Genomic DNA, 144,179 nt, shown 5'->3' with positions numbered 1-144,179 from the left:
TGATATGAACCTGATGGAAATTCAGGGGAAATTTGTTTAAACATTTTTTTAAAAAAGTACTGTTTAAAAAGTAAAAATACTTAAAAAATACCTAATTGGTCCCCTGTAGACAGTATCTAACTTCACTAATTAAACTACAACCAATCATAAGCCTTACAAAAGTTTGATTGTAAATCATCTATTGCATGTTGTCTGGGATATGCTACAAAACAATCTGGTGGTAGGTGGGAGTTGAGAATTGTTGAAACCAAAGATAGTTCCTTAAGGTTCATTACACTACTCTCTCTTGCTTTAGTATAGGTTCTTAACTTTTTCTTAATAAGTTCTTTTCTTTAAAAAATTGGTTTTGTTTTCAAAATCTGCCACCAGAAATTGCAGTGTGGTTAATTTTTCTGTTTTGGAATACGGGAATCACTTAGTTGAGTTCTCTGCCCCTTCTGCCTTCTTCATTGTCTCAACTTCTATCCTTGCCTTTCCTTTACCTAATTTGGTGAAACAGGGCTCTACCTGTTTGGTGAATCTCAATTACTGTCCACAGAATGGCCCAAGAACCTTGGGTATTGCCAGACTGAATGCTCAGACTCCTTTCGTAACCATTTAAAAATATGCCATGGTAGCAGGAGTTCCAAGCTCGAGGGTTTTATTTTCACTGGGAACTTCAAATACCGCCGCTGGGCTGCAAATAGAAACTAGGATGGTGGCTCGTTTCCGAAAGTCACAGTGTTTGTTCCTTTTCTCTTTTCTCTTTCCTTCTCTCTCTCTCTTTTTTCCTCTGTTGGAAAAGCATCTATTGGAGAGCTATTACCAATTCGGGGATAAGAGAACTCTCTGGTGTTAAATATTTCCCAGGACTTCAATAGCCAAGCTCTTTGGACTGCTATGAACGACATAGTAAATTGCCACCCTTTGTCCTCATTTTGGAGACGTATACCATACTGTTGGTCTGGGAGGAGAACAAGCTCCTAAACCAAACATAAGACCCTAGGGAAAAAGGTGACACGCATGTTGTACTTCACAGGTGTTTTGGCACCAGCAAGTCAAACAGGGCATTTATTAAATCAGATGAGCAGACAGACTTGCAATTTGATCCACAGCAGAGCTTGTTCTGTACAAACAAAATCCAAAATATTATTCCACTCAGTGGGCAGCTCTTTGCAACACCACTCATTGGCAGGCATCCCTTGAAAGCTGCTCTTGGAAACTTCTGAGGTGTTGCCTTTCTCTAATGTTTGTCTGACTCTATGAGGCCAAAGAGTATTCCTTGAACAGCCAAGAAAGGCAAAATAAAGAAAAAGAGCAGTTCAAATTGTTAGAACCTTGAACTGTGGAAGAAGATGCACCACAGAGCCTGGATTTACAACTGTCAATCATCCCTCTTATTTTACACAGGAAAGGCATTTCTTTAATCCACCTGTTCAATTATTTATCATGCTATGTGTTTCCTCTTAATTGTCACTTGGGCAAAGCCTTTATGCTGTAAGGGGACACCCTCGTATTTTTTAATGACCTTAGGGAAAGTGATTGACACTAGATCCTGGAGTCAGATGTTCCTAGTGACGCAACTTGTTCTCCTAGTAGCAGAGAAGCTTCCTGCCATGATTAAGTTAGAGCTGTGAAAGTTCTAAAATGTGTAGTCAGCCTTCCTCTGATGCAAGCACTTTTATTATAGGGCCTAGTTGCGGAGAAGTGTAGCAACACAAACCCTGTCTCCAAATACCCCTTTTCTCTCTGAATTAGCCACTCGGTAGAGAAAGGCAATATGCTCTATCCACGTGCTGGGTACTTGAAATACTCATAATCACAGTCACATCTTCTCTATACTTACATTTTTTCTGGCTCTACCCCTTTACTCTTGTCTACTTGTTTTTCTGAGTTCATACCACAATGTGATCACAACTGATTTATGACTGGCAGGCTGCCAGTCTCTGAACCCTCATCAACTACTCTAGTCAAGCAAAACAAGAAGCAATCCGTTCTGTATTTGAACTTGAAATGGAAAATCATCTGTGTTTGCTTTTCTCGATAGGAGGCTGAGATGGAGCAAAAGTGTCATTCTATTTTTTTTGGACATGGCCTATACTTCCCATTGAAAACGCTTGAGAACTTGTGAGCAATGGGTGTCAGATACACGGCTGCTCAACACTGGATGATCCACTCCATGTTAAAACAACACAGAGGGCTTTCTCAACTCCTCTTGTTTTGGTTTTCTTCTCTGTGCCCACTACTTTTCAGGATTCCTTAGGCAAAGGGTATTTTTAGGATGTGACTATCTCCTAAGTGGCTGGATCATGAATAGTCTCTATTATCACTGATTCATTTAGGTACCAGTGTTGTACCACAACTAAGACAACAAGACTAGAAAACACATGAGGCTATGGCCCATGAAAATTTGTGATTAACTTGGAAAGGAAGGGGATATCAACAGAAGGTAGGTTTCACTCCCATTACTTTTATGCTCAAAGTATTATTACTTTTATCCTACTTTGAGCCTACTGAACCAGAATTTCTGGGGTCAGCATCTAAGATGAGTCTGATGCAGTCAGTACTCAGACAGGCATTTGGAAACCACCAGTCAAGGCCATCTCTTAAGTTCTGTTGAGATGTAAGCTTCTATTATTAAAAACAACAACAGCCAGGCACGGTGGCTCATGCCTGTAATCCCAGCACTTTGAGAGGCCGAGGCAGGCGGATCATGAGGTCAGGAGATCGAGACCATCCTGGCTAACATGGTGAAACCCTGTCTCTACTAAAAATACAAAAAAAAATTAGCCAGGCGTGGTGGCGGGCGCCTGTAGTCTCAGCTACTCAGGAGGCTGAGGCAGGAGAATGGCGTGAACCCGGGAGGTGGAGGTTGCAGTGAGCCGAGATTGTGCCACTGCACTCCAGCCTGTGCAACAGAGAGAGACATCGTCTCAGAAAAAAAAACAAAAAACAAAAAACAAAAAACAAAAACCTAACAACAACACAAATGAAAAGCCCCAAACAACAATAACAGAAACCTCAAAAGCAACAAGAGCCTGTTAGTAAAAACCCACATTGCATGATCATGTTATATTTTCTACATGATTTCTACACTTATTATAGGTATTGATGCAAATTTTAATTCACCACTGTAACTTTTTTTTTTTTTTCACGTCTGGTACAATCAGAAAGAATGTAGCTGTAGACACAACCAGTTTCAAGACTTGATGAACCATCCTTAACTGCATGGCCCAAGGGAGGACATTCCATGGGAACCTACAATGCCTGCATTAGCAAGATAGTGGCAAAATTGCAATGGAAAGAAGAAGAATTTGCAGCCAGAAGAGCTCTAGATCTGGGTGTCAATTGTTGCTATCACATATGCACTATTTGATCATGAGCAAGCCATTTAATCTCTTCAAGTCTCAGTTACCGCATCAAAAAATGAGGATAACATTTTATAGAGCGTCTGGAAGGCATCAGCAAGGCAATGCAAGTGAAAATGCTATGTCCACCTTAAAGCACCAGGCAAATGCTAATTGGCCCTCTATTAGGTAGTTTGATAGCATCAAAGTTATTTTTTAGCTATATAAATTTGGATATAGATATGCTGAACACAAACAACCTTTGGTTTGGCCAGAAAAATTGATCTATGCGTGGATTTGAATTTTCTCTCAGTATTTGCAATTTATTTTTTTTCTAGACTTTACTATGAGCTTAAGTATTTGCAATTTCGCTCATGACATAAGCTGCTGTTTTTCTATTAATGTCATATTTGACTGATTTTTCTTGTAGCTTCTGTAGTTACATATGTCACACAGATTCACTCAAAGCATATGTCAACTTTGAGAAAGACAGTAATCCTACCTAATGTATTGAGTAGCAGGCATTGCCATAAGCACTTTGTAGCTATTAACTCAATTAGTAATTACTACAACCCTGTTACAAACCAACATTATTCCCATTTTGTTAATGAGGAAACTGAGGCAGAGAGAAACTGACTTGTGCAGAGATACACAAGTAGTAAGTGATAAAGCTGGATTCCAAGCCCAGGTACTTTAACCACAGGGCTATCGTGTCTTTAGGAAGATAGTATATGATATGATGATGAGGAGAAAGATTTTAGTTATAATAATTTTTTTTATGAATGATCCCCAAGTGCTTGTGCAATATAAGAACCTGAACATTTGGCTGGGCACAGTGGCTCACGCCTATAATCCCAGCACTTTGGGAGGCCGAGGTGGTCAGATCACTTGAGGTCAGGAATTCGAGGACAGCCTGGCCAACATAGCAAAATCCCGTGTCTACTAAAAATACAAAAATTAGCTGGGTGTGGTGGTAGGTGCCTGTAATCCCAGCTACCTGGGAGGCTGAGGCAGGAGAATCACTTGAACCTGGGAGGCAGAGATTGCAGTGAGCTGAGATGGCATCATTGCACTCCAGCCTGGGGGACAGAGTAAGACTCTGTCTCAAAAAAAAAAAAAACCTGAACATTTGATTATCTGATTATAGGTTTGAGCTCTATGGATATTGGAGTTATTTAACCCCTTTGCTTGGACAGAATTTTGCGGTTGATAGATATCCTTAACAAATTCTTTAATTTTCGCCCAGTGAGGTGGAGAGACTGAAGGCTAGCTCTCACCATCACCTTTCGGTGTTCACTCATGGCGCTCCCTCTGTGAGTGCTCCTGATTGCTCCTCCTCAATTCCCATCACCTGGTTAACTCCTTTGTCTGTCCTGGGCTTATCAAGTCACCACCTGCAGGAAGCCTTCTTTGATTTCCCCTGACATGTGTTACGGTTTCCAGATATGCACTTCCTTCGCACTGTGCATCTAGTGGCAGGCTGAGGCTGGCTTATAGTCTGAATCGTGAATTTTCCGCAAGGGAAACTCAAGGAGGATGAGAATGAAAGCATCAGCCGTATCTTTGGTGGCAGAAGATGTGGCTGGGGTCCTGAGCCTCATGAGACTCAGGAGAGAGTGTTTTGATATTTGTTAAATGCTACAAATATATGGAGGTTGTCAGAAAAACTCCTGGCTTCAGATGCCAAATCATTCCATAATAATCTCTAATTTTAGTCCGGGTTTCTCAAAACTGTTGCTGACCTTACTCTTTTTTTTTTGCTCTTTCATCCAGGCTGGAGTGCAGCAGTGTGATCTCGGCTCACTGCAACCTGTGCCTTCTGATTTCAAGTGATTCTCCTGCCTCAGCCTCCTGAGTAGCTGGGATTACAGGCACCCGCCACCACACCCGGCTAATTTTCTTGTATTTTTAGTACAGACTGGGTTTCACCATGTTTGCCAGGCTGGTCTCGAGCTCCTGACCTTGTGATCCACCTGTCTCAGTCTCCCAAAGTGCTGGGATTACAGGCGTGAGCCACTCCACCTGGCTCCACTCTTTAGCTTAGACGCCTGAGACTGTGTTGCTCAGCTTCTACTTGAGACATTCCTTCAAGAACCAGGTACTGACAGTTTACTGTGTACCAGGCAGGATAGGCAGTGTGGCTAAGTGAGTGGGTTCTGGATTTTGAACTCAGGCCCTAAGGTGTGCTCACTATGTGATCTCAATTAATTGGATTCATCTGTGTCTCAGTTTCCTTATCTGTGAAATGAAGACAATAATGGTATCTATTTCACTAGGCTGCTGTGAGGATCAAATGAGATTTTCCATGTGGAGCTCAGAATATGACCTCTGGAGCATAATGGATGCTTGATAAATGCTGAAGCTAGGACTGCGATGACTTAAACTTCCAGTCTCTAGTTTGGTTTCCTGATCTCCAGAGCACTTCCCAAGAATTTCTCTCTCACTGCTTTGTTCCTCCAAAGTCCAAATCTAAATCCTACTTTCCCATTCCAAATCCTTCTCCTATCTCTAACTTGCTCTGCTGTATCAAGCCCACATTCTCGTGCTACGTCTCCTTTCTCAATACTTTAAAAGCAGATGTTACACCCATAAAAATGGCTAAAATGAAAAAAGATGAAAAATACTAAAAAATGGCTGAAGATGTAGTGCATCCAGACTCTGAAGAGTGCTGGCAGGAGAGTACACTGACTCAACCACTTTGGAAAACTTTCTGGCAATAAGGCTGAACACATAGTGTCCTTTAATCCAGGAATTCCACACCTAGGTCTGCCCTCAACAGAAACATGCACATACGTACATCAAAAATCATGTAGAAGAAATTTCGTCATAGCACAATATTAGCTACCTACTGCTGTAAAACATATTACCCCCAAACTTAGCAACTTAAAACAACAGACATTTATTATCTCACAGTTTCTGTGGGTGACGAATCTGGGAATAACTTAGCTGGGTTCAGGGCCAAGGTACCTGTTAGGTACGGCAGGCACCAGGCCTAGGGCCCACGATGCTTGTTAGTACAATTTCCTCCTTCCAGTGAGTGAGATACTTCCTTTGTATTGTAATGGAGGAAGGGGCCCACAAAGACAAAAGTGTGTAGGTCCCATAAAGTCACTGTGCAGCCCTGGCTGGATGGGTTTCTCATGAGTTCTGTCAAGCTGTCATCCGGGAACACAGTCTTGGAAGGCTCCCCTGGGAAAAGATCCACTTCTATGCTCACTCAGGTAGTGGCTGGCAGTTCTTAGTTCTTCTCTAGTTGTTGGCTGGAGACCTCAGTTTCTCACCACATGGGCCCCTCCATGGCTGCCTGAGTGTCCTCAGGACATGGTAGATGGCTTCCCTCAGAGAAAGAGGGAGAGAGGGAGAGTGGGAGCAATCAAAAGAGAGAAAAACCAAGATGTCTTTTATAACCTAATCCTGGAAGTCAACTACTGTCCCTTCTGCCATATTCTATTGTTTACACAAACCAACTCTGGGACAATGTGGGAGGAGGTCACAGAATCTGTGAATACCAGGAGTCCGGGATCATGCGATACCCTGTTAGAAGCTGGCTACCAAAAATACTATCTTCAGTCGTTAAAAACTAGAAACTATCCAAATGTCTATCAACAGTAGAAAGACTAAATAAATGATACTGTATTTGTACAACGGAATTCTACACAGCAATAAGAATGAACCATTTATAACTACGTACAACCATATAGATTGTAGCTCATAAACATAATGTTGCAAGAAGAAGCCAGGAACAAATAGTATACTTGATATGATTCCACTGATGCAAAGTTAAAAAAGCAGGCAACACAACTCTGGGTGTTAGAGGCCACATAGTGGTTTCGCCTGGAGAGATACTGATGGAAAGTAGATACAAAGGGAGCTTTTGGGTGCTGGCAATATTCAGTGTCTTTGTCTGGATGTTAATTCTACAAGTTTATGAAAATTAATTGAGCTGTACAGCTTTCTCTGTGTAAATTATACTTTAAAAAGAGTTTTTCAAAAGTAGATGTTGTAATACCTGTATTGTCTCCTTTTGCTAAAGAGACATTCTGGAAATGATTTTGGTTATGGCTAAGCATAAAACTGGGTGCTATAGGCCGGGCGTGGTGGCTCACACCTGTAATCCCAGCACTTTGGCAGGCTGAGGCGGGCAGATCACGAGGTCAGGAGTTGGGGACCAGCCTGACCAATATGGTGAAACCCCGTCTCTACTAAAAACACACACAAAAAATTAGACAGGCGTGGTGGCGGGCACCTGTAGTCCCAGCTACTTAGGAGGCTGAGGCAGAAGAATCACTTGAACCCAGGAGGCGGAGGTTGCAGTGAGCCGAGATCGCGCCATTGCACTCCAGCCTGGGCGATAGAGTGAGACTCTGTCTCAAAAAAGAAAACAAACAAACAAACAAACAAAACAACTGGGTGCTATAGACTGAATGTCTGTTCCCTTCCATCCCCCAATTTATATGTTGAAATCTCATCTTTAGTGTGGTATTTGGAGGTGGGGCTTTTGGGAGTTGATTCGGTTATGAAGGTGAAATTCTCGTGAATGGGATTACCACCGTTGTAAAACAGGCCACAGAGAACTCCTTTGCCCCTTCTACCATCTGAGGGCACAGCAAGAAGGCTTCACTTATGAACCAAAGAGTGGGCCTTCCCCAGACATGGAATATACTGGCACCTTGATATTGGACTTCGCACGCAGCCTTCAGAACTGTGAGAGAGAAACATTTCTGTTGTTTATAAGCCACCCAGTCTATGGTACTTTTGTTATAGCAGCCCAAAGGCTTAAGACACTGGGACAACTACAATGTGTGGTCAACCTATTGGTCCTGGTGCTAGGCCTCGCCTGCTGTGAGATCGTAGCCGAACAGTCACTTAACCTCTCTGAATTATAGTTTCCTCAATTGTAAAGTGGAGTGAACACTTATACTCCTAGCCTCAGAGTGTGGTGAAGAATACCAGGTACAGTTGAGTGCTGTTACACTTTCGAGCACTATAATATCAAGATCTTCCAAGTTCAAAACCATAATACTTGCCTGGAGACCAGGATATCTATCGTCTATTTAACATCTCTCTCTCCTGTATTCCTCTCTTTCTCTTTAGGGATGGTGGGGGGTGGGGGGTGGAAAGTAGGTTTGAGGCTTTGTGATCTGGCTCTCTGGGGTTCATCCTTTGGCCTCTAACTTCTGTGCTATCACGTGATCTCCTTGTGCAGTTTCTCTAGACAGGATTCCCTAGATTAACCAAGAGAATAAGGTGGGGAGCAGAGCCACCACACAGCTGTGATTCTCACCTGGGCCAGAGACCAGCCGCACAGAACAAGGTTAAAAGTTGTTTCCGTGATATCTGGGTTTAGGGGGAATTCCACTAGGTGATATAGCTGGTTTCTGATATTCTAGGGAGGAGTCAGATTATCTTTTTAATACATTTACGCATGCATTTTATATGCATTCATTTATTTTCTGTCGCACCTGCATATTTGTATATAATACAACCATTTGTAAAGATAGACCTTACCCAATAAAAACATGTCATGAGATAATTGTGATAATTTGTAATCGCAATTTGGGTTTATTCTCCTCATGGGAGTTGGGGTTCACAGTGTGTAGAACTATCTCTGCGCCGTGCAGCTCTGTAACAGTATATACCTTTTAATGTGACTGGAAGCTCCCTAAACGGAGCAAGTCTTTCCCGTACTAACAGAACCCCAAGATAGCCACTGTGAAGTGGCTTAGGGAAGTGTGTAAGGGTGGGATAAATGGAGAATCTCCATCAACTCCTCACATCTAGGAGAGATTTGATCCCATTTTGGTTATTACAATTTAGATCTTTCCATAGAACTGTTTCTTTTGGGACTCAAATAGCAGCATGGGGCCCCCTGGTGGCCCGAAATAATTCATGAGTTTGCTTTTCAAGCATTTTGAAGGCCAGGTCAGGCTAGAGAAGTATAGAGAGTAAATATTCACCTCCAACTGCTGCTTACAGTGGAGGTGTAATAGAGAATGAGATGGCCTCTTTGGGGGAAAAATGAGAACTAAACTTTTTTCTTTAACGAGATTAGAATGGACTATAATTCTGGATAAACCATTCACTTTCTGATTTTTTATTCTTTGGCTCATTTAGCACCTTAATTAGGTACTTATTGAGTACTTAATCTCCGTAAGCCATTATGTTAGGCATTTCACTAGGGTTAAAAAGAGGATCTATCACACACCTCTAAGGAGCTTTGGAATAAGGATAAAACTTATGCCACCAACACGACAGAAAATAAAAGGTGCCATCAGAGAATAAAAGATGAACTCACGAAAGTGCATTTACTTTCAGGTAAAAGGGAAGACTTTCAGGAAGAGGTAGCATTTGAGCTGAGTGCTGATGAGAAACAGGATTTGGGGAGATTAAAATCAAGGAAACAATGGCACTATAAGCGAGGGAAAACACAAGTTTGGACAGACATAGAGGCAGGAAAACCAGAGTCGGGTGCAAGAATGGTGAATAGTCTATTCTGGCTAACTCATAAGGAGGTTTGGTTAGAGTGAGCATGAAAACTGGACACATCCTTTTGGATCAGACTGGAGAATCTTGAACCTTGTCTGAGTAATTTGTTCATACAGCAATGCGGCGACGGGGTGGGGGGTGGGGTTTGAGTATCTTTGCGCAGAGAAGAGGCATGTGAAGGCACAGACTCACTTGCATTGAAATGAGCACAGCCCCCTAAACTTGCATTTGGTTGGGAGGAATGTTGATCTGTACGTGACACCATCTGACCTGCAAAGTCATTTTTAGGGTGTTTCCACTTACCAAAACTACCTGAGCATGAGAGAGTAAGTAGTAAGGGCCCCAGGGCTGCTGCCATGTTTAATTAAGTTTCTGGATAGAAAGACTTCCAATGAGTGTGCTATGCTAGGCTGATTTTGTTTTCCAAGTTTTAAGAAACCTTCATGCCTATCTTTTGATTCTAGTTTAAGGTGGTTTAAACTACATGAATGAGCTGTATTTCTGGCTGGAGTTACAGGGTAGAGTCCTAGCTGTGGACTAGCTCAATGTCCACTGAAGAATTCAAGCAGTAACTTTATTTGCATTGTATTAGATCTAACTGAGTAAGAAACCTGAGAATCTACATTATGCCTGGCATATAGTTTGTGCTGGCATATGTGTTAAGCAAATAATTAACAACTGATTCCACAAAAATGTAATAAACATTTAATAGCACATTATAAAGTTCCTGACCAAAGACATTGATTTCCTAATTATAATAGCACAGAACTCCTTTAGAATTTAGTAAACGTAATTAAGACTATTCAGAAGTAATGAAAAACCAACATGATAAAAACAAAAATCCTCCAGTAAAGAAGAAGGAACCTGTCCATTTGAGAGAAATACAGTTGAGAACTTGCAAATGAGACAAGGGAAGACGGCAATTTGGAACTGCAATAGAAATAACTATAGCAGAAACAACCATTTAAGAAGTTTTAGCAGCAATAAGTATTTATTATTCTGAATGAAATGTACAGTTGACTTTTATATAAAAATCATCAAAAGTGCTATATTGGATTATTTTACTATTAATTTAACCCCAACAGCATCTATTAGCTATAACTTTAATGGGTTTTGCTTTACTTCTGATACATCATTACAACTGGCTAAAACTGTCCAATGTTAAAATATAAAAAATATTAGTTTACTCTTCAAGATAAAGTACCACCAGTGATGAGTTATTAAAAGTGAAAAATGAAAACAGATGCCAGTGAATCAATGTATTGAAAAAAATTATCACAGAATTTCATAGACATATGTGAAACCCAAGGTAATTTAGATCCTTGGTAGAACATTTTTATGATACATCTTAAGACTGTAGGTTATTTCTTTTGGAGGCAAATGTCTAGTGTGCCAGGCCTATCTTGTTATTTTCTCATCTTTTCTTGGCTACTTTACAGGGTGAACCAAATACTGTCTAATGCCATGCACTCCCATGACCCCCAAAGTGTTTAATGTAAATAGAAAGCTGATTTTTCAGTCTCAGAAATAGCCCTTAGGGTTAAGTTTGTCGTTAAAGAAGACATGAGTCATTCCTCACAAAGGAGAAGCCCCTCCACCCTCCCACCCCCATTCTTCCAGTCTGCTCCAATGCCAAGTCTGTTCTCTCCCACCATGGTTCTGGGTGAATTGGGTGACAAAGTCAGAGCACGTTTTCCAGGCCCAATGGTCCATTTGGTCGTATTCAGTCTCAAGCAAACAAGCTTCTCTGATTTGCCACGAGAGCTGTCTGACTCTCCCGTCTCTTGGCTTTCTTGCTCCTTTGTCTCACTTTCCAGCACAAGGCGCTGGAGGCTAGTAAAAAAAGTCCAGATGACAGAACAACCAGGCCAAAGATGGAGATAATGGACCCATGGGAATTGAAGCTGTAAGCCACTGCAGTGACCACGATGCCGGCAATGAAGACAACCACAGCGAAGGGGATGATGCAGCGGTAGCAGGAGAGCTCGGTACCCCCTGTAGCAGCCATCAACTGAATCTCACTGACCAGGGGGACTGTGGTGACCACAACTTCACTCTTGGGGCTCTTCTCCATCGTCGCCGCCATGTGAGCCTTTGGGGCTCCCAGGATCTCCTTGATGGGCTCTTCAGTCATTTTTACAACGTGCTTCTAAGCTGGGTTTACAGGCTGATCTGGACAGTCTCACCAGGGTGAAAGCTGTGAAGATAACAGGAGATGTCAGCTATATGTATCAGAATGAACCCTGTAAGCAGAAATGAAAAGCTGGGGAGGCACCTCCTTTCCAGGAGGCAGAGATCCATGTGAAAAGCAACTTTACTCTTTTTTTGAATTGGTTGCATTCTCTTTGCATTTAGGCAAAAAATAAGATGAAGCAGATGCATATGAAGGGAAGACAGAAAAAGCAGGAAGCACTTACAGTGTTTAATATACCCTGGCGGTCTACAAATGTTTTACAAGCTTTTCTGCTTTGTCTATTGCTTCTCCTTCCTCTGAATACATAGAAATGCCTGAATCCTAATCCAAAGATGGTCTCATTGCAGAGGAGAATACATTACAAACAATATTTCGTACTATTAATCCCAGAACTTACAGCAACTCAGACTCCGCCAATCTTGCTGGGCATAACATGCATTCTTTACAAACTATCACCCATTGACTGCCCACAAAATCAATGTCAAGGCAAGTGGCCAGCAACAAGTGATGTTCTTCTCCATTGAATGACAGCCAACAAATCTTTATTGTGTTACTATTAAACACAGTGCAACCTGCTCCCTGGGATCTTTTTATTACCCATTTCATGTGGACAGTTCAGCAAAAAATTAATTGACAATGAGGTGGGGATTTGTGGTCTGAAATGTAACAATATCTTCCAATCTGCTATAAAAGAGAAAAAATAAGAAAAAAAATTCAACCCCTTCATAAGATATAATTTTGTGCTTTCTCCTGGCAAAAATAAAATCAATTATTTGAGTAATTAGCTGTCAATTCACAAATTTTCTATTAAGCTCAACACAAAATTTCGATATTATGTATACTACAACATGCAGAAACAAATAAGCATGCTAGGTTTTCAGGAAAATTTCACAACCTTCATTTTCCTCCATGCCTTTGTGTATAAAACTTGCTGCAATGACCCTTTCTAAGTATTTTGTACCTGAACATTTCAGGACAAAGCTTGAGACTTTTGATCAAAAGTATCTGCTTGAAATGCTGTCTACGAGAAATCAGTGAAAACTCGTCTGCTGCTCAGACATGGTTGAGTCACTGCCTTCCATTCTCAAAAAGCTGTCTAGCTGCTACACAGTTGAGCCGTTGTAGTTACTGAACAAGTTTAAAGAAAGATACTTGAGATCATTTCAATGGGATTCATACTTTAAATATATTAAGCATCCACTGAAAACAAATTCAACTCCAAATCAAACCTCATTGCTTCTTCCCTGCTCTGGAAAGTCAAAATATCACTCCCTGAGCAATGAAACTAAATCTTAGAGCTGCCTACTCACATGTCATTTTGAATCACCAAATTAATTAATCACTGTTGTCCAATGGCACCCTAACTTCTGGTGAGGCCAGTTAAAAGATATTTGAGATTATGTCTGAAAAAAAATCTTCACCCCAAAGCTGAGATTGAGCTAACCTGAAAATCAAGATCTGTCCCCAAATTACTTACACTCACCTCGGAGAGAGGCAATCCATTACCAGAGTAACCACTTGACTTGAAAAAGAAGAAACAGCAACGCTTGAGCCTCTTCGTCCAACTTCTGGGAAAGAGCCTCTAACAGCAAGGCTGTCAATAAAACAATAGGTTAGGGATCTCTTCTGGGGAAAGGAAAAGATGTAAAAATATTTTACTATAGGGTCTGATCTGGTTTGGGATCCTGGAGTTCCTGCTTCTTTCAGGCTACCTCTGTTCCTAAATGACGCTTGTCTTTCCCTCCCTCTCTCTTTTTATTCCCTCCCCCTCGGGTTTGCCGCTCCCTAACATTTTTTTTTTTCCCTTCGTTCTTTTCCTTGCCAGCAGATTCTGAGTTTTGGCTTCCCCCAACTTTGCTCAGTGACATGATAAGTCCGAATCATTTCTACAGATTCCCCAGAGACAGGAGCCAGCTTTTACTTTTCTCTTGCAGCATTTACTAAGCGGACTGCTTTGTGAATTTGAATGACTCATTTTTTCCCCCCGCCGACCTCCAGATCTTCCTCCTGTCCATCAGGCATTTTTATAAGAAAATCCCAGAGTCAGCGTTGCAGACCCGGCTGAGGGGACAGAGCTGAGGGGACAGACACTCTAGGGTGGCAGAAACAGCTGTGAAGTCATCAGGCAGCTGAATTCAGTCTCTAAGCCAGCAAAACCCCATGTTCCTAGGTTTTCCCATTATTCTTTATACGTGCGTGATAGTCATCTGAAGCTTAAAACCCCACTTGTTCAGGGTTAATTCATTTAGGAATGAGGGCAGGAGGCACAAATGTTTGTGGTTAAGGGGGAAAGCCAGTTATATTGATTTAGACATGATTGTTTACTGCTTTTGCAAGGAGGTAACTTTAGCAGCACCAAGATTATCATCATCATGATAATTGCTACCATTTTTAGAGCACCTACTCTGGACATGGCACAATATTAAGAAATGTCACATATTAACATTAATTCTCACTAGTTCATAAATGAGGAAACAGGCTCAGAGAGGTTAAGTAATTTAACAAAGATCACCCAGTAACAGAGAAACCCTTGGTTTGAACCCTAATCTTTAATGGATATATATATCATTTGGGGAGATTGTTAAATTTAGATTCTGATTCAGTAAGTCTGTAACAAGCTCTCTACCTATGTTGAGACCTCTGTTCCTTGGCCCACTTTAAGGATCAAGGTATTTTAAACATTCAAACATGTACAACTTGACACATAATACACTCAAACAATAAAGTTAAACATCTATTTCCCACCCCATAAACCTATAAGTGACTTTATAGGTTTATGCTTTCTTACAGACAAACTGAAATTTTTAAAACCTTGAAATATATAAAGCCCAAGATTGTCTTTTTGAGGAGAAAAGATAATACTGGGAGCTCATCCTACACTTTGTAGTTAAAAGTTTACATCCTCCATTTTTTCATCTGCACAAGTGTTAATAACCCCTTCTAATTAATACTGTGAACCACAAATCCAAATTAACTCTTGGAAGAGATTTGTTTTCCATCTTTCTCTCAAATTGTTAGATTTCTCTAATAGCTGGCAAAGGGCTTGGATGTTCTCAAACATCTCGCCTCTCCTCTACCACAGCACACTCTCTCCAGCCTTGCCTTGTAGCAATACCCTGATGACTTGTTACAAAAAGAGAGGGACCAGAAGTTGTTTATTCTGAAATGAAAGCCAGAGAGAGGGTTATGTCCTTATAAAAAATAAAGTTGAAAAGTCCCTGAGGTTTGGGGGAGTCACAGCAAGTACCTGGAGGCCTTGGTCACCATGATCCTCACACTTTAAAAATGTCAGACCTAAAGAGACAGCTTTCATGCCTGAGGAGTACTGTCACTTGGTGTTGAGGGTCAGGAATACTTAGAAGCAGGGCATTTCAGAACTTGCCAAAGTTGCCCCCAGAAGATGATGCGATGGGGGCCACTGGCTACGTGCAATGGAGGTTCTTGAGAAGCTCCTTAACAGAGCTGTCTTCTCACCTGCAAACTCTGGCCCTTGAGGGCAATTCCTCTCTATTTTCTAGTACCACTTTGCCTGCAAGATAGCCCAATAACTGCACTGAAGCTCTGAATATCACCTTATTCTGTTGAAAAGCATGCTTTCCTGTTACCAAAGCTAAAGGTACAAACATTGGACTTCTAGAGAGAGGACAATGGCACCTTTTTTTATGGTAAGCCCTTGACTGAGTCTATAATGAGGCACAGTGAGTGTGTCTGTGCCCTGGGAGCATGACTCTGTCATCACTTCCAATACCAAAGCTTTCTTCAACCTTGACAGGCTCAGGTGCCTCATTCACACAAATGCTCCTCCACAGGGTGTGTGCACCTGCCTTGATACACAGGTACACATCTGTAGACTCTGAGTAGACAACTGATGATTTGTATGTTAAATTCAAAGAGGTAGAAAGTTTTGGTATAAAGCAGACATTGTATCAGAAGAATAGAAGCCTGTCATCCTAACCACTGACACACGCAGCTTTAACTGACTTTACTCTTCAAATTGAAATTCAAAGAGAATTCCTAGTGATCTATGCCTGTTGTTTCTGAATGTTTATTCCTCCTTCCACTCTGTGTCTACAAGGTATTAAACACCCTTGGGCATCCTTTGGGGACACCTGGCCCCAAATGCAAAATTTCATCCACAACGCAACCAGCCCTATTTCTGCGAGCCCTCTATTTTCACAAAGAAGAGGAAATCTCTCTAGTTCTTTCTAAAGCACATGGCTTTAGGAGACTCCTTTAAGTTTGGAGAACTTTTCTCAAAGCCTCCAATGCATGAATTATATCTATGCCCCTAACCCCCATAGACATTCAACATTTCCTCCCCAGATCTTTCAAAAAGCAAAGCAAAGATCCTTACCTTTCCCAGCCAGAGTTAGACTGAGACAGCTGCCTGCCCTGCCAAGAGCAACCCAGAGAGGGGGATGCAAATCACCACATTAGGGACCGTAAACAAAGTACTCAGCAAGGCTTAAACACAATTAAGGGACCGGAGACAATTTGGTGAGAGGAAATCCCTTAAATGCTGCTGGATTTTACTCTGTTGTCCTCCATGAAAATGTAACCCATATATGTGTGTGTGTGTGCGTGTGTATATATATTTATAGAGAGAGAGAGAGAAAAGGCATCAAGTTCGAGAAGAATATCTTCCTTCACTTTTCTCTTTTTAAATCTTTATTCAGGCACTAATTTGCAAGGTTTTTCCTATCCAAAGCCCCCGTTCTGATGCTCTCCCTCTGTGAATCAGAACCTGCAGAAAAGAATTTGTAATCTTTGCTCTACATTTCCAAGGGAGTATGGGGTTGGAAAGTGTGTATGTAGGGGAAGGGGACCATAAACTATCCTCTTTCACCATAACATGCAGGTAATAAAAGGAGTACAAGGAAGATAAGGATTAGTGGTGAAAATGGCATTTGGTGCCTGAGTGGACCCTCTCCCTAATGTCAGAGGAGTGGTCCTATTGGTGCTCTTCATCAGAGGATGTCAAGGCACCATAGAATTTATGTTATACTGAAAAATCACACCTCCGAGGTGACCTTCCACCAAAGGCATTGTAAACGGCAGAGCTGGGAACATTTGCTGTTCCAGAGAGAATGCCCCAAATTGCAAAAATCTCATTTTTTTTTTTTAGAAACAAAATGAAAGACAAAGTTACTTAGGGGAGAGGGGTCTGGAAGTGGATGAGGGCAGGGAACATGGTGGGTACTATGACAAAGAGGTCATTTTGCCCATTTCCCTAAAGTGGAAGCCAAAGATTCAGGCTCTAAGGTTGCAAAAGGTGATGTTTTGATTTTCCCATTGAGTTTATGCTGTTGAAGACCTGGCAATTTCTCCTCTAGGAACACATGAAGTTTGCATTTTGTGAAGCATGCCCCCATGTGCATTTGATTACTCGCCTGTCTTTATTTCCAATTTGCTTTTGTTTGGTGTGTTTGAGCTGGCTAATTTCCAGCAGCCTTGAGGATGCCAGTTCCTCTTGGCCTTTTGTCCAATCACCACATGCCTTTGATCTCAGTCATCACCCAGTCCAATTGGATGCAGGGAGATTTGGGAAGCTGGCCAGGTTTTCTCCTCTCTAATGCTTCTTTTAAGGGTGTGCCTGCATTTATGTTCTGAAATCATGGACATTTTGGAAAGTGATCTGTGCTTCTGTGTTCATTTTGGATAGCAGGTCATGTTATTATTCCCCCTTTTCTTTTTTTCTCCTCCAAAGCACTTTTCTTTGAGGTCTAGGACGTTAAATAGAGAGCTCTGATAGTACCAAGAGGAACAATGAATGTGCCTTAGATATAAATCTGTATTTTACTAATTGGTGGTCAATTTCTAGGTATGGGAATCTCATAAGATCCATTTGAATATAGAAAGGGAAACATACATCTTTTAGATGCACATTACAATCTCCATTCTCTTACCCCATTTTGTTCTGAGTAACTATGAAAGGTCACATAAACATAAAAAAATAGAGCTGAGTAAATAATCTCTCACTTCAACAATAACTAATTACCATTCTGGCCTCAGATGAGAATTGATTTTCTTGTCTCAAAATCAGAATATACACCGAAACTCCTGTCATCTTGATACAACCCCATAAATTTTGCATAGCATTTTATGTTTATGTACATTATTCTTTGGAGGCCAAAGATGAGGAAGCCCAAATTTCGAGATTTACCTCAAAATGGGCTGACACTTTCTTTCCTAAGTAAAATGCACACTCCTAGGGTCAGCCTCCCTTAGTGAGTGAGCTAAGGGTCACATATTCTGGGGCTTGCAGGAAACACACCATACTTGTTTTTTTTTCAGGGAGGAGAAGGGAAGGGATCACAATGACTTCACCCCTTTGCCACTCCTCCCTATACCTGATAGCATGGAGCCCTTTGATGCCTGTTTACAGGAGAAATCTCCCCCTAGGCTCTGGTGCCAAATATCACTTTTGTTGGTCATAAAATGATGTACATAAACATTGTGTGGCACCCAGTCGACTCCTAATCAGTGTACAATTTCTAGGCTTCGACACCAATCTGGTACTGGAAATTGGAAATCACCTTGCAGCATGTAAAGTGTCCTAAAAACTGATAATCAATGGTGTCTCTGTAAGGGTCAGTTAGCTTTTCCCCATTCCATAGTCACAGAGCAGAATATACCTACTGACCGGATTAGCCTTGTCCCAGTTAGGTAGCACTGGCCTTAAAATGACTGGCTCAGGATGGGCTCATCAGTGCTGGCCTCCTCCAAATAATTGAAAGTACAGTTTAAATCATAGGTTTTAAGTTGCAGGCTTGGTAAGAGGAGCATGGAGGATATTTTTCACAAATCACTTTTTAATTCTCTATTTTGCTGAGAAAGAAATGGAGAGGGGAAAAAAAGAAATGGAGGTTCAGAGACTGGCCCTGTTTCTGGGTTTAACTCCAGAACCTGGGCTCCTTCCTTCCGAACTGACCCACACAATGTGCTCAGTTTGAAGAGGAAAGGGACACATTAACACAAGCATCTAACATGCACTACCCATAACACAGTCATCTCTCAGGTATTTGTATTTTATTTATAGAAAAAGTGGCAGAGCCAGGTTTCAAATCTAGGTACCTCCTTCTTCTTCTATGTTGTGTTGTGAGGAATTGATTTTTAAAATTAGATTATGTACATTTTCCTAAGTTTAGCTTAAGTCTCATTTTCTTTGGTTCAGGGTGATATACTCTCACTAGATTTAGTTTGGGAAAAGTGTTCTGAAAAGGGGTGCCTGCTGCTTCTAGAATGATTAAGCCATGTATTTTTCCTTGTATACATCTGAGCATTAAAATAGAGCTGCATTACTAAGCAGATTTGGGTAGGTTAGAGGCCAGGACAGACATAGACCTGGTACCTGCGGAATCTGTGGAAGATGCCATAGCAGTCAGGCCACTTCAAAAGTCACCCAGGCCATTCCTCTGCCTTGAGGAGCATTTTAGTTCCTGTGCTCCTTTGGGTGCCAGGAACTTGCTAAATGCTCTAGCTGAGCAGATGCAAAACAGTGGGCAAAGCATGGTCTCTGCTTTCATGGAGTTTACCATCCAGAACAGGAAAGTCACAGGGACACCAACATGGGTAATCCTTTTCTAGAAGGAATAACAAACGGCTGTGGGAGGCCCAGGGAAGATGAAATCAATTCAGACCCAGGGGTGTGTGTGTGTAGGGGGTAGGGGGTGGTGGAGGTTGGAATCTTTGTGGCACACAGGCGTTTCACATTATAAATAGAAAAGGAAAGAACATGATTCTAGGTGGAAGAAACAGCCTGTATTCAAGCATAGCTTTGAAAAGTGCAAGTCTTCTGCAAAGAGCACTGAGTAGCTTGTTTGGCAGAATTTTAAAGAGCACAGGGCAGGCAGAGAGCAGTCAAAATAAGACCGGAAATAGTTTATGGTCGGATTATCGCCTCGATGGCGAGTTTGGACTTTATTTTGAGAGCAATGTGGTTTTGAACAGGATTGCACAGTCATCTCTGTGCATTATAAACAGTAGCCTGACTTCATAGAGTGTTGGGATGTCCTAGGGAAAGTCAATATGGGGAAGAGGGAAAGCAGGTTGAAACACCAGTTGGGATGCCTCTGTGATTGTCCAGGTAAGAGGCAATGGGCACCTGATATTGGCAAACGAGGACAGATAGGAAATCACTGCCATGGTAGAATCAGCAAAACTCAGCAATGAATTTCAAGTGGGGAAAGTTATCAAGGGAGAGGAGTTTGTAAGGTTTTGAACTAAGTAATTAATAGCTTGAGGTTGCTGTGAGCAGAAATAGGTCAGGACAAGGAGTAGATGTGGGGTGAGGAATATGTGATAATTTTGTTAGCATAGCTATTCACGTCTCCGGTGGAGAGGCAAATGCTAGAGAAGGTTGGCATTACTGCCTAACTAGTAAGTTATGATGCATTGTGTGAACTGTCAAAAAATTCTGTCATAGGCTCACAAATAAAATTTCCAGTAAAGTTACGAATAATTTTATAATTCACTTCATTCCATATGCATATGCACACACACACAATTACTGACACACATACGATATGTACGCATAGGATGTGAATAGCTAATGTTTTGCATGGAATAAAAAAATGTAAGAATTCCAATTTGAGACTTTATTTTTACTGACCATACGCAAAGAATTTATTGATTATACGTTCAATTTTAAATTCCTTGAAAATAAGAACATAACTATGCAATTCTTTTTTACAGTGTTAGACATTATTTTAAAATAAGCACTACATAGATATTTTCTGGTAATGAAAATATTTTCTCCAGTGGTTACTACTCTAAGGTACTACTCATGAAGAAGGAATATATAGAAGGTTCTTGTCTCACCACTTCACATATGGAGAAACGCTTTTGCCTTACTAAGAACTAATTTTATGTTGCCCCCATGAGTGAATGCTTTAAAAAAATAGCAATCCAAATCCACTACAGATTTATTTTGAAATGTCCTGTTTTGGGCCTCATGCAATGGAAGCAAACCTTTATGTTGAGGGGTTTACCATGATCATGTTGGTTGGGAAATCATCTGTCAGTTCCTCAAGGACATTATCATCAACTTTGCATGCTTAGAAAGTCATTGCCAAATAAGTCAATGAATAAATAAAATAATGACTCTACATTGAAATCGGATGTAAATTTAAAACTTAGATAATTATTTAAATGGATTATTTTAAGGTACCCAGATATTTAGTGCTAAGTACATTAATTATTCCTTATCATTATAATGATAAATATTAATTTATAAATGAATAGTAATTATAATAATTATTCGATTACATTTGGAAAACGGTGCCTAGGACTAGAACCAAAGTCTGATTGATGCCAAAGCATGTCTTCCTAATCCCTGTGGAATATTGTTTCTGTGTTCAAACGATGGCATGCTTTCTGTAGCTCATAAGCAGTAAACTTGCCTTCAAATGATCTCTTGGGTTTTAAAATGATTGCTTCACCAGAAAAAAAAAAGATACCATTGCCTTCCCACAGTAGTGGGATATTATACCTCTGTAGTGTTATATTAATTGAGGATAGAACTAGCTCAACAAATCTTTTGGGAGCATTTTTATCCTCTTAAAAAGTCTTTGATATTCACGATGTGTGTGGGTAGTAGGAAACAGAACAATTTGCCCAGCTAAACTGAGTTCAAAATAGAACTGTTTATCTTATGAACTTATCTTATGGAACAATGCAGAGAACAGATCTCTTGCTCTCTTTCTTTAGATAAAATTTTTAAAGTCTCATTTTGTAAAGGAGACAGAAGTTTGCTGTCTCCTTCTTGTTTACTTAAATAAACTATACAGGAAACAGGCATTATTGTCTTTGAAAAAGCACGTAAAAACTTGGTAAAACCAATGATCCCCAGAGAGTACACAGCCCCAGAATGAGAACATGATGTTTCTTCCATCAGGGCACACAGAAGGGCACCGAGTCTACTTTGAATTCCAACTGTACATTTGTACCCAGTTAATGAATCTGCTGTTGATAACTTTGGATGACGTCCAGTATGATGGACTCAGTAGTCTCAGGGAAACCTTGCTTCCCTGATTTATTTCTTGCTATTTATTTTCTAAGTTTAACTTAGTTTGCAAAACTTTCTTTACAGCACTGATAGGGCTTGATTACCTTTTTTTTACAGCGCTAATAGGGCTTGATCATCTTTTTTCTAGAATCTAGGTTATAGCGTGAGGTTTTGGATCGCTTCCACAATAAAATGAACATTTCCGACTCTCCAATATTGTTGTGCGATTAAAATTAGCCATTAACTGAAAGTCGAGAAACTTGAGTTTCATTCTTTTCCTCTTTGTGGCTTGGGCAAGTCACCCAACTTCTGAGTGCCCTATTGTCAGATCTCAGGATTCCATCTGTAGATACTTTATTATTCTTTTCTTAGAAAAAAAAAATCCTATCTGGGCTCAGAATATCAGAGAACTGATACAAGACAACTTGGGGAAATAGCTAACACTACTACCCAAGCTACCAGAACAGCTGTAGGAAGCCTCTTTTTAAAAAAAATATTCCCTGATGCAACATCTGTCAGCAAAGCCACTGACCTTTTACTGTGGATATTCATCTATTTCCATGTGAAGAGAGTCACAGGCGTCTGGCTCAGGGACTGACTGCAGCACAAAGGTTTTCTTCAGTCCCGATCAGAAATTCTAGGTTTTCACATTTGCACACTAATTTTCACTCTTTCTTACCCAAAGCCAATGCAGTAAGGAGCATGGGGTGTCCAATACCATAATAAACTGTAAACTGCATTTGAAAGGAAAGCAGCAGGGGCCAGAACTCACACTTGTGGAGCCTCACCCTGCTGTGACTGACATGACGTAAGTCGGAGACCTCGGTTCACAGTTTTATGTGACAGGACACAGGAGCAGCCAACTTTAGGGAAGACTGATAGGAAAGCCCAAGGGTGAATCTCTCTGGGAACAGGAAGCAGGTACCGCCGGACCAACAAGGCTTTTGGACAGAGGACTTTGACAGGTTTTGTAGAAGCAACTGGGCTCCCCTGAGGCTGCCAAGAGGGTGTGCTCTGATCACATGGATTGTGCATTTCCTTAGAGCACCTCCCTTCCCAGCCCACGGAATCCAGAAAGAAGCTGCTGTGCTGCTTTGTGACTTCCATCAGTGCAGTGGATTCCTTTATTCCACAGTTCTCATAAGCAGAGAAAAATGTAACACTGTATATTCCTCTCTTCTCCAAATTTTCTTATTTTCTTTTTGCTAAGGTTACAATCTTACCACTGTCAAATATGTCCTGTATACCAGGGAGGATTTGTGCTACCTGCCTCAGAATCACACAGGGTGCTTGGAAAAAATACAGGTTTCTGGGCTCCACCCCAGACCTACTACATTACTGCATCAGGATAGTGTGTGTGTGTGTGTGTGTGTGTGTGTGTGTGTCGAAAGGTCAGAAACTTGTGTTTTTTATCTGCACCCACATGAAGTTTGTGATCCTCTGCTTGATGCTAATACAGCAAGCTATCAAGTTTGCAAATCCTGCCTCACCCCTCTTTAAAACCCATCCATGATTCCCCCTCATCTGAGGTCTAGAATCTCTGCATGACACACAAGTCTTCCCATGAGCTGGCCTCTCCCTTTCTTTCCAGCCTCAGCTCCAGCTTGGATCAAATTACAAATCACAAACAGCACATTATTTTATGTCTGTCATGCTTTGTTGGTCCCTACTCTTGGAGGCTCAAGATGATGTCTACTCATCTTTTCATGACTACCTCAAGCATCACCTGCTTCTAGACACCTTCCCTGGTAAGTCCTCCTCTATTTTCAGACTAGGCAGCTTGAGGTCCCTTCCCCCATGTTCCCGTAATGTTTATGCCAGTGTTTCTCAATCTGAGTACTTTTGACATTTGGGGCTGGATAATTATTTTTTGTGAGGAGCTGTCCTGTTCATTGCAGAATGTTTAGCAGCATCTCTGGCCTATACCCACTCTTTGCCAGTAGCAACCCCTGCTCTCCTGCACAGTTGTGACAACCACAAATGTCTTCAGACATTGCCAAATCACCCTGGCGTGAAAATGTTCCTGGCTGAAAATACTGCTCTGTGATTACATGTATCATAGCCCTCAAAAAATAGTGTGGAAAGTGGCTGTTTGCTTGTTTATCTTCTCTAATCTAAAAGACTGAGAGTTTCTCAAGAGTAACGAGTGTACAAAACTAATCTTTGTGTCTCTTGCACTAAAGCACAACATCTAATGCATAGTTAGACATATAATACACATTTCTCGAGCAAAACCTTATTGATGGACTAGATGTCAGAAACCCTAGCCAATCTTGGTTGGCTCTACTGCTTGCAATGTTGTGACTGTGGAGAAATAAGTTAACAGCTCCGTGCCTCAGTTTCCCTTATTTGGAAAAAGGGGGTTAATAGTGCCCTCCTTGCATATTTGGGTCATTATGCAGGTATGGGAAAGTATAAAGTGCAGGAAGAAGCCTGGTTATAGTAATGTGACCTAAAGGTTGCTGCTCTCACGTTTGCCTTCTCTGGATAACATTGAAAGTTCAGGGCCACCCACACAATATCATCCACTTTAACAATAGCTGGAGGATTTCGTTAATGCAGAACATTATAAATGTGACAAATCTTATGGAAAATGATTGAACCTCCAGTATGGAATGAGACCAACATAATTGTTAAAAGAGTTCTCTTAACGTAATGCTGTACAGCACACCATGACTCTCCTAAAGGTCAAACGCTGTCATCCGTATCTGTTATGCCTCCTGCTAAAGACTCAACCAGGCCTAAAGGAGCCTTCTCTGCTACAAACTTGTCTGATTTTCTGTCCTTGAGGAACTGCCAATCCCATTCTTTGCACCCTCTTCTGTCCTCGTTCCTTTCTGCTCTGTGCTAGGACAGCCAGCTGCTTCCTTGCTTCCTGACTCTTAATATCAGTTATAGGAAATTAGCAGGTTTTGCATTGGGATGCCTCTCCTATTATTTATTACCTTCAAGAAGAGCTTTGTCTCTTTCTCATTGTCTCTTTCTCTGTCTCTTTCAGTCTCTCTGTATCTCTGTCTCTCTCTCTCTCTCTCTCATCTCTCTCTCTCGTTCTCTCTCTGTCTCTCTGATTATTTTATGACTTCCTTTTATACTTTGGCCATTCCACCACTGTTGCCTCCGTCCTATCCCAGCACTGTGGTAAGCTGATTTATATACAGTATCACTCTCCCTACTTTTACAGAAATAATTAGCTTCCAGATTGTGTTCAGCTAAGAAGGACCTCTGTTGCATGGAAATGTGGACTGTGCTTCTCCCTGCACCACCATCAACCCCCACCCCCCACCAGCTGCAGCTGGCCAGGCTTTCTTCTTAACCATTTCCTTCCCCAAACACTTAGAGTACAAAAGCACTTAAAAACTGTAACATTCTCTACAAACGTGTCCAAAAGTCCTAAACACATATATTGATAGTGCAGCAAGAAGGCTTGGAAATTATCTAATCTAGCTCTTTCACTTTAGACTTGGGAATATTGAAACCTGAAGAGGTTAAGTGACTTACTCGTTACCATTTTCTTTGCATTTCTAATCATCTCAAAAGGCAACCTGAATCATTCTGTTATCTTTTCAGTGTATCACAACTAATCTTTATTTTCCAGTCTTTCCTATACTTCATGGTCCCCTCTTTTAAGCTTAAAATAATAAGTTCCTTTTAGTATAGGCTTTGGAGATGTTTCATCTGAAAGAGGTGATAGATGTTGTTTTTAAAACACTGAGTTCTATGTATCTGTTTTTACAAGCAGCACAAGGTTTAGGGTAATTAACAAGTTTTTATTTTTTGCATATAGTTAGCTATGGGAGGATATATATCCCTGTTTAGATTTACTATGGTACATCTATTTATTTATTTTAAAATTTTATTGTGGAAGAACACAACATGAGAACTACTTAATTATTGTTGACTATATCAGAATCGAGTCAGTTTTCCATATTATCCAGTAAAGTATGTTCACTTTGAAAAAATTTTTCAATGTGCGTTTTGCTATATTTTTCCTAAAGGCATGGAAATTCTTATTTAAATATTTCCTTTTTAGCTCATTGTATTAGTCTGTTCTCACGCTGCTAATGAAGACATATCCGAGACTGGGCAATTTATAAAGGAAAGAGGTTTTATTGACTCACAGTTCAGCATGACTGGGGAGGCCTCAGGAAACTTGCAATCATGGTGGAAGGGGAAGCAAACGTGTCTTTTTTCACACGGCAGCATCAAGGAGAAGAATGAATGCTCAGCGAAGGGGGAAGCTCCATATAAAACCATCAGATCTCATGAGAACTAACTCACTATTATGAGAACAGGATGGGGGAAACTGCTCCCATGATTCAATTATCTCCACGTGGTTCCTCCCAGGACATGAGAGGATTATGGGAACCACAATTCAAGATGAAATTTGGGTGGGGACACAGCCAACTCATAGTACCCATTAACCTTAATACATCATTTGCTCTCCTTTGAAAAAAATCCTTCTCAAGGCTGTGTTAATCTGTTTATAACCTACGATTAAAGTTTTCAAAATAAATTTTCAATAGGAGACTTCAGTGTATAAAGTATATGTCAGTGCCTGGCATAAACTAGACACTGAATTATTTTTAGTTCCCTATACCCACTAAAAGTATATGTTTTGACTCTCCCTATAAAATAATGCCAAACATTTCATGATGTGATAGCCAAACTGAAATTATGCTTCTATGATCTTTCAGAAATGTTCTTGGATAAATGAGTGAAAAGGAAATAAAAATAACCTTTAAGTGTTAGGAAACCTTTCAATCCAGCTACACACCAACTTTACCCACTCACTTCCTTCTCTCTTCTGCGCCCTCTACCGACTACCGACTGCAAGTCTGTATTAAATTGGCAAATTTAACTGTTTTGAACCAAAAAAAGCAATTTTCCCCAGCCTATGCCTGAAAGTCATTAAAACACAAATGATTGCTTTAAAGAATCATGTTGTCTTTTTTTCTTTTTTTAGTGGCACCAGAAAAACCTAGCTATAATGTAAAAAATGAGATAATATAGATAAACCTAAGTAAAAAATAAAAATCACATCAACTCCACCTTCAATAGAACTACCAATATTTTTTGTATCTTCACTCTATCTTCTCTACATAATATGTACATTATTTTTCTTATAAAAATAGGATTATATATTTTGTACATAATTCGTATAAACTTTCTCTTTTTGTATTAACCATCCATGGCAAACTCTTTCCATGTCAATAAATGGATAATCAGAAATGGCTACATCGTGTTCCATTGCAAGGATGTCCCACAATATCTTTGTGGGCACACATTAAGTCTGCTTCCAGCTTTTCTTGTTGTTTTTTTTAAAAATTTCCTCTCATGTCTCATCTTCTCCATGAATATATGATAGAAGCTAGGGCCAATAGTGATAATAATTAATCTCAGGGGCTACAAATGACAGATATCTCAATATACACACTCTTTTGTTAAATATTTCTGCCTCATTCCGTTTCCTATACTGCTTATTCTTTCCTACTAATTGCATCCAAATATGCAGTATTAGTGCACATTTAGTGTGCACACAATAGTGAACATTTTGTAAAGATGTAAATTTTTTTCTCAATAAAATTCAAGAAGACTTTTCACCTCCAAAAATGAGAGTTGGCAGTCATGAAGAAGGTAAAATCTCAAAACATAAAAATAATGAGAGAAAAAGATAAGAAATAAGGACTCCTAATACAAGGGATTTAGTCTATGCAAAGTAGAAATTCCAGAGAATATAATGGAACTGAAAGAACACAAGCAAAGGTGAAAACAATAGAAGGAGAACATTTTGAGCCAAAGAAATATTTAAATTTGATACTTAAAAAGATTAACTGAAAAGAAATGGAAAAAATATCCCCACATTTCTAGATATATCCAGGCAAAATTCCTGAATATAAAAGACAAAACTTTCTATGAGAATCAAGGCTTTACGCCTGTAATCCCAGCTCTTTGGGAGGCCGAGGAGGGCAGATCACAAGGTCAGGAGATCGAGATCATCCTGGCTAACACGGAGAAACCCCGTTTCTACTAAAAATACAAAAAATTAGCCGGGCGAGGTGGTGCGCGACTGTAATCCCAGCTCCTCGGGAGGCTGAGGCAGGAGAATGGCATGAACCCCGGAGGCGGAACTTGCAGTGATCTGAGATCACCACTGCGCTCCAGCCTGGGAGACAGAGCGAGACTCCGTCTCAAAAATAAATAAATAAATAAATATAAAAAATAAAAAGAATCAAGGCTTTAAAAGCCTCATGTATTCTATAAGGGAATAGAAGTCAAGCCATTTTCCCCAAAGCTGAATGCCAAGCAGTCACTGTTTACAGAATTTTGAGCGTGAAATCAAATTAGGAGCTTATGAATAGTGAAGATGTAGTTTACAAGTACTCAAAGTAAGCAATAAAGTCATGCTTTAAAAACATTTTACAAATGTAAAAATATATTCTTTACAGAGAACAGGCATGTTTTAAACCACAATAATACTAATCCAGATTTTTATTCCAAGGTATAAGCAAATCCAGGAAATGGCAGATGTTAGTGAGAGGAAGTATAAACTTACTATATTTATTTTACACAGAGAAAGTCAGCAATAATTTTTTTCTTTATACTAACATACATGATATATCTATTCAAAACCTAAAGGTAAGTATTAATAAGATTTTCTCTTTTTTTTTAATAATTTCATTTCTTCATTCCTAATGTTCCTTCTTTTGAAAGACAGTCATATAGGATGGATGTCTTCTGTTTCAGTTATCTATTCCTGCATAATAAACAACCCCAAATATCAGTGGCTTAAAAGAATAATAGTTATTTATTTTGCCGTGAATCTGTAATTTAGCCCAGGCTCAGTGGTGACAGCTCATCTCTGCTCCAGATAGCAGATAGCTGGGGCAGCCCAACAGGGTTGGACGGGTGGGTAGGAGGATCTGCTTTCAAGAGGATGCCTTGATATGATTGGCAAGTTGGTGCTAACTGCGGCTGGGGAGCTCAGGCTCCAGAGCTGTTGAGGCCAGGCTGTTGGTCAGGCCCTTTAGATGTCCTCCAAGACATCCTCTTCCCAAAATGCTTGGGCTCCCTCCTGGGATGGTGTCTGGGTTTTGGGTTCTAAAATGATGTCCGAGTTCTGACTTTGTAGGCAAGAAGTTTGAATTGTATTTAATGCACTGTCAAGTCATTGGAGAGTTTTAGGGAGGGAGTGGCATGATGTCTGGGTTCTGAGAGAGCTCCAAAAGAAACAGGAAGCTGTTTCATCTTTTATGACCAAGTCTTGGAGGTCACAGAACATCACTTCTGATGTAGTCAGAAGTCTTCTCCAACTTAAGGTGAAGGGACACAGGCTCTACCTCTTGGTGAGAGGAGTATTAAAGTCATATAAGAGATTATGTGGGAAGAGAAACACTGTTGTGGCCATTTTTGAAATATACAATGAGTCCATCTTCAAAATGTTAAAGGAAAAAAAGATTTTTTAGTTTTAAATTTAATTTTATATATTTAGAGATGGGTTTCACTCTCTCACCCACGCTGGCACAAGCATAACTCATTATAACCTCCAATTCCTGGGCTCAAGTGATCCTCCTGCCTCAGCCTCCCAAATAGCTGGGACTTAGACCTGAGCCACTGTGCCTGGCACAAAAAAGCATTTTTAAAATCCCCAAAAAGATGCTTTTATTTGGCTTGGTGGTTATGAGAAATGCCTTGGAATAGAGGGATCTGGATTTGAATCCCATTTGTAATATTTACTTTCTGTATATCTGTAGAGATGTCCTTTAGTCTTCTTAAACCATCTGTTAAATGGAAATGGAAATATTGATACTTAATTCATTGGGTTTGTAGTGAGATAATATACTTTTAAGTACTGAGCATAGTCACTGACACATATTATACAGTTAATAAATGGTACTTTTTAGTTTCTTGTTTTGTGTTTGTTTTTGTTTTTTTTTGAGATGGAGTCTAACCCTGTCACCCAGGCTGGAGTGCAATGGCGCGATCTCAGCTCATTACAACTTCCGCCTCCTGGGTTCAAGCGATTCTCCTGCCTCAGCCCCCTGAGTAGCTGGGAGGGACTACAGGCACGCATTACCATGCCTGGCTAATTTTTTGTATCTTTAGTAGAGATGGGGTTTCACCATGTTGGCCAGGCTGGTCTCAAACTTCTGACCTCGTGATCCGCCCTCCTCGGCCTCCCATAGTGCTGGGATTACAGGCGTAAGCCACTGTGCCCAGCCTAAATGGTAGTTTTTAAAAAGACAAGAAAGACTGCAATACTGCTGTTTATATTGCTTGGGAGTTCTAGCCCAGTGATTGTCAAGTTTGTTTTTATCAGAAGAACCCTTTGCCTCTCTGGCCAGGTGCGATGCCAGTAATGCCAGCAGTTTGGAAAGCCAAGATGGGAGGATGGCTTGAGGGCTGGAGTTTGAGACCAGCCTAGGCAACACAGCGAGATCCTCATCTCTACAAAAATAAATAAACAAAAACCTTTGCCTCTCATAAACACTTCTTCAGAGTCCGAATGCAGAAAACCAACAACTTAGCTTTTATTTGTAAAGCAAAGATGAGAGAGCCTAGAGCTCTGTACCTGCTAGTTTACCCTACCTCCTACAAAGACACCAGGAGCACCTGCTGAGACCTTATGAAAACCTTTGTTTCAGCCCAGCTCATTTAATAGCATGGAAAAGAAAAATGACTGGTACAGCTATTAGAAAAGCCATGGTAAACTTATCTCCTTTTTTCTCCTTAACAATATGATTGTCTATTTAGAAAACTGAGGAGAACAACTTAAAAACTAATACAACTAACAAAAGAATTTAGTTTGGTGACTAATTCATTGATCATTTATAAATGATAAATTTCTAAATGATAAATGATACACATATTTATAAATAAATGTGTATATATATACACACACATATATCTATAGCTCTAGATCCAAATCTCTCTCCCTCTGTATGTACATATATATATATATATATTCTAGATATATATCCAGAATTCTTAGAATTCTTATATTATTTCACCCAATAGATATTTGCATACTTATTATGTGCCAGGTGTGTGCTAGCGACCGGGGAGGCAGTGGTGAGTAGGGTAGCAGGTCTCACTGTCCAGCTTATGCTCTGGTGCGGGAGACGGACACTTAACTAATTACTAACTAACTGAGATTAGTGTTGGAAAGCAATTAATATTTATTTATTTATTTATTTACTTACTTTTTATTGTTTTCCTCCTACCCCCACTGGGGTACAAATCCAATAATAAATGCAGTAAATTCCATGCAAGAAGAAAAGAAAAGGCTGAAATTAAAAAAAAAAAAGTTGGGGGCGGGTTGGGGTTAGGGGAGGAGAGTCTATGGAAGGAGTGCTCAGGCTGATACCCAAAGGGTGAGGATGGCTGAAGCGCTGAGGAGGACAGGTGAAGTGGAGAGAACAGCCTGGGGATGGAGGGGGGTTGAAAAGAGAACACAGGACTTTGTAGGTGAGGAGTTTGAATTATATCTAATGCTCTGTGATGTCATGGGAGGATTTTAGGGAGGGCATGGCATGATCTCCTTAGCATTTTAACACAGCTCTCTCTGTCTCTGTGTAGGGAGTGGATCCAGCAGGGAGATGTCAAAAGGTCACTGAATCATCAGGGCAACATTGATATTGGCTTCAACTGGGTGGGCAGTCCAGCTAGAAAGAAATGAACAGATTTCAGCTATGTGGGAAGTAGAAATGGAAAAATTGTTGACAAATCGTATATACGGTTTGAAGAAAGCAGAAAAATATAGTTGTAAGGTTTTCAAACTTCCAAACAAATCTGATTTGTCCTCATGGACACACAACCTTAGTGAAAAAGCAAGTAGGAGGCGCCTAAATAAGTTTTCTTCCCTGGTGGAAGTGGTCTATATTCAGTCTGCTGAAGTCACCCAGAGCATAGTCTACTTTCCCAGAGAAAGGCAGCGAGGACTCTGATCCAAACTTGAGACCTCCACTATAAAGTGAAGATTTCAGGTGCAGGAAAAAAGGCACCGATATTTATGCAGGTTAGTACGAGGGTGCAGTTCTGTAGTCTGGGGATCACAGCCCAAGTGTAACTTTAGACTTTCGGGCTGAAATATCCTGGTGTTGAATTTGGATCTCCTGCCATGATGAATCAGGGAACGGAAGGGACTTCATAATACAATACATCCAGCTTGTCTGTGGAAGCCCGTTACTGGAAGAAAGGTGAATGATGACTTTATTCTCTGATCCCTTCCAGGATTCAAACAAACCTAGTGTTCTGAACTGTCAATTTTGTTTAGTGAGTTTCACATAAAGTATCTGTATTAACAGGCAAAACTATAAACTCATCTTTCCTAACATCTGATTTTCATGTTCTTATTTTACTTGTGTTAGCAGGCTAAATATACCATGGACTCTCAGTCTTTATGGATGTATGACAACATGGTTTGACTAACTGAATAACAAAGTTATTATCCAATGTATCCTTGTGCCTCAATTCCCTCATCTGTAAAATGAAAGTGGTAGACTCAATAACACATAACATGTACATAAAATGATTTCTCCAATTTGTTGTTTGTGTTCATGTGTTTACATGGACTACTGGTTAAGGATGAGATTTGGCATCTGATACATCTTTGTACTCTACAACAGCCATTATGGCCATGAAACCACAAAAATTTATACTGAAGGAGCTTTCAGATGTAGCCTTTAATGTATTCTTTTATCTATTAGTGTACTCACTCATTTGAGAAATATTTATTAATGATAAATACACAATTGTCAAATGAATGAATACATAAATAAGAAAGAGAATACATTAAAGGTGATATCTGAATTATTCTTCAGCAAGACATTATATGACATTTATGTCTATAATGGTTCATAAAAAGCCTTTTAGTAATGAAGACATTTATAAATGTAATGGGGTTAGAAGCTGTGTTCACTGCTTCATGCCTGCAGATTTGACATCCATAATAGATGCCCAAAACATGAGACAGGGGGATCTAAAATCTCACAGAACTGACTCTAAACTCCAGCTCTGCCTTTGACCTACCCATGAGACCTTGGACAACTTACTTCACTTCTCTAAACTTCAGTTTCTTCCTGTGCAACCTGGAGATTGTAATAGAACTGACTTCATGGTGGCATTGTTGGGATTAAATGAAAACACTTAGCATAGTTCCTGGTCCATAATGAGTACTTTGGCAGACTTAATCTATTATTAACTGACTGTTGCAAGTTATTTTATAAGCTTTAGAGGCCAGCAACAGTGGTCTCTAAAGCTTATAAAATGACTTTTTTTTTTTTTTTTTTTGCTTCTCCATTGCCCTACCATGATAAAACTCTAGTGCTTTTGTGTGTGTGTGTGTGTGTGTGTGTGTGTGTGTGTGTGTGAGACGTATTCTCACTTTGTCCCGCAGGTGGGAGTGCAGTGGCGCGATCTTGGCTCACTGTAACCTCTGCCTCCTAGGTTCCAGTGATTCTCCTGCCTTGGCCTCCTGAGTAGCTGGGATTACAGGCGTGCTACTGTACTTCAATAGGAGTAGACATTCAACAGTACAAGTTGAATAGACTAGAACTAAACTGATTTGGATGGCAATTGAAACATTAAAATCGACTCTGCTGCAGAATTTAGAAATACCTATCGAGTGTTCACTTTCACTTTTCAGAATGCTTTTGCTTATATTATCTGTTTAATCATGTCAGCAAATACTTGAGATCGGCATTATTATTTTTACACCACTGTTAAGTAAACAGGTTTAAAAAATTAAAGTGACTTGTCTGGTTCTTAAAGTGACTAGAATTTGTCCTTGACTCTTATCTTGGGAATCTACATGCCAAATTAATTCTACAATGTGAAAAATATCTTTAGGCAAAGTGAGAAGTTCTAATCTTACTCAGATGTTTTCTCTATGATACCACAAATTTCATTCACTTCTCAATTGCTCGGTGCATAATAGCTTTTACTAGTAAATAAGAACAGATACAGTAGCCTCCCCTTAGCCATGGTTTCATTTTCCCAGGTTTCGGTTACTTGTCAACTGAGGTCTGAAAATATTCAATGGAAAAATTCCAGAAAGAAAAGAATTCATAAGTTTTAAATTGTGTGCCATTCTGAACGGCGTGGTGAAATCTTGCACCACCTCACTCCCTTCCACCTGGGACATGAATTATTCCTTTGTCCAGTGTATCCACTCTGTCTACGTTGAGTGACTCACCTGCTGGAAGGCAGCCAGCTCAGTTATCAGATTGTCATGATAATTCAGTGCCTTTCTTCAAGTAACCCTTATTTTACTTAATTATCCTATGTGATGATTAGTTATTGTTGTTAATATCTTACTGTGCATAATTTATGAACTAAATTTTATCACAGGTATGTATAGGTATGGAAAAACATAGTGTATATAGGGTTCAGTAAAGAAAAATCATAGTGTTTGCAGGGTTCAGTACTATCCGTGGTTTCAGGTACCCACTGGGGGTCTTGAAACACATCCCCTGAGGATAAAGGAGGCCTACTGTATACTTTTAGTATCTCAATTTCTTGAAAAAAAAACTGATCAACAGGTAATGCATGTATGTTCTCTGTGCAGTTAGACATCTGTGAACATTCATTCATTCATTTTTAATAGCATTCCAAAATGGTGTTTTTCTTCTGCTATTTTTTCATTACAATTATACCTTTATTAGAATTTTTGAATTTAAATTATGTGTAATTCAAAAACACCAAAAAGGGCAGATAGTAATAGAACATTCATGAACCCACCACCCAGCATATACATTAATATTATGCCTTATTTAGTTTATAATTTTTTTAAAAAATAAAATATTACAGCTACCACTGAAGTTAATCTGAATCCCTCCTATTTACATTTTAAACACTTCAGGGCATATGTATAGTTTATAAACACTATAAAGTTTCTTACCCTGTACATCCTTCTGTGACTTGCTTTTTTCATTTAACAGTTTTCAAGATTTATCCATGATATACAAGTATATATATTTTTTATTTCAAAAACTATCAGATGAACATATTTATTTATCTATTTACTCTGTGGTTGGTGGATAGTTATGTTGTTTCCAAGTTTTTTCCACTAAAATAAAGTGCATCCTTATGCGATATTATCAGTTCTCTCAAGTATACTCAAAAGTGGAACTGCTGGGTCAGACTGTGTGCATTCTCACATTTAATAGGTCCTGTTGAGTTGTTTTTAAAACTACTATTTGCACTTTAACCAGAATGTTTTATGTTGGAACTTTCATTTCCCTGAAAATTCACCAACACCTAAAGTCAGATTTTAAAGTTTTTGCCAATTTTCTGTAAATGAAATGGTACAACTGATTTTGCATTTTTCCAATTACTGTGTAAGTAGAACAGCTTTTCCTTGTATATATGCTGTTTGGGTTTTTTCCACTGTTCATATTCTCAGTTGCATTATTTGGGCTTTCTTATTGATTTCTAAAATTTCATTGTACATTTTCAATATTGATCCTTTGTTGGCTATGTGAGTAACAAATGTCTTCTACCAATCTATGTGATGGATTTTAATTTATTTATAGTGTATAACTGAGCAGGAACTCTTGCTTTTTAAAGTAGGCAATAATCTTTTATGGTTTGTTCTGTGTTGTGTCTTTAAGAATTTTTTTTAACTTTTAGGTCATAAAGATTTACTCCTATATTATAATTTAAAAGTTTCCACATTTTGCCTTATGCAGTTGGTTCTTTACATGTCTGAAATTTCCATTATTGTATGATATGATACAGGAATATAATTTTAAAAATAAGGATAGCCAGTTGTTCCAACAGCAGTTTTAAAATTGTCCATCTGTGCTTATGTACTGTGTTTCAAAATGTACATGGACTTGATGATGGATAGAAAGCTATTACATGAGTTTTTTTAAAATCATTTTTTCCCTAGCCCTAGGCCAATATTATATCATTTTCTTTATGATAAATCCTAATATCTTACAGGGAATATTTTTATTTTTTCCCTCCTACTTTAAAAAATTGCTTTCCTATGTTTTCCAATCACATGACCTTTAAGACTTTCTTATAAATTTTAGAATTGGTGTGTCAAGTTCCTTGAACACCCTTTATTGAAATCTATTTAAATACCATTGGGTTTATAGTTTGTATAGATACAAATGGTGTTTAAAATATTAAATATCTTAAGCCATGTGTATAGTATCAGTGAGAGGTCAGTGCAGAAAACAAACACTCTCTAGGTATCTAAGCAGAAATGAATTTAATACAGGGAATTAGTTGTGGGCTAGCTCCTGGAATAAGTATGTATTTATTTTGTTTTTTTGTTTCCAAATGTATAGGGGCCAGAAACTGGCTATTTTTGTTTATTTGCTCCTTCTTCTTCTTCTTTTCTTTTTTCTTTTTTTTTTTTTTTTTTGCATTGTCATTGGAGAACAATATTGATTCTTCTGTATTTGTTGAAAACATCTTTTGTGGCTTACAAGATTGCCAATTTTAATGAATGTTTTATGAGGATTTGCAAATGTTGGTGTGTTCTACTTATTGAGTATGAGGTTCTATATATGACCTTTAGATCAAGCGTATGAATTTTATGCTGAAATCTTCCGTATCTACCGGTTTTTTTTTGTCTGCTTGGTCAATTTCCTAAAAAGGAGCCTTAAAATGTTCCACTGTAATGATAAATTTGCTGATTTCTCCTTATACTGATGATAATTTTTGCCTTACGTATTTGAGATTAAGTTGTAAAATGAATACATACAAATTTAAGCATTCCGAATACCTGAAGAGTTGTCCTTTTACCATTAACTCAGAAACTTCTATTATTTTTTTTCTTTTAAAGTCCATTTAGTCTGATATTTTAGGAGTCACACAAGCTTTCTTTTGTTTCAGATTTACTTGTATATATTTTCCATACCTTTAAGTTCACATTTCTGTGTAATTATGTTTTAGTTATTGTCTCTTATAAATACATATATCTGGGTTTTTCCTAAATTTTTATTTTGAATGATTTCAAATATGCAGAAAAGTTGAAGAAATAGAAAATAAAATCCTGGCTACCTTTCATCTAAATTTATCAATTATTTAGTTTTGTCACTTTTGCTTCTCTATCTATATATCAATCACACTTTTTTTAATGGAACCATCTGAACATAAGATGCGAGTATCATGCTGCTTCACCCCTAAATAATTCAGCATTCATTTCTCAAGAATAAGAATATTATTCCACTCAACCACAATAAGATTTTTTATACCTGCAAAGTTAATAATAGTTTTATAACATTTTCTAAAAGTGCTGCATAAACAAATACCCCCAATTATCCCAGAAATGCCTTTTAATGGCTTTTTCCTAATCCACGACTCAAGATTTATGCATGACACATAATTGTTATTTCCCTTGACTTTTAGAATAGTTTCTTTCATATTGAATTGTTTTACTAGTTATTCTGAGAAATTTTCCACTTACTGGATTTGTCTGATTGGGGTCTTATGACTAGTTACAAGTTAGACATTTTGGCAAAAATGTTTAGATGATATTATAAACTTATTGCATCATGTCATGGAGGCTGTGATGTCAGTTGTCCCACTATTTGTGATGCAATTGATAGCTTGGTTAAGGTGGCAACCACTAGATCTTCCCATTATAAAGTTACACTTTCCTGACTGTAAGTAGTAAGTAATCAATGGGTGATTCTTTGCAATCAAATGAAAAGTCTAATCTGCATATCCTTTCACCCAGTGGTTGCAGCATCCATTTATGATCCTTACCTAAATCTATTAATTATGAATAGGGGGTCAAAGAATGCAAGTTTTCAAATGTTGACATTCTTTCTACCTGAATTTTTTGGCATTCTTTTCTAAAGAAGAAACTTTTCTCCTCTCTGTCTTCCCTATTTTTCTTCCCTACTTTTTTTTTAATTGAGTAACACTGTGGAAGCACAGATTTCTTTTTAAATCCAATATTTTATACTCTATTACTATAACTATTCTTTGTGATCTCAAATTTCCCAAAATTTGGAGACTGGGAACTCTTTCAAGCCAACTCCCATATCTTTTACACATAACTCTAATTGTCTTTGAACATCTTTCCTTATTCTCAGGCACAACATGTTTTAGGCTTACTTTAGAAGTTCCCTGCCCCAGTTCTAGTATCAGTCTTTTTTCCAAGAATCTTTTAGTAGACAATGATATACAGAAGCCAAGAACTGGGCCACAGGTGTGCTCAATGCTAATGGCGTGCCAATACTTCTAGGCTTCCAGATCATTTTAATGGACAGATCAAGGAACATATACACACACACACACTGAATTGTACTGCATTGGTGAATATATCACAACTTGTTTTATCCATTCACCCATTAAAGGTCATTTGGGTTGTTTCCAGTTTGGGGCTAATACAAATAAAGCTTCCATGAACATTTGTGTACAAGTCGATGTTTGAACAATGCTTTATTTTTTTCTCTTGGGTGAATACCTAGGAGTATGATGATTGGATTGTATGGTAAGTCTATGTTTAACTTTTTTAAAAAATTGTCAGTTTTCCAAAGCATTTGTAGTTTTCATTTCTACCAGCAAGGCATGAGAGTTCTAGTTCCTCAGCATCCTTGCCAACACTTGCTTTGATTAATCTTTTTAATTTTAGCTATTCTAAAATAGCCATATTGGCACCTAATTGTGATTCTAATTTACATGACCCTATTGACTAATGTTGTTGAGCATCTTTTCATATTGTTATTTGCCACCAGTATATATGTTTTGGTGAAGTGTCTTGTTTAAATTTTTTTTACCTATTTTTATTGGGTAGGTTTTTTTAATCATTGAGTTGTGAGAGTTCATATCCTTAAAGTTTAATATGCACAGTTAAAGTAAACTAAAAAACACTAAAGTGAATATCTTGCATTTGCCTCCTTAACACAACTCTGATCTTGCCCTACCTTGTTCCAGGTTTCTGTAGGTTAGAACTTTAGTTCCACTTTATTTTTATATGTGCCTTTTTTTCTGTATTCTCCCCACCCACCCATCCCATCCCCTGGCCTCTTTATTCTCTACTTATTGGGCTTCAGTCAGAAGTGTTTAGCCTTTTCAACGAGTCCTTCGTGTTTCTTAATTACTCTTTCATGTTTTCCATTTCTTTATACCTCTGTTCTGCTTCCTGGGAATTTACTCATCACAGCTACTTTCTTATTCCCTGATCTCTCTTGAACTGTGGCAGGGCAACTATTTTACCTTTCTTTTAAATTTTTAATTTTAATAACTGTATTTTGTATTTATGGAGGGTTTACTTGCTTATTTTTCAAAGTCAATGCTCTTCTCTTCCCCACCTGCATTCTGAATCAAATTAAAGGTAGATGCTAATCAGACAATGGATCAGCATTTCACCTTTATTACAAATAAAGCTGCTTGGAGAACAGGGCTTGGGTTTGTGGCAACAATAGAATTATAACACTCTGCCTATAATCAAACTTGCCCTCCAGGCATAGGCATCATTAGGAAACCTAGATTCTGGTGTCAGAGCCTGTCCTCTTGAGTCTACTATACAACCTAGGGCAGATGAGAATGCATATTTTCTACGAGTAGACAGTTGCCAAAAAGGAAGAGCCAGAAGGGTTGATCTAGACCTGACCAGTAGTTCCTTCTCCTAAACTCATCAACTACAGTCATGCATATCATAATAAAATTTTGGTCAATGTTGGATTGCATATATGTTGATGGTCCCATATGATTATACCACCATATTTTTATTTTACCTTTTCTATGTTAATTAGGTTTAGATACACAAATACCATTGTGTCACAATTGCCTTCAGTGTTCAGCACAGTAACCTGCTGTACAGGTTTGTAGCCCAGGAACAATAGGCTCTACCATACAGCCTACATATGTAGTAGAATCTACCATCTAGGTTGGTATAGGTGCACTCTATGATGTATGCTTTAGGATGCAATTGCCCGATGACACATTTCTAAGACTATATCCCTGTCATTAAGCAATGCATGACTGCATTTAAATCACCCATCTTCTCCAGAGTAGGAGTTGAGCAAATGAGTGAGGTCAAACATATTTCCCTAATGGAAGTTCCTCCACTGGGAAACATTGCATGGGGAGGTGGGGAGAGGACCAGTCATCCATTCTAAGAATATCCAGGAGCTGGTGTTGCTGGCTTTCATTCTGTCTTCCCTTTCTGAAACCTGGAAGTATCCTTTTTCACTTTTCAGCTAAGCTATGTATTTACAACTATTTTCAACACGTTTTAACCAACATTTCCATGTTTGAAGCCAGGAGCTTTAGCTGCCATTTTGCCAGAAGTTGTTTCAGAGAGTTTTTTTTCACAAAGGAAACAGGCTATTAAGGCAATTTCTCAAGAACAGGCCTTCCTGGATCCCTTTCCTAGCTGTTTTTAGACTTTAGAGATACCATAAAATATTTCCTAACATTATTCTTTCATTAACTGTAATAAAATAACTGAGTGTAAATCTCAGCATATTCAAGAGTATATTTATTTTTCTCCTGAGTTTATTAGGCAACACACTTTTAAACACATACAATAAATACAATTTGAATTGCATGCCTTATATCTTGCATGATGTCGTTTGTGCTCTTATGGTTGTCTCCATTAGTCTATTGCTATATAGTAATAAAGCTTTATCAAATCAAACCTTTATAATGGATTCCTTGAAGATACTTGAAAATACTTCATAGCCAATAGTTTTTACACAATTGGTTTTTCAAGCAATGAATTTCCATTTAAATAAAATATGGATTTACAATACATAGAAAATTTACAAGGCGTTATAAAACAGTGGGAAAGTATGTCTAGTCCAAACTTTTGTGCTTTTAGTGTAGGAAAATTTCACATCCCTCTTTCCACACCTATAAAACAAAACAGAACCAGGACTGACTTGAGGAAAGCAATTGTTTATCTCTGCTGTGTCTAACTAAGCAAGCTGCCAAATGTGATCATTTGCCTGATTGGAAATTCGCATAAATGAAGACTTTGCCATCAACTTTCTTTCAAGTAAGGAAAGAAAAGCATTTCAATATAGTAATGCAAAACAAGTAGAAATTTTTATTGAACATTTACTTGGACGGGCACTGTGCAAAATTATTCCTTGTCCAACCACCTCCTCAGCTGTAACTGGTAGCACAATTCTTGACCCATTTTACAAATTAGGAAACATGAGTTTCCAGAGTATTGGCACTCATGTGGCTGTTACATCGTTTTGATGTTTAAACGACCTACTTTATTCAAAGTCAGGTAGTACAGTCTGCTGGTGGGAAATACAGTATTACCCAAGGGACTTCAAAGGAACAAGAAGATGTTTGAGTTGCACAGTGAGCTACATTATGCAAGTTGCAGAAATCCTAGGTGGATAGTATGACACCTTTCAGATCAGTTTCTACCCTCAAGGGTGGCAACAACCTTGTAGATCCATTATGGATTAGGTTTCTAAACTGTTTTGGTGTCATGAACCCCTAGAGTCTTCTGGGGAATCCAATGGACCTCGTCTCAGAATAATGTTTTAAAATGTATAGCAGAAAGAAGAGAAATTATATTGAAATACACTTCTGGCATTTGACCCCTTAGGATTTTTCCAGCATTTCTACTCTGCCCACCTCCCCTCTCACGTCTACCAAAGAGGCTTTCTCTACTTTATTCAGAAAGGTAAATGAGAGACACTCAAACAGGTCTGTAGGTTATGGGGGTAGCAGGGAGTATGGGATGGGCTACTGAGGAGCTGTTTTTGAGGTGACATCACTGTCTCCCTTCCTTTTCCTTTTCCTTTCCCTCTGGAAGCCTCCTCACTTCTCTAGCTCTTCCTTCCTTCCCCACATCAAGTCCAATTTTTCTCCTTTTACTTCCTGTCTATCCTCCTCACTCCTTGCTCAGCCCCACCCGCTTTTCTAGGCCCGCCCCTCTAGAGCCCCACCCTCAGGCCGCTCCTCCAATCTAGGCCCCGCCTCCTCCTCAGTTTCCTGCCAATGACGCTGGGGCAGTCGGAGCAGCCGGGACACCCCGCCCCGAGGCCCACACCAAGGGTGTCCGCGGCCTGCTCTCCAGGCGGAGGAGCCCGGAGTGCGGAAGGATGGAGCTGGCCGCGGGAGGCTTCTCGGAGGAGCAGTTCTGGGAGGCCTGCGCCGAGCTTCAGCAGCCCGCTCTGGCCGGGGCCGACTGGCAGCTCCTAGTGGAGACCTCGGGCATCAGCATCTACCGGCTGCTGGACAAGGTAGCGGCCAACCCGCTGGAGGACCGCGGGGCCTAGAATGCGCCGGGGTCGACCTCCCCGCCGGGAGTGCGGGGCGGCAGTCACGGAAGGGACAGGGGCGGGTCTTCTCCGGCTCAGGAAGGAGCTCCGCCCGGACCCTGTCTCAAGCTCTGGAGCTAGCGCAGGGGCGGTGCCTCCAAGTGACTGCCGTGCAGATCCAGGGGAGCTGGAAGGTCATAGGAGTTCAGCCTCAGATCAGGCCCGACGGGGCATGTAGTTAGAAGTTAATGACAGTTGAAACGTGGGTCAGCTGGTTCCTAGGCCCGTGCACACGTCTGCAAGGGACGTTGATCCTCACTCTCCAATGCGTGCCAGTGGCATATGGGGGGCTGGGGTGGGGGAGGGGCGGTATCTTAGGGCTTGGATATAGGAGGAAAAGAAACAGAACTTTTCAAGGACTGGATGTGCAGGGTAGTGAGTGTCGGGGGTTGCCGAGAAGGGCCCTACTATTTTAGTGACTCGTTTCTTTTGGTTGTTGCGCCTTCCTTCCAAGTTGCTCTTAATAAGTTGAGTCCCAAGCTTCAGGCAGAAGGAGTAAAGATGTAGGAGGAATGGGATTGGTTGTTGAAGTCTTTGGAACCAGGTAGCCATCCAGGTGGAAGGCATTGCCCCTGAGGCCTGTCCTCCAAGGCTTTCATCAGTTGCTTTGTGTAATAGTCGCAGCATGGCAAGTAGGTTAAAAGTCGCCTGCAGGTAATGTGGGTGAAACTGAAGTTTCCTAATACAGGACCAGGGTATTATAGTGTTAGAGTTCGGAGGATACCTCATGCTCACCTGGTTAAACCCCAAGTTTCATAGGTGAAAGCAACAGGCCTCAAGGGTGAAGTCACTCCTGAAATGGCCCAGATAAGTGAATAGCAGAGGTGGGATTGGAGGGTTCATGATCTTGTGAATGTCAAACATGTGGTTGCCTTTTTAGGCAATTGCATTTTTGTTTACATCAAATATAGTATTTTTATATTTTAAAACAGAAAACAAACGTTTGCAATATTTAGAAGTTGCTCACCTGTTAAACAGGAATGAAAACTCTGCCTGCCTCATTGCAGGGTTGTTAGGGAGTTCAAATCCAATCTGTCAGATATGTGTAAAAATTTGATAGCTGTAAATAACTCTACAATGCACAGAATAGTGACCCCATACCTCTCCCGGGGAAGAATTATCCAGTCCCAAATTGTAATATTGCCAAGGTCAAGAAACTGTACTCTAAATAAATGGAGAATATAGGTATTATGAAGAAATTTCCTGTCTAAATACATGTATATTTGCTTTGGATGCAGTCCGTCCCTCTCCAGTTAGTGGGACTGTGAAACATGCTACTTTGAATACTTACAAATTAGTAGGGCTGGCCTTTTCATAATCCAGAACACAGCAGATACTGCAAGTGGCTAAGCTGCCATATTTACTTTTTTTCTGTATACAGATGTTATATCTTGATGGATTACTCACTCGACAAACTCTGAATGCTTGCTGTGTACTAGGACCATTGGGTTTAACAATATGATCAAGAAGCTCACGGTCTAGAACAGGCAGAATTAATTTCTTAGGGTAACTTTAAAAGGTACCTTAGTTTGAAAATTGATACATTTTCAGACAAAGTCTTTCTTTTAATTTTTATTTTTTAGAGCTGAGGCCTTGCTATGTTGCCCAGGTTGGTCTTGAACTCCTGGGCTCAAGCAATCCTCCTGCCTCAGCCCTCAGCCTCCCGAAGTGCTGGGATTACAGGGATGAGCCATCACACCCAGCCAAGCAAAATTCTTTTATCTTCTCTGCTATTCCATTTTTCTTACCAGCCACATCAAGGCTTTGGCCAAGTTTTGTTGATTCAACTGCTCAGACGTATCTAGCATCTGGCTTATTTCCTCCCATTTTCTTTCCCTTATCTTTGCCACTTTGGGTACTCAGCACCTCTCACTTAGAATTGCAGTGACCTCTTAACTAGTTTCTGGCCTACCACCTCTCTGCTCCTGTCTATCCTACACCTTCCACTGCAATCAAACATCTGAGAAGCAGTGACCTTATCACTACCTTTTCAGCAGCCTATTGATTGCAGAAATAATAATCATCACTGTAATAGCTAACATTTATTGCATGATTTCTTATAATTCAGGTGCTAAGTGTTTTGGAAGTATTGATTTACTCAATCCTTGCATCAACCCTACGATAAGGTACTATGATGATCACCTTTTTACCTATATATAAATGAATGCATAGAAAGGTTAAGTTGGTTGCTCAAGATTCCAGCTAGGATCCAAACCCAGCTGTCTGCCTCCAGTCCTGTGCCTTCAACATGCTCCTGCATTGCCTCTCCAAACAGAAGGCAAATGCTGCCTGGTGGGTACACTGAACTAATTTGGTCTCAACTCACATTTCCATCATTCTCTCCCATTACTTGTCCATAGACCTGACATCTTCTCCTCTAGCCAGCCCAGGCCACTGTGCCATCTTCCCTGTATACAGACGAGGCAGTTGAGGTCCAGGGAAAGTCAGTGGCATATACAAAGTACATGGCTAAGAAGTGGTGAATAAAACTGGGATTTAGATCCAAGTCCATCTGCCCATGAAGCCCCTACTCTTTCCCCAAGCCACACACGCTCTTTTTCTAATAAAGCTTCCCGCATGTGGGATGGACCATTTTAGGAGGGTGAGTCCTCATTATTGGAAGTACAGTACTGTGTTGGAGAAAAGACTCAAACTGTGTTTTTTGCATTATCTCAACATCACCAACAACACAGAAGCACAGAAGGCTCCTGTGACCAAATGTCTGAGGATTTCTCCCCAAACACCAAGTAAGCAGTCAGTTTTGCAGTGGACATCAGCTAGGTGTCCTCCTGTTCAGTGTTGACACTACCTACCTGGAAATAGTGTCAGATCCCATAGGTTGAGGTCCCAGTCCCACAAGATTAACCCCCTCTTCCCTGCCACTTGTAATGCCAGTTGAAAGCCCCAGGTTGTTTTACCTGTGCTTCTGATCTGTAAATAGGGGATCCCAAGACCCCCTCCTTGGATTCAATTAATTTACTAGAGAGGCTGACAGAACTCAGGGAAACACTTGCTTACATTTACTGGTTTATTATAAAGGATATTACAAAGGATACAGTTGCATAAGACGAGGTATGGAGGAAGGGTCTTGGAACTTCCATGCCCTCCTTGGATGCGTCACCCTCCAGGAACCTCTATGAGTTCAGCTATCCAGAAACTCTCTGAACCCTGTCCTCTTGGGTCCTTTATGGAAACTTCATTGGCTAGGCATGATTGAAGCATGGACAACAGTGTTGAAATGTGACTGGACAGAAAGGGTCTGAGCTCATATTAATAGACTGATTGGGGAAACCCAAGAAGGCCTGTCCAGATTCTTCTGGCCTCTCCATGCAACATTCCTTCTTCCAGGGTATGGGGCAGGACCCTCCCTGGAATGAAGGTCTTGCAACTCTTGGCTCAACTCCTGAGGCCTAAAGTGCACCAACATACAAAAGACTGTAATGAGAGCTATGAGAGATATGAACCAGGAGCAGTGGATAGAAACCTATATGTGTGTGTGTGTGTGTGTGTGTGTGTATTGGATGTACCGTACTGGAGTATGTATGTGGGTGTGTGTGTATACTCTATGTCCAATACACACACGTCCCCACACATATGTATACACACATATGTAAATTATATATTTATATACACACATATACATATGTATGTATATGTATATATTTTATATATATAGCTCATAATATCACAAGTACTGTATTCAGAAAGGAGACCAGAGACCATTTGTTTATGTACTTCATTCAGCCTTTATTGAGGATCTGCAATGGGTCAGATTTCCATCTATGGAAATGGATCTAAGATAGAGTTGCTCCCCTGAAGATTCTAGTGGCTTAGTTATGAAGTTATGGGCGTCAGTTGGACTGATGGTCCTTTAAGGACCCGATTGTGCATAGCATGCTTGCCACTGTGTGGTACAAGCTGGTTGTGATGACCCTTTGCTTTGCTTCCCACACTTAGCATAGAGGTGGCCAACCTAAGGCCAAAGCTATGTGGCTTCTTGGGGCTCTTGAACAGGATTTGAAACAAGGATCGGGAAAAAGAAAATTGTGACCATGATTTAAATGACGCTGTAACAAAGTTACTGTTATGTGTTTTTAAAAGACTGAAACAAGAGTAGAGGCTCTTGAAAGAGATTTCAACATAGCAAATTTTATTTTAAAAGAAAAATAATAGAATTGTGTCCTTTTTTTTAGTAGACACAAATGATTCTGAATCCTGTCCTTGGACAAGTGGGCAATTTTGATGTACAACTTTTGATAATTTTTTTTGTTTTCTATCTTTCTCTTAAATCACAAAATTCTGGACTGGAAAGTTTCTTCCAAGCCATGCTGTCCAACAGCATCATCTTTTTCCTCTACTTCTTCTTTCTTTGCCTACTCTATTTCCTTCCTCTCTTATTTCTTCTCCATGTTGTAATGATAATAACTTTATTTGATGCTGCAAATTTTAAACGCTGTCATATAAGTTTTCATTTATCCTTCTAAACAGATGTGGAAGATAGGCAAGAACGGGCTTACTTTACAAATAGAAATAAGATCCAGAGTTGTTGAGTGAGCCACATAAGACCTCATAACTAATAACTAACATGAATAGTCTACTATGAAAAACTCAGTACCAAATACACAACTTGCTTCCAGGCAAGAACTACATTCTGTTGCCGGAGGCTAAAGCAAAACTAGACCAGGGCTGCCATGGGTATTGTGGGAAAAGCATGGATTTTGGAGTCAGATAGTCCTGTGTAAGAGTCTCAGCTCTCTTCCTCTATCATTCATTTATGCTTTTGGGACATATTCATCAACTGCTTCCCATGTGCTACTGTCTTCACAGACCCTGGGGATAAGTGGTGAAGAAGGAACATGGTGCTGCTGCTTCAATGAATGAGCTTCTTGAACATGGATCATATTCATTGATGAGAATAAGCCCATAGTATATGATGAAATGTCCAGTGGAAAATCCTATGAAGTGCTTTAAAGAAAATGCTATAAAGAAAATAAAGTGAGAGAAAGGGATAGAGAGATGGCATGGCAGGGTAGCCAGGGGTGATGTGATGTGTTTCAGATAAGGGAGTCCAGAAAGGCCCTCTGTGGAGGTAACATTTGGCCGATTTGAATAATGCACGTATCTGGAGGAGAAATGAATCTGAGAGTGTTTCTCAAAGTTCAAGCACATTGGAATCACTCAAGAGAGCTTTACAAACAATACCAAGCCCTACCTTAGGGATTCAGGTTTAACTGGTCTAGGGTGGGGCTTGGGTGGTCCTTTTGATAGGCTCCTCCTTCACATAGGGGTTATTTTGTCCTCTCCATTTTTGTGTATGTTTGAAATCTTTCATAATAAAACTGTTTTATACACGTGTGTGTGTGTGTGTTACGAATGTGTATATATATATGTATATATATGTGTATGTATATATATAGAGGCTTCTCAGGAGATTCATATGAGCATGCTGGCTTTTAAGCCACTGAGATAGAGGGAACACTGGGTTCTAGTCCCTCAGCCAGGCTGAGCTTTCCTCGTTTTCCAGGAGGAGCCAGGAGGCCCACAGGACTGGATTGGATATGAGATTGAAGAGTGGCCAAGGGCCAAGCCCCACTTACTGGCCAGATGATATTGATCAGTTACTTTTTCATTTTGAAATCTCAGTTTCCTCATTTGCAAAACCTGGATAACACTTACCTTTCAGGGTTGTTGAGAGGATTGAACAAATGATAACATGGCAGAATGGTTCTCAAACTTGAGTGTGTATTAGAATCTCAAACTTGAGCATGCATTGAGTGTGCACTTGGATATATATGTATGTACACACACAAAAGCATGCATTGAGTGTGCATTAGAATATATATACACATGTGTATATACACACACACACAAGCATGTGTGTGTATATACACATGTGTATATATATTCTAATGCACATTCAATGCACGCTCAAGTTTGAGATTCTAATACACTCTGAAGTTTGAGAACCATTCTGCCATGTATCATTTCATTCAATCGTCTCAACAACTCTGAAAGGTAAGTAGTATCCTGGTTTTGCAAATGAGGAAACTGAGATACACACACACACACACATATGTATATATATATGTGGAAAATACTATACGTGTATATATATACACACACATACAGTATATATGAATATATACACACGTATATATATGTGTGTGTGTATATATATTCTAATCACATCAATGAATGTGATCCACGTTCTCATCAATGAATATGTTTTATGTTCATATATGTATGTGTATAGATAGATAGATACTCTTCTTTTTTTATGCATTATATTTCTAACCAGCTGCTGAGTGATGCTGAGGCTACTGGTCCAGGAACCACACTTCGAGAACCACTGGTGGATGGGGAGCGTCTAGCATGGTGCTGAGGCAGTTCTGACATTGAGAGCTAAAGTCAGAGGCAGGAGAATACCCTAGAAATGAGATGCAATGGAAATTGAAAGGTGAAAGTGAGACCAAAAAATGTCTTAAGACAAAAGCAACATCCATTTTAGGGCTCCCTCTCCGTGATGTTTAAGTTAGTGGCCAGTTGGGAGTAAACGTGGTCCCCTGAGCAGTGCTGAGAAGTTCCCCTGAGAGAAGGGCCATGGGTCACTTAGAAAAGCTCTTCCAGTGATCTGCAAGTCAGGCCTTGCAGGAGCTTTGGGCTTCGTTACCATGCCATTAACCACTGCCCATAGAGTGTGAAACCAGTGCACAGAGGCTCACAGCTTCAATTTAGACAAAATAAATGTTGGACTGAAAAGCTCTGGCTGATGGCTTGACTTATTACGTTTTTAAATCTAAATGTCTGGCACTGTGAGAAGGGACAGCCTAAATTGTGTTTTTGTCCTTGAATAGGGCTTCTAATCAAAGAGTTTGGTGAGGAGCAGACAGTACTTTCCCAGGGACTGTTCTTTCCTGTGCTCTTGACCTACTAAAATTCTCAAAGGCCAGCATGACTGGAAAAACTGCATTTGGGCAGGCTGGGCTGAGAGAAAGTTTGACCTTTAGAGAGAAACACAGATCCAACTCGCAGGAGAACAGATTTCACTCTATAGATGTGAAATCCCTACTCCTATTTCCCCAGGTGGGATAATAATCCGATTAGCATCATGAGCCCCTTTACTTCAGGATTGTAAAACTGTTCTGCTCCTTTCTCTCATCCTTCTGATTACCAGCGTGATTGATAGAATCATTCTTGAGCACTGGTCACTTATGGAGCTGAAATGTACTTGTGGGCAGAGCCACCATGTCTCCAGGACACCCATCTGTGGCATTCTACTTCCCACCATAGACCAAGGCCAGCTCCTTCTTTTCTGTCTCCCTTGAGTGTGCAACTGGGTAGATAAGTTAGAGCCTCAGTTTTTCCCTCTCCTCGCTTCTCTCTTAGGATAAGCCTGTGGGTATGAGGCCATGCGAGAATGCTGGTCTCAAGGTTCAGATTTGGTGGAAGGAGGGGAGAGGAAGGAGTAAGATGGCTCCCTTCTGTCTCCAGGTATAAGCCAAGCTTTATGCTCTCACTCTGTCTTTCACCAGATTGCTTTATGGCGATTACAGGAGGTGGCTGTTAATAAAACAAAACACTGATATTTCATTCAGCCTTGGGAATCCCTTGAGAAGAGAGGTGACTTGTAGGGAAGGGTATAGGCATTCTGAATGCTTGGACATAATACCATACCAACATCTGGAGTGAACCAGCAGGTGAATCGGGGGCAATGCTGAATGGAGGTTCTTGTCTCTATAAATGTGCCTTTTCTGGACATTTTGCAGAACATCTTTAAGCCTCAGTTTTCCTGTCTGAAAAGTGGGTTTACTGATGGTCCGTACCTCGTATCATGATTTGGATTAAGTGGGATTATCCATGTAAAAGCACTTGGATCAGTGCCTGCTTTTCAGTTAATACTCAGTAAATATCAGCTATCAGTATGGTTTTACCCAGCTGTGTGCAACCCTGAAGGATTAGACCTATCACATTTTCTTAGAGAGGTCTTAAATATTAAATCAGATTTAGTCAACTGTCTGTCTTTGTAGAGTCTTGGCACATACTTCCAGCAGCAGCTGCAGCTTTGACTTCTGCCATTAGAACTGCTTTACTTTGATGAAAAATGCTTATTTTTCCATACCATCTGAATCTATTACTTGCCCCAAAGTGGATGGACTTGGACAGCTTTTAGATAAATAGATTGGGGGGATTTCCTGTCCCTCTGAGGAATGGAAATGAGCTCTTCTGTGAGAGGCAAAGAGAACTCAATGCACACTCATGAGTGCATTCACAGGATTTGAGAATATGTGATTTATCAAGACCGCCTTGTAGTTAGTGGTGTAAATTCAGATAAACACCATAAATTGGAGGGAATGAGTGGTGCCTTTCTCCAGGCCTGGTTGGGTGACAGGACATCTACAGGAGATTACTCCTGTGTGGGGATTGCAAGTGTCATTTGCAAACATTATGACATTTAGACACATCTCATATGTAAATGCATAGCATCTCTTTCAGAGTTTATTCTGCTTGGGACAAATAAGTGTACTGTTGACAATAATATTTCTCAGAATACTTTAACCTTATAAATATAATTGAAAACAAATTGCACAGCTTTTTTTTTTCATGCATTTGAATCACCATTGCTAAGAAATATACCAGTTTAATGTTTCGACAAGTTAGCCAGCCTAATAGCATCTCAAAAATTAGTGACAACAGTAACAGATTTCCTTGCCATGCATTCCCCTGTCTCCAGCCTCCATTTCTTCACTTATAAAGTGTAGTTAACGATGCTTACATCACAGGATTATTGCAAGTATTCATGATTAAGCCCAGCCTGGCTTAGAGCAGGTTCACTGTAGATGTTGGTTTTCCTGAAAATGGACATTACAGTTCTGAATCCCAGTTCTTTAATCTGGAAAAAGGAGATTATCATACCTACCTTATTAATGAAATAGTAACCTACCTTATTAGTGGGAAAGATATCTAATATTTACTAAGTACTTATTATGTGCACCACATAATAGAACTTTAGATGGATTATCTAGTTTAATCCTCATAATCATTCCATGAAGTAGAAACTTATTAGACCCATTTTGCACGTTAGTAGTGGAAGAGTTTAGATTCTACCCAGACGGTGAATCTGAGCCCATGCTATAACCACCACACTGTCTTTTCTGACTAGCTTTTCTGGTTTATGAGACAGCACTTTGGAATAGTATATGGAAAAACTTGGCACAGTACCTCATCTGTTGAAAGTGATAATATTCATCCTTTCTCTATACCTGCCTTTCTCCTGGTTCTTTTCTGAACCCTTCAGAAGCAGCATCTAAAAAAATACTTCTTCTGGCCCTTTGGAGGCCTGTTGGGCAAACACACCAGGCTTAGGGACTTGGGATCATCTCAGTGGGAGGTCTATTCTGGGTGGCCTGGAGCAGGAGTACTGGCTTAGGGAAGGAATGGTTTCCCATCCAGGCTTTGCCACCAACAGCGTCATCAGCTGACTCTTGGCAAGTCACTCACATTACACAGCTGAGCTAAGACCCCTTGCTGCTCTAAGATCCTATGTGATGGGTCTTCTTTATCTTTATCATTAGTTTGTGGTCTGGAACAATGATTTGGGGATGACATGCAGAGAAAATACAGCTAAATAAGGAGACATTGTAGGGAATAGAAGGGACCAGTGTGCAAAGACACACCATTTCTTTCTGTCTGTCCTGTTACTAGCTATAGGACTTAGGCAAGTAAGTTGGCCTCTCTAAGCATCATTTCCTTCTGTAAAGGTAGAGATAACACCAACTTCCGTATCTACATCACAGGGCTATCTTAGCTGTTACATGAGAGAATGAATATAAAGCTTTGGAAAATGGACCATGCTTAGAAAAACAATGACTAGTATTATTGAAAGAATTTGTAGCAGGTCAAAGGGATTAGAAAACACCTTCAAATACAAAATACATGACTTTTGCTGTATTGCTAATAAATCATCATGGGAAACAGAATCCAATCTGCAGTCAAGTAGAAGCCTCTGCTTGATTTCTTCTTGGGATCAAGATGTAGTGAATACCAGCGGGTATTCACTATATGTACTATAGCAGGTATATATAAAAACATATATACCTACTGGCATTATATATAAAAATATATATACCTACTGGCAATATATATACACATATATATCTGCTGGTACTATATATAAAATATATAATATATAAATATATGTAATATATATTCTATATATAACATTTATATAGAATAATATTTATATATATTTATATATATTTTTTCTGAGTTAGTTATTCAAAGGAGACAGTACTTTTTATAACATGGCATGTAGGGTCTTGTATGCATTTGTGCAAAACTAAATGTTGTACCTCAATGTAATATCCATTAAAGTGTCCATTATCTCTTCCTTGACAGTGCATTTTAGCAACATTTATGTACTTCTGTACTGTTTTAATGAATTTATGTATAATTATATTTCTTGTAAATATTCATAAGTCTTACCAGCACTATTCTGTCAGCCTACTTTTTTACCTTGATGTCAGATTTTTAAAAATAAATCTGGATTTGGTAAGGAGAGACTTGTATTCAAATGGATTATTTCAAGGAGTTAGGGAAAGAAGTATTACAGTAGGAAAAGTGCTTTGCCGATAAGCTCTGCAGGCATCTTGGGAGTTGCAGAGCTGTTCTTTTATAAAGAGGAGCAAAGAACATTAGAAAGAACCATATGCGGGGATGTGGGATGAAAGGATGGTGTGATCGGATAGCAGATCAGAGAATACTTTGCCCTAAGCCCAGCCTGTTTTCAGGAGGGACTGTATGCTGGCTGAGGTTTAGGATGGGCCAAAGTTCAGGGCCCTGGAGGAAGGAGAAAAGTTCAACCAGTTGGGTTAACAAGCATTTTGTTCTGGTTGATCAGTGGGGGTGGGCAGCTCAGCTAATCATTTACAAGACAAAGAAAGGGAAATCTGGAGGGTCTGTGTCTGGCCTTGTCATAGGTAAACGGGGGCATCCGTGAGTCTTAATCTAAGTCATATGGGGAAGGGTAGTGGATCTTCGCAGTAAACTTAATGAAACAAAAGGTGGGGGATTTCTTAACCTTCACTGTAATCTAGGATGACAGGGTTCAAATAAAATTCAGCATTGTTGATAAGGACCACTATGTCAATTAGGATTGTTTTTAGCTACAAGTAATAGAAAATTGGACAATCAATGACAAACAGAGGCATGTTTATCTCACCTAATAAATAGGTCAGAGTTTTACCTATTGGTAGAGTTTGCTGTCATTGATTTAGCATTCAGTGATGCCAGCAACTCTCTGAGTCTTTCACTCTATTTCTCATGTTGATTGCCTCTTGGTCATAGGATAGTTGCAGCAGTTCAACCATCATGTCCACATTTAAAACAGGGAGAGGTCACATGGCTACCTCTCCCTGCAGAGGAGACCCGGGAAGTTATTGGCTGTTTACATTGCCACGGGGGTTCTCTTAATAAGGAGAAGGAGTGTTTACCGCATCAAATCTTATATTTCTTCTGGCAGTTGTATTCTGTACATGATATTGGCTAATTCTCTACTACCAACATAACTCTTTTACTGTTTGAATTGTAGGAAACTAAATATCTTACAACTGGAGCATTAGAAAAGTATCCATTATATTTTAGTCTAGATAAGGAAATTGAACCACTGTTAGAGGTGGTTTTCTGGAGGAGCTTCAGGAAAAGCCAAGAATCTCTTGAGTAAACTTCTTTGGAGTCATTTATTCAAATGTTAGTAAGCTTGGAAAAATAAAGCCAATATTGCAAATGATTTATATCTCTGATTTTAAAGAGATCTTACACATCAGATCTTATTATAGTTGCAATGAAAGCTTTGCCAAATATGTTTTGCTTTTTCATATCAAATTGTTTATATAAACAATGGTGCCCAGTGCTGGTGAGATGCTCCTTTGGAACTGGTGAGAGGAACTGGTGAGAGTACACACTTGGTGCACGCGTTCTGCAAGGTTTGTAAAAAATATAAAGAGCCTTAAACTGTTAATCTACTTATCCTAAAATTTATCTCTAAGAAAGCATTTGTAGTTAAAAAAAAAAAACATAGAATTATGGACCAAGTATTCTACACGAACATGAATATTCTGGAAATTTTTTTTCATAAAAATATTTGGAAACAAATATTTTTTGGAGAATAATTGAGTTAGGTATGGAGTCTTCATAGCCTCAGTATAATATTTAGTTAAAAATAAGAATACAAACTATTTATACCATGTGATTCCCATTTGATAATGTACAGATGTATTTATTTACTTAAAGGAAATATGTCAAATATTAACAGTAGATATTTTTGGATTATGGGGTTACATGTCACTTTTTAAAAATTCTTTTTGTCATTTTTATAATCTTTTTAATTATAAAAAACTTTATGTTTTAAAATATGAAGTAAAAATGAGTGTGGTTGCTGAGATCCTTTTTAAAAAGAAATAATGGGTGAGAAAATCCTTTGATTCAAGAATGTGGACCAGGCTGTTCAGCACTTGGACATTGTATTGATGAAGTAGGAAAGGTGTTGCCGTGTTATTGAGCATTTGGTTCCTCTGGAGCTCTGGCATTGCTCAGTTCTGCCTCGAAGGGAATGTTTAAAGGAAGTTGTCACAATAGTTCATTCTTCTGTATTCACGCAAATCATGGTTGTTCTTTTTTCTCTTCCTGGAGAACTTTCTGTTCTCGTTTTCTGTGCCATATAACAGGATGGAAGTCACTATGGGTTGTAACTACATTCAGGAGAAGAAGGGAACCAGCGCAAGGGAACAGTGTGTTTTATGCAGATATCCAATGCTAACTTATTTAAAGGTTGGGGAGGTCATTATCTTAACACATAAGAATTCTTTTTGCTTAGAATGTGTGGAAAACAAGGCCTCAGTATTCTTGAATAATCGCTATTTGTCTCCCTTCCAAAGCCTACTGATGAAAACAAGTGTGTATGAGTGTAAATGTGTGGGTACGTATAAATCCTTACTAAGTTGTCTTGTGTGTGTGAGGGGAGGGGGCAAGAGAGAGAAGATGTTTATCTTCCTGACATCTCTCATCAGACCCTGAGGTCTGCCCTTCTACTGGGGCATCCATGGCATGGCACATAAGGGGTTCAGATAGACTAGTTTGATATTTGGTGGTTGGAAATTCTTGGTATAAAATCACATGCTTTTAGAGCTGGAAGATTCTTATAGATTCAATTTCAGTTTTACATTCATTTTTTGCCAGGTACTTTCACATACATCTGAGATTCCTAAACCGGGATGTATCCCTAGGTTATACCACCCAAGCCAGAAGACCCTTAAAGCTTCTCTAGAAGCTTTAGATCTCTAGAAAGATTCAGCATGTTTATTCCTTGACTTCCCCTCAGTCCATGGCACAGTGTTTACGGAGAGGGCTTCATTCATGAATGATTAACCAGTAACACGGCCTTAGCGCATGGACGCAAGAGTTCATCCAAAAGTTCATGTTTGTTCATTTGTTTCTTTGCCTTTGTGTTGAAATTAATCTAATAGCCATTGCTTTAATTTTAATAATAGAGCCTTTAGGCAAAGCTGAGGGTCAGGAATTGTAAGTTGCCACCGTACAGAGAGTGAAATGTGTGATGCGGCAACTCTAGGCCAGGACCCTCATGGACAAGCATATGGCTTACCAAGGAAACAAGGGAACTCTCTTGTACTTTGGAATCTAGAAAGGCCTTTTTCCAAATAAAAGGAACTTATATGATTTGAAGCAAATTTCTTTTGTTTTTCATTTTCAGTCTTTTATACAGAATCAAAAAGAAGCAGTTGTTGAAAAATTCTGTCTTGGAATTGATAAAACAATGTGTTGGGTTTCACTAAGCCACATGGCTATTTAAAATATAACCTCTCTCGAGAACTGTAGCTGCCTATGTGACACCCTTACTTGGATGCTTAATAAACATCTTAAACTCAACTTATTCAAAAGAGAACTCTTAATTACCCCAAAAGCCCACCAATCACCTCTTCTCCAAGTTTTTTTTCTGTCTTAGAAGATGGCAATCCCATCTGCCCAACTTGGGTTATGAAAGTTATCCTTGATTCTTTGCTTTCCCTTTCTCCAGGATCTATCAGGAATTCCTTTTTACTTTACCTCCAAAATATATCCTTAAATCACTGACTCCTCACCATCACTGTTGTTACTTCCCTGTTCAAATCACCATCATCTCTTATCTGAACTATTGCACTGGTCTTCTCACCCATCTCCTTGTTCTCTTATGATCTATTTTCTACCAAGTAGCAAGAATCACCTTTAAAAAATTAATTTGATTGGGTCATTCTTAAACTGAATTATGAATCAGATCTGGTCATCCCTCTGTTTAAAGCCATCCATTAGTTTTCCATAGCAATGAGAATAAAATCTTTACCTCTTACCCTGGTTTACAAAGTCCTTGGGGTCCAGCCCTGACAACCTCTCTAACCTCAGCTCCTGCCATTCTCTCTTTTATCCAGAGTTCTCCAGACCCCAGGTTCTTTAAAGATGCCAGCCCACCAATCTGAGGACCTTCCTTCTACCAGGAACGGGCTTTTCCTATCTTCCTATGGCTGGCTTCTTCTAACATTTGGAACAAGATGCTCTGAAAAATGTTAACTCTCATAGAGGCCTTTCCTGATCACCTGATTACATAGTTGTCCTCCCCATCCCTGCCCTTGCAAGGTAACATTTATCACACAACTCTTCTTACCCTATTTAAATTACACGGATGGCACTTATAGCTATCTCTAGCACTGCTGCCTACCTGAATTTAAGATCTCTGAGAGCAGGGCCTGCACCTGCTTTTTTACCATTGTGTCACCAAGACCACAGAGGAGGTCAGTGTTTGGGTGGCATGAACCTCATCATCAGCTGCTTTTCATATGATGTGGAATCCAGCTTTCTCTCAACTTGGGAACCAATAGACATTTCTACCTGTTCTGTTTTTATAGAAGACTGGACTTTATGAGTATAAAGTCTTTGGTGTTCTGGAGGACTGCTCACCAACTCTACTGGCAGACATCTATATGGACTCAGACTACAGAAAACAATGGGACCAGTACGTTAAAGGTGAGTGATGCTTGCTTTTCTTTTTTTTTAGACGAGTTTCGCTCTTGTAGCCCAGGGTGAAGTGCAAAGATATGATCTCGGCTCACTGCAATCTCTGCCTCCCGGGTTTAAGCGATTCTCCTGCCTCAGCCTCCTGAGTAGCTGGGACTACAGGCGCCCGCCACCACACTTGGCTAATTTTTGTATCTTTAGTAGAGACAGTGTTTCTCCATGTTGGTCGGGCTGGTCTTGAACTTCTGACCTCAAGTGATCCGCTTGCCTCGGCCTCCCAAAGTGCTGGGATTACAGGCGTGAGCCGCTGCACCCAGTGGTTTTTTTTTTTGATCATTAGAAAGTAGATCTATTCTGACCAGATGCAGTGACTCACGCCTCTAATCCCAGCACGTGGGGAGGCTGAGGCGGGCAGATCACTTGAGGCCAGGAGTTTGAGACCAGCCTGGCCAACATGGTGAAATCCCAACTCTACTAAAAATACAAAACTTAGCTGGGCATGGTGGCGCATGCCTATAGTCCCAGCTACTTAGGAGGCTGAGGCACTAAGAATTGCTTGAACCCAAGAGGCAGAGGTTGCAGTGAGCCAAGACTGTACTTCAGCAGGGGCAACAGAGGGAGACCCTGTCTCAAAAAAAAAAAAAAAAAGTGTAATCTATTTTTATTTATTCTTGCCAGTAGAAAAAAATAAAATTAACTTCTACTACATAGTGCTTCCTATTAAATTTTGGCACAAAAGCATTTTAAATGTGGGACTGAAATGCACTTTTGCTATTGCTAGGACTTGCTCCTTACCTAGTCTTAGATCCTCTCCACAGTTTGCTCTTGGGGCTCCTTTGCTGCCACTTTTAAGTTGTGTGATCCTCCCATGTATCTAGGTTGTCACAAAAGGGGAGGAGGTGCGGTCCAAGTTTCGGTTTGAGAGTTGAATCAAAATCTTCCAAACAGAGAAGAATATATGTATGTGAGGAGGTGAGAGAGGGATAGGATGACTGGTTAAGAGCATCCTAGGCTCAGGGATCAGCATTAGTAAGGTCAGGAAAGCCTGAAGCAATATGTTCAATAGCCGCCAGCAGTTTGGTGTTGTTGGGTTGGTTGGAGTAAGAGAACCTATGCTAGGTCTTTAACTACTGTTAGTACTAGTTCTACTACTACTATAGTTAATACTGCTAGTACTAGTAGAACTAGGTAATAAAACTAGTACTAGTAGTAGTCGAAGAGCTAGGGTAGGTTCTTCTACTACTAGGCGAACTAGGGCAGCTGTTGGGTCCAGATCCTCCAGGGCCTAGCATGGCGACCAGGCTGTTGGTCTTAGATTTTTCCCTGTAAGTGATGTGTTATGAAAGACATCACACATGGACTTCTCCTGCCACTTAGAGCTGGAGTAGCCTCTGCCAACCCAGTCATAGTGGAATGGAACTATGAAACTAGCTAAAGGCACATAAAGCCTTTAGTCAAGACTCTTGGTTGCAAGTAACAGAAAGCCAACTAAAGACAGTGTAAGAAGAGAAAAAGGAGTTTATTAGTTCATGGCATTGAAAAAAGTCCAGGGGTTTCTAACTTTGAGGACAGCTGCAACAGGGAACTTAAATAATTTCATCAGGATTGTTTCTTTCTCCATCTCTAGACTCTGCTTTCTTCTGTGTTGACCTAATTCCTAGGCAGATTCTTATGTCATGGCCAAGATGTCTGCCAGAAGATCCAGGTTTATATTCTAACCATACGAATAACCCCAGAGGAAAGAAAATTCTACTTTTCTAAGGATGGCAGCCAGATGCCAGGATTGGCTCTTGTCAGCTCAGCTTGGAGTTTGTGCTTATTTTCTGTGGACATTCATCACGGTTTTGGGCAACTTAGTGTTCTCAAATACCTTCCTATTTAGGGGGCAGGGGGATGCTTACCTATCCAAGGGAACAGCTGGACACTGTCTGTCCAGGCCTCCCTTGCAGCCAAGATACAGTCATGTGACAGACTCTGCCAGTAAGACCCACATGTGGCTTCAATCTGGAAAAGAGCCATGCGAGGAAGCAGGCAGCATGGAAGATCCATTTTTCAGTGACCAGTGACGGCATCTGACTTTAGGGAAAACAACTGCTGAGCCTCTGATGTTTGCTCCTCAACATCAACAGCTTTCACTCCGGGTTCTGATCCAGTGGAAGCAGCAGTTAGGCTTTGCTGGAACAATCTTGAGGTTGGAAATCTCACTCTGGTCCATCTGAGAGCTTTACTAAATCACTTTTTGCTCTCTGCTTGCTAGAGTGACTAACTACGACTCTGGACAGATCTGCCATCCCTGAATTAGTCACCATGGCCATGTCTTGCTCATTTTCCCAGCCCTGAAATTACTGCAGAGTCAGTCTTGCTGAAACCGTGCAGCTGAGAAGTAGGGGAAGGGTGATGCCCTGAAGGAAAATTGAGATGCTCAAGGGGGGATCAATGCTGAGCATGTAAAAGCAACAGATGTCCACTTCTCCCTTTCTTTTAAGGACTCTCATCAGCCTCCTGTGACCCTAATGGGCTGGCACACTCCTTAATCTACAGTGTGCTTCTAATAGATCTTCTTTCAAAACTTAAATTATCCCTCCTTAGCATCTCCTCCAGGGACTTTGGGCTCCTTCTCTAACTGGAGGTAGAAAGAAGTTTACTGCACAGCACAGTCTGAGGACAGAGGATGTGCATGCCATTAAGTTTCTTTGCTATCTCCCTCCAAGAGTTGGCTGCTATTTGCACATAATAGTAAGATGGAAGGATTATTAGGGAAATTTGGTCACCCTAGCTGTGGCATAGTGCAAAGAAACATGGGAGAGAAGAAAGAAACTTGGGGTAAGCCACAGTTCTGCTGATCTCTAACTATTTAAGAAGGACGTTGCTCATTCTGGAACCTTCATTTCCGACCTATGAATGTGCTACACTGGGTAACTCAGTTCCAGGTTAGCTGTAATGGATCAAGGAATCCTAAAGGGGAATTAAAGGGCTCAGAAGCAAAACTATTGGTACTCTAGTGACATCTGGTGGTTATCCTGAATTTAAAACCTCTGACTATTTTTTTGATGTCTGATTTTGTTTCATTGCGTTCTATCAAGAATATTGATTATGCTATAGAATGGCCAAGATTTGTTGGCTTCTTTTATTTGTGCTGTGTTTTTCTATCCACTAGACTCTGTCCCTGGGCAATAAGCTTTCAGTGGAAATTAATCGGTTTGACTTTTTTCTAGAATTTTATACCTTATGAGTTAGTGGTTTATCATAACCTAAGAGGTCATCTTTTTTTTTTTTTTTTTCTTGAGACGTGGTGTCATTCTGTCACCCAGGCTGGAGTGCAGTGGTGCAATCTTGGCTTGGCTCACTGCAGCCTTGACCTGCTAGGCTTGGATGATCCTCCTACCTCAACCTCCAGAGTAGCTGGGACTACAGACATGCACCACCATACCTGGCTGATTTTTTTGCTTTTTTTTTTTTTTTATAGAGGTGGGATTTCACCATATTGCCCAGGCTGGTCTTGAACTCCTGGACTTGAGCAATCCACTTGCCTTGGCCTCAAAAAGTGCTGGGATTACAGGCATGAGCCACCATGGTTGGCATAGGAGGTCATACCTTTATTAGTTGTAGCTAAAAAGACTTCCAGATGCATTAACTTCTTTTGCTTTCCTTTAGAACTCTATGAACAAGAATGCAACGGAGAGACTGTGGTCTACTGGGAAGTGAAGTACCCTTTTCCCATGTCCAACAGAGATGTATCCTTTCCACAAGGTACTCATTCCCTGGCCCTCTAAGTGTTTGTGTGTTCCTCAGCTGCAGTCTATTGCAGAGAGGTAGAGCTGGTTTCTCAGCAGGCACAGATAACATTGTCTCTGATTCTTGCAGCAGCATTTGCTAAAGATGTTGCTTCTTGTGTGGTGTTTGGAGAGCTCAGAGTGCGATTTCTGGGCCCGACCACATGGAGTGTCTGTAATTATGGTCACTGGAGCGCAGCTTTTACTTTCCTAAGAAGTTTCCTAGGCCTTGAAATTGTCAGGCCACAGAACTGGGGACCTGGAAGGAACTTTTTATAAAAAGTGCTTGTTACAGCTCCCTCAGTCTACAGAGGGAAAAAGGGCTCCCAGAGAGGTGATATGACAGAGGCACATAGGTGGTTAGTGGCAGAGTGGGTGCTGGAACTCAGGCCTCTGCATTTCCAGCTCTCTCCACCTCCCCCATCTCAGTAGACCCCACAGCAATCCCTCCTTGATTGTTGGCTCTGGACACTGACTGTAAGCTTCTTCCCCTCGATGTCCTTGTTTATGAAATGAAGCAGTTGAATGAAATGTAGGGAGGCTTGGCTGGCATTGTAAGGTTTTCAGAAGCCCCCTTAGGACTAAGCTGGGGGGCTAGGATGGAATTTTGGGGGTGGGTAGGATGGAAGTAGGATGATTCCTAAGTAAGATTTTGACTCCTTCACCATCCTCTTCAATCCCAGCAGCGGAGTGTTTTACAGGTTCAATTTCCATATAAGATCCTTTTAGCAAAGGGTCTCGTGGAGTCAAAAAAAAGTTTGGAAGCTGCTGAATTAGATGAACTGCCAACACTTCAAAGGTGTTCTGCCAAATTTTAATCACTATATCAAGGTAATTCTTCCTCTGTGGAGTATCAGATGATATCTATCACATGAGCTGAGAAAGTTGGGGGAGAGAGTGGAACAGTATTTGCTAAAAGGAAAAAGTAAAAGGTGTAGGAGAAAGGAACCCAGCGACAAATCAACATCTCTTTCCTGAAACATTTAAGAACTTTACTCATTAGTACATAAGAGCATGGAGCAATAGACTGTCCAATGTGAGGGTGGGGCAACAGGGTGTGCTGTCAAGACACTGAGGTGGGGCTGAATGTGGTGGCTTATGCCTGTAATCCCAACACTCTGGGATTCCAAAGTGGGCAGATCACTTGATGTCAGAGTTCAAAATCAGCCTGGCCAACATGGAGAAACCCCGTCTCTATTAAAAATACAAAAAAATTTAGCTGGGTGTGGTGGGCGCCTGCAATCCCAGCTACTCCAGAGGCTGAGGTGGGAGGATCACTTGAACCCGGGAGGTGGAGGTTGCAGTGGGCCGAGATCGTGACACTCTACTCCAGTCTGGGTACTGAGACTGTGTCTCAAAAAAAAAAAAAAAAAAAAAAAGACACTGAGGTGGGTGGGGGCTGAGTCGGCTGCCGTGTTATAGTAAGTGTAATTGTGTTGTGTGTAGTGACTTTTTGATTATTTTATGTTTTTGATTCCTTTGAGTGCGAAACCTAAAATTCTGTTGTATGAAAGTGTAACTAACAAACTAAATATCTGAGCTCCATCCAGCTATGAAATTCTAAGTAGGTTTTGGAGCCAGATCTGGGATAAAAATTCAGGTTTCATCACTTCAGTTGGGATGTGGGATTTTTGGCAAGGTTCTTTTCCTCTGAGCCTCACTTTTGTCATCTGTAGTATGGGGATACTCATACCAAACTCACAGGGTCTTTGTAAGGATCGAAATTTAAGCTGTATGTCAAGTGCATGATGTTACATGATAAAGGCTCGATAAGTAGTGATTCCTATTGTTTCATAGACTTTCATTATCCTCCCTAGAATAGTGCCATAAACTTAGGGGTTCTTCTGTCATGGCTGATGGGCATGAAATGGTTTTGTTATTCTTGGTAAATTAGTGTTAGCCCAGAGAGGACATCTGCCTACGAAATATTCAGGTAGTCCCATGTCTTCCTATGGTCATCAGTTGTAACATTGCTTGACCATTTACCATGCATAGAGGTCAGTAATTAGAGCATGGGGTGAGGCCAGAACAAAGAGGAATGACACCATTGTCTGTTGAGTGCTTACTCTGCCCAGGTCTTTCTCTAATGCCCCCACCAAGCCTGTCTGGAAGGCAGTGTTACTCCCTTTCCTACATAGGGAATCTGAGTCTCAGCAAGGCTAAGTAGCTTACCTAGGACCACACAGCTATTAAGTGACCATTCCTCTGTCATCTCCTAGTGCCTTCTTGGAGAAAGGAAAAGTGGTTTCCTCACATAATTAAAAGCATGAAGGGATCACTCACAGGTAAGTAATACACGCTCTTTGGTGAGAACACTAGGTGGTGTGAGGCACAGTCTTGCAGTGCAAGTAGGGAGACAGGGCAGGTGAGTGAACTAGTGGTAGAAAGGAGCAAATGCCAAGTGGGAGGCACAGAATCACCTCCCTTTGCTTCCAGCTTGTGGCGCTTTCCTTCTGTCTGTCTACAATGCTGGCATTGGTGTCTTGCCTTGACTGGCCATGCAGTATGTCTACCTTCGGCAGCGGCGAGACCTGGACATGGAAGGGCGGAAGATCCATGTGGTCCTGGCCCGAAGCACCTCCATGCCTCAGCTTGGCGAGAGGTCTGGGGTGATCCGGGTGAAGCAATACAAGCAGAGCCTGGCGATCGAGAGTGACGGCAAGAAGGGGAGCAAAGGTAAAACCCATGGTGCCTGTCAGTGCACCCAGCCAGAGGTCCCCCACGGGAGGGCCAGGCTGATGGGGGGGCATGTCGAGTACATGAAGCATATCCCTGAAGGTCAGAGGACAGGCACAGGTGCAGAGCAGACCAGGATCAGCACCTAGAGAGAGCCTCATTCCACCCCAACAAACTTGAATAGAGTATGAGGTTGATGTTTAACTCTGACCCAGTCTATTTTCTCCAGACTCATGGATTGTCCAGATGAAACCAGACCATTATAAGTGAGCCAGAGAGTTTAGAAATTCACTTCCAGCTGGTCCTGTGGATATATACGCTGGGCCTAAGGGTAGGCAAGAAAGCTGGCAGGTTTGTCTTGGAGGTCTCAGCTCCGGCTCAGTACCAACTCAGAGACTCAAGACCTGCCCAGCTTGAGTTCCAGCCCCCAGGGAGGAAAGCTGCAGACAGAGAGTGGGGTGCGAGGCCACCTGCTCTACCAGAATGAGTGTGGCCTTGCGTCCTAGGCAAAAATCTGAACTATAGTTAGTTGGTCACCTTGAATATGTCACCTAATTTGTATGAGTATCTGTTTCATCATTTATAAAATGGGATTAATTTTACCATCTCCTTAGGATTGCTGGGATAATTGAATGAGAGGCTATATTCAAGTGTCCAGCACTTGCCAGGTGTTTAGTAAATAGCAGCAAAATGTGTCTCTGGCTGTTTTCAAAAGTGCCTATATTTAAGTATGCTGTAAGGGAAGTCAGTGGAGAGAAGTCCATCTGAATTATATGCTACCTCCCTCTGCAGTTTCTGAGCTTGAATATGAAGATATAAAGTTTGCACAGTTTTGTTGCTATATTTTTCTGGTATTTTTCCTTTTTCTGAATTGTCCTTTCTTTCCCTCTCTAGTTTTCATGTATTACTTTGATAACCCGGGTGGCCAAATTCCGTCCTGGCTCATTAACTGGGCCGCCAAGGTGAGATCCCAGGAGGCGTGGCAGGGGGAGGGATGGGGGAGTGTGTTCGACAAATGTTGACTTAGCCCGCGGGGCTGTCAGGCTGAAGAGACACATTGTCTCAGGCGTAATGAGGCTCTTTTATGAAGAGTTTGGTTGAGTGACTCTGGTTAGGGCTGGGGTTGCCAACATCCAAGACGGAGGCTGGGACAGAAGACAAAGAATTGTCAGCTTGGAATGCCAGCCTCTCCCTGCTTGTGTCCCAGGACCCCACCAGAATCACTCTCTGGAACTTCTGGACAATAGTCTGCTCCTAGTCGGAACAATAGTGCCTTTGGAGCCTATATTCCTCTGCTTACTGGGGAATAAGACAGACTGACCTGGCTTGGAGACAACCAGATGTGTCCAAGCCTGAGGAAAGCTTCCACTTTTGTTGTTGTTACCCTTTTTTTTTTTTTTTTCTTTTTTTCTATAAGGGAGGGAACTGCAGTGGTAGTTTGTATCACTAGAGACTGCCCAGGAGCCTGACATTATGGGGACCATCAGCCTGCTTTGCACAAGATCTACTACTAGAGAGCTCAACAGATTCCTTGGAAGTGTGAAAAAGCACATCAACTTTGGAGTCAAACAGATGCAATTTCGAATCCTGGCTCTGCTACTGACTGTCTTGTTTTATTTAAGGAAAGCCATGCATTTCTTCCTTTTTAAAAATGAAGATAGATGTCTTCTACTGCATAGAGGGGGAGTAAATAAGACAATATTTAGGAAAAGTCTTGCCCAGTGCTCAACATTAACTAAATAATAATATATCCTGCTCCTTGATCCCCAATCCTTACCATTTTCTAATTCAGTAAAGCAAGTCCTTTCATTACTTTGGAAGAATGTAACAATCCAGCCCAAGCCCATTTCTTGTGTTTTCTTTTTTCCAGAAACACTGTTTCAGAAACATCTTTGCTTTTTCCTAGAAAAAGCTAACATATAAGGCCTTTTTGCAACAGAAGTTCCTGTTGACTGGCCTTACTTTTGTCCTCAGTCCTACTTTTTGTTATCATCTGCAACAACATTCTGTTGAAATCCAGTTAGGGAGCCTATTCATTTTTGTTAGTCCTAAAGCCAACATTGTTTACCTTCTGCCACATCCCAAAGAATCAAGAGTGACTACTGTGAAGACATAGAAATGACAGTCTCATTTCCTTTGCAGAATGGAGTTCCTAACTTCTTGAAAGACATGGCAAGAGCCTGTCAGAACTACCTCAAGAAAACCTAAGAAAGAGAATTGGGAACATTGTATCCATGGGATGATGTCTCTAGAAGTGCAACCACCCAATGTCTCTGAAAGTGCCACCACCCACCGCTGCTCAGCCTTCCCCTGCTGTTTCTGTCTTCAGAGGCCTACACACTCTACCACAGCCTTTCTAAGCATGTTCGCCTGACATCCAGCTCACTCGCCTGCTTCCTTTCTCACTCCCCCATCCTGGGCTGGGCTGCCGCCTTCTACAATTCAGTATGGGGCAGACTAGGGAAACTTTTGCTTGCTTACTATTAGGAGGGGAAGTCTTCAGCAGGGAACACGATCATTCCATTGTGCAATTTTATGGGGATGGGTGGGCGGAGGGACACAACAAAATTTAAGAATGACTATTTGGGCAGGCTGGCTCTTTTGCAGCTTGTGATTTATTCCATCTTGGGAGGGGCTGCTGGAAGTGGCATTCTGTTCAGAGCTGACTTTCAGTGCACCCAAACTGGACGACGTGTGCCAATGGCCATTTGCCTTATGCTTTGTGGAGCTGATTAGGCTGGGATTTGAGGTGATAATCCAGTAAGTCTTTCCTCATTCCTACTTGTGGAGGATCAGTAGCTGTTATGATGCCAGATCATTTGGAGAAGTATCACAGGCCTGACCGGATGCATAATATGACAATCACATTTTTCCTCCTCATCCATGTCTGTTTTTTTCTCTTTTCCGTATGTCACTGGGGAACGGCTGCCTGTACCTCTCAAGCTTTGCATTTTACTGGAAACTGAGGCATCAAGATGGCTATGGCAGCTAGCAAAAGCAAAGATGCTTTGTGTATAGCCTTGTGAAAAAGTATCTTTCTATGCAATAAGATGAATTTTCCTCCCAGAATATTTAGAAATGTAGAAGGGATAACAGTTCACAGCCAGGTAAAATTTAACTGGTGGCTTAATGACTCTGCACCTTTTTCTCAGGAATTCTGCCTAAGTTGTCTGCCTTTTCTGCCACCGAAAAGACTTTTAGTTTTCTATGGTTTCTCCTGAATTTTGGTAGGCTAAGGTATTTCTATGTCAAAGGCACAGCCTTGATGATCTCAGGGAAAAATTTTAATCACTGTGTATAATGATACTGAACCTTGATTAATAACAGAAATTCAGGATGTAAAGCCATAGAATGGGATTTATTAATGTGGGATACCTCAGACTGTTTGTTTTCTTTCTGGGAAGAAAAGTGTGTTCTATAATGAATAAATATAGAGTAGTTTTTACTTGTCCTGTGTACTTCCTTCCTACCTTCTTCCTTTTGTGAGAGTGCATCAGTTAGATCTCCTTTATTTGCAAGTGATATTCAGCCTAATTTGTAGACTTGAACATAAAACATAATTTTGGGCTTATATGCAAGATGAGGTGTAGGTAGCTTACAATAGGGATCAATACAGGTGCTCAAACTGAGATTAGAATTCGGATCTTTTAGTATTGGTCTGCATTTGCTGGTAGCATTGTCACTAACAGCAATAGGTAAGTTTGCATCTTCCTAGGCTCATGCCAAGCAAAACAAAGAAGACAATGTTTCTTTCTAGTAGGACCTGCACTATTCCATAACTTAGAGCCCCTCTAAAACATATGCTTATCTATGCCCTGCTCATTATGGTCGTCTGGATAGAATTATACAAGTAAGTGAATGCCTCATAAAATTATCATTAAAATATCATTATCAGTAATGTAGCTGAAATCTATTCTAGATAAACTAAATCTGAATGCCTCCTGTTAATAGAAGTCAAGTTGAAATCTTATGAATAGATTCTTTGAAATAAAAGCACTGAGATTATAGTCACTGAAAGAGAATTGGCATGAAATGGTGTCATGTAAACCATTTCTTTAAATAACATTATATAATTTGCTAAGAACTCTGAAAATACTAAGAATGCTGAGTTTCTAGGTGAGGTACTTATTTTAAAAGGTCACAGTGTTCGCTGTGATGAATGGAGTTATGACTTTTTAGCATTTTTACTTGCTAATTTGGAGTAGTGGACAGTCCTCACGAGCTGAGGTTATGTAGGAAACTGAAACTCTTGAGCCATAGTAAGTGCCAAAGGCAAAAAAAAAAAAAAAAGAAAAAGGAGAACTGATGGTTTAGGCCTTTACTTAGAGGGGCTTGCACCTGAGTTCTCAGGGTATGTTTTTCTGCAGCACCTGGATGTATCACTTGGAATTTGTAAGTTATGTTGTCATTCCTCTAGCACTTTGTTTCGTTTATTTTTCCCATATCTGTCTTTCCAAGTAGACGATAAGCATTTGTGGATAGAAGCAGTTATATCACTTTGATTACTGGTCCTTGGGGTGGTATATAGTAGGCACTCGAATGGTGACTAAATGAGTGAATGAATGATTTAGAGAAGATTGACCAAATGGCATGAACCTGGAAGACTAAATCCATTCAGCTATAGAGGCTCAATCCCCATGGATTCAAGCCAAATTATTCCCCAAGTCAGCATTTTGTGGGGTGCGGGGTGGGCGGGGGCGGTTTCTAGATTTCCCAGGTTCCCATTGGTCCTTCCTTGAAGTACCAAGTTCCTCTCTCCATTAAGGGGTGGCTTTGCTGGTGTGGCTATGGGTTATATTTTAATGTTACAGAAATGGCACAGTTTGAATTGAGTCCGGCTGAGATTAGTCAGGATTCCAGTTGAAATTTAATGGCAAAAGTAGCACTACTGTTGGTGCTAAATTTTTTCCACAGGCGAATTATTCACACTGCATAACAATTCAAAGTTAATGACCACCTTGGAACCGAGGAGTTCCAGCAGAGGGTCACTTCCCTTGAAAATGTTCCTATTTCACAGCAAGAGTCCTGGCCTGACTCCCTGGCTGAGATTCCTCACCCAGAATCCCCATCTATAATGCCTGCCCTTCCAACCTCCCACTTCCTAGCTGGACTTGCAAGAGATGAGGCAGGAAGAGCCCCATTCAGTTCTCACATTTCTAGTAGCACCACCCAGTCAGCTCAGATAATTATCTTTAAATGCATCGAGACATTTAGTTCTTTAACAGATATTTCTCAAGAGGCTGGAGTCCATCGGCATTGGGATAGGCATGGCGTTTGCGGGATGAATGAGAAAGATATGGTGCCTGCCCTTAAGGTGCTTATAGTCTAATGAAAACTCAATGAACAAGCTGCTGAAGGATGATAAGCACTCAGAAAAGGAAAATAAAAGGTGCTGTTAAAAAAAGGGCAGTAACCAAGTTTGAGGAGCAGAGGAGAACGTGTTGGAATTGTGGCTGGATGAAGGTTGCAGAAGAAAGCTGTTCATGACAGAAGAACCATTTGCACAAAACCTCTAAGGAGGAAGGACTCAGCAGGACAGTCAGTCACATCTGAAGAAGGAGAGAAGGCCAGTGTGGCTGGAGCACTGACATGAAGGAGAGGCATCTTGTATGTGGCTGGAGAAGTAGACAGGCCATGGAGGGTCCCGAGAGCAACGGCAAGGATTTGGGACTTTATCCCAAGAGTCCCAATAAGCTTTGAAAGATTTTAGATTGAGGAGTGACCTAAAAATATGTATTATTCTTAACACCACTCATTTTTCTCCATGATTCCCCAGCATCTCCGACAGCCTCTCCAGTAGCATTGTGTGGGGCAACTCAAGGTACTTTAAGCCCTATTACTTTGAATCCTCTCCATTGTCAGGCAGCATGCAGAGTAGCCCATACTTAAATCAAATTTCCAAAGTGGAACATCAGCTTCTGAACTTTCACTGAAAAACAAAAGGCTGGAGGGAGGGGACCACCCATGCACATCCCCTCTGTCTCTCTTGGCCCATGTTGGGGTGCAGCATACACTCCCACACATCTGCATCATGCAGCCCATCAGAGCAGAGCCATTTAAGGGGCCAGAAGTGGGAGAGAAAAAATGAAAGGCAAAAAAATGTAAGCAGATCCACTTTCCCCAAGTTCCTTTTTTTATATTCATCCTTAACTTCAAGGAAGAACTTTTTGGTTTTTATTGCTTGAGAAGACAGAAGCATAACATATTGTTTGTTTAGGTTGCAGAGTTTAGAACCAACAAAATGGGAGGGCTTCAGAAAAATTATTTACATTGCTCATGTATTTATGTATGTGGACATCCATGTGTGTCTCTTTGGATGCACATAATAGATGCTGCATTTCATAAGATATAATAATGGAACAACAATTAAACAGTACACTATGTAAGTGACCTTCTAAGTTTCCTGTGTGATATGCCAGGCCCATTGCCAGGCAGTGGAATACATAAAGGTGGGATGCAGTGACTTTAGAATTAGTAGACAACAGATCCTGCAGGACAATGAGCAGTTTGCTACAAGCTCTTAAAGTATTACATTTTCCTTCCATCCAATGGTGGTCACATCCTTTCTGATTATTATAAACACTTGTGCACATATTCCATGTCCTCTGCAGACTGCTATAATTCCTGAATGGAAGAATCCGCCCCACATTAATGTAGTCCACTGCTTAGCAATGGACCTGGCATGACATGTAGAAAAGTTGGAGTCACTCACAAAGCATACTGCTTAGTTGTTGTGTTATTGTATCTTATGATTCCAAAGTCAGTGCATTTTAGTTGAGTGCACAGCCACCCAGCCACCCTTGCAGTAAAGTGTGGCCATGGTATTTAATTCTGGCCAATATCATATGAGCATAAATAATATGTGCCACTTCCAGCTCAGGATCTTAAAAGGAAAAGGTATGAACTCAGCTTGTTCTTGCCCCCTTCACCATATCTGGGAAATGATGAGAACTGGAACAAATGCCTTGCAATGAAGGATGAAAGCCTAGGATTAAGGATGACAAAATAACTCTGCCTCCCTTGGACTGTTACAAGAGAGAGAAATAGACTTCTTTCTTATTTAAGCCACAGCATGTAAAAAAAAAAAAAAAATAGCAGCTTTGCCTATACCAACTCATGAATAGCTCAAAAAGAGTGTCCCTTTGGAACAGGAGATCATGAACCAGCTCACATCCTCCTCATCTATAGACTTTGGATCTCCTGGCCTGTGCCAAACAATAAGTGATCAGCAAATCTCTGACTTGTTCCAGTTTCATTTAATGTGGTCAATAAATGTTGGCTGTTATTAACTGTTACTCCCAATTGTACATCTCTATCTGCCTCCCGTTCTCCTGCCCCATGCTTTGCCTCAGGCTACTCTTTTTGTCTGTGGAGGAAATCTTCCCCAACTTTTGTGAAATTTCTGTCAAAATTGAAGGCTTGCTATAAATCTATTCCCTCTAAGATATTCCTTGGATTTAGAAAAAACTTAATCTATGAGGTGCTGAATAAATGAAATCCAGCACCTTCAGATTGGAGCTACTTCTATTAATCACCTTTGATAGACGCTGTATTAGTCCAGATTCTCCAGAGAAACAAAACCATCAGCATATACACCTTGTCATGCACCACATCATGATGTTTCAGTCAACAACAGACTGCATTCCAATTCATACCACTAACTAAAAACAAATAAACAAAATAAACTAAAAACCCCAACAATATGTATGGCAGTGGTGCCATAAGATTATAATCCTATATTTTTAATGCACCTTTTTAAGCTACACTAATACATACCATTGAGTACTGAATACTGTAGGCAATTAAAACATGTTGTACAGGTTTGTAGCCTAGGAAAACAGGTTACTCCATATAGTCTATTTGTGTAGTAGGCTATACCATCTAGGTTTGTGTAAGTATACACTATGATGTTTGCACAATGACCAAATCACCTGACACATTTCTCGGAATGTATTCTGTTGTTAAACAGCACCTGATTGTGTGTGTGTGTGTGTGTGTACACATATGTGTGGAATTATGGAACTGGCTCATACAATTATGGAGGCCGAGAAGTCCCAAAACCTTCAGTTGGCAAGCTGGAGACCCAGGAGACCTCATGATATAGTTCCAGTCCAAAAGCTGGCAAGCTGGAAAGTCAAATAAATAATGTTTCAGTTCAAGTCTGAAGGCCAAAAACACCAGTATCTCAGCTCAAAGCAGTCAGGCAGGAGGCATTGCCCCTTCCTCAGAAGACGGTCAGCCTTTTTGTTCGATTCAGGCTTTCAACTGATTGGATGAGAACCTCCTCTATTGGGGAGAGCCATCAGCTACCCAATTCAAACATTAATCTTATCCTCAAACACCCCTACAGTCACACTCAGAATAATGTTTTACCAAATATCTGGACAGCCCATAGCCTAGTCAAATTGACACATAAGATTAAACATTATACTTGGTGACAGCCCAGTGTTCTCAGATAAGGAAAAAGATTTAACATTTTGAAGCTCTTATTGTGTGTGAGGCACTAGATTGGATGCTTTACTTACAGCTTAGTCTTTGGTGAGATAGGAAATACTATCTCCAACTTACTGATGATGAATATAGGCTCAGAGAGGCTAAATAATGTGGCTTAAGGTAACTCGGCTAGTTAGGTGGTAGACTGGGAACTCAAAGCTAGGCTTCTTTGATCCTAGATCCCATGCTTCCGCATTCCCCATCACATTCCAACACTTTTAATCTTCCTTCTGTTCCATCAATGTGCCAAGCTTGTTTTTGCATCAGTCATTGTACCAGTTGTCCTCTCTGCCCAGAGTGCCCTGCTCCCCGACCCACACAAGCCTGAAATCTTTAAATCATGCAAGTCATTGTTTAAATGTCACCTCCTCTGAGAGGTTTTGCAGTAGAAGTCAATCCCTATTTCATTACCTTGTCTGCATAGCATGTAATACTTTCTATTAAATGTATTTATTTTCTGTTCATTTATTTCAGCTCCAAAAGGGTACAGAACTTTGTCTTATTCCTAAATTATATACTCAATAGATAGTGTACAAAAATATTCTAAGGTATCTGCTGAAGGAATAAATGAATCAATGGTGGGGCAACAAGCTCAAAGTCCCATGATCTCAATTTGACTAATAATGCCTGAAAGATAGGTCCAAAAAAAATGTATTCTCAATCTTGTGTTCCACCTAATTTTTACCAAAGAGGGAACACCGAGGACAAATTTTTAGTGTTTTTTTTTAAAGCTAGAATTGCTTTGTTTTCCAGGGTTTTGCTCTTTATTAATTTTTTTGACTTTTCATTCAGATTTAACACCTTTGGAGAGCTCATACTAGCCCCGTAAAAGTCTGCTCACCAGAATGATATTACTGATGTAACTAGGGGAAGGGAGAGAGGCTGGAGGCAAGACAGAGCCGGAAGAGAAGATCTTTTCATTTGCAGGCCAGAATCCTGAAAGAAGAAAACCTGTATCCCCCATGGACAGATATGGGGAGGGGGCTGTGGGTGGAAGGACGGCACGTCCAATTCATTTTCTCTTACCTGTCTTATCCAACTCCTCTCTAGTGGTTCATAAACTGGGAAAAAGTCAATGGAAACCAATCAGGACAAAAACGGCACTTAGAACACCGTGCAGGGCATACAGCAACTTTTGTTTTATGTCAAACAGCTTATGAGGGGCTGGATCTGCTTTTAAGTGGTCATGGATTCCGCTTACCAGTGAATGTGGTGTTTCATTTTCCAAGGGAGAGTGAATGATATTCTTCATGAGGAGACTATATTTTAGGCCTGGTATTGAATAATTACTGGACTGCTGAAAGCTTCCAAGTAGGAGTTCGCCCTTCACTACACAGTTTGGCTCATGTTCCCATTTTGGCTACTTTAAGCTGTTGTAAACAGCATTCGTTTTCCATTACAAGCTGGGAAATGTGACTTCAGCGACGGTGCCAAGTCCCTGGAGAGCGCCTGCCAGGGAGGCTGTTTCCTCACCTCTCATTTTAGTTTGTAACTTGATGGCGAGGTTGAGTAATCGCTGAAGCTCCATGTCTTCCCATCCTATTCTGTTCCACTAACTTATAAAACAGCCAGTGACCCGCTTGAGGACTAGCAGATCAACCAGATGTTTCCTGAGCAAAGACAGCATGCGTTTCCCCTTGCACATCATCTTGTGAGAGGGGAGGGCTGGCGGGCCACTCACCCCGTCTGACATCATTGGGCGAGGTGGCCTGGGGGAGAATTTCAAAGCAGAGCAGCTTGGCCAGGGAAGAGCTCAGCTGGCAGCTGTGAGCTGGGATTAACTGACCCAGATAACTAGGGAGAAGGAATTGGCAATCTAAGTGTTTGTTCTCCAACAGGAAGTAGACAGCCTCCTTTCCACTCCCTAAATATCTGTGGCTGTAGGAGACCTTCCCCCAATGGCTCCACATACACCGTCAGGATTACGTCCACCATATTTCTTCCCATCCCAACTTTTTATTGTCCCTGGCTTTTGCATAAGGTTGAAGTGGCACAAGCTCAACCGATTGCAGTGTAATAATAATAACCATAATAATAATAATATCAATGAATTATTCTTCCCTAAACAACATTGAGGAACTCAAATTCTAAACAATCTGATTTCAAATAATCTCCTTACAGATCACTAGCTTGTCAGAGTTGGAGTATTAAGAACTAGTAAAATAAAATATTTTTCATAATACAGGGAGCAGCTGACATGTAATTGTCAGCTTCCCCATAGAAAGGTCATTAAAAATAAGACAAAAAGTAAATCCAATATAGCATTTACCATCACTATGATTTCATAAAAGAAAGGTTTAACCTCTTCTGCTCTAATGCATCCAAAGTCTTTTCTTTATACTTATAATCAAATCCAAACTAGTGAGACCTAAAAAATTCCATATTACTTAGGATCTGGCCCATGCCTGCTCTTCAAGCTGCACTTCCTCCTTGACTTTTCTCTGTTCCTCAAACATACAGTGGTCTTTGCATTTACTGTCCCCAACATCTGGAATGCTCTTCCCCACATCTGTATATAGCACACTGCCTATAGTATACAGCTTTCTGACACAGCTCCCAATAATCCCCACATCTGTATATTCACTTCTTTCTGTAATGCCCTCCTCTGTATGTGGAGTGGACCTGGTGACTTGCCTCTAAAGAATAGAGTAGAGCAAGAGTGATGGGATGTCACATCCAAGATTAAATTGTAAAAGACTGTGCCTTCGTCCATTCTTGCTCACTTTCTCTCTCTGGATTGTCTCACTTGCTTTCTCTCATGAAGCAAGTTGCTAATTATGAGTGCCCTATGGAAGGTCAATGTGACAAGGCCTCTGGCCAAGAGCCAACTAGGAGCTGAGACCCTCAGTTCAGCAGTTTGGGAGGAACTAAATCCTGCCAGCAACCTCCTGAGTGAGATTAGAAGAAGATCCTTCTCAATAGAGCTTGGCAGTGACTGCAGCTTCAGAAGACCTCTTGATTGCTGCCCTGTGAGACAGGCTGAGCCAGAGGACTTAGCTAAGCCAAGACACACTGAAACTGCAAGATAATACTGTTTTAAGCCAGTAAGTTCTATGTCACACTGACATAGATCTAGACACACTGGAACTGCAAGACAATACTGTTTTAAGCTAGTAAGATCTATGTAGTGATAGATAACTGAAGTAATGCCTCATTTATTTAGATCTTTGCTCAAATGTTTTCCTCTCCAAAGTCATCTCTCTCTAAACCAAACCAAACCAAACAAAATGATCACACATTATTCTCTCACACCTTACTCATTTTTGTTTTTCTTCATAGCAATTTTCACTACCTACATTTATATCACAGATTTATTTGTTAGCTATCTTCCCTATTAGAATTAAAATTCAGTGAACAGAATATCTGTCCTTTTGCTGGTGAACATGATGGACATGCATTTGCCCTGATGATGCTTAAGTTTATTTGACAAATATTGATTATAGGGCTACTTTGTGCCAGGCTCCGTATTTATAGGTTATTTGTTCCTGGTTCTGTTGTATCCAGGCTAATTAATTTTAGTATATTGGTTCAGCTGTTTTGTTTTAAATTTAGCTCAGCTGCTCTTTGATAATGCACCTTTCTGTATCTTTCACTGAGTGTTTGATTAAAATGCCATATGTGGGCTGGGCACGGTGGCTCATGCCTGTAATCCCAGCACTTTGGGGGGCCGAGGCAGGCAGATCACTTGAGGCCAAGAGTTCAAGACCAGCCTGGCCAACATGGCAAAACCCCTTCTCTACCAAAAAATACAAAAATTAGCCAGGCGTGGTGGCACAGGCCTGTAATCCCAGCTACTCGGGAGGCTGAGGCTTGAGAATAACTTGAACGCGGGAGGTAGTGGAGGTTTCAGTGAGCCAAGATCACCACTGCACTCCAGCCTAGGCGACAGAGCAAGACTCTGTCTCGAAAATAAAATAGAATAAAATAGCCATGTGTGATAGAGTCAAGAGTACAGCTTGGGTATACTCTGTTGAAGTCCATTGTTGAATGAACATAATTTTTTGAAAAGATACCTAATGTAAATGACGAGTTAATGGGTGCAGCACACCAACATGGCACATGTATACATATGTAACAAACTTGCACTTTGTGCACGTGTACCCTAGAACTTAAAGTATAATTTAAAAAAAAGAAAAGTTCTCACTTTATGCTATGCTGACATCTGCCTATCTGTTACTTTCATCTATTGACCTCAGATTTACTGTCAGAAATAATATAGAAAGTATCTATTCTTTCTCTCAAATCCAGTTAAAATTGTTCTGTTAACTCTATCTCTTTGGGTATAAGTTCTATTTATCAAGTTTATTGCCTCTTTTGTGCAATAGGTTTTTCTTGGATGTTTAGTGTGTCTTCATTTTGTGGTCATCTTGTGCAGTTAAGATTGCAAGTCTAACTTTCTGCTTATTTGAGAGCAGATCTGAGAGTTATCACTGTGGCTCCCTCTCCACCGTTTCCAATGAGAGCATTGGGGCTCCTGGTACCATCAGCCATGCTTCCAGGGATAGGATCCTGCATCACTCGTACCTAGGAATTGCCCCATCTTTCTGTCTCAAGCTCCCACATTCATGAGAGAATACATCTCAAGGCAGATTCATCTGTTTCTGGCATATGTGTGTATGTGTGTGCTTGTGCATATGCATGTGTGAGCTTGTGTGTGTGTGTGTGTGTGTGTGTGTGTGGTAGACTGGTTAGTTAACCTGGCTATGTTACTGCTGTCATCAGAGACCCCAGAGGTAGACTACCTCTGAACATTGATCGTCTTCATTGTTTTTCTCATCTTTAAGAGCTGCACTTTCCACCAATGTCCTAAGCTACAGCTTTTTCTGCAATTTTATCTCCTGCATTTTCTGCTTGTTTCTGGACCACAAAATGTAACAACTCTTATGTTCCAATCCTTGTGTTTTAATTCTTATGAATGTATTTATACATGCGTTTGTGTGTGTAGTCATATTTTATATTTTTTAAGTATATAAAATATGAATATATATATATTTTTTGAGATGGAGTCTTGCTCTGTCACCCAGGCTGGAGTGCGGTGGCATGAAATCGGCTCACTGCAACCTTCACCTCCCGGGTTCAAGCAATTCTCCCTGCCTCAGCCTCCTGAGTAGCTGGGATTACAGGCACACACCACCATACCTGGTGAATTTTTGTATTTTTAGTTAATACTGGGTTTCACCATGTTTTCCAGGCTGGCCTCGAGCTCCTGACCTCAAGCAATCCACTGGCCTCGGTCTCTCAAAGTGCTGGGATTACAGGCATGAGCCACTACATCTGGCAGTGAATATATTTCTGTTCTATATCCATATGTGTATGTGTTTATAGGTCTCTTGTCTACCATCTTGAAGTCATTATCTCCACTGCCTTTTCAATCGGTCAGCACTTCAAATACTTAAAAATAATTATCACATTCTCCATTGTTGTTCCTCCTCAGTCTAAACATCCTCAGTTCCTTTAATGATCATAATCTACAATAATTTTCTGACCCCTTATCCCCTAAAATTCCCTTCTCTATTCTTCTCGACACATAGCATTTATTCAACAGCACTGTCGTATAATATGGCCCTCAGAGTTGAGAGGGACACTCAGAGTACAATGGGACTGTTAGTGCTTGTACTCTCTCTCTATTTTTCTATCAATGCTAAGTCTGGTTTATCTTTTTAAAACCACATATTTATACAATTGGATTGTAATAACCAATTTCCTTTCTACCTCTCTTCCAAATTTTATATATCTAAACTCTGCCAAGCAACAGGTTCCTTATTCTGTACTTGTGTAATTTATTACCAACCAAAATGAAGGACTTCACACTAATTCTTAATGATTTGTACCATGCTAGCTTTAACCTCTCCACATCCTTTTGTAGTGTGTGTCAGAATACGCAGCAAGGCAAGCTTCAGTTTATTCTTGTCTTTAACGAACTGACAACCCTCTGATATATTGATCTCTGGTGAATTGTGGTTCCTTCCTTCTATGGAACACCTTCTCCTATTTTACTAACTGATTAGAGAGCATATTATTAGCTTCTTTAGCCAAACCCCATTTTTACTTGTGGGGATTATGTTATTTATTTACTCAACAAAGATTTATCAAGGGCTAACTCTGTGCCATGAACCAAGTTGGGCATTGGCTATACAGAGATAAATAAACATAATCTTTGACCTCATGGAACTTATGATCCAGTATTTACATATTTATAATTATGTATAGACTTATTATACTTATGATTGCTAGTGATTAGTCAGAATTTTACTGAAAAAAATTGCCAATCTGGATAAAGCAAATACAGCAAAATGTTCATTACTGAATTAAGGTGATGGGGTATCCAGGTGTTCACTGTACAATTCTGTCAACTTTTCTGTATATCTGAAATTTTTCATGCTAAAATGTTGGGGGGAAATTTGCCTGCCCCTCATCAGCTATATTTCTTTTATAGTCCTCAGCTATGCAATGGTACATGTCTTTCTTTTAAACTCTTTGGATTGTTTTACTTGCTTTTTATGAACTTCAGGATATCCTCACCTTTTTCTGCCAGGGTTCCTGGAAGAAATTGTGACATAATAGAAAGAATACAGACATTGGAGATGAGCTAGGACTCAAATTTTGAGCCTGGCATCTACTGGCTTCCTGCCTCTGGATAAGTCACTTAATGTCTTCGAGCCTCGATTTTTCTTATTCCTAAAATGGAGTAATTATATTCACACTTTGTTGTGAAAATTAAGTAAAATTATGTATGTAATCACTTGGCATATTTAAAATGCACCCTTCCCCACTTCCATGACTTTATCCATCTATCTACCTCACACATCACCATTTTTTCTTTTCCTACGAATCAGAAGTAAGTGGTTAGTACTCATTCATGCTTTTTTCTTTCCTCTTTGAAAAATAAAATTCTCAGAAACTCAGATCCTTAATATGTTATTGGATAGTTTTGTTTAGCAAATATGATATCAGAAGATACGAATTCATCCATAAACTTCAAGTTTCCTTTTTGTTCAGATACGGGATTAATGTTAGGAAAGTACCATTAATATCCTGACTAAGTGATCAGTAATTGCTGTTAAGTTGTAAATGTTTTATTGCCAATTCCTGTCTTGATTTAGTAGGTTTATGTTGTCTGTGTCCTAATTGCTGTGTCTGCAATGTTATCTCCTTTCTTCTATTTTTGCGAAAATCCTGTGCCTCCTTTGAGAACAAGTTCAATGCTCTATCCTCCTGTGAAGGCTTCCTAAATCCCTTCCTTCAGGTCTTACTCAAAATATTCTCACTGCACCGCATTATGTCTTAAAATATCTCACATAACTTACCATTAGATAGTAAGAACTGTGCAGCCAGAAAAAAGAACTTTTTAAGCTTTCTATCCCTAGTGTATGGGACTAGAAGCAGCCAGCAGGTACTTCTTAGAGATAATTCGTCGATGCCTGAGGAGGTGAGTGATTAGAGTTAATTATCCCTGGGCCTCAGTTTCTTCCTCCAGGAAATAAGATAGGACACCAGGTGACTTCAAAAGCCTACGTAAGTAAGCAGTGAAATTTTATGATTCTTAGCCTTTCTATTATGTTACTCACTCACATGCAGTATACCTTTTTCGTTTCAAGTATTTGTCTTAATGTCAGAGCTTTATGTATGGATCTGGAGGTTCTTAATTTTTAAGCAATAGGGATGGATGCTCATACATTCCCTCTCTGACTCTTTGCTCTGATTTTCTCAGTGGCTTTGCACCAAGGGTATGGATGAGTTCCCCAACATATCATAGTTCCCCAACATATCATAGTTCCCCAACATATACTCCAGTCCAAACAAACAAATATGCATCTCCCCATGCCCTTCAACCTCACCCTGCCATCCCCTCCATTTTGCAGATCACCTATTTTAGAACATCTCTTCTGTCCTGTGTCCTAACTCTCTGAAGAAGGCTGAGTGGATTCACATATCCTGGAGTCTGGTAGGTGTCTAGATTAATATTAAGATGATGCTGGCCTCTGAGTCTTAGACCCTTTTATCCTTCAGCATATGCTGAGTTTGAGTTGCTGGAAGATATTTGATTCTAACCTTCCACGATATTTGTGAGCCTCATCTGATTATTCTGGACAGTCAGAAACACTTGGGGAGGATGAGGGGGCATGTTAGAGAGCTGCAGGACCTCACATTTTCACCCCTGTTTCCTAACCCTTTAAATTTCAACAATGCTGAACATACTTAATGTTCCAAATTCTCTACACTCTCACTCACCCTGTTCCCCTCCACTTAACACACTCTTCAAATCTTCTCTACCTTTTTTGCCTGATAAAGCTTATTCGTCATCTGAGCCTCAATTGAAAACCACTTCCTACAGAGAGAGTTTTCTGATTCTCCTGTTATAACTCTTACTAAACTGTTTGGTGATTGTCTGATTATTTACATGATTTCTTCATTTAATGGATGCCATCGTTCTTGTTCATTATTGTAGTCCTGGAGCTTAGCACACAGTACCTGAAACACGATAGTTGCTTAACTTGTCTCTATTGAATAAATTAATAAAGGTGGTAGTCCCTGCTCTCATTAAAGAAATTAAAATACTATAGAATGCACAAGATAAGCACACAAATAACCAATATATTGATGCCTCTCATTTTACAACTCCCAAGGATCCTGTGGAGATAGCATTGTTTCTACTATTTTGCAGAAAGGAAAATGTAGCCTTAGAAGTTATATCAATCATCAAGTTATTCTACAGCTAGAATGTGGAGGAATTGAATTTCAATGACAGCCTTCACAGTAGAAGTTAAGTGTTCTCTCCATAATATTGCAACAATATACAACAACTGTTGCAAAATTTGTACAAAAGTTGGCTGCATTGCAGAAACGAGAGTTACTCCTAGATGAAATTTAAGCTTAGATCTGAAAGACAGTAACTTGTTTTAAAAAATATTTTCAATTGCCAGAACAAAACCAACCTCCTTTTTTGCATCATAATAAATTAAACCAATACAGCCATATTTAATGTAAGAAGTGAAAGCTCATTCCCCTCTTGCTCTAATTACATTCCCAAGACATAACCATCATAAAGCCTATCTATATACATAATATGGTGGTTTTATGTTATTTAAATGAAATCATACTCTAAATGTCCAATAGTCTTCTTCTTCTTTTTTTTTTTAAGTCAGTATAACTTGGACAACCTTCTATAGGGTATATTTATATCTACCTCCTGATTTTTAGCTGCTACATTTCATTCCTTTGTAAGAATGTTCTATAATTTGTTTAACCCGTCTGTTATTATGGGCATTTAGGTGTTTTTTTTTTTAATTTTCTCTCTTATAAATAATTCTATAAGAATTCTCCTTGTATATACATCTCTGAGTCCTCATTAAAGATTTTCTGTCCATCAATTCCTAAAATAGGATTTCTTAAGTTATGGGTTATATGCAATTTAAATTATAAAAGAAGCTGACAGAATTGCACAGAATGTGAAAAAGTTGAAATTAGAGGGCAAAAACATTCAAGGTGGAACAAGTCACATAAATAAAGGCACCTAAAAGCATAAGTCACATTCTTTTATTTTTCCCAAGAAGTTTCCACATTTTGACCCTTTGTGTGAGCTCTAATGACAAATTCCAGCTCCTGCCAAGAGACCACAAGCTATTTGTCAGTTTGTCTTTTTATTCTCCTTCTTGTCCCTTCAGTGACGAAGTCCCTAGAGGTTAAACACTCTCATTATTAATCTTACCACAAGAATCCCAGAAAACCAATGTTTGCTGCCCTTTGGTTCTTTATTTTAATGACTTCTCACCACACACAGACCCCTTATTGTGCTATTCACAACTTTCCAGATGAAACCAAAGGCTTGATTCAACTGTAGTCAAAGAAAATGAATTCTCCCCAATTCCACACACATACACACACTAACCCTCCTCTTTTCACCAGTGCCTAAAACTTAAAATTGAATGAATATGACATGAGATGTTTCTAAAGAGCTATCCCCCTGCCATCAGTTTTATTAAAGGCATAAATGTGCAGTCGCATTTAATGGTGTTTATTTTGAAACATGTGATGTTTACCCTTGAAAGCCTATTATGCATCTCTCACCTTACAGTGAACAAAAGGGCATTGTAACTTCATGTAGTCTGACTGCTTGCTTAAATTTAGGTCTGCACTCAAACGAGAAAAATACTTGAGTATCAGTCATCTTGGAATCCAAGGGACTTATTCATAGAGCATGTGGGGCTCTATTCATAAATGATTTATGTCTTTGCATAAAGGGGAGTGGGGGTTGTATGTGTTGCCCAGAGAACCATCGTCTGCCTTTCCTGGGTAATTTATACAAGATCAATATTTATCAAGGTGAGCCAAGAATTGTGCCGTAACTCTCTGAAAGCCAAATACTTCATTTACAGTTCCTTCACCCATGGAAGGGAGCGTGACAGATTGAAATGTTTGCATAAAAGCTACTTAAAGAGGTTCTCACTTGGTTCCTGTTGCTTTAAATGCCGGGTGATGCCTTGCAAGAAATTGCAGATTTCTCTCATAGATGTTGCTCATTGACTAACACATAGTAGATATTAAAAAATGTACTTGTTGAATTAATGACTAAAGGGAAATAAACAATCATAATAGAAATATTACTATTCCCAAAGAGAAAGACTGATTGCCCACTCTGTTTATTCTGTCAGTAAATATTAATTGAGCATCCATTGGGCATTTTGCATTGAATAAAGTCACAGTTATTACCTGGAATGATCCCTATACATATGTGTGAACACTTTAAAACATGTTAATGAAATACATGCTCTATTAAAGATTCAAAAAAGTGTTCTGGTGATAGAGATAAAGGATCAACTAATTCTGCACAGAGGCGTCTAGGAAAGGATAAGTGTAAGTAGGAGTTAAACAGAAAGTGAATGAGGATGGGAATTTTTGGGAGAAGTAATAGTACGAATTAAGGCAGCATGAAAGACCTTTGGATTGCAGGAATGGGATAAATATGTTGCCATCAGAGATTAGAGTACTTGTGTCAGTAATAACAAATAAATCTGAAAATTTCTTTTAGAACTGGATTGTGCAAGGCATAATACACTCAACTGGTGAGCTATTACTCTATTTTGTAAGCAAGAAGAGACTCATAAATTTTTAAACATGGACATTACATGGTTGGATTTCTCCTAGGGATATATCTCTGGTAGCACAGTCTATACTATTTACCATCTGGTGGAGATGACAAGCTGGTTTAAATTTGTTTATCTCTGGTAGTGTCTCTTTGGAGTACCGTTTTGAGGATTTTAAAACTGCATCTGGACTCATTGGGAAAGGCTTCAATATAAAGAAATGATGCCTACCATGAGTGTAAAAAGGAAAGCAGGGAAAGTGTCAGCAGACATAGCTAAGCATTTGCCATCCCTGGGTTAGCAGGACGTTGGGAAGGTCTAGGTGAGATATCATTAGTCTTTAATTAGGACAACCTCAATGTATGGGAGATGATAGGGGTAGGTTTATATATGATTATGATCTCCTGTGCACATATGACTTGATGAATTATGTGCAGTTTAAAATAGAATAGAGGATGACTTTCTGAAGCTTGTAGTTTAAGACAGATCTTGAGAAAAGCAACCACAATTAATTAAGATGGGGAAAAGTAAATCAATAGTGGTAAAGAGGAAGAAAAGATTATTTCTGTATGATTTTTACACATAATGAGTGTAAAAATGTCACAAAGTGTTTGTAGCATGTGTTTGAATCCCAGAGAAAGCTCTGAAATGAAGATTTAAACCTGGGATTTATCTGAATATAGGCAACATGTCTCATCGTTCAAGGATAATATTACTGAAGGAGAAGTCCAGTGGAACACCAGCATTCAAATAATGGGTAGTAGAAAAGGAAGATCCATGCAGATGACTTCACATTTCCAGAAAGAATATTTCCAATTTGAGAAAAACGCAAAATTCGACCCTCTACCTTTCATTATCACACACACAGTAAAACAAAAGGGACTTCCATTCCTGACTATGATAACTAGCTAGCATCTGAGCAGCTATCCTGCAGAGAATAACTGGAAAAGCTAGACTCAATTTTTAAAAATGTGCTTTAAAGTATGGGAGATTTACAAAGAAAGTGATAACTTAAGGGGCTAAAAGGAGAGGTGCAGAGATATGAACCTAATATTAAGGCTTTATATTTCCTCTTGAGATTTTTGTGAATTTATAAGTAAAGGCAAAAAAGCCAAGAGAAAGCAGAGCTTATACATTCTCATGGGGCTGTGAAGCAAAATGTGGAATTTAGAACCTGCCAAGGATAAATGCCTGGTAAATACCACAGGATTTCAGTTGGTACCAGGGTTAATACTGGTAAGAGGCAAATGAGGCATGTATGGCACAAAATTTGAGGAGGCACTCACTCATTAAGTCATGTGCCCTAGGTGGCTCACTTGCCTCATGTTAGTCCTGACTCACACTGGGATACTTGGAAGGTTGTCTACAACTACAGAAAGACTGGAAATAGATCACTCTTTATAAAGACCAGCTCTAAAAGAGATGGAGTCAGAATTGTATTGAGACTTGCCTCTAATATAACTGCCTGAGAGAAACAAAACTGAGTCCTCTCTGGCAGAAGAAAATGTTATCCAGAAACTCAAATTATTGCTGCACTTCTTTTTTGACACAATGCCTTCAATAAAAATTTACCAGGCACACGAGGATATGAGGTCTAGTTATTAAAAAGCAAAAATAAAACAAGAATAAAAGCAGACAAGAGTGCCAGATGGGTAGGAGATCCAGATACTAAATTTATAAGACATAAACTTTTAAAAAACTGGGATTCATATGTCCAAAATATTAAATAAAAAGTTGGAAAACTTTAGCTGGGAATCAGACTCTATGAAAAAAATCGAATAAACTCATAGACCTGAAAAAATAAAACTGAAGTTAAGAACTCGTGATATGAGCCTAACAGATTAAACACAAGTGAAGTTAGACTTAATGAATGTAAAAATGTCAGTTGGAAATATACAGATAGAATAATAAAAAGAAAAATAGAAAATGCAGAAAAGGGTCTAAGAGATATATGGGACAACATAAAAATGTCTAAACTATGTGTAACTGCAATCTCATAAGAGTGAAGAGGGATAATATAGCAGAACCAATATTTGAAAAGGTAGTGGCTGAAAAGCTCATACAATCGCTGAAGGACATTAGCTACAGCTTCAAAAAGTGTTACAAACACCAAGCAAAACAAACAAACAAAAATCCTTCCAAAAAAACCACAAAGAAACTCACATTTAAGTTCATCACAGTAATTACTGATGAAATGAAAGAAAATATTAAGGGCAACCAAAGGAAAAAAAGATACGTTAGCATTAAAGAAAGAATCCTAAAACTTACAGCTAACTTATAAGAAATTATAAAAACCGGGAGACAATTGAATGACATTTTCAAAATACTAAGAGAATAAAAAACTACTAGCCTAGACTTCTATATCCAGAAAAATGTTCTTCAAAAATATTGGCATAATAAAGACATATTTAGAAAATGCAAACTGAGGGAATTTATTAGCAAAAGGGTTATAGTACATAAAATACTAAAAGAAGATATTTGTATAGAAGAACAATGACTTCAGATGAAAAAAGAAAAATGTAGAAAATAATGAAGAACAACATAAAGATTACATTTGTGCTTAAATGTAAATGAGTATTGACTGTATAAAACAACAGTAATGTTATATAAGGTTTACAATATCTGTGTCATTAAAATAAGTGAAAACCCTAGCATAAAAGACAGCAAGAGTAAATATTTTTTAATTGTCTGCATTGTCTTGCAAGTAACAAAAATATATATTTATGTTAAATATTAATAACTAAAATATTTATGTTTGAATCTCAAGGATATACATTAAAGAATTTGTAAAAGTATTAGTAAGCTAATGGGGGGGAATGCAATAATAAAGAATACTGGACTAATGCAACATCAGCTAGAGAGGAGAGAAAAAGGAAATAGAAGTTGATTTAATGCCAAATATATCAATAATCTCTTGAAATGTAAGTGGGTTAACTATTCAAACAGACAAAGATTTTTAGATGAAAAGAGAAGCACAACTATATGCTGCCTAAAAGAGACATAATTTAAATGCAAAAAGATTAAAAGAAAATGTACGTAAAGATAGCATAACCTTTTTCATCTTTGTTGGTTTAAAGTTTGTTTTATCAGAGGCTAGGATTGCAGCCCCTGCTTTTTTTTTTTTTTCTTTTTTTTTATTATTATTCTTATTCTTATACTTTAGGTTTTATGGTACATGTGCGCAATGTGCAGGTAAGTTACATATGTATACATGTGCCATGCTGGTGCGCTGCACCCACTAACTTGTCATCTAGCATTAGGTATATCTCCCAATGCTATCCCTCCCCATTCCCCCCAACCAACAACAGTCCTCGAAGTGTGATGTTCCCCTTCCTGTGTCCATGTGTTCTCATTGTTCAGTTCCCACCTATGAGTGAGAATATGCAGTGTTTGGTTTTTTGTTCTTACGATAGTTTACTGAGAATGATGATTTCCAATTTCATCCATGTCCCTACAAAGGACATGAACTCATCATTTTTTATGGCTGCATAGTATTCCATGGTGTATATGTGCCACATTTTCTTAATCCAGTCTATCATTGTTGGACATTTGGGTTGGTTCCAAGTCTTTGCTATTGTGAATAATGCCGCAATAAACATACGTGTGCATGTGTCTTTATAGCAGCATGATTTATAGTCCTTTGGATATGTACCCAGTAATGGGATGGCTGGGTCGAATGGAATTTCTAGTTCTAGATCCCTGAGGAATCGCCACACTGACTTCCACAAGGGTTGAACTAGTTTACAGTCCCACCAACAGTGTAAAAGTGTTCCTGTTTCTCCACATCCTCTCCAGCACCTGTTGTTTCCTGACTTTTTAATGATTGCCATTCTAACTGGTGTGAGATGGTATCTCATTGTGGTTTTGATTTGCATTTCTCTGATGGCCAGTGATGGTGAGCATTTTTTCATGTGTTTTTTGGCTGCATAAATGTCTTCTTTTGAGAAGTGTCTGTTCATGTCCTTCACCCACTTTTTGATGGGGTTGTTTGTTTTTTTCTTGTAAATTTGTTGGAGTTCATTGTAGATTCTGGATATTAGCCCTTTGTCAGATGAGTAGGTTGCGAAAATTTTCTCCCATTTTGTAGGTTGCCTGTTCACTCTGATGGTAGTTTCTTTTGCTGTGCAGAAGCTCTTTAGTTTAATTAGATCCCATTTGTCAATTTTGGCTTTTGTTCCCATTGCTTTTGGTGTTTTAGACATGAAGTCCTTGCCCATGCCTATGTCCTGAATGGTAATGCCTAGGTTTTCTTCTAGGGTTTTTATGGTTTTCGGTCTAACATTTAAGTCTTTAATCCATCTTGAATTGATTTTTGTATAAGGTGTAAGGAAGGGATCCAGTTTCAGCTTTCTACATATGGTTAGCCAGTTTTCCCAGCACCATTTATTAAATAGGGAATCCTTTCCCCATTTCTTGTTTTTGTCAGGTTTGTCAAAGATCAGATAGTTGTAGATATGTGGCATTATTTCTGAGGGCTCTGTTCTGTTCCATTGATCTATATCTCTGTTTTGGTACCAGTACCATGCTGTTTTGGTTACTGTAGCCTTGTAGTATAGTTTGAAGTCAGGTAGTGTGATGCCTCCAGTTTTGTTCTTTTGGCTTAGGATTGACTTGGCGATGCGGGCTCTTTTTTGGTTCCATATGAACTTTAAAGTAGTTTTTTCCAATTCTGTGAAGAAAGTCATTGGTAGCTTGATGGGGATGGCATTGAATCTGTAAATTACCTTGGGAAGGATGGCCATTTTCATGATATTGATTCTTCCTACCCATGAGCATGGAATGTTCTTCCATTTGTTTGTATCCTCTTTTATTTCATTGAGCAGTGGTTTGTAGTTCTCCTTGAAGAGGTCCTTCACATCCCTTGTAAGTTGGATTCCTAGGTATTTTATTCTCTTTGAAGCAATTGTGAATGGGAGTTCACTCATGATTTGGCTCTCTGTTTGTCTGTTATTGATGTATAAGAATGCTTGTGATTTTTGTACATTGATTTTGTATCCTGAGACTTTGCTGAAGTTGCTTATCAGCTTAAGGAGATTTTGGGCTCAGACAATGGGGTTTTCTAGATATACTATCATGTCATCTGCAAACAGGGACAATTTGACTTCCTCTTTTCCTAATTGAATACCCTTTATTTCCTTCTCCTGCCTAATTGCCCTGGCCAGAACTTCCAACACTATGTTGAATAGAAGTGGTGAGAGAGGGCATCCCTGTCTTGTGCCAGTTTTCAAAGGGAATGCTTCCAGTTTTTGCCCATTCAGTATGATATTGGCTGTGGGTTTGTCATAGATAGCTCTTATTATTTTGAGATATGTCCCATCAATACCTAATTTATTGAGAGTTTTTAGCATGAAGGGCTGTTGAATTTTGTCAAAGGCCTTTTCTGCATCTATTGAGATAATCATGTGGTTTTTGTCTTTGGTTCTGTTTATATGCTGGATTACATTTATTGATTTGCGTATATTGAACCAGCCTTGCATCCCAGGGATGAAGCCCACTTGATCATGGTAGATAAGCTTTTTGATGTGCTGCTGGATTCAGTTTGCCAGTATTTTATTGAGGATTTTTGCATCAATGTTCATCAAGGATATTGGTCTAAAATTGTCTTTTTTTGTTGTGTCTCTGCCAGGCTTTGGTATCAGGATGATGCTGGCCTCATAAAATGAGTTAGGGAGGATTCCCTCTTTTTCTATTGATTGGAATAGTTTCAGAAGGAATGGTACCAGCTCCTCCTTGTACCTCTGGTAGAATTTGGCTGTGAACCCATCTGGTCCTGGACTTTTTTTGGTTAGTAAGCTATTGATTATTGCCACAATTTCAGCTCCTGTTATTGGTCTATTCAGAGATTCAACTTCTTCCTGGTTTAGTCTTGGGAGGGTGTATGTGTTGAGGAATTTATCCATTTCTTCTAGATTTTCTAGTTTATTTGTGTAGAGGTGTTTGTAATATTCTCTGAGGGTAGTTTGTATTTCTGTGGGATCGGTGGTGATATCCCCTTTATCATTTTTTATTGCATCTATTTGATTCTTCTCTCTTTTTTTCTTTATTAATCTTGCTAGCGGTCTATCAATTTTGTTGATCCTTTCAAAAAACCAGCTCCTGGATTCATTTATTTTTTGAAGGGTTTTTTGTGTCTCTATTTCCTTCAGTTCTGCTCTGATTTTAGTTATTTCTTGCCTTCTGCTAGCTTTTGAATGTGTTTGCTCTTGCTTTTCTAGTTCTTTTAATTGTGATGTTAGGGTGTCAATTTTGGATCTTTCCTGCTTTCTCTTGTGGGCATTTAGTGCTATAAATTTCCCTCTACACACTGCTTTGAATGCATCCCAGAGATTCTGGTATGTTGTGTCTTGGTTCTCGTTGGTTTCAAAGAACATCTTTATTTCTGCCTTCATTTCGTTATGTACCCAGTAGTCATTCAGGAGCAGGTTTTTCAGTTTCCACGTAGTTGAGCGGTTTTGAGTGAGATTCTTAATCCTGAGTTCTAGCTTGATTGCACTGTGATCTGAGAGATAGTTTGTTATAATTTCTGTTCTTTTACATTTATTGAGGAGAGCTTTACTTCCAAGTATGTGGTCAATTTTGGAATAGGTGTGGTGTGGTGCTGAAAAAAATGTATATTCTGTTGATTTGGGGTGGAGAGTTCTGTAGATGTCTATTAGGTCTGCTTGGTGCAGAGCTGAGTTCAATTCCTGGGTATCCTTGTTGACTTTCTGTCTCGTTGATCTGTCTAATGTTGACAGTGGGGTGTTAAAGTCTCCCATTATTAATGTGTGGGAGTCTAAGTCTCTTTGTAGGTCACTCAGGACTTGCTTTATGAATCTGGGTGCTCCTGTATTGGGTGCATATATATTTAGGATAGTTAGCTCTTCTTGTTGAATTAATCCCTTTACCATTATGTAATGGCCTTCTTTGTCTCTTTTGATCTTTGTTGGTTTAAAGTCTGTTTTATCAGAGACTAGGATTGCAACCCCTGCCTTTTTTTGTTTTCCATTTGCTTGGTAGATCTTCCTCCATCCTTTTATTTTGAGCCTATATGTGTCTCTGCCATGTGAGATGGGTTTCCTGAATACAGCACACTGATGGGTCTTGAGTCTTTATCCAATTTGCCAGTCTGTGTCTTTTAATTGGAGCATTTAGTCCATTTACATTTAAAGTTAATATTGTTATGTGTGAATTTGATCCTGTCATTATGATGTTAGCTGGTTATTTTGCTCGTTAGTTGATGCAGTCTCTTCCTAGTCTCGATGGTCTTTACATTTTGGTATGATTTTGCAGTGGCTGGTACCGGTTGTGCCTTTCCATGTTTAGTGCTTCCTTCAGGAGCTCTTTTAGGGCAGGCCTGGTGGTGACAAAATCTCTCAGCATTTGCTTGTCTGTAAAGTATTTTATTTCTCTTTCACTTATGAAGCTTAGTTTGGCTGGATATGAAATTCTGGGTTGAAAATTCTTTTCTTTAAGAATGTTGAATATTGGCCCCCACTCTCTTCTGGCTTGTAGGGTTTCTGCCGAGAGATCCGCTGTTAGTCTGATGGGCTTCCCTTTGAGGGTAACCCGACCTTTCTCTCTGGCTGCCCTTAACATTTTTTCCTTCATTTCAACTTTGGTGAATCTGACAATTATGTGTCTTGGAGTTGCTCTTCTCGAGGAGTATCTTTGTGGCGTTCTCTGTATTTCCTGAATCTGAATGTTGGCCTGCCTTGCTAGATTGGGGAAGTTCTCCTGGATAATATCCTGCAGAGTGTTTTCCAACTTGGTTCCATTCTCCCCGTCACTTTCAGGTACACCAATCAGACGTAGATTTGGTCTTTTCACATAGTACCACATTTCTTGGAGGCTTTGCTTGTTTCTTTTTATTCTTTTTTCTCTAAACTTCCCTTCTCGCTTCATTTCATTCATTTCATCTTCCAGGGCTGATACCCTTTCTTCCATGTGATTGCATCGGCTCCTGAGGCTTCTGCATTCTTCACGTAGTTCTTGAGCCTTGGTTTTCAGCTCCATCATCTCCTTTAAGCACTTCTCTGTATTGGTTATTCTAGTTATACATTCTTCTAAATTTTTTTCAAAGTTTTCAACTTCTTTGCCTTTGGTTTGAATATCCTCCCATAGCTCGGAATAATTTGATCATCTGAAGCCTTCTTCTCTCAGCTCGTCAAAGTCATTCTCCGTCCAGCTTTGTTCCGTTGCTGGTGAGGAACTGCTTTCCTTTGGAGGAGGAGAGGTACTCTGCTTTTTAGAGTTTCCAGTTTTTCTGCTCTGTTTTTTCCCCATCTTTGTGGTTTTATCTACTTTTGGTCTTTGATGATGGTGATGTACAGATGGGTTTTTGGTGTGGATGTCCTTTCTGTTAGTTTTCCTTCTAACAGACAGGACCCTCAGCTGCAGGTCTGTTGGAGTACCTGGCTGGCCGTGTGAGGTGTCAGTCTGCCCCTGCTGGGGGGTGCCTCCCAATTAGGCTGCTCGGGGGTCAGGGGTCAGGGACCCACTTGAGGAGGCAGTCTGCCCGTTCTCAGTTCTCAGATCTCCAGGTGCGTGCTGGGAGAACCACTGCTCTCCTCAAAGCTGTCAGACAGGGACATTTAAGTCTGCAGAGGTTACTGCTGTCTTTTTGTTTGTCTGTGCCCTGCCCCCAGAGGTGGATCCTACAGAGGCAGGCAGGCCTCCTTGAGCCGTGGTGGGCTCCACCCAGTTCAAGCTTCCCGGCTGCTTTGTTTACCTAAGCGAGCCTGGGCAATGGCGGGCGCCCCTCCCCCCAGCCTCGCTGCCACCTTGCAGTTTGATCTCAGACTGCTGTGCTAGCAATCAGGGAGACTCCGTGGGCGTAGCACCCTCTGAGCCAGGTGCGGGCTATACTCTCCTAAGCCCGTCGGAAAAGCACAGTATTCGGGTGGGAGTGGCCCGATTTTCCAGGTGCCGTCTGTCACCCCTGGAAAGGGAACTCCCTGACCCCTTGCGCTTCCCGAGTGAGGCAATGCCTCGCCCCTGCTTCGGCTGGTGCACGGTGCACTCACCCACTGACCTGCGCCCACTGTCTGGCACTCCCTAGTGAGATGAACATGGTACCTCAGATGGAAATGCAGAAATCACCCGTCTTCTGCGTCACTCACGCTGGGAGCTGTAGACCGGACCTGTTCCTATTTGGCCATCTTGGCTCCTCCCTCCTTTTTTTTTTTTTTTTTTTTTTGCTTTCCATTTGCTTGGTAAATATACCTCCATCCCTTTATTTTGAGCCTATGTGTGTGTTTGCACATGAGACGGGTCTCCTGAATACAGCACACCAATGGGTCTTGACTCTTTATGCAATTTACCAGTCTGTGTCTTTTAATTGGGGAATTTAGCCTATTTACATTTAAGGTTAATATTGTTATGTGTGAATTTGATCCTGTCATTATGATGCTAGCTGGTTATTTTGCACATTAGTTGATGCAGTTTCTTCATAGTTGATGGTCTTTACAATTTGGTATGTTTTGCAGTGGCTGGTACTGGTTTTTCCTTTCCATATTTAGTGCTTCCTTCAGGAGCTCTTATAAAGCAGGCCTGGTGGTGACAAAGTCTCTCAGCATTTGCTTGTCTGTAAAGGATTTTATTTCTCCTTCACTTATGAAGCTTAGTTTCGCTGGATATGAAATTCTGGTTTGAAAATTCCTTTGTTTAAGAATGTTGAATATTGGCTTCCATTCTCTTCTGGCTGGTAGGGTTTCTTCTGAGAGATCTGCTGTTAGTCTGATGGGCTTCCCTCTGTGGGTAACCCAAACTTTCTCCCTGGCTGCCCTTAACATTTTTTCCTTCATTTCAACCTTGGTGACTCTGATGATTATGTGTCTTGGGGTTGCTCTTCTCGAGGAGTATCTTTGCGGTGTTCTCTGTATTTCCTGAATTTGAATGTTGGCCTGTCTTTCTAGGCTGGGGAAGTTCTCCTGGATAATATCCTGCAGAGTGTTTTCCACCTTGGTTCCATTCTCCCCATCACTTTCAGGTACACCAATCAAATGGGGGTTTGGTCTTTTCACGTAGTCCCATATTTCTCAGAGGTTTTGTTTGTTCCTTTTCATTCTTTTTTCTCTAATCTTGTCTTCACACTTTATTCCATTAAGTTGATCTTCAATCTCTGGTATCCTTTCTTCTGCTTGATCGATTCAGCTATTGATACTTGTGTATGCTTCATGAAGTTCTTGTGCTGTGTTTTTCAGCTCCATCAGGTCATTTAAATTATTCTCTAAACTGGTTATTCTAGTTAGCAATTCCTCTAATCTTTTTTCAAGGTTCCTAGCTTCCCTGCGTTGGGTTAGAACATGCTCCTTTAGCTCAAAGGAGTTTGTTATTACCCACCTTCTGAAGCCTACTTCTGTAAATTCATCAAACTCATTCTCCATCCAGTTTTGTTCCCTTGCTGGTGAGGAGCTGTGATCCTTTGGAGGAGAAGAGGCATTCTTTGTCATAAATAGCTTTTATTATGTTGAGAAACATTTCATCAAAACCTAGTTTATGGAATGTTCAGCCTTTTTGCACTGTTTTTTCCTCATCTTCGTGGATTTATCTACTTTTGGTCTTTGAAGTTGGTGACCTTCGATGGGATTTCTGTGTGGACATCTTTGTTTTTTGATGTTGATGCTATTCCTTTCTGTTTGTTAGTTTTCCTTCTAACAGTCTGGCCCCTCTGCTTCAGGTCTGCTGGAGTTTGCTGGAGATCCACTCCAGACCCTGTTTGCCTGGGTATCACCAGTGGAGGCTGCAGAATAGCAAAGATTGCTGCCTGTTCCTTCCTCTGGAAGTTTCGTCCCAGAGGGGCACCCACCAGTTGCCAGCTGGAGCTCTCCTGTATGAAGTGTCTGTTGACCCCTGCTGGGAGGTGTCTCACAGTCTGGAGGCGCAGGGATCAGGGACCCACTTGATGCATTACATAATGGTAAAAGGATCAAAGCAACATGAAGAGCTAACTAACCTAAATATATATGCACCCAATACAGGAGCACCCAGATTTATAAAGCAAATTCTTAGAGAACTGCAAAGAGACTTAGACTCCCACACAATGATAGTGGGAGACTGTAACACCCCACTGTTAAAATTAGACAGATCAATGTGACAGAAAATTAATAATGATATCCAGGACTTGAACTCAGCTCTGGACCAAGTGGGCCTAATAGACATCTACAAAACTCTCCACTCCAAATCAACAGAATATACATTCTTCTCAGCACCACATCACACTTATTCTAAAACTGACCACATAATTGGAAGTAAAACACTCCTCAGCAAATGTGAAAGAATGGAAATCATAACAAACAGTCTCTCAGACCACAGTGCAATCAAATTAGAACTCAGGATTAAGAAACTCACTCAAAACCACAGAACTACATGGAAACTGAACAACCTGCTCCTGAATGACTTCTAGGTAAATAACGATATTAAGGCAGAAATAAATAAGTTACTTGAAACCAATGAGAACAAAGACGCAATGTACCAGAATCTCTGGGACACAGCTAAAGCAATGTTTAAAGGGAAATTTATAGCACTAAATGCCAGGAGAAAGTGGGAAAGATCTAAGATTGACACCCTGACATCATAATTGAAAGAACAAGAGAAGCAAGAGTAAACAAATTCAAAAGCTAGCAGAAGACAAGAAATAACTAAGATCAGAGGAGAATTGAGGGAGATCGAGACATGAAAAACCCTTTAAAAAAATCAATGAATCCAGGAGCTGGTTTTTTGAAAAGCTTAACAAAATACATAGATGGCTAGCCAGACTAATAAGGAAGAAAAGAGAGAAGAATCAAATAGACACAATAAAAAATGATAAAGGGGATATCACCACTGATCCCACAGAAATACAAACTACCATTACAGAATATTATAAACACCTTTACACAAACTAGAAAATCTAGAAGAAATGAATAAATTTCTGGACACATACACGCTCCCAAGACTAAACCAGGAAAATGTTGAATCCCTGAATAGACCAATAACAAGTTCTGAAATTGAGGCAGTAATTAATAGCCTACCAAACAAAAAAAGCTCAGGATCAGATGGATTCACAGCCAAATCCTACCAGAGGTACAAAGAGGAGCTGGTACCATTTCTTCTGAAATGATTCCAAACAATGCAAAAAGAGGGACTCCTCCCTAACTCATTTTATGAGGTCAGCATCATCCTGATACCAAAACCTGGCAGAGACAGAACAACAACAACAAAAAACTTTCAAGCCAATATCTCTAATGAACATAGATGTGAAAATCCTCAATAAAATACTGGCAAACCAAATCCAGCAGCACATCAAAAGGCTTATCCACCACGGTCAAGTCAGCTTTATCCTTGGGATGCAAGGCTGGTTCAACATATGCAAATCAATAAATGTAATCCATCACATAAACAAAACCAATGACAAAAACCACATGATAATGTCAATAGATGTGTAATAGGACTTCGATAACATTCAACACCCTTTCATGCTAAAAACTCTCAATAAACTATGTTTTGATGAAATGTTTCTCAACATAATAAGAGCTATTTATGACAAACCCACAGCCAGTATCATACTGAATGGGCAAAAACCGGAAGCATTCCCTTTGAAAACTGGCACGAGACAAGGATGCCCTCTCTCACCACTCCTATTCAACATAGTATTGAAAGTTCTGACCCGGGCAATCAGGCAAGAGAAAGACATAAAAGCTATTCAAACAGGAAGTCAAATTGTCTCTATTTGCTGATAGCATGATTGTATATTAAGCAAACCCCATCGTCTGAGCCCCAAATCTCCTTAAGCTGATAAGCAACTTCAGCAAAGTCTCAGGATACAAAATCAATGTGCAAAAATCACAAGCATTCCTGTACACCAATAATAGACAAACAGAGGCCAAATCATGAGTGAATTCCCATTCACAATTGCTATAAAGAGAATAAAATACCGAGGAACACAACTTACAAAGTATTTGAAGGGCCACATCAAGAACTACAAACCACTGCTCAAGGAAATAAGAGAGGACATAAACAAATGGAAAAACATTCCATGGTCATGGATAGGAAGAATCAATATTGTGAAAATGGCCATACTGCCCAAAGGAATTTATAGAGGTAATGCTATCCCCATCAAGCTACCAATGACTTTCTTCACAAAATTAGAAAAAACTACTTTAAGTTTCATACGGAAACAAAAAAGAGCCCATATATCCAAGACAATCCTAAGCAAAAAGAACGAAGCTGAAGGCATCACACTACTTGACTTCAAACTATACTACAAGACTACAGTAACCAAAACAGCATGGTCCTGGTACCAAAACAGATATATAGACCAATGGAACAGAACAGAGGCCTCAGAAATAGTGCCACACATCTACAACCATCTGATCTTTGACAAACCTGACAAAAACAAGCAATGGGGAAAGGATTCCCTATTTAATAAATGGCTCTGGGAAAACTTGCTAGCCATATGCAGAAAACTGAAAGTGGAACCCTTCCTTATACCTTATACAAAAATTAACTCAATATGGATTAAAGACTTACATGTAAAACCCAAAACCATAAAAACCCTAGAAGAATACCTAGGCAATATCATTCAGGACATAGGCATGGGCAAAGGCTTCATGACTAAAACACCAAAAGCAATTGCAACAAAAGCCAAAATTGACAAATGAATCTAATTGAACTAAAGAGCTTCTGCAGAGCAAAAAAAAAAAAAAAACCAGGATCAGAGTAAACAGGCAACCGACAGAATGGGAGAAAATTTTTGCAATCTACCCATCTGACAAAGGTCTAACATCCAGAATCTACAAGGAACTTAAAATTTACAAGAAAAAAAAACCCCATCAAAAAGTCAGCAAAGTATATGAACAGACATTTCTCAAAAGAAGACATTTATGCAGCCAACAAACATATGAAAAAAAGATCATCATCACTGGTCATTAGAGAAATGCAAATCAGAAACCACAATTATCAAAACCATCTCACTCCAGATAGAATGGCAATCATTAAAAAGTCAGGAAACAACAGATGCTGGAGGGGATGTGGAGAAACAGGAATGCTTTTACACTGTTGATGGGAGTGTAAATTAGTTCAACAATTGTGGAAGACAGTGTGGCAATTCCTCAAAGATCTAGAACCAGAAATGCCATTTGATCCAGCAATCCCATTACTGGGTATATGCCCAAGGGATTATAAATCATTCTACTATAAAGACACATGTGCACGTATATTTACTGCAGCACTATTCACAATAGCAAAGACTTGGAACCAATCCAAATGCCCATAAATGATAGACTGGATAAAGAAAATGTGACACATATACACCATGGAATACTATGCAGCCATAAAAAGGATGAGTTCATGTCCTTTGCAGGGACATGGATGAAGCTGGAAACCATCATTCTCAGCAAATTAACACAAGAACAGAAAACCAAGCACCACGTGTTCTCACTTATAAGTGGGAGTTGAACAATGAGAACATATGGGCATAGGGAGAGGAACATCACACACTGGAGCCTGTTGCAGGGTGGAGGACTAGGGGAGGGATAGCATTAGGATAAATAGTTAATGTAGATGACGGGTTGATGGGTGCAGCAAACCACCATGGCACGTGTATACTTATGTAACAAACCACACGTTCTGCACATGTATCCCAGAACTTAAAGTTTAATTAAAAAAAAGAAATTGAAAAGATGGCATAACTACAGTAATATCATACAAAATAGATTTAAGGTGAAATTATTAATATAGGTTTCTTTAAAAAAACATTTTATAGCAGTAAAGGGGTCAATTCACCAGAAAGGTAGCACAACCATGCATTTGTATGCACCCGATAAGATCACTTTAAATTTATAAAGCAAAAATTGATAGAACCAGGTGAAATAGACAAGCCCAAAATTATTGTGGGGAACTTCTTGTTTTGTTTTGTTTTAAGAAACTGAATTTGGGGATGGGTTGTTTCACGTCAATAGATAAAGAGAAGTATACATCTCCTCATTACCAAATTATTTTCCTAGTTTCTTTTTAAACTATTTTATTTTAGATTCAGGGGGTATAGTGTTTTTTTCTTACATGAGTATATTGCATAATGGGTGAGGATTGGGCTTCTAATGTACCCATTACCCAATAGTGAACACTGTACCCAGTAGGCAATTTTTCAGCCTTGTCCTCCTTCCCACCTTCCCCCATTTTGTAGTCCCCAGTGTCTATTTTTCCATCTTTATGTCCATGTGTACCCATTGTTTACTTCCCATTTATAAGTGAAAACATTCAGTATTTGATGTTGTTTCTGAGTGAGTTCATGTAGGATAATGTCTTCCAGCACCATCCATGTTGCTGCAAAGGACATGATGTCATTCTTTTTATGGCTGCATAGTATTCCATGTGAGTGTAGACACATACACATACATATACATATACATATATATACACACACACATATATATATGATAGGAGATTTTAATGTACTTCTGACAGAAGGTGAAAAACAAGAAGACAAAAGACACATTTAGTAAGAATATAGATCTACGCAATACAATTTAAAAATGTGTATCCATTTGGCACCAGATTTGACTCTCTTCCCATTGCTGGGAGTAGTTCCTCATATTGTACCTATTAAATCTTTTGGAAGAGAATTTTGTTTTATTTGGCCCTGCTTTTGAAGTAGGGTATGAGAACTCCAGTTATGGTCTCTCTCTCTCTCTCAATCTGTGTGTGTGTGTGTGTGTGTGTGTGTGTGTGTGTGTGTGTGTGTGTGTGACTTTAGAGAAATCTCTTTGGCCTCATTTTTGGCGAGAGTGATACATCCTAAAGAACGAAAACATTTTTATTCTTCTCCAAGTAATGGGAAACAGACTAATATATGGTGGGTTCTCCTTACCTCCTTAGAAAGACAAATAACTTGCCAAGTGCTTAAGTTATTTTCCAAAGGGCCTTAAGTTCTTCAAAATGGGCCATGGACCACAGAGTCCTATTATTAGAAAATAGAAGTATAGGCAAGCAAGAAAAACAGAAAGAGAGGGGATCTAGCTTCAAAATTTGGAGATCTGGGTTTCATATTTGAGAGTGATCCTCTACAGAGAGTGCCAGAGCAATAAACCAGGAGAAGGACTTTATGACAGTGGTGTGCTGGAGGTACTGGTTCATACTGGCTTGCGAGAAACTTTTGTGTGCATATCTTCCCCAAATCCAAGTTCAGTACCATTACGTTGGTGGCTTAAATGTATATGTGGTAGAAGTATTTATATCAGAGAAATTGGCAAATGGTACAAAACAAGACTGTGTGTTGGGGAAGCTAGTTTTTAAACATTTATGAGTATACCATGGCCAGAAAATTACCACTGAATTTACCCTTTGAAAATACTATCTGAATATAGGACTAGAATAAGACTGCCAAGGTAGGAAACAACATCCTACCCTAGGATGATGACCGTCCTTGATAACTTGAGAATTATCTCAAGTTTCAAGTGAACATCTGTACAACTAATGAGGGCAGGGTGAGGAATTAAGGAAGGAAGTCTCCCAGTTAAACCTCGGGACTGGACAGGAACATGTTAATACCTGCTGAGTTTTAGATGGGAGTGTAGACATCACTATTACAGTGTTTGTGTTTGTGTAAGTATTTATACAAGATTGTGCGTTCCATTTCATATATATTACAGAACAGGAAAATGTTGTCAGCTTCATTGTGAAAAAGAGGTTTTTGGAAGAGACAGAGATTTCTCAATTGAGACCTGAGAAGACTTGACCTTTTATATTGCTAAGTTTCACATGGGTCATGGATGAGTGCTAATCTGCTAACGACTCAGACTGCACTTGATGCAATGTTCCCTGTATCAAAAATGAAACTTATATAGATGTATAGAAAAACAAAGTAAATCAGATCATGCGAAGAATGAGGGAGACAGTGATGGTGATGGTGGAAGTTTCCTTCTGATTTCCAGAATTCTCCTTTGATGCAGAAGTTAGGCCATCATAGCCTTCAAAAATGAGCTATTAATGATAGTCTAGTCTTTACAGCAGTAAAACCATGTTGATAGGTTATGGGATTTCTTTCTTTATCATCACCATGACTGCTTCTTGGAAACCACTGAATTGGCAGCAGCTGTGTTCATTAAAGGCTGAGTTCTCAGAAGTGTTTATAAAACTAAACAACCCATAGATTTCTGCTGGCAGAAACTAGTCATTGGCATTCTATGTCTTAGTTGCTATTCCTTTTTCACATGGGGCTTGGCAAGACTGACATATGTATCAGAATCATATGTACAATTTTAGTTAAACACGGACTCTCCTTCCCTCCTTCCCATCTCCTTTGGGCACAAAGAGAATTTTTAGATCCTTATTTTTCTTCCTATTCATAGGTTTAAGAGAACATTGCCTTATATAAAACAGTAAATCTCTGACTGATACCCCACCCTTTTTGATGAAATGTGCTGTAGAATATTTGATAGACCTTCTTGTTAAAGCTTTAATAGGAAGTCAATAATTAATTGAGTAATCAATATATAGTTGGCCTTTATAAGTGCCAACACCATGGTCTGAAGGTTAGTGAAATATGTTTGCTTTTTCACTTTAAGTCAACTTTCAGCATTTTCAGGGTTAAGACTCTGGAGTAACTTGAGTCAAGACTACTGTGGAATTCACAATAATTCTCTTGAATTCAATCTATTGTACTTGAAAATTATATTTGAATCCCCCCAGATTTAAATGCTTCTAATTTTTTTGGTACAAAGCATTTTCACGTTCATTATCTTATTACAACCCTCAAAAATTCTAAGGGTAAATAAAGTCGATATTAGCGATAATGATAATTACTGTGTTGATGAAAATAATGCTTTTAATAATGATGATAATGATGGTGGTGACTACAATTTAAATGCCTCCTAGGTCCCAAGTCTTGTGATAGCTTTATATATATTATATCATTGAATCCTCTGAACAACATTGTGAGGTAGAGTACCTCAACTCAAATATATGAAGGGATTTGTCAAAGGTCACATAGCTTATAAATATTAGACCAAGGTTTGGAACCCAAGTCTTCAGTCTTATGAGCCAAGTTATTTGTAATCTATGAATTGCCAAATGTAATGCATAAAATGCCTTTACAACTCCATAGGATGGTTGACACACCTCACCTCCATCAGAACTGGGATTAACCTCACTTTCTCTGAGAAGCATTCTCTACCACTTATCAGCCATCTGATTTTAAGCAAATTATTTGACATGAGTTTACTCATCCATAAAAAGGAGGTAACTCATCCATGTTGGTTCAGTCTTTGCTGCAAAGATCCAATAACTTAACCAAAAGGTCTGGAAAAGTCTGGCAAATAATATGCACTTATTAGGTTGCGGTTCACATTTCCACACTGGCCACTGGCCTTCTTATGCTTTATTCCAATTATGAGAAGCACGTGTGGCAAAACAAGGGTCACATCAACCCAAAGCTCACAGAGTTTGGATGTTAGCACATTATTCCTAATCACTCAGATTAGCCAGCGAGTCGTACTCTTTTCTCTCTGTCCAAAGCTTAGCACCATTACACTGGACCTTAATCCTGCTATAACTAAGGGGCAGTAATATGTCTTAAAGAGAGATCTTTAAGAGAAAGGAAAACTGAAGAACCCTGGAAGGTCCATCCTGAAATGAGCCAAAGCTAACACTTCCTCAAAAAGCAGAGGAATTTCCTTCCCCCTCAACCCCGCCCAGCATATTTTATGTATAGTTTCTAAGAGGTCAGCTAAGAATAATGGGCTTGAGCCGATCCAATATTGGCCAACTACTCTAACATATTTCTCTTCAATACCTGGTGAGGCAATGGTGTTCAAGAAACATCTACACAATGCAAAGTGAGCAAAAACCAGCCAATCCTAAATCCTACATCAGTAGTCTTCTCCAACCTTGGGGTATGAAAGACATTTTTGGCCAAAGACTATGAAGTAATGCTCTTTATTAGCTTACTTCTTCTCTGTGTCCAAATGATAAAATAAAATTCTGACATGAAAAAATAATATTTAGAATTTTCCCTTTATAGTCTTCAAAATAGTGGTTGTCCTCATTGTCTCTCCTTCTCTCAAACAAAAAACAAAACACAAACTCTTTATAAATTTAGATTGAGTTGACTTACTTTTCCTTTATTTGAAAAGTTGCTTTATGTATGATATCACATCTATTATCTCTCTGTATACTATACCCCTTAAGGTAAGCAGATGTCATAATCTCTATTTTGTGGATAGGGAGGGAAGCTTAGAAAATTTTGTAACATATTGGTATCTCAGCTAGTAAATTGTGGAACCAGGACTGGAACCTACACCTTCTGACTTGAGATTGTTTCTCAAAATCAGAGCATTCTCAGAGTGTTTTTTTTTTTTTTGAAGACGAAGTCTTGCTCTGTCACCCAGGCTGGAGTGCAATGGTGCTATCTCAACTCACTGCAACCTCTGCTTCCTGGGTTTAAGCGATTATCCTGCCTCAGCCTCCTGAGTAGCTGGGATTACAGGTGTGTGCCACCACACCCAGCTAATTTTTGTATTTTTAGTGGAGATGGGGTTTCACTATGTTGGCCCAGATGGTCTCGATCTCCTGACCTCGTGACCCGCCCACCTTGGCCTCCCAAAGTGCTGGGATTACAGGCATGAGCCACCACACCTGGCCAGAGTGTTCTTATTTTGCTTTTGTTGTTACTGTTTTTGTGTTGTATGTGTGTTTTCTCTATACACACCAAGTACAGAGTTTAGCTCTGTAAAAACATTAAAAACAAAACAGCAGAAAGGACTAAAGCTGTTACTATTAGAAATTTACCTTCTAGTTGGTAGATACATAACATTGTTCAAAGCAGGAAGCAAAGTCAGTATTATTATTATTTTTAAGAAACAAGGTCTCACTCTTTCACCCAGGCTGGAGTGCAGTGGTGGGATCATCACTCACTGCAACATTAAACTCCCAGGCTCAAATGATTCTCCTGCCTCAGCCTCCATAGTAGCTGGGACCACAGGCATGCTATGTTGGCTAATCTTTATTTTTTGTAGAGACAGGGTCTCACTATGTTGCCCAGGCTGGTCGCAAACTGCTGGCCTCAAGTGATCTCCTGCCTTGGCTTCCCAAAACATTGGGATTATAGGCCTGAGCCACCATGCCTGGCCGAGCAAAGTCATTGTAATTAAGTACTGGGAAGGCCGAGCAAACCAATGGTAAAATTTGGATGAGAGTCACTGGTGAGGTTTCTGGGCATAGTTGAATATCCACCTACCTGTAAAATCTAGAGCCCTGGCTTTCCCATCTACTGAGACTCCAGGGGTAGGGGGCCTGTCCCACTGAATTGTCAGTGCTTCTAGGAGGCTCCTTCATTGTATGTGAGCCTAATGTGCTTTTATTATCCTCTACTGTCTTTATCACAGGAGTGAACCTCATCTACTCGTTGTCCCTAAAACATAACAGAGCCTCTCACTGTTTACCCATATACAGTTCATGAGACTTGTAGGAGCTCCCTGTGGATGTAGTATTTGGAAAAAAGATTTTGGATAACTGTGTCAACCTGTTGGGATGCTTCCCTAAGAGTCCACTAGAGGAAACCATGGTCAGGAGGGAAATTGGGGTTTAAAATTTAAAGACAGAACTATGTGTTGAGCTAATGGGGCAACACTAGGATAAAACAATAGCTGGGCAGTGAGAGTTAGTGGTTTAATGACCAGGAGAATAAAAGCAAGAATTGATGAATGGAACAGGTGAAATTAGGCAGTTTAAGCAGTCTTAAAACCTTGAATTTATTTTTCTTTTTTTTGCAGAGTTACACCCAAGCTGCCAGAGTTCTTTACAGACATCAGGGGAGGCCAGATAGTTTTCCCAAGCAATTCCCCATCCATAAAATGCCCTTCTCTCCCTATTAATTACTTCAATTTCTACATTTTCTGCATGGCCTACCTCTAATATTTTCTTCTGCAGAGAATTTTTCCTAGCCACTCAGACTATAAGAATCATGCTCAGTTGTCATATATTTCAAACAGTTCTGTGTCACCATTTCCTTTGTTACATACAAAGTCTTTCCTCCAAATAGAATATAAACCTGTTATAGAGAGGCAAAAACATGATGCCTTTTGAAAATTCTAAAGGCCTTAGCACATTAGTTATTATCATTATAGCAAACACATATCTAGCACTTACTATGTTCTCTTCCAAGCACTTTTCACATATTATCTCATTTAATCCTGACAACCAACTATGCAGTATTTCCTATTGTCATTTTATTTTACATACGAGGAAACTGAGTCCTAGGCAGTTTAAGAGATAGTCCTAAGGTTACCCTGCTTAAAACAGAGATCTCTCACCCAGGACAATTTCTCATTGGCACCTTCACTTTGCTCGGCTGCCAAAAAAGTAGATATTGACGTGGAATCTGAATACAGCACCTGGCTGGAGAGCATTGCTTGTCTGATGATTCACACTTTTAAATAAAAATAATAAAACCCTTGGCTGGACAGTTTCACTTCCACAGTCCAGCTGGGATGTGGTCACTGTGGTTCCAAAACACACTTGGGTGATATTTCAGCTTGAATAAGTGTAATTTGCACATTCAGTTGTCAAAATTCTGCACGGAGGTCTTGTGATCACACTCCTTGTCAGGCATCTGCCAAAAGCTTGCTAATGTTTTGGCTCCCTTGTCCTGCTGGTTTTTGCTGGAAGTGACCTAGAGGAGCGTGGGATGCCTTCTCCTTTAGTTGAAACCCAAGTTAAAATGGGACAATCTGGGTGAGTGACCCAAACCTAAGTCCTGATTCAACCATTATTTACTGAGCACTTAGTATGTATCAAGCATTTTCCTGTATTTTATTACATTGAATCTTCGTGATAGTGCTCTGAGGTGGGTGTTGTGATCTGTATTTTACAGATGTGGAAGTAGATTCAGATGTGAAAGTAACTTGCCAAAGGCCATTCAGTGGGTAGAACTAAAGAGATCTGATTCCAGGTTTCCTGCCCTCATCTCCATATCAAGGTGCTTCTAGTTCACTTTGAAGTGAATAAAGAATGGAGGGATAATATAATAAAGATGATAACAATAATAATTACAAACATCACTACCAACATTTCTTGAGTCCGCACTGTGTGCCAAGCACTATGGGAATACCTTACAGGCATCACTTCATTTTACCCTCACAACACCCATAAGAGGTAGTAGGCACTAGTATTTCCCCCATGGTACAAAGAAGGAAAATGATGCTCAGAGACGTTAAGCAGGTTAGCAAATGATGTGCCAAGATTTAAGCCCAGACATTCTGTTGCCAAGGTTTGCTACAACAGCTGTATGAAAACATGCAATGTGGGAGTGCTAGATTAGATTCCTCACCTGCCCCATCTCTTCAAAGAAAGCACCAAGAGAAAGTGTGCGGTCAATGATTTGAAAAAATTAATCAGACTGTCAACATTTCCAGTGGAGCCCATTCAGCCATTTTCAACATTAACCGCCATGTTGCAAGGCTGACTTAGAAATGTTACACTCACAGACTCTGAGAAAGATGATGGATTTGAGATGGAGCCTCACCTGGCTTGGAGCCCAGGATGTCCAGGCTAAATCTGTGTCATTTAGTCCTTTTCACCCCATCTTATTGGGAGTAAGCTGGAAAGAAAATTCGGGTGCTTTGCCAAGGCTTTGGGAATTCACAGCCCTGTCACTCAGAGATGAGAAGGATCCTTTAGTTAGAAAAAGTTCTCAGTCACCCCTTCTGGAAGAGGATCAGTGATGTGCCTTTCCTCAGTCATGAGAGTTATCACGCCTCCCCACGGGGAGAGTGGGCAGTCACGGTGAATCCTGGAAATGGGAGCTGCTCCCAGAGTGATTGAGAACAGAGCTGAACTCAGTTTCTCACTTGTTGGTACCAAAGGGGTTGGGTTGTGCCTTGCAAAGGGAGAGCAAGAATGAAAAGAAGAGTAGAATGAGGTTTCATTTTATATCCAGTAATCAACACACCAAATTAAAAATGAGCTGGGAAGTTTTGTGTGTGCTTGTGATTTGTTACACTGTTTTCCTTTCCTCTCTTATTTAAAAAATTGCTATTTAAACAATATTATAATGACATTAAAAGAAGTACATTATTTATTTATTTTGAGACAGCATCTTGCTCTGTTATCCAGGCTGGGGTGCTGTGGTGGTGCAATTTCGGCTCACTGCAACCTCCGCCTCCCAGGTTCCAGTGATTCTCCTGCTTCAGCCTCCCAAGTAGTTGGGATTACAGGTGTGCACCAACATGTCCAGCTAATTTTTGTATTTTCAGTAGAGACAGGGTTTCACCATGTTGGCCAGGCTTGTCTCGAACTCCTGATCTCAGGTAATTTGCCTGCCTCGGCCTCCCAAGGTGCTGGGATTACAGCTGTGAGCCACCCTGCCTGGCCAGAAGTTTAATAAAGAAAATATTCACATTCTACTTGTAGAATACAGCATAGTCTTTGCTCGTGCATCATCTATTCTTATGTAACTGTAATCAGACAATAGAGTGATCATTTTTCCATGTTGTCCCATATTCCTTAAAAATATTCCTTGCTGGGCATAGTGGTTCATGCCCGTAATCCTAGAACTTTGGGAGGCTGAGGCCAGAGGATCTCTTGAGCCCAGAAGTTCAAGACCAGCCTGGACAATATAGTGAGACCTTGTCTTTACTAAAAATAAAAACATAGCCGGCCATAGTGGCACATGCCTGTGGTTCCAGCCACTCAGGTGGCTGAGGTGGGAGGATCACTTGAGCCTGGGAAGTCAAGGCTGCAGTGATGAGAGATCGAGAGATCGTGTCACTGCACTCCAGCCCGGGTGACAGAGGAAGGAAGACCCTGTGTCAAAAAAAAAAAAAAAAAAAAGAAAAATTGTTTCAAAAGAGAATTCAATGCATCAATTACAAAGCCTATTGCTTCTTTCCTGTCTTGATTTTGCTGACACTCTGATATTTTAATCTCCATTCTAGAGTGTGAGCTTATTCATATCCATTCTAGAGGAAGGAGGAGGTTTGAAAATGAAGGGACATGAACATTTGTCTACCCTGTCATGTGTTAATGGTTCCCATTAATAACAAAATAGATAAGAGGAGAAACTGAAGAAAAAAAGATCAAAAGTGTTCACTAAAATGAGTTGTATTCTAGTTATTTTCAATTTAGGAGAACCAAGGTGAAAAAATGCACTAACCAGCTGACAAACAGCCCTGCCCTCCGGAGGCTTGGCAGACACTCAGCAGCTGCTCCCAGGGCCAGGCACCTCTGGCTGTGCCAGCAGCTGTGCCAAGGCTGAACAAGGTCGGGGGGAAAGAAATGCTTCACATACTTTTGGATCTGTTTAGTCATTGACGCAGGAAATAGGTCTGTGTCGCTCAGCTGGTAGCATCATTGCATTTGCCTGGAAGGTCAAGGGTTCAAGGACCACACTAGAAAGTTGGCAGCTTCCCAAAGCCAATGCTTGCACTGTCATGGAAGGCAGGTGGTGGTGAACACTGGAGAAAGGAATGCTTTCTCTGCATGTCCCAGGGAAATGGGGCTCACAGGGGCAAGATAGACAACACACCACTCAGTTTACTTTGACCCATAAGCTTCAAAGTACTCCAGTGTGGAACTAGCAGAACTGTCATCCAGGGGACAGGATTGTGTCATAGACACCTCTAGAAGACAAGTGGAGTTTGGGGCTCTGTGATGCATGCTCTACCATCTTTTTTACTGAACCCTCAGCTCAGCCTCTGTTTCAGCTTTGAGAAACTCAGAAAGCAAGAACAGCGCAAATTGTGGCAGATCCTCAGGAAGAAAAGAGGCCCACACTTACTGAGTAAACTAAGCCTGGAATTCAGGTCCACGGCCCAGTAGAATAATCTCTTTGTAAACTTCTCTAAAATGTTTATGTGCATTGCTGCTTGGAAGTTCAATGTTATGCACAAAAGCAATTTACTATAATATTTAAGATATTTAAATTAGTTTAAAAGTTTAAAAAGCATGATTATATTTGAAATTATTTGGAATTATTTATAGTAAATACACTTGATAATTTTGCTTTTGGCTAAATACTGGAAATTTGGGGAAATAATCCAAAAAATAATAGTAGAGAGGGAGTTCCATGAAGGTAAATGTGGAAATACATCTTTTAAAATAAATCAAGCCCACCCCACTAAAAGATAGATCACTTAAGCCTGAAATACAATTTATCCTTCTGCCTAAAGAATTTCTGTGGCAGGAGGTGTGGCCTGAACAACAGTGCACACCTGAGTTGTTTATGCATGGAGTAACATTTTGGCTTACAAGTTACCACAGGGCTAATTGTTGCTTATTTATTTTGTGGGCTGCCCTGATCCTAGATACATTTGTTCCAGGAATGTGGGAGATTGAGTAGGTGTGGGGATGGTGCTCTTTGGTAAAATTGTGTTTAGACTGGAGAAGGTACAGTAACAGGCAGCTTCTTGTTAGTCTAAAGGAAAAAAATCCCTGACTCCTTTCCCCTTTAAATAAAACACCTTGCTTGCAACCAGCTATAAGAGAGGTTTGAGGTTGGCTTCCATCGGGACCCTGCCAACAGGTTCAAGTCTGATGTTCCTGCTCCCAGGATACCTTTTGCTGTCTTATCATGAGTTTTTTTATTTATTCAGTTATTAGGAGCTGTCTTTCTGATCCTACCCTCAGAGACCTAAACATCACCTCTCGTCTTTTGAAACCAAAGACAGAGTGAAACAGAACCCAAAGAAAGGAAATGCTACAAAGTCTAATGGAAGTTACACAGTTTTGGATTTCCCTTGGCATTTTGTGGTACCTGTCTCTAGTCCTCAGTGCTGTCTACCTGAAATTACTAACATTTCCTCTCTTCGTGAGGACAGGGTTCTTCTTCTTTAATTTTTTAACAGCTTTATTGAGATATCATTCACATATCTCACATACGATTCACCCATTTAAAGTATATGCTTCAATGGCTTTTATTATATTCACAGAGTTGGGCAGCAATCATCTTAATCAATTTTATAACATTTTCATGATCACCCCCAAAGAAATCCCAAATGTTTTAGCCAACATTCTCCAATCCTCCTGTCCTCCCAGGACTAGGAAACCACTAATGTAATTTTTGACTCTATGAAATTGTCTGGATATTTCTCTATGAAATATTCTGGATATTTCATACAAATGGAATCAAGGCTCTCTTTAAGCATCCTACTATTCTTCCACAGAACCTGGCCAAAAACCTCGTACCTAGTAGGCCTTTTAGCAAGGCTATATTAGTTACTTGATTTAGGTATATTAAATGACTCTTTTAAGATCAACATAGCTCATGAGTGGGTAACTGGATAGTCCTAGATGGAAGACCTCATATGCCATTACCCATGGCGTGTTAATGGTCTGGACAGTATCAGAATGAAAAGACAGCCTATGAGTCATAGCTTCCCCTAGGTGAGGTCCCACAGACATGGCCCCCTGTACTACTCGTCTGTTCAATGATATAACACGGACGCCATCAGCTCAACAAATCAGAAATCGATTCCCTAGAAGACTGGAGTTCTCTTATGAGTTGGCACACCACGCTGCGTGTTAACAGGCAATAACACTAAAATACACTAAAGACCATGTAATTTATTCCCAACATGCTGTTATTCTTTCCAAAACATTAGCTTTGGAGCAGAACGTTTGCTAAATGTTGTCTTTATTTCCAAAGCTTGGGGTAAAGATCATATGCAACCAATGACTGAGAGATAATTGGCCACTTTACAGTTTTAACCTCAAATGAACTCCCCCGTCTGAGTAAATTTCCTGGTAAAAGATCCCATTTTAATAGAATGTGAAAGCTGCAAGAAAGATGGAGCTTACAGATCACAGTATGGTCTGTTAGATAAATGACCAGGAGTAATATTTCTTAAAACCACATTTTGTAGACAGAGTTAACAGAAAACCCAGGAAAAAAATACCCAGTGGTTCAGCATTCATGCTTAAATGAAAATAGCATGTGTGTTTTCAGCCCAAGTTGTGCCAGGGCTTGGAGGGGAATTGGCAAGGATTAAACCAGGAGTCTTTTGGGGTTTGTTGGGTATTGTCATCCTGGACCTGACCTCACAGCTTTCTCTTGGAGTAGAAGGCAAAAAGTAGCTGTGCTAAAACTTTGCTCTAAGAGTTGCCACAGAGTCCAGAAAGTTCCTCTTCTTGCAGTTGGCTTATTTTCACTGAGCTGGCATTGAGCCAGAAGTCAAGTTATTATTTTGTTTAATAGCTGAAGAAATGACCGTCTTGTGCTTTTTAACCTAAAGGTGGCCTTGACTGCAGATCCCTGGATGTGGGAAAACACCTAAGAAGGTCAGTTCTTCCAGTAGAATGGGAGGGTGCTCTTGCTGTGCATTTAAAGTGAGGTCCTTGGTTTCCTCCTTTGGATTATCATCTTTGGTGAGGTTTGCCTCATGGAGAACTGATGACTGTGAGTTGTCATGTACAAAGTGGAAAAGTAGCTTTATTGTCTTAAGCTCAAATTTCACAGGCTTGTGCTCCTTGGTTTAGAATCCAGATTCCTCAGTATGAAAGAGAACAAGAAAATGTTGCACCTTTTAATCTATTTGGGCAGAAAGAAAATTTAAATCTAGTCAGGGAGGGTATCAGTCTACAAGAGCTCATCCCAAAGATTTCAATTAGTTATTCAAGAAATCATGGCTAAGAACACACTATGAGCCAGGAACTATCCTGGGTCCTAAGGGTTACAGATGAAAACTAACCATGACTCTACCTTGAAGGGCTCACAGTTTATTGGTGATTGGTCATAGGGGAGAGGGAGAGGGAGTAAGACCTAAGTGTGGTGAGTACCATGATACAGGTATGTACAGGATATGATGGAGCACAGCTTGGGGTGGGTCAGAAAGACTTTTCAGAAGAAACGAATCCAAGGCTGGGTCTCAAAGTAAGAATAGAAGTTAGCCAGGCGTCTGGAAGTTCACAGTTGCATGGGGGAGGCAGTTTGGCTGAGGTAGAGGGACCAGTATGTGAAAAAGCACAGAAACGGAGATCGCATGATGTGGTTCAGCTTGTCTTGGGTGGGTAGGCATGTGTTTTTTGAAAGATGAGGTCAGAGAAGTTGGCAGAGGCCAGATCAATAGCAGCCTTGGGTTTTAAACAAGACCACTTTCCTAGCTCCTTCTGGCTATTCCAACATGGCAACTGGTGCCCTGAGTTCTATCTCAGCCTTTGTCACTGTGTGAGTATCACTCTTTTTTGCTCTAAGCAGATAGATCTTGCAGATTTGTAAAAAATTCTGGTTCTGCCACTTACTATGTATGTAATCTTGGACAAACTACTTAGCTAAATGGAGGCTCTGTTTTCTCTTCTGTAAAATGGGTCAAACAAAAAACAACTTCATAGGGTTATTGTGAGTATTACCAGGATCAAACAAGAACAATGACTGGCATGAAAAAGAAGTGGTCATGAAATATTTGTGGAATTAAATTGGGTACAGGAGTGAAAAGGAAATTCTTCTGTCTGGAAAATAGCCTTTAGCTTTCCAAACACCAGTAGCTGCCAAAGCAGTGTAGGACACCTGGAAAGAGGTAGAAAAGAGATCCGAACCATGAAGAAGAGTGACAGGAAGCCACAGACCCCAAAACTAGAAGATGGTAAGCCAGTGAAGCAGATCAAAGTGGTAGGGGTGCATCTTGTACCAGAACAGCAAGGGCACTGCCAGGTCAGAAGGGTGGCCAGGAGGGAGGAGGTGGCAGATGCTGGCTCACAGGGCACTTCAGGGAGAGAATGCATGGCAGCCTGTGGCTTCCTCTTTCCTGATGTTGTCCTGGTGTCCTACCAGGCTCTGGAAAGAAATAAAAAAAAAAAAAAAAAAAAAGGAAAGGAGAGGAAAAAGGGAAAAAGAAAACAGCGGCATTGTTGTTTAATAACAGCAACACCCCTTCATGATAGAAAACACATAACAAACTAGAAATAGAAGGGAACTTCCCCAACCTGCTAAAGGGTGTTTATGAACAAACCACAGCTAACATACTTAATTGTGAAAGGCTAAAAGCTTTCCCCCTAAGATCAGAAATAAGACTAAGGTGTCTGCTCTTAACACTCCTATTCAAAATTGTGCTGGAGGCTTCAGCCAGGGTAATTAGGCAAGAAAAAGAAATAGAAGACATTAAGATTGGAAAGGAAAAAGCAAAACTATCTGTTTGAAGATACATAATTTTATATATATATATAAATATATATATATTTTATATATATAGAAAAACAATCTTGAAAAAGCAGAACAAAATTGGAAGATTTGCAGTTCCTGATATAAAAATTTACTACAGGCCGGGTGCAATGGCGCATGCCTGTAATCCTAGCAATTTGGGAGGCTGAGGTAGGAGAGTGGGAGGATCGTTTTAGTTCAGGAGTTCAAGACCAGCCTAGAAAATATAGGGAATCCCAAATCCACAAAATAAATAAATAAAAAATTAGCCAACCATGGTAGTGTGCACCTGTCGTCCTGGCTACTTGCGAGGCTGAGGTGGTAGGATTACTTGAGCCCAGAAGGTTGAGGCTGCAGTGAGCTGTGATCACTCCACTGCACTAACAGAGTGAGACCCTGCCTAAAAAAATAGCCTACTACAAATAACTTGCTACAAATCTATAGTAATCAAGACAGTGTCGTACTGGCATGAGGATTGATATATGAATCAATAGAATAGAATTGAGGATCCAGAAATAAACCCTCTCAATTACAATAAATTGATTTTCCATGAAGGAGTATCAAGAAAATTCAATGGGGGAAGAATAAGCTTTTTCAACAAATGGTACTGAGACAACCAGATATCCATACGCAAAAGAATGAAATTAGATCTCCTGCCACCGTATATAAAAATTAACTCAAAATAGATCAAAGACCTTAAATGTAGGAGCTAAAGCTATAAAATTCTTAGAAGAAAACATAGGGGCAAATTTTTTTATGGATTTGCCAATAATGTCTTAGATCTAGCACCAACAGCATAAGCAAAAAAATAAACAAAATAGATAAATGCAACTTTAATAAAATTAATAACTTGTGCTTCAAAAGCAACCATAAAGAAAGTGACAAGACAATACACAGAATGGGAGAAAATTTCTGCAAATCATATATCTGATAAGGGGCATTCCTGTTGCTATAACAAAATACTGAATAGCAGGTAATTTATATAAGTAATAGAAATCTATTTCTCATTGTTCTGGAGGCCGGGACATTCAACATCAAGGCACTAGCAAATCTAGGGGCTGGTGAGAGCTGCTCTGTGCTTCCAAAATAGTGCCTTGTTGTTAGGTCCTCACATGATGGAAGGGATGAAAGGGTCAAAAGGATGAATAGCTGCCTTGAACCTCTTTCATGAGGTCATTAATCTCATTCATGAGGATTCTACTCTCATAACTTAATCACCCCTAAAGGCCCTACCTCTTAATACTATAACATTGGTGATTAGACTTTAACATATGAATTTTGAGGAAACACATTCAGGCTACAGCAGGGCTTGTATCTAAAATATGTAAAGAAATGATACAACAAGAGACAAAAACTTAATTAAAAAATGGAAAATAATCTGAACAGACATTTCTCCAAAGAAGATATACAAATGACCTATAAGTGCATACAGTATGTTCAACATCATTAGCAATCAGGGATATGCAAATTAAAACTGCAATGAGATGCCACTTCACACCCATTAGGATGACTATAATGAAAAAAGATGAATAATAACAAGGGTTGGCAAGGATATGAAGAAGTTGGAGTTCTCATACACTGCTAAAAGGAATGTTAAGCAGTGCAGCCACTTTGGAAAATACAAGGCAGTTTTTTAAAATGTTAAACACAGAGGTTTAATGTTCAAAAGGTTAACATTTGACTTTGAAATTCTACTCCTAAGTATAGATACAGAAGAAATAAAAACATAGGTCAACACACAAACTTGTATGTAAATGTCCGTAGGAGCATTTTTCACGATAGGCAAATAATGGAAATAGTCCAAATTTCCAATGACTGATGATTGAATAAAATGTAGTATATCTGCACAATGAAATATTATTTGGCAATGAAGTACTGATACATGGTACAACATGGAGGAACTTTGAAAACATTATGTCAAGTGAAAGAAGTCATTCACAAAGGATCACATATCATTTCATGTATGTGAAATGTTCAGAATAGGCAATTCCATACAAAGAGTAAATTAGCAGTTGCTTGGGATTAAGAAGAAATGGGAAGTGATGCTAATGGGTATGGAGCTTCTTTTGGGGGTGATAAAATGTTCTAAAATTTATTGTAATGATGGTTGCACAACTCTGTTATTTACTAAAAACCATTAAATTGTACACACAAATTGGTTCATTGCATGGCATGTGAATCATATCTCAATAAAGCTGTCATAAAAACCAACAATACAAATAGCTATTGTTAATTTAGCACTTTCTAAATGCTAGGTACTGTGCTAAAGTATATAATCTTACCTAAGTCTCATAATAAATATGCCAGGAAACTTTTAGTTTTATTTACAAAGGGAAAACATGAGTTCAGACATAAGGAAATTGCCCAAGGTCACAAAACCAGTAATTACCATACTAGTTAGGATTTTAACTCATTTTTGTCTCATTTTGAGTTTCAGGGTCTTACAAAACTACATTAGATGGATCTTGTGAGCCTCCTTGTGTACAAGGCTGGGGTGTTCACAATAGTGACCAACACGAAACAGTAGAAATTAGTGAAATCTCTGCCTCTGACTTTCTCAACCTGGAACTGGGGTGAGGTGTTGGCTCCCAGGCGCTGTGGATATGGGGTGGCAAGGAATCTATCCGCAGTTAACTGTGCTCTCCTGCCTTCTAAGGACATATTTGTTCTAGAGGTTCCCTTAATTCCTTAATTCTCCCTCAGATATGTCACAGCTGTCATTCTGGAGGTGAGACTCTTGACCCTCCACCTCCAGCACCTGATTTTACAGATTATGTCTTGTGTTTGAAAGTGAGTCCTCTTGCCGTTGGCTCTGTCTGCTTCCTAGTTCCAAGAAACAAAACGTGAGAAGGAAGGTGTTAAGCCCACAAGACAAAGACGTCAAATAGTTCTCACCAAGGAACATTTGGATGAGTTTTGGGAAAATGACTGTGAAGCAGATGGATTACATTTTCTGTTTGGGCTCAGTAATTAAGGGGAAAGGGGGACCCAGGCCAAATGTGCTGGGATTTTGTCAAATTCCAAATGTTGGAACACATTTCAGGATGTTTGACTGAGTTTGGCAGAATCAGTACCTTGACTGCGGCCTTCTCTTCTTGGACAAAAGATGACCAAAGAGCCTACAATAATCCAAATCTGAAAGAAGCCACAGGCATGGTTACCCTTTTGTGGGAAATGGCACAATGGTACCCTTTGTCAGTTGGAATATTTCAGTGGGGGGATTAACTATGCATATGGTTATTCTTGCAGGGTTTTTGAGAAAGAGGATAAAAATCAACTCACATAACACAATTTAAGAACATATTCTTTCATTCTATTCCTCGTGATCCAGAGGCTAGAAGTAGAATTGCATCTTTCCATGACTATCCAAACTCCTTATTCTGTGCATCCTGAAGTATCCCCAGGAATTTTTGTGGCAGTACTTAGTCTCATCCTTTGCTCTTTCCATTTGATTCTTTAGAATCAGAGCAGAACCAAGCAGGAAGCTCAGAATCAGAGAGATCTCATCAAGTTTTCGGCAAACCCAAACATTCTGCAGTAGATTGAGTGGAAGGAAGAGGAAGGACATAAAGATAAAGACATGAGAAAAGAAGCTGAGTCTTTGTTGAAATACTGAAATGGGTGCAGGTATCGTTTCTTATCTCATTGTTTTTTCTCATAAGCCCTGAATTAATTCATTTATTCACAATATTTACCATGTGTTCACTATCATTTATGTACTGGAAAGATAGCAGTGAATAAAATGGACAAAATCACCTGCCCTCTTGGAGCTCGCATTCTAATGAATAAAATGCCATTGTCACTTGGAGGATATGGTTATCAAAATTTTTAGAGGTCAGTTGCTTAGTTGGTCAAAGAGCAGTAGAATTTAAATTTTTCTCCTCTAAGTAGCTACAATGCTTTGTCAGAAGTTTTACCCTAGTATTACAAATATTTATTCTATTTTGCTGATAAATTTATAAATGGCCTTCAGTGTCATTCCAGGTGGGATATGTTGTCTTACCGTTGACAGAATATTCTACACCCAAATTTAAAATTTCTAAGAAGAAAACACAATTAAGTTCATCCTTTAAAACATTTTTTTCAAATGACTAAAAAGTAGCGATTGGGAAGTGCTGATATTAAAATGGCAGCAAAACTTCCACCTCAGAGCTCTCCTTTCTTCTCCCTGTCTTCTCATCAGCAGATCTTTTTTTATTCACGGAAGAAGCAAAATTTGAAAGGAAATATATAAATTAGAAACTGGCAAGAGAAGTAAACAGCAGTTTTGGGTTTTCACTTCAAAGCAAAACGATGGCTCCTAGTGTCCCCTTCTGCATGTCAATCTCGTATATCAATTCCTTGTGATAGGAAATGTTATTTTCAGTGGACTGTAGTCCAGGCAATTGTCAAGAGAGCTCCTATGTGGCAACTGTTTCGGACATGTCCAGAGGCACAACTTTTTCAACGCTGCATCAGCCCCAGCCTGGCTTTCACTGCTTCTGTATCCCTAGCTGGTCACAGCTAGCTCTGCTGATGCTCCACAGCTGCAGGCACAGCTCCACCTGAGCTATTCCTGATGGAGATGAATAGTGCTGCATGACTCCCTATTGCAGATTGGTTTCATGTTAGTCTACTGTCTAGACTTGAGACTTAATGGCCCCAGATGTCTGAGGGACTCCCACACTCCTTGCTGCCAATTAGATCTCAGATCTACTGGTGGTATTCATGACCATAGAGGACTAAGTTTGGGTGGTAGCTCCCTTCTTTTACCTTCTCCCCCTACATTCACTCAGTCCATAGAATAGAACTGCAACCTTGATGTCCTCTTTTTAATCCAACCAATCAACTTGTCTAATGCACTGGTCCCAATTCTGGAGATCCTAGTTTCAGTGACCCAGTTACTGACCTGGGTCTTCTTGCTTACAAAGACCTCCGAGAGTGTACTCACCTGCCTGTTAAACTGGTTAATTTCCACCAATCTAAGTGCAGGTGCCACTTACTAGATGCATTGTTGGTATAGCCATTTCTAAAATGAAGGTGGAAACTGGTACAGCCCCAAAGACAGTAGGCATGACCTGACCTCCTGTACCTTTAGAGTTATTCCTTGTTCCATCTCAGTGCATGTCTCAAGTTAATTAGTGCATGTCTCAAATTAATTCCTGCTCCATTTTACAGCTTGCCTGATAATACTATAGGCAACAATGCAAAACATCTAACATCAAAGTCTCAAACAATGATAAACTGTAATTGGAACTACTTCATGGTGGGAGAGAAGCTGTTGTTATCAACATTTATTAGGCCTGCTGGACCTTTAGTAGGTTACTCGGTCCGTGAACACAGAGATAAGTGGACCTAGGTTTCATATTTAGTCTCCTTGCAGAACAAATTTAGCCTTGGAGAAGACCAAGGCTTTGGGCCCAGGAATGACCTGGAAGTTCTCTGGGACTAATTCAAAGCCTCACTAAACTCCCTCTTGGAACATCTTAGGATCCATAGCCCCAGATTCCTTGGTACACCCAGAGCATGGCATAGACTTTATAACACTGCCAGTCCTTTTTAATTTTCTTTCATCTTTATTGTAATGGTGCCTTGAGAAAAAACAGCATTGAATATACAAGTGAATTTGGGAGTAAGAGAGAGGGATCTGGGAGAAAAAATGAAAGTGAAGTTCAGATAAACTTGTTTGGGGAACTAAATGGCTCTTACATTAAGAAGAGTGGGCTCATCCCCACCAGGTGCGCAAATTTTTTTAATGTCTTTTCTTGTTTAAGAAAAAAAGTAATTTGCCCAAATTCATGACCCTTTGTCCAATATGGAGGGTATTAGATACTTGATCTTTTCTTCTATGTCCAGGGCATGGCTGAAGTCTTTTAATCGGAGCTCTGAGAGCCCAGTGAGAAGTTTGTTGTTTGTAGCTTGAGACATGGACCATTCTTTTCCCTTTAAAATTTTGTGAGTCTCTAAGTCAACTTCAAAATAAGGATTGAGAAAACTCAAGGCTGTCTCAGTTTTGTGTTGAGTGAATGCTTTCTTGAAATAGAGAAGCAAAAGAAAAACAAAGGTAAAATGTTTTGATGATTCACCAAATTAAACGTTAGATGTTACTGCCATCTAGTGATAATTTAACACCCGGCTGCCAGGGGAAGGTAGAGTCATCTTTTTGCTACATAGGCATCGCCTTAGGGCCTATCATAGACTTGCAGGTTTGGGAACAAAGGTGACATCTGGGTAAACGTCCAAATTACCAGAGGATGGTACTATGGTGAAAAGGTCCCACAACTGTGAGAAAAATACATGTCTTTGTATTAAATCCTAAGCCTCTCTGCCCATAATATTTCTTTAAAAAAATCTTCCTTGCAACAATGAAAACAGGTTTCTCTTAACTCCATGACTCCAGGATCCTTAACGCATATTTAAACATTCACAGGCAAGTTATATGCCACCTCTCCATTGCATCTGCCTCCAAACCCTGTCTCTACGCATCACTTAATAGAGCTCCAATCCCATTCGTCCTCATTCTGACTGCACTAATTCCAGTCCCATTCCTCCTCATTCTCACTGCACTCATGTGGTCACTGGAGGTGGGGAAGAGGAAGAAGGAAAGAAGATGATACTGTGCTTACGTTGTGTAGATGCTTTACAATCATGGTTGCCCTCACTATCATCCCAGAAAGTGGCATCATTCCAGTGTGAAAGATGAGAAAATCAAGAATCAGAAAAATTAGGTAATGGGCCAGAGATCACACAGTTAAGTGTAAGTAGCAGAGCTGGAATTTGAACCCAGTGTACCTGGTCTCATCATCTGAGGAGTTTTTCTGTGGATTGGTAAGCACAGTGATATGATGTTGGAGAGGAACACTGAATGTGGGACAGTGGGAAATGTTCTCTGCTCATCAAAGAGTAGAGTTCAAGAACATCCTCACGTGGCCAGGTACAGAAAAGTTGGGAAGGTACAGGAGTACTTGAGTGTAAAGGCTTAGCAGGTTTTGGATGCACAAGCAAACCCATATCTAGAGCAGAATTGCCAGAAACAGATGGTAACTCTAGGGTGCTAATTTCATCCCCTTCCCTCATCTGAAGAAACGCCATGCTTCATGAGGGTATCCATCTCTGAAGGATTAAAAAGATAAGCAAAAAAAAAAAAAAAAAAAAGTTGATCTGATCTAAGCCTGGCGCCGGCAGTCCCCTTGGGTATATGGAGGAAAGAACACTGAAGTTGGTGAAAAGGATATAGGTCGGGATTTCTGTTGCCTTGGGATTTGGGCTACAGCCATAAAGCTAAAGGCATGAGGCAAAGCGTATTTAGTTTTCTTCACTGGCATCAAAGAACCTTCCCAGATGCCTTTGCAGTTAGATGGCTCATGAAATCTTGGCCAAGTTCAGGCCAATGGAAACGATGTAAGCCTGTCTAGGTTTGGGCTCTGAGACATCCTACATGATCCTTCACATGCTCTTTCTTCTTTCGCCTGAGGGCTACATGTGTAGTATTCATAGGGTAATTCTGAATCCAATTTGGAGACTTGAAAAATTACTTGGCACAAACATTCTTCTCTCTCCAACACACACCAGCCCCTCATTGGACTGTCTTGTGAATAAGAAAAATGCCACTAAGATTTTTTGTTTGTTGTTTATTGTAGCATTTCATGTAATTTAACCTGATTAATATACAACAACAGATACAAAAGATACCTACTGTGGTAAACAGCCAAAAAAAAAAAAAAATGGCCAGAATTCTTTATTGCTCCTTGTATCCAAGCTCTTTGCAATTTGGCTTTGCACTTTGTCTCACTAAGGAGGCAAAGTCTATTTCCCTGCACCTTGAGTCTGAGCTAACCTGTGACTTCTTTCATGCAAGTAGTAGCCGTGTGCCACTTAGGAGTCTAGGTCTCCAGAGGCTTTGCATGCTTCTGCCACTCATTTAGAATCCTGCTCAGCCCCAGTGACAGCAAGCCTTGACCTGCTGGATAAGGAGGGACATGAGGTCAAGACACCCCAGCCAACCACCAGCCAATGACATTCTAGTTCAATGTTCAGCCAGCCTCCTGCCACCCACAGCTGACCACTGAAGCATGAGTAAGCTCAGCGACATTCAGTTAAGCCTGGCCCACAGAAACAAGAATGTCCAGCTGATGGCATGGTGTGTTTTAATACTTATTATTTAAGCTACTGGATTTTGGGGAAGCTTGTTACACAGGATTAGCTGAAACACCTATATTTTTAAAAGATCTACTGCTCATATCCCAGCAGGACTTACTAAGAGGCTAGCAGAACTTGTTTTGCTGTTATCAACTTAGACAGTCTCCAAAATTGGAACATTCCCCATTAGAGGAGACATCACTGGGATCAGGGGTTAGAGGGGTTAGAGCATCCCATGTTCCTGATAAGAACTTACTCCATTCTGCCTCACTGGGAAAAGATTACAGGTGTTTTCTTTTTTCAGTGAAAGTCCAAGCTAATTAAGGGAAGTGCTGAGAAAACCTCTTGTAGAAATCGGTGGGAGTCAGAGAGAGGACCTGCAGGAATTGGGGCTTAGCTTATCCCTCCCTGGCAAGAAGCTTATTAGGATGCAGGTCCTGTAAAACCACTGTTACTCCCAGCAAAGCAAGCATAATGGAGTAGTTTTTGATAGAGCTGAATTTTATGCTATTTGCATTCAAGGGTGTATATTAATATAGTGCCTGGTACTGCTTCTCACTTGGAAAATTTTGAAGGCAGGAAACTTTCTAGGGGCACTCTGTGGTGGGAAGCAAAGGAACAGAAAATTGGTATGCTAAACTCTTCTATAACTAATTGGAGAAGCAAGGAGCTGTAAGTTTCCTACGTGAGAAAAGAATAGGTAATTGGATTGGAACATTTTGGCAGAACAGTGTCTATATTAGCCTCCTAGGGCTGCTGTAACAAAGTACTACAAATTGGGTGGCTTAAAACAACAACAATGTGTTCTCTCACAGTTTTGGGAGCTAGACATCTGAAACCAAGGTGTCAGCAGGGCTGTATTCCCACTGAATACTTTAGCAGAGGACCCTTGCCTGCCTCTTCCAGTTTCTGCCTGCACAGACGTTCCCGGCTTGTGGCAGCATCACTCCAACCTCTGCCTTCATCTTAATATGGCTGTGTTCCCTCTGTTCTGTGCTTTCACATGGCATTGTCTTCTCTTTGTATGTCTATTTCCAAATTTCCTCTTTTTATGACACCAGTCATTGGATTAGGACCCACTCTAATGACCTCATCTTAACTTGATGACATCTAGAAAAACTGTTTCCAGGTAAAGTCACATTCACAGGTATGGAGATTAGGACTTCAATGTGTCTTTGTGTGGGGTAGTGTGGGAAGCAATTTAACCCAAAACAGTGCCCAGAAGGGCTGGCTTCTGGGTGAGGGAGCCCAGTAGTAAGAGCTGTAGACAATAGCAGAAGATGTGGGAGGGGGCAAGATGAGAGCGTGCAGCAGTGCCGGACCTTCTGAAAAGTGGGCACGAATCACTTTAAGGAAACCGATATTTGGACTGCTGCTTCCCAATGGGCATAACAGCCAAGGGAGTGCCGGATATGGCCCCAGTCCAGAAAAAGAGCTTCTTGATCCTTTCCCTCAAGTCTTCTTCCCAGTCCCCCCTACATGTTAAAAATAGAAGAGGTGCAGAAGGAGAAAGTGTCCCAGGAACAAAGGAGCAGACACCTGTAATAATCATCACTGAGGACCAGAACCATGGGGAAAGCTATCACCGGAGAAAGAAGAGGAGACAGTGGGGCTGAGTTCAAGATGAGATTGATAGTTAAGCCAGACTTTGTGAAACCTGAGTGGATATACAGGTTGAGATTTGCCAAAGATATGATCAAGAGGTGCAGAAAGGAGCTTCAAAGGCCAATATGTGAAAAAAAAAAAAAAATAAATAAAGACATACTTACACTTCACCTGGTGAATCAGTTTGGTAGAAGAGTTATAGGTGTTAAAGTCTAAACTGTGTGATTTTTTTGTTTGTTTGTTTGCTTTTGTTGAGGTGGAGCCTTGCTCTGTCACGCAGGCTGGAGTGCAATGGTGCGATCTTGGCTCACTGCAACCTCTGCCTCCCCAGTTCAAGCAATTCTGTCTCAGCTTCTTGAGTTGCTGGAACTACAGGTGAATGCCACCACACCCGGCTAATTTTTGTATTTTTAGTAGAGATGGGGTTTCAAACTCCTGACCTCAGGCTGATCTCAAATTCCTCACCTCAGGTGATCCACCTGCCTCGGCCTCCCAAAGTGCTGGGATTATAAGCTTGAGCCACTGTTCCCAGCCTAAACTGTTCGATCTTGACCAATCTTTTACCACCTCTGAACCTCAACTACCTCATCTATACAGTTTGGATAATAATTTAAACACACACACACACGCACACACACACACCCTCTACAAGCTTGTAAAAGAACTTTCTATGTTTGAGGTGCTGTTGTCACTGAGACCAGAATCCACAGATGGTGGCTTGTGTTTCCATGTTTGGTTATAGGTATCAGACAATGCATTCAGCTTTTCTGAGCTTCAGCTTTCTCATTTATAAAAAAGGGCCATGAGTCATGGGGCAAATGGAAATGAGATGTGAAATTGCTTTTTTATTTTGCAAATTGTTTTATACTTGCAAAGCATTTCAGGCATGTCTCCTATTGTCTGTGTTTTTATGATACGAAATAGCAGTAGCATGTTGAATTAAATGTAAGAATTTATATTACTTGAATTCTGTTGATGAGAATTTGTAATGAGCAATCAACCTTGTACAATATGAACCCCCTGGAAAGCTTTAAAAATACTAATGTCTGGGTTCCACCCCCAGAGATCTCCACTTAATCAGTCTGGGCTAAAAAACCTGGGCATCAGGGAGATTTTCCAAGCTCCCAGGAGATTTGACTGTGCTTCGGGGTAGGGGGAGGTGGTTTGAAAACCGTAGAGTAGAAAGTTCTGCTGCTGTGGCTGAATGACTGACTGCCACATTGTCATCTGTTTTGTTTTTCTGTTTACTTCTGGCAATTTTTAACTGCACTGCAATTTTTGTTGATGGACTAGGAACGTGTTGATTTGGGTGTGATTTTCTGGCTAGTCAGCGATTTTTTTTTCTTTTAGCTTTAGGTTTTGCCAGTTTTGATCAACTACTTTATCATTTTCTGCTTGCTACATGAAAAGTGTACCTGTCACCTTAAAAATGAAAATTGGTTGGTAAAATTCCACATTCTGACAGGAAAAATAACATCGTTTTTGTGAATCTGAAAGATGGTTTTCTTTCCACCACTGGAACAACTGCTTTTATTTTTTAATAATCTGAGGTATCTTAGGACTGCAATTACACTGTAGAAAAACACGTGACATTAATAAATCAGAATAATTAAAACAGTGCAAAACAAACACATTTGTAAGTGCTGAGCAGAGAAATACACAGAAAAATTAATCTTTTTAGTTGAGGGGTTAGGGGAGATGGAGGTTGCCATGATGAAATCAGATGTCTGGGAGAAGGCTTAGATGTGCCTAGGAGCACATGAACTGGTGTAAGGCTGGCTGCTGTGAGGCAGCAATATAATAGTCCTGCAGGAGAAAAATTAGATTTCAGAGGGGTGGCTGAAAACATGAGGTCAAAACTGATACAAAGGCAGATTTGTTCCTCACAGAAAACCCTCTTGCCAGCTGTCGGCGCCTTCTCTTTCTGCCAGGTTTGCAGGGCAGGGGCAGCAGGCTTCTTCCCTTTTGCCCAAATAGGAGAAGAGCCCATTCAATCAATTATGGGCTGTCCAAAGTGGGCTGAGACTGAGAGCTTTTCTTCTTCTCCTCCCACTTTCCCTCCAAAAGCAGCAAGGGTGAAACGCCAGGTTTAAAAAGCGACGCAGTAGCTGACAGTTCTTGTAATACTCCCAGTCTCAGCTGCTCTCCTAACTCCAGGGTATAATTATCCCTGTGCTTAATTGGAGGTTCAGGAGAGCTTATTAGCTTGCTCTGTTGTTGCATAATTCAGGAGTTCAGTTCAAGCTTCCTTAAAAGTGAAGCAAAGGCACTTTGCGGTGCAAGAAGCAAGGCTGGACAACTGAGGAGGGTCACACCTGGCTTCATGCCCTCCCTGTTCTGCTGCTAATTCACTGGGTAGCATCAGCCAAGTAGCCAGCCGCTTCGGGCATCAGCTTCCTTCCTTGCCAATGAGGAGACAGACCTGGGTTAGTATCTGTGAAAAGGTGTTCCCTGAAACACTTGCTTTTCAAGAGGCTTCTTTAAAAAAATGGTTTTGTGTCCTTAAATAACTTCAGAAAATGTTGTGTACCAGGCATGCCTGTGGTGTATACAATAGATTGTCTCACTCAACATCTGTTCCAACATCAAGTTGACTACCTAAACCCTGTATTTCCCAAACTCCTTTGCACTAGAGTTCCAGATACGATTAGGCTACCAGTCAGATGTATTTGCATAAGACATGAATTTGAAACTGGGGTAAGTAGGCAAGGAGACATTTATTTAACTGTCATGGAATGGTTCCTGTGGCAGTTTTTGGATTGTAACTGAGTTCCCTTAGCAAGCCAGTACTCTGCAGGGTTATTCCTGCAGGCCCAGCATGGAGCTTGCATTGCCAGTGTTCCAACAATTTTATAAGCTCTCAATTCCTTGCATCAAATCCCTTGCTAATTAAAATAAGAGTGGTTTTATTATCTGCAGCTGAATTTGACAGATGCACAGCCTCTTAGGTATTGACAGTACATATAAACCTGTTAAATGTTCTAAAATTTCTGGCAGTAAAGAAACCTATTTTACCTAGCGTGTTTCAAACTTACTGACTTTAACTATAAACCAGGGGTCTATATCTTATGTTGACTCTTCCTATACCTTTCAGAGAACAGTATACACTTTTGTTTTCTCATTGTCTTAGAGGGAGTAAAGAGGAGGCAAAGTGTACAGCCTTTAGAAAGCTGCGAATTCTGATCACCTCTTTGCATCTAGCCTTCTTGATGTAGACTGTGCAACTAAGGGGTTGATAAAGAAAGATGTTCATGATACTTCTGCCTCTCATTTCCTTGTAAGGATTCATTCTCATAGACGTTTTGATTATCTGGGTCTGAGGAGAGGCCCTAGGGTCTGAGTTATTAACAAATACTCCAGGGGATTCCAGTATAGCTGATGCATGGTTGGTCCTCCTTAATAACTGCACAGGCCTCAGAACGAAATCATCAGCATTATGCTCACAGTTGTCTTCCGGGGAAAACCCTCCACCACCCATGTAGAAGTTCAGCCTGAGACCAGGTATCTCAGCAGTCCCTCCCTCGTCAGCAGCTGGCAGGGACACCTTGGTTACAAAAGGAATATTTTCACCACTTTTAGTCAAACAGACTTTTTTTGTTTTGTTTTGAGACGGAGTCTTGATCTGTAGCCCAGGCTGGAGTGCAGTGGCTTGATCTCGGCTCACTGCAAGCTCTGCCTCCCGGGTTCATGCCATTCTCCTGCCTCAGCCTCCCGAGTAGCTGGGACTACAGGTGCCCGCCACCACACCGGGCTAATTTTTTGTATTTTTAGTGGAGATGGGGTTTCACCGTGTTAGCCAGGATGGTCTCGATCTCCTGACCTCGTGATCCACCTGCCTTGGCCTCCCAAAGTGCTGGGATTATAGGTGTGAGCCACCGCACCCAGCCAGTCAAACAGACATTTTGCCATCAAAACAGAAACACCCGGCCGGGCATGGTGACTCACACCTGTAATCCCAGCACTTTGGGAGGCCAAGGCAGACGAGGTCAGGAGATCGAGACCACCCTGGCTAACAGAGTGAAACCCCGTCTCCACTAATAAAAATGTAGCTGGGCGTGGTGGTGGGCACCTGTATTCCCAGCTACTTGGCAGGCTGAGGCAGGAGAATGGCATGCATCCAGGAGGCAGAGCTTGCAGTGAGCTGAGATCGCACCACTGCACTCCAGCCTGGTCAACAGAACAAGACTCCAACTCAAACAAACAAACAAACAAACAAACAACAACAAAAAAAAACAAAAACAGAAACACCCAAGCAAGCTTGGGTTTCTCTCTCTCCTTTCTGCACACCACAATAGCTCTGTCACTATGCTGTTGGAGGTATATTTTGAAAGCTCACTCTCAGGTGAGGATATGAGATCCTTGAGGGCAAGCTCTGTGTCTCAATTATCTGTATTCCTTAGTACCTAGAATGCTGATTGCACAAAGTAACATGCTATTATTATTTTTATTATTTTAATGTTCAGATACATCGTTCTTCTAAAATGGCTACTGCGTCAGGACATTTGAAGGGGGAAAAGAAGAAGAGAAATTTCTGCCCCAGGAAGACTTGGAATGAAGAACACAGATAGCAAATTGTTCTTCTCTCCTTTCACCTCTACTCCCAGTTTTTAAAGTCTCTCGCCTGCAAACTCACTGGTGGTGTTCTCTCTTTGCTTGCAGTTCTTACGAAGGCAAGAATGCCTGAATACTTGGTTGAAGGAGGATCGATGGCTTCAACCTTAGTGCGTTTTCCAAATTCATGCAATGTGTTATGCCCCTAGGCCTTTGAGAGCTGCTGCGTGTAATCCCTAATGCTATGGCTTACACATGTGTCTATCAAATTGTGTCTTGTCTGAGCCTTCTTGGCACAAAGGAATATTCCCTTGATCAATATGTTCGATGGGCTAAAAAAATTTTGCTGAATATCAAATATTGCCTGTGTTCTGCTAGGCCCTGGACATTGGAGTATGATTTACAACATCCCATTTGTTTTGATCAGCACCCCAAGCTAAGTTGAGGGCTTTTGGGGCTCTAAATGGTTGCAAAAACTTCAGCACAATTCAGAGTAAATGGTTTAAGAGTTTAAACAGACCGTCCTTCTCCTATTGGGCAGTTTCCTCTTGTTTCAACTTTTGTCATATGTTCCCTGAGAACACTGCAAAGTACTGAATGCTTCACACTCACCGCCACTCTGTCCTTCAGAGGGATGTGGACTGAGGTGGTTACAGATGGTCTTTGAATGTGTTCTCTTAGGAAATATCACTCAGGGGAGTTGCAGGAGCAATATTTGAGCAACATCATAGATGTGAGGATATTAGAGCCAAGAGTGATCTAAGAGATAAAATAATTCAATTATTTTATTTGAGAGATAAGAAACCTGAGACCCAAAGACATTCCACAGCAAGTATAGATACAGAAGCAAAGTTCTCAGGCTTGGAATCCAGCATCTTTTCTGAATACAACAAGTAACCTCCAAAATTTATACTTTTGAAGGAACAATCTGCAAAGAAACTTAAATTGTGCCTTCTACATACTTCCTCTGAATTTCTCTAAAGGCTTTTCAAAAATGAACAATTTATCCACAGAGCTGGTCCAAATAAGGGAAGTATCCTCCCACACAAAGAAAAGTTTGTAAGTGCTCGCATGAACTGCCTGGCACAGTTTCCTCACCCAATGCCAGACTTCAAAATTAGTGGTTTTCAAAGTATGTTCCCTAGACCAACAGCATCAAATCACCCTGGGAATTGTTAGAAAGGCAAACCCTTGTGTGCAGATCTACCAATTCATACATTCAGAGGTGGTCCTAGATCTCTGTATTTTGCAAGCCTTCTAGGTGACTCTCATGCATGCTCAAGTTCGAGAACCACTTATTAATTTTGAATTCTCTTTGCACAATGTTATTTAGAAGCAATTGGAATATTCTCATCCCCCCCGAAAGACCTTGCCTCCTGCCTTTTTTTTTTTTTTTTTTTTTTTTTTTTGCCGTTCTTTAGTTTCATATCCTTGGATTAAGACTTCTAGCTCTAGATTATCCTGGACTATAAAACATGTTGAGCCTTCAAATCCTTCACATATCAGTGTGTACAATCATATCAGAAACTTCCTTAATAGCAGATTTTGATAGAATATATTTATAATGTATTTATAACTTATTCATGTCTGAAGACTGACTTACACAAATGTAGGTGAATTAGAATAATGAAAGAGGTGTATCTCACGAAACACAAGCATTAAGGAGGAAGCCCCTGAGTCTCAGGAGCTGACTGAAACTAGAGCCTAGAATGCCCACAGCACCCCTACTTTTCTCTTGTATCTACTCTGCTTTTGGAGTCAGTTTTGTTCTCTCTCTTTTAAAAATTATTAGTTTTCTAAATTTTAAGTTCTGAGGTACATGTGCAGGATGTGCAGGTTTGTTACATAGGTAGACACGTGCCACAGTGATTTGCTGCACCTATCAACTCATCACCTAGGTATTAAGCCCAGCATGCATTACCTATTTTTCCTGATGCTCTCCCTCTCCCTGCCCTCCACCCCCAACAGGCCTCAGTGTATGTTGTTCCCCTTCCTGTGTCAACACTAGCTTTCTCTGCCTCTCAGTCCATATGACAAAAAATGGCTACAGCCTGCAACTCCTAAGTAGAAAAGATCTAGCCACCAGGAAAGAGCCCACATGTCTTTCCCAGTCTCAATTCCAAGTTCCTAGAAGGGGATTTTAGCTTAGGAAGGATCAGCTTTTCACCTGAGGTCCATCGCTTGTGTGTGTGTATAGGAACATGCCCTTTGGGAGCCCCATGCACGTAATGGTGTGGATGGTATATGGGTAGAGTTTTCTGAAAATAGGGAAGGACTGGAAAGTTAACCTGATAGACAGACAGCTTGGATCCTGGATAAGAAAGTAATTAGAAAGAGTTCTATTGAATGGTGGAGGGGATGTGAAAAAGAGGAGGGGAGCAAGGGAATGCAAAAGAATAAATTTCCCAGGTGGTAATTCTAAGGGTTTAGGCAAGTCAGTATTTGTAATAGATTGAGTTGTGTTTCTCAAAAAGATATGTTGAAGTCCAGACCCAGGTACCTCAGAATGTGACCTTATCTGGGAATGGGGTCATTGCAGATGTAATGAGTTAAGATAAGGTTATTCTAGAATAGGGTGGGCCTTAAATCCAATATGATTATGGCCTTATAAGAAGAGGGAAATTTGGACACAGATGCAGAGACACAGAGAGAAGACAATCGTGGGAAGTTGAAGGTGGAGCTTGGAGTGATGCTGCCACAAGCTGAGTAGTCTGGGGCTGCCAGAAGTTTGAAGAGGCAAGGAAGGATCCTTGCCTAGAGACTCCAGAGGGAGCATGACCCACCAGCACCTCGATTTCAGATTTCCAGCCTCCAGAAGTGTGAGACAATAAATGCCTGCCATCCCAAGCCACCAGCTCATGGGACTTCATTATGGCAGCAAATACAGTATTCTTCAGCCCTTTCATGCATGTTGAACTGCTACCTGTCCCATGCTCCAAGCACCACAAAAACCTAAACTCCTACAGTCCCATTTTTCCTAGCTTGATTCATGACAGCCATTCACCTTTGGCTTAAAAATCTTTGCCATTCGCCTTTGGCTTAAAAATCTTCCTTCCTCATTTTCTGATCTCCGCTTTGCTTCTGGCTTATTGACTTATAACCTCTTCTGGCCTCATCATTCTTTGGATTTTGATATCCTTTACTATTTGCTATAGCCAGTTTCAAATTATTCGCATTGCAAGGGACAGAAACTTAAATATGGAGGATTTATTAGCTTAGAAGTATAAAATGCAGAGATAGTCTCACTTCAAGAGTTGGTGATAAAAACTCAGACATTGCCGCTAGGACAATGTTTCCTTTATCCCATGGGTTTGCCTTCCTTATCACTGTCCCAAACCTCCATCAGGCTCTCCTATCTGGTACAAAATGGCTACCTGAAGTGCCAGGATAAGGTCGGACCAGCAGAGTGACTAGCAGGACGTCTTTCTCTTGATAGTCCCAATAGGATTTGGGAGACCACAGACTGCCTATTTACCAGTAATGAAAACTGAGGGAACATACTATTTTAATTGATTCCAACTGGGTCATATGTCCTGCCCTGGAGCTTTGGGCTGAAGTTAGCTAAATCTGAATCAAGTGTGCCCACAAAACACTTGCTGAATGGGAGACTGATATTGGGAAGGCAAAAATAAAAAGTGTCTAGTGCATCTTCAACCTCAACTTAGATTCTTTACTCTTCTGTGTTGCAATAGGCTAGCAAATACCTATTGTGGTATAACATGACCCAACCCTGTAGGTTCACTTAGTTTTTTTCCCACCCTGCAGGAGAAGTAGGAGAATGAGTGCCTTGTGAGTTCAACCAAGGTGTTTACTCATAAAAATTCAATCAAATGACATAATTAATATTTTCCAATTCATAAAAAATGACATAACCTAATGGATAGAATTTGATAAACTACATACTTTTAGCCCAAAAATGTTTTCTAAAACCTTTGGCAACAGATACTACTTGTGTATACTAGAAACTAAAAAAGAGTGCTTTAGTCCACCATTATGTCTTTAATTATTTTTTCTTTGAACATACCAAGTGCCCCAAAGACAAGGTTGAGTCAGTGGACTTCTGTCTGCCTGTGAGGTGAAGGGTCTTCTCTATCCTTGCCTTATCTATCTCTTTGAAGCACTTTCCTTCAACGGCCACCTAAGGCATATTCTTTGCAGAACTGGGAGACTTCCTGGGTTATCTTCAGCAAAACAGACTGCTACTCTTCACAGAAACAGCATTCTTCTCCTTAACGTTCTTCCTGGGCTAGGGCTAAACTATCAAGTATGTTTTTGAATATATGTTAGCTTCAACTCCATACCTTTGTCCTGCCATTGTTTCTTCCTGGGACACATTGAAGACAAAGTTATAGCTTTATTGTCTTCTCCCATGAAATTTTCCTTGGTCACCTCTATGCTAAGACTGCATCAATAAGAAATAAATACATAGCCCTTGTTCTAGTAAGAGTGACTAATAATAAGCCAAAATTATACAAATAATTCTATACTTCCTGTGGTGATAGGCAGTGAAAAGGAGAGTGCTGGGGGAATGTACATCATGGGGATCTAACCTAGTCGATGGTGGAGCAGGGAATAGAGAAAGTGTCCCTGAGACTGTAGTGTTTAAATAGAATCTCGGAGGAGTAGCAGGACTAGTCTGGTGATGTGAAGGTTATATGGTGGTATGGTGGAGTTTGATCATAGATATGGTAGTTACAGGAAGGAGTTTGGCATATCTGAGAAATGAAAGGATGACAACATGGAGGCAACAATGAGTAGAAGGAAAGTGAGATGAGCTCACTCAAGGATGGAGGTGCAGCCAATGATGAGGGAGAGTCTTGTGAGCCGCATGAAGAACTTTAGACATAATGCTGCAAGCAGTGGGTGGTAATAACAAGATTTCAGACAATAGCAACCTAAATGGGTTTGCATTGGTAAAGGCCATTCTAGCTTCCATGTGCATAATGGATTGAGGAGAGACAAGAACGGGGGCACTAGACTCTTAGATTGTATTTGTACGGTGTTGAATCATCACTGGGAAACTTCTTTCTTGGGTACCTATAATGGTACTTGCCTTTGGTAAATGTGCCTCTTAGAAGATTTGGATGCCCTTAAAACTCAACATGTCTAGAACCCATCTCATCATCTTTTTCAATGCCCTTTTGCCCCATAAAACTCCCAACCTGGGTCACATGTCTTGGCAAATAGCGCCAGTTTTCATTTGGTTTTGTAATCCAGAATCCTCATATTTCTTCCTTTCTCTTTGTCTGCCTCACCACCTCTCACTCCAAATCCTTTACCAAAATTGTCTATTTAATCCCCCTTACATCCTCAAATCCATCATATCTCTCCATGTCTGTAACCATCTTCTGACAGAGCCACCATCATCTCTCTTGCCCAGGGATCGACTGCTTCTTCATTCACTTCATTGTCCTCACTCTGCCGACTCCCCACCAGTCTGATCTTTGCACCAGAGTGTTCTTTTCAAAATGCAAGCTGAGTGCTCTGGCTCACACCTTTAATCCCTGCACTTCAGGAGGCCATAGCTGGGAGAATTGCTTGAGGCCAGGAGTTTGAGACCAGCCTGGGAAATATAGAAAGGCCTAATCTCTACAAAAATAAAAAAATAAAAAACTAGCAGGGCATGATAGGGTGCACCTTTAGTCCCAGCTACTTGGAGGCTGAGACAGGAGGATCTCTTGAGCCCAGGAGATTGAGGCTGCAGTGAGCTATAATTGCATGACTGCACTCCAGATTGGGTGACAGAACAAGACCCTGTCTCAAACAAAAGAGAACAAAAAAATGCAAATTTAATCATATTTCAATCCTGTTTAACATCTTGTAATAACTTTCTTTGCTCGTAAGCTTCAGACAGAATTCCTATTCTGTGCCAAGCCCTATTCAGTGCCTGGTCAATAACCACTCTCAGCCACATTCATCTCTGCTGCAGCCACAGTGAAATCTGCAATAGAGTTTGTCCCTACTGTCCCCTCTGCCCTATTCTCATGATTTTGTTAACACATATTCCTACATCTCATCTCAGTTAAAGGTTCACTTCCTCAGCAAGCCTCTTCTAACTTCCCTGACCAGGTCAAATTCTCCTACTATAGCATCTCTTAGCTCCATGTTCGTGCTTGTTGCAGTTGCAATTTTGCATTTGTCTCAGTTAATTTCTCTTCCCTCACTAGATTGTAAGCTCTGTGAGGGAAAACTTAGCACTGGTTTCTCATCTTTATAGCCCAGAATCTCAAAGACCTTACATGATATTTATTGAATGAAGAGTGACTGAATAAACACATATCAAATGGTGCTTTTTATTGAATATCTAATGTGAACCAAGCACTTTATGTACATTATCCCAGACCTCACCACAATCTGGAAGACAACTCGGATTTATTTTTTAATTTTAAAGATAAAGAAAACTGGAGCTCAGAGAAGTGTACTTATTGGAGATTACAGAGCTCATAAATGAGCTATTTAACCTATCCAGTATTAAAAAGCTAGTCTATCTGTTTCTACAGGCTGTGCAGTTTCAACCATAGCATACAGAATGCTAAGGCTCAGGGGAAACTGGAAGGCATTTTGATCTAATTCTGTCATCTTGCTGAGAAGAAAGCTGAGGCTCATGTTTAACAAAACCAAACCAAACTAAATCAAACAAAAACAAAACAAAACAAAACATACACATTCACATAGAACATCCATAGGAGAGCACAGATAGAATCTGTATCTCTCTTGACTTTGTTTTTTCTATTATCATATGTCATTTTAATCATCTAGTAAAGAGTAACAGCAGTGACTTAACAGATTTTTTTAATCACTGCTGCTTCTTAACCCCTTTGAGCCTCAATTTCTTTTTGTATAAAAGGGGAACAACAGTGATTTTGTAGAGATGAGGTATGCAAAGTCTCTGGCTGCAGTGAGCACTCAGCAATTAGTGCTATTTATTGGGCCAGGATTCCAACTACTTTCATAAAAATAGCAGGAAAGTCAAATGGAAAGCTGACTTGATGGTAGAGGAGGCTTCTACCCACCAACTAATTCCATGTTTCTCAACCCTGCACTCAATGTTAAAATCACCTGGGGAACTTTTGAAAAATTATAATGTCTGGTCCCAACCCCATGGAGCCTTGTTTATACAGGGACAAGATATCTATAGGTTTTCAAAGTTTCTCCAGGGGATTCTAATGACCACCCAGGGTGGAAAAGCATGGAGCTAACTGGGTTGCAGGACCAGTGTCCTCACAGGAAATCAAAGGTTTGGTGGTAAACAACCACTGAAGCACATTTTCAAGATGAGATCCATTGGAATGTATATTCCTGTCCTTAAACGCAATTTCGTTTAAAGTGATGGATATCTTTTTATTTTTTCAAAGAAAAAAAACAACAACAGATTTTTTAAAATTTTACACCACCCACCATTGCCCAAAGTGGCCATCCAGTGGTCATATCTGAATCGCTCGTGTAGCAAGGAATTCTGGAAAACTTCAGGGCATAGAGTCTGCTGGGACAGGGTGGGGGTGGAAATGCATGACTGAATGGTAAATAAAACCAATTTTCTTGTTGCTGGCTTTCTGGCTACTTAATGTAAAGCCATAATTATTTCCATAGCAACACACTCATCACATACAACATGAATATGTAGATTCCCCAGAGGGAAGATGGAATAAACTGTATCTTTGTACACTTTACTTGAAAAAGAGAAATAAAGCTTGTATATTTCCAATCCACAGTTGCATAAACAGGATTTTACATCCATGTAGATAATTAATCCAAATTCATCTATAACCACCAGAAATGAATGATGTGCTCACCGAGGCCATAGAAAAATACCCTATACAGTAGTGCACATCCATGATTTTGTTTTCCATGGTTTTGGTTGCCCATGGTCAACTACAATCCAAAAATATTAAGATATTTAGAGAGAGAGCACAAGAGTGAGAGTGCAAGCACACATTCACATAACCTTTATTATGGCATATTGTTACAATTGTTCCATTTTATCATTAGTTATTAATGTTGACCTCTTACCGTGCCTAATTTATAAATTAAACCTTATCATAGGTACATAGGTATAGAAAAAGAAACAAGAGTACAAGGTTCAGAATTCCAAATCTGAAAATCCGAAATCTGAAATGCTCTAAAATTTGAAACTGTTTGAGTGTCAACATGGTATACACTGGAGCATTTTGGATTCTGGATTTTTGGATTTGGGATGCTCAAGCAGTGCAAATATTCCAAAATCCAAAAAAGTGTGAAATCCTAAACACTTCTGGTCCCAAGTGTTTCAGATAAGGGATACTCAACCTGTGTGTATAGGGTTCAACGCTATCTGCAGTTTCAGGCATTCACTGCGGGTCCTTGAAACATATCTCCCACGAACAAGGTGGGGACTATTGTAATTGATATGTATGTGTACGTGAGTTTGCAAAAGACAGAGACAGAAACAGAAAAAGATAAAGAGACACAGAAAGACTTGAAATCATAGCGCATGGAGATTTTTAGAGGGAAATCCATGTCATTAGTAGCTTCCTTTCAGAATTAAAGCTCTCAAAGTACTCTGATTATTGAAGCACTTGAGGCATTGGTACTATATGGGCTCATGGCTTGGAGATTGCACTATAGGCTGTGGATCATGCAGGGAAAGAAGACGAGTAGTACTGTGGTTGTGGAACTTCCACAGAGGAGAGGTTGTGGGTAGCCATCTGGTGAGAAGGGTGCAGTAGAGTTGGGTGAGCATGGAGGTGTCTCAGAATATTTGAATTGAAGTCTTTCTATGGCTTTTATGCAGATTATATTTTAACTGAGTTTGACTTGGAAATGGAGATGCGATAAAACGTTCTTGAGTCACTACTTTGGTATTGCCACTGAGAAGAGCTCTCCAGTTTTCTCCTTTACCTCTTTAATGCCAAGGTCTGTGGTTTCCAAGCTTCTCTAGGATCTATAATTCTGGATCTCGGGTGAATGTTCCAAGTGAGGAGGGGGCCATCATACGTTGGGTGAGATCAAAATAATGAGCACAGAGACTATCCTTGATTTCCTGTAAGAATCTCAATTCCAAACAGTCCTCTGTGATTCCACAAGGAATTTTTAGATTGGATATGCAAGTTACTCGTACAGAAATAATTGTGTCTAGAGATATGACATGGTGATTTTCATTCTGGCTGACTCTGTTTTAATGTTCTCTCTCCTTATACCTTTTCCTATACTCCCATATAAACACAAAACCATCTCTATCTACCTACCTACCTACCTCCCTCTTCACCTCTATTTACCTATCTAGCTAATTCTCTTTATTGAAATATAGATGTGAGTATGTGTGTATATAGAAAAAATATATAAGTACACCTCCCATATTCAGAAAACATTTACTGAATATATATTATGCACAAGGTACTCTCATATACTCTTAAAATACTTAAATGAATAAAAAAAGAAAAAGTCTTTGTCCTTGTGAACTTTACATTTTTGGGGTTGAGGGGAGCAACAGGCAATAAACAATAACTATAATAAACAAGTTACAATAAGAGATACACAAAAATTTGTGTGGGGCAAATGGAATGGGGCATGGGGGCAGGCTGCAATTTTAAATAAGGGGGTCAGGAAAGTCTACAGTGAAGGTACACACTTGAATAAGTACAGGCATATATTATCCAGGACTGGCACTTGAACTTCAGAGCAAATGGGAACTGTTTGGTTTAAGTTATGTGTTTTTTCCATTGCCTTATTTTCATTGAGATGTTGGAATTCCCAGGAAATTGTGTATTGTTATATCAGTTCTTGAATGGGCAGAAATTTGACTGAGAAAAGCCAGATCCTAAGTTAATCAGAAAGAGACTGCAAAGAGCCAGGCTTTAGGGTAAAAAGTGAAGAACCAGACTGGAGAGATCAAGACCAGATCTTGATGACAGGTTGGCGTCAGCTTGGAGGCGTGAAAAAATTGGACAACTTACGGTCAGCCAGTCAGGTTGCATCATAATTCCTAGTCTGCACAAGAACTCAAGGGAAAGAACAAATAAGTTTTCCGGTTCTATTTTCAGTTTATTTGCTCTCTGTTTTATGGATTTGAGACTCTTCAAAGATACTGTTTAGTGGCTTTGTTTCCAAATGAAAACCAGAAAAATGATGCTGGAATTTCATAGAGGCAGCGGCGGATGGAAGAGGGCTCCTCCTGTCTATAGCCCTGGGAATATTGTTTTTGATTGTAGACCAACTAACTGCAAAGAGAGAAGACACATAAATAAGACAGGCCCTGGAAAGCACATGTGGTGTGACGGTGTCCTGCCGAACCCGAGAAGACACAAATAAAATGGAATTATTTGCTGTTTGTAAGAGAGTGTTCTAAACCCAAGACACAGATTCATAGATGCTATCATGGCCCTGTGAACACATTAAAAATCAAGTACAGGTTATGTTACACGTACCCAGTTCATCTTACAATGGTAAAGTCCGGAAATTGTCAACAGTCTAAAAAAATTCTAAGTACTTGTCGTATTAATGATGTGTAATAATGTATAATATTGATAATATTTTATATTATAATAATGTTATATTATCTTATTTCTTCTAGTCTTGATCTTGTTTGTTTTCAGGTCTTAGCCATGAGGGCATTTACAATGTTTTCCGATTATATTTAAGGATGATTGCACTGCATGAAATCCTTCAGGGGCCTCACACTTCTTTTAGGATAAGATTCAAATGGCTTATGGAGCACTAGGAAGTCTTTTTGATCTGCCCCCCTCCCCATCTACCTCTCCAGATTTATCCTGTGCCACAGTCCCACAGGCATCCTTCCTGCTGCCAGAACAACTTCATACAGTTCCACGAATAAACCGTAGTGTTCCATGCAGCAGTGTCTTTGCTCATGATAGTTCCTTTGTCTAGAACATTCTTCCTGCCCTCACCCACCGGACTGGATTTATCTCTTCCTCCGCATAGTTCTTCTGACCTTTCTCAGTCAGACTGAATTGGGATCTGAGTCCCATAAGACCCCAGGCAAACCTCTCGCATGGCTCTTACCAGCTTGAAATGTTAACAGTTGCTCTTCTTGTTTCTTATGCCAAAGACTAAGAATTTCTTGAGAGTAAAATTGAAATGATCTCTTACCCCAGCTTCTAGAATACAGTAATAGTTCTTAGTATATATAGTGGCTCAATATATATGTGTGTATATGAAATTAAATTGAAGCACTGAAGGTCTCAAACATTGCAATATCCACAAGGTAACGAATCTGGGAACTTTCTGGCAATCATTACACTAATGTCAGTGACAGAGATGGAGCTCAGTAAGTTATAACTATTATTTTAAGAAGCAATTTTCCAAGGTCAGCAGTTTACCATGAGAGCCTACTGACTTTCTCCCTAACCCACAGGAGACAGATTTGAGAGAGGAAGCGATAAATGGCTTTTCAATTCCATTTACTTCCACAGTTTTTAAACGCTACATCCCCACTGTCTTCACATAAACTCCAACCAGCATAGACATCGTGCTATAAATGGAATTGATCACCTTGTAACATGGCAGAATAATTTGTCTTTGATCTAAGATGGACAAGCTAACAACTCTATCTGTGCAAGGCCATTTTGTGTGCAAATTAGAAAGCAGGCGGAATCTGTGTAATTATAGGACACACATCTGGACCTGGCTCCTCTCTCTATGCCTCCATTCCATTTGCCCAGGCACTGGGTCCCCAGCACTGTGTCCTGTGCAAAGCTGACCTCCATTGCTACACTACTGCTTGTCCAAACCTTCCCATGTTGAGGCTCTTTTCAGTGCTTCTGATTTGCCAATATATTGAACTAATTCCTGTTAAGCTGCCAGTGCCATAGATTCATAGAAGCTTAGAGTTTTAACCCTTGAGGTCTAATGCAGGACCTTCATTTTACAGAGGAGAAATAGAAGATCTGGAGAAGGGGAGGTAACCAGCCCAAATTCATAAGGCGGACAGGCAGAATTTTCATCTGGGTTCTCCCTGACATTCCAGTATAGACTCACCGACCTAGACTCTAATCCCTGCTCAGCCATTTACTGATATAATTATGGAAACTGAAACTCTTAAAGCCTCTGTCCTTGTCCTCTGTAAAATCCAGAAAATGGTAACTCCCACCTCACAGGGTTGTTATAAAGGTTAAATAACAATATATAGACCGGGCGCGGTGGCTCACGCCTAAAATCCCAGCACTTTGGGAGGCCGAGGCGGGTGATCACCTCAGGTCAGGAGTTGGAAACCAGCCTGACCAACATGGTGAAACCCTGTCTCTACTAAATACAAAAAATTAGCCGGGCTTGGTGGCACATACCTGTAATCTCAGCTATCCGGGAGGCTGAGGCAGGAGAATCTCTTGAACCCGGGAGGCGGAGGTTGCAGTGAACCAAGAATGCATCGTTGCACTCCAGCCTGGGCAACAAGACCAAAACTCCATCCAAAAAAAAAAAAAAACTATCACGAATTTAGCACAGCTTCTGACATGCACTAAACACTTAATAAATGCTGAACAACTTGGAGCAGGATCTTAGAGGAGATGCTTTAGAGCAGGGTTCCCTTTTAGCCTTCAGCTCAGCCAGTAGGTGTTTATTTTGACCACTTCCAGTAATGCACTTTGCTCATAGGTCTTTCAAGATAAACGGAACGTCCCTAATAATTAATGTTTTGGTTACATGCCCACTTGAGAAGAGATGCCACTTCAGCCTCTTCCGTCTCCGTGGTGCAGCCCGGCTCTAGCGTCTCTCCATCCCTGTTCCCCGCGGGCTCCCAGGACGGCGTCCCCGGGCCTCTGAGACTCTGCGAAGGGTTTCCGCCGGATGCTCAAGGGGGCAGTGTGGTCCTGTCGAAGAGGGCCGCCTCGCCTCGAGGAACGCCTTGGCTATTTTCACAGGAAAATGTTTACCCTGGAAATTAAATTATATTTGGGATTTTGGGTTTCCCCTCCCCCACCCCGCCGTGGGAGGTTTCGGAAAGTTACTGTGGTGCCCAGCGCAGTCAGAGGCCTGTCAGCATTTCAGCTCCGCGCGGCGGGCCCTGCGGCCTCCTTCAGCACCTGGGACCCCTGGGACCCCGGGCGTGTGAGGGCCGGGCCCCCCCGTGAGGCACCTGGCTCCGCACCAGCCCAGCAACACCCCCTCCCCCCGTTCTCCCATCTTTAGCCACTTTCGGATCAACAGCTTAGGATGAATTTCAAACTTAAGTTGGATGGTTTGAGAGGGTTGGGGTGTGTGTGTGTGTGTGTGTGTGTGTGTGTGTGTGTGTGTGTTCCCAAATATTTCTGAGAAAGTGCTCTTGAAATGCGCCCTGTGTATCCATGGATTCATGCATATTCATAGCCTGTTCCTCTCTGTAGGTTCAGGTTTTTCTTTTCTGTCAAATGAGGCATTAAATAAATTCTGAGGTCTCTTGCAGCTCTGACATTCCAGAGTTCTAGATATATAAGAATAGAGAGGAATCTGTGAAAAAGCCCAACCCTGGGGAACTCCTTCCTTTCTCTGTGACTTTACACAATGAAACCATCACCCAATGCTCTTGATAACTTAAAGATGAAAATTTCCTGTTCTCCAGATATCCTGCTCAATTCACGCATCATGTACCAACAAATATAGATTCACTGCACTTTGTCCTGTATCAGGGACAGGGGTGGCTTCTGCACATAAAGTGGTGAAGAAAACAGGTACAGTCCCTGCTCTAATGGGCCTTGAGGATTCGTGGGGATATAGATGCTACATCAATAATCACACATAAAGGGGGTGAAATTACAAATGGAGGTGAGCGTTTTGTAGGAAAAGTAAAGGGTAAGATAAAGTGTAAAGAGGATCTAATTTAGCATTAGGGGTCAGGGAAAGGGGAAATGATTTTCTAGCTAAGATATGAAGGACAGGTGGAAGGTGGCCAAGCAGTGTCTGTGTGGCACATCATGGGTAAGAACCAAATTACTGCCATAGAATGGCTGTTTGAGAGTGATAAACCCCCTCTTTTGGCATCCAAGGAAGAAATTAAGTCACTCTAATTCTCAGAGAACACTTATAGCAAAGCCCATGATAGTTTTTATAGGTAGTTGATATTGTCAAAGATTCAGAGCCTCTCACAGTGAGAAGAAACCTCAGAGGTCACCTGACTCAAATCTGTTATGATTTAGGAATCTTCTTCAAAATATGCTATACAATTATCAAGATTCTGCCAGGAGTCTCAGCTACTCAAGAGTCATTTTTCCCACTCTTGACAAGTCATTTTCCTTCCATGGAGTTCTTAGATTCCCATTACTTAGATTTTCCTTGCTAGACTGTAAATTCCATAGGGCAGGAATTTTGTCTTCTTTGTTCAATGGTGTTATCTCAAGTGTCATGAACAGTGATTGCCATGTAGTAGCCTTTCAAAGCACATTTATTGAATGAATTCATTGAGACTAAAATAGGCCTCCCTAAATTTTTGCTCACTGGCCTTAGTTCAGCCCTCTAGAACAACAAATAACAAACCTAACATCTTATGTAAGGACAGTCTTATGGTCATTTAAAAATAGCCCTCATTTTCTGGTTATTCTCTTCTCTCTGTTAAATATTTCCAAGTATGTAGTTTTGAAACTCTCAACATTTTGATCACTATTTGGGATTCAATTTGACATGACCAGTCACCTGATGTGTTTTGGCTCCGTGGCCCCACCCAAATTTCATCTTGCTTGTAATCCCCAGGTGTTGAGGGAGGGACTGGGTGAGAAGTGATTGGATCATGGGGGCGTTTCCCCTATATGTTGTTCTGGTGATAGTGAGTGAGTTCTCAGGAGAGGTGACGGTTTTAAGTGTGGCATTTCCTCACTCTTTCTCTCTGTCTCCTGCTGCCATGTAAGACATGCTTTGCTTCCTCTTTGCCTTCCACCATGATTGTAAGTTTCCTGAGGCCTCCTCAGCCATGTGGAACTGTGAGTCAATTAAACCTCCTTTCTTTATAAATTACCTAGTCTCAGGTAGTGTAAGTTCCAGTCTGAAAGCTGGCAGTCTAAAGACTCAAGAAGAGGTGATGTTTCAGTTTGAGTCCAAAGACTAATGTCTCGGCTCAAAGCAGTCAGACAGGAAGAGTTCCCTCTTGTTCAAGGGAGGGTCAGCCTTTTTATTCTATTCAGGTCTTCACCTGTTGGATGATATCCATCCATATTACAGAGGGCAATCTACTATTCAGTCTACCAATTCAAATGTTAATCTCATCTCCAAATAGCCATATCCAGAATAATGGTTTTTGTTTTTGTTTTTGTTTTTGTTTTTTTGAGACAGAGCCTCACTCTGTCTCCCAGGCTGGAGTTGAGTGGTGAGATTTCAGCTTACTGCAACCTCCATCTCCCAGGTTCAAGCAATTCTCATGCTTCAGCCTCCCGAGTTGCTGGGACTACAGGTGCACGCCACCACACCCGGCTAATTTTTGCATTTTCTTAGTAGAGACAGGGTTTCGCCATGTTGGCCAGGCTGCTCCTGAACTCTTGACCTCCTCAGCCTCTCCAGTTGCTGAGATTACAGGTGTGAGCCACCGTGCCAGGCCCAGAATAATGTTTGATCAACCATCTGAGCAACCTGTGGCCTAGTCAAGTTGACACATAAAATTAACCATCATATTACCTATCAGACTATCAAAGAAAAATGTGTGTAAGGAAGCTTTGAAGAATTAACTTACAGTGAGAGATAGCACCTCATAAGTGAGAAGTAGCTAGTGGCATCTTCTGGGAGGAGGCTAATTGGTTTGTATACAGGCAGAGGGAGAAAAAACTTTTACCCTTACTAGGTCCAGAGGAACCTGTGGAACTAATGGCAATCATGAGAGCAGATGGGACAGGTTACATTCAGAAAAACTCCTCATGCACTAATAATTTGCTTGAATAATTATTCTTTCTAATACTTACCCCCTCCACAATTTTGCTGTGAACTGGCAGTGAAGGCAGGACCAAAACCAAGAAAGAACTTATTCACTCTCAATCATTCTTTAGGCTTGGAAACTGGCCTTAACCCATTCAATTCAAAGGTGATAACTGTGGCCCAACCCGTTACTGGCTTCAGGATAAAACACTGATAATGAGAGGCAAACCCAGAATCATCAGTGCCTACAGCAACAGAGCTGGAAGTTGGGAAATCTGCTAACCAGAAATGTATTTGACTTTCTAATGTTGGGGTCCAATCCCAAATTAACTTATCTCATAATAAAATGTAAATGATCACTCTCTCAATTTAGCTATCACACATAAAAAAGAGTTCATACTTACTGGAATAAATCAAACAAAATAGTAGTATAACTCAGTCTCCATTGTAATTCTATGCACAATTTAATACAATAAAATATTGAGATGTGAAGAAGCTAGAAAGTAATATCTATCATCAAAAAATAATTCAACAAAAACACAGATGAACTAGATGTTGCAACAAGCAGACAAGGAGTTACATATTATTATAATAACGTTTTAGGATGTATAGGAAAAGATGAAAAAGTAAATGAATAGGCAAAGATCTCAAGAGAGGTTTGGAAAATATTAAAAAAAAGAGCCAAAATAGAAATTCTGCAGCTAAAAAACACAGTAGCTAAAATAAATACATATTAGATGGCTGAAAAGGAAATCTCTAGCTCCGTATGGTTTTACTGACAAATTCTACCAAACATTTAAAAAATAGCACTAGGGTTGGGTGCGGTGGCTCATGCCTGTAATTCCAGCACTTTGGGAGGCTGAAGTGGGTAGATCATCTGAGGTCAGAAGTTTGAAACAAGTCTGGCCAACATGGTGAAACCCCATCTCTACTAAAAATACAAAAAATGGCTGGGGGTGGTGGTGGGCACCTGTAATGAGGCTGAGGCAGGAGAATCGCTTGAACCCAGGAGGTGGAGGTTGCAGTGAGCTCAGATTGTGCCATTGCACTCCAGCCTGGGCAACAAGAGCGAAACTCTGTCTCAAAATTAAATAAATAAATAGAAATAAAAAATAGCACTAGTTCTACACAATATCTTCCAAATAATAAAAGGAGAGGAAAGATTCAATTCATTTTATAAGACGAACACTACCCTAACACTAAGACCAAACACAGACATAGATCAAATGCCAAAAAAACAAAACTATAGACCAATATTTCTCATTATCCTAGATTCAAAAATTCAAAAAATTTTAGCAAATTGAATTCATCCATATAAAAGTATACCATAACCAAGAAGAGTTTATTCCAGGAATACAAAGACTGGTTTTGTATTAAAAAAAAATTATCAATGTAATTTGACATATTACAGTGGATTTTGGTTTATATTAACTAAAGTTTATATTTATTAGTTTATACATAAACAGTTTAAATAAGAAAGACTTCATGATCATGTCAAATCATGCAGAAAAGCCATTCAAAACTGAATATAATGTGGCCTAAGTTATACTCATTTTTATACCAATTTGGTCATAAAATGTAACCTTTAGTATCTTTTATTGAGAAAGGGACCCACAAAAGCAAATGGACCTAGGGCCTATGAAAGTCATAAAGCAATCCTAC

General features: G+C 40.1%; 2 protein-coding genes across 8 annotated transcripts; one reads left to right on the top strand and one right to left on the bottom strand.

Moving 5' to 3' along the window:
* Positions 1–10,494: 10,494 nt before the first annotated feature.
* TMEM100 (transmembrane protein 100) lies at positions 10,495–22,955 on the bottom strand. Of its 2 annotated transcripts, XM_002827355.4 has the most exons (5): positions 22,545–22,955; positions 19,471–19,473; positions 18,646–18,824; positions 13,490–13,600; positions 10,495–12,009 (listed from the first exon to the last, which is right to left on the bottom strand). In XM_002827355.4, the coding sequence occupies exon 5, from the start codon at positions 11,944–11,946 to the stop codon at positions 11,542–11,544; it is 405 nt and encodes a 134-aa protein (XP_002827401.1). In that variant the 5' UTR covers positions 11,947–12,009; positions 13,490–13,600; positions 18,646–18,824; positions 19,471–19,473; positions 22,545–22,955; the 3' UTR covers positions 10,495–11,541. The 2 variants fall into 2 exon arrangements, 1 of the variants encoding a protein (XP_002827401.1); XR_008519636.2 differs by lacking the exons at positions 18,646–18,824; positions 19,471–19,473; positions 22,545–22,955 and adding an exon at positions 16,361–16,382 and having other exon boundaries at positions 10,497–12,009.
* An 18,050-nt stretch (positions 22,956–41,005) lies between these two features.
* On the top strand, positions 41,006–128,067 carry PCTP (phosphatidylcholine transfer protein). 6 transcript variants are annotated; one of them, XM_054546235.2, is made up of 6 exons: positions 41,006–42,189; positions 57,219–57,336; positions 60,982–61,061; positions 63,605–63,776; positions 64,671–64,738; positions 126,626–128,067. In XM_054546235.2, the coding sequence occupies exons 1-6, from the start codon at positions 42,049–42,051 to the stop codon at positions 126,728–126,730; spliced, it is 684 nt and encodes a 227-aa protein (XP_054402210.1). In that variant the 5' UTR covers positions 41,006–42,048; the 3' UTR covers positions 126,731–128,067.
* Positions 128,068–144,179: the final 16,112 nt, after the last annotated feature.

Source organism: Pongo abelii, chromosome 19 (genome assembly GCF_028885655.2).
Source record: "Pongo abelii isolate AG06213 chromosome 19, NHGRI_mPonAbe1-v2.0_pri, whole genome shotgun sequence".
Lineage (NCBI taxonomy): Eukaryota > Metazoa > Chordata > Mammalia > Primates > Hominidae > Pongo > Pongo abelii.
The sequence above is the reverse complement of the archived record's forward strand: the minus strand, read 5'-3'. Positions and strand labels throughout refer to the sequence as shown.

Excerpts from the sequence above, each read along its gene's own strand:
- TMEM100 (XM_002827355.4), bottom strand. The coding sequence starts at position 11,946 with ATGACTGAAGAGCCCATCAAGGAGATCCTGGGAGCCCCAAAGGCTCAC.
- PCTP (XM_054546235.2), top strand. The coding sequence starts at position 42,049 with ATGGAGCTGGCCGCGGGAGGCTTCTCGGAGGAGCAGTTCTGGGAGGCC. Across the intron at positions 57,337-60,981 it reads ATGGGACCAGTACGTTAAAG|AACTCTATGAACAAGAATGC; the intron begins GTGAGTGATGCT and ends GCTTTCCTTTAG. Across the intron at positions 64,739-126,625 it reads TCATTAACTGGGCCGCCAAG|ATACATCGTTCTTCTAAAAT; the intron begins GTGAGATCCCAG and ends TTTAATGTTCAG.